The sequence below is a fragment of the Phycodurus eques genome, chromosome 19 (genome assembly GCF_024500275.1).
Source record: "Phycodurus eques isolate BA_2022a chromosome 19, UOR_Pequ_1.1, whole genome shotgun sequence".
Classification (NCBI taxonomy): domain Eukaryota; kingdom Metazoa; phylum Chordata; class Actinopteri; order Syngnathiformes; family Syngnathidae; genus Phycodurus; species Phycodurus eques.
Window position 1 is genome coordinate 17,446,724 of NC_084543.1, and position 118,067 is coordinate 17,564,790.

The 118,067-nt window shown below is 43.6% G+C and overlaps 2 protein-coding genes across 11 annotated transcripts; both read right to left on the minus strand.

The window, feature by feature from the left end:
* Positions 1 to 240: 240 nt before the first annotated feature.
* mtr (5-methyltetrahydrofolate-homocysteine methyltransferase) lies at positions 241 to 81,492 on the minus strand. 8 transcript variants are annotated; one of them, XM_061705278.1, is made up of 33 exons: positions 81,397 to 81,492; positions 79,672 to 79,883; positions 79,121 to 79,210; positions 73,837 to 73,906; positions 71,812 to 71,904; positions 68,921 to 69,027; positions 62,825 to 62,884; positions 62,559 to 62,653; positions 57,438 to 57,538; positions 47,582 to 47,643; positions 39,001 to 39,068; positions 37,116 to 37,195; positions 34,940 to 35,052; positions 33,203 to 33,343; positions 32,705 to 32,890; positions 32,181 to 32,360; positions 30,787 to 30,903; positions 27,456 to 27,596; positions 27,282 to 27,371; positions 26,544 to 26,696; positions 25,565 to 25,672; positions 25,295 to 25,395; positions 17,776 to 17,843; positions 16,272 to 16,392; positions 14,275 to 14,356; positions 14,006 to 14,104; positions 13,742 to 13,817; positions 10,154 to 10,309; positions 4,412 to 4,611; positions 4,118 to 4,318; positions 3,446 to 3,638; positions 1,021 to 1,133; positions 241 to 753 (listed from the first exon to the last, which is right to left on the minus strand). In XM_061705278.1, exons 1-33 carry the CDS (start codon positions 81,428 to 81,430, stop codon positions 664 to 666), a joined length of 3,801 nt encoding a protein of 1,266 aa, XP_061561262.1. In that variant the 5' UTR covers positions 81,431 to 81,492; the 3' UTR covers positions 241 to 663. The 8 variants fall into 8 exon arrangements, with proteins under 8 accessions (XP_061561262.1, XP_061561263.1, XP_061561264.1 ...); XM_061705279.1 differs by lacking the exon at positions 79,121 to 79,210; XM_061705280.1 differs by lacking the exon at positions 71,812 to 71,904.
* Positions 81,493 to 82,388: 896 nt separating this feature from the next.
* bms1 (BMS1 ribosome biogenesis factor) lies at positions 82,389 to 114,978 on the minus strand. 3 transcript variants are annotated; one of them, XM_061706471.1, is made up of 23 exons: positions 114,933 to 114,978; positions 114,195 to 114,375; positions 113,867 to 114,057; positions 113,134 to 113,213; positions 112,736 to 112,924; positions 112,398 to 112,540; positions 109,912 to 110,033; positions 109,586 to 109,779; positions 109,369 to 109,511; positions 104,842 to 105,380; positions 99,656 to 99,757; positions 99,327 to 99,484; positions 99,162 to 99,243; positions 98,528 to 98,607; positions 97,671 to 97,853; positions 93,747 to 93,935; positions 93,446 to 93,626; positions 90,952 to 91,010; positions 86,069 to 86,191; positions 85,760 to 85,907; positions 84,941 to 85,116; positions 82,953 to 83,114; positions 82,389 to 82,772 (listed from the first exon to the last, which is right to left on the minus strand). In XM_061706471.1, the coding sequence occupies exons 2-23, from the start codon at positions 114,365 to 114,367 to the stop codon at positions 82,548 to 82,550; spliced, it is 3,642 nt and encodes a 1,213-aa protein (XP_061562455.1). In that variant the 5' UTR covers positions 114,368 to 114,375; positions 114,933 to 114,978; the 3' UTR covers positions 82,389 to 82,547. The 3 variants fall into 3 exon arrangements, with proteins under 3 accessions (XP_061562455.1, XP_061562456.1, XP_061562454.1); XM_061706472.1 differs by having other exon boundaries at positions 99,327 to 99,481; positions 114,631 to 114,961; XM_061706470.1 differs by having other exon boundaries at positions 114,631 to 114,961.
* Positions 114,979 to 118,067: the final 3,089 nt, after the last annotated feature.

The following is a 118,067-nucleotide window of genomic DNA, read 5'->3' on the forward strand; positions in this document are numbered from 1 at the left end:
TTTAATGCAAGACACCTACCACGCACGATCACAGTACAGCGTGAATGGTTGCCAGTCGGGTGGAGCGTATTCACAGTCCTCTCGGTCGCCACTTTGCGGATTTCGTTTATTGGGGTTTTCTGGAACGTCACCGACGTAAACGAGGGTTTACTGTACAAACATTGAGTTCAATCAGAGCTCAGTTGAACACATGAAAATGAGCTCCGAAAATGTGGTGCGGAGAGTCAAAAAGACAGAACATCAGATACTAAAAAGTTTATTTTTGACAATTTAAAAAAAAGTGTAACACCAATATAATTTGTTTCTGTTTAACATCAATCTTAAATAAAAAACATTTCCATCAACAACAACAAAAAAATGAAACGAAAAAGAACAATCAAGCAAGTCAAAGTGTCATTCAAACAGATCAGCCACCGCAGCCTGAGTTCAGTAAGCTGTAGAATGAAAACAGTCAACACCTTTAACATCCATCCATCCACTTTCCGCACCACTTCCTCCTTTTATTCATCTTTCATTTCTGACGACTATGCACCGTTTTTCAGTAATACTGTCAAATATATATATACGGTATGGTGCACAGCTCCTATTGTAAGTGATACTGACGGTGGACACGAAACAATACTAACTGGATGTTGTCACGCTCGGTGGCGGTGCGGTGCGGTTCTACACCTCACTGTCGTAACCGAGGATGGGAGCGAGCCACTTCTCGATCTCCTCTACACTCATCTTCTTCCTTCTTGAATAATCCTCCACCTGTTGGGAAGAAAACAAACAAATGGAATACGTCAGTGGAGAGATTGCTAACCAAGTACAAGTAGAGGACTGAGCTGTGTTTCATCAACGTATGAGACTCATGTGCAAAGAGCCCACTGCTTTCTGAGGTCCGTCAACAACGTATTGAGCAAAGTGTGTGAAAACCAGTATGTGTGATTTCTTCAGTTTCTTATTTTGTTTTCAACAAATCTGGCGATTTCATTTTTGAAATGTGAGTGCAAGAGTCAAATGCTTTGCGTAACCTGCCTGCTCCTTGGTGATCTTTCCGACAGAAAAGTATAAAGCCTGTGGGTTGGAGAAATAAAGTCCAGAGACTGAGGCAGCGGGCGTCATTGCCAGTGACTCTGTCAGAGCAATACCTAAACACATAAACACTGCATTTAAACACCCTGCATATTATTACATATTCCGCACACACACGTGACCGCATTCATACCTTAATGAGCCAAGAAAAAAAATAAACCTGAACGGTGTCCTGCACACTAAAAAATCTCTGCGGCAAACCCACAAGGTGGTATAAATGCTGTATCTACGACTTGCATCTAATGCCCGTCGCACACAGGCCGAGTGGCCGAACCTCGTCATTGTTTTCATTTTTCATGAATGGCCAACCGTCAGCCACTGGTTTTGTTGCGATCCAAAATTTGAATTCCAGATTTTAATTGCTGGTGAACGCCATCACAGATGTACCCAAAATGCTTGAACACAATGTCGTCGCCAAGCCATACCAATTCAGTATTTACTACAACCCCAATTCCAATGAAGTCGGCACGTTGTGTTCAACAAATAAAAACCGAATGCAAATAATATTCAACCTATATTTAATTGAATACACTACAAAGACAAGAGATGTAATGTTCAAACTGACTTTATTGTTTTTAGCGAATAATCATTCACTTGGAATTTTATGGCTGCAGCACGTTCCAAAAAAGCTGGGACAGGTGGCAAAAAAAGACTGAGAAAGTTGAGGAATGCTCATCAAACACCTGTTTGGAACATCCCACAGGTGAGCAGGCGAATTGGGAACAGGTGGGTGCCATGATTGGGTAGAAAAGGAGCTTCCCTGAATTGTGAAATCAGCTTCCCTAGCTCGTGAAACCCTAACCCTCATTCACAAGCAAAGACGGGACGAGGTTCACCTCTTTGTGAACAAGTGCGTGAGAAAATAGTCCAACAGTTTAAGGACATTGTTCGTCAACGTACAATTGCAAGGAATTGAGGGATTTCATCATCTATGGTCCATAATAAAGGTTCCGAGAATCTGGAGAAATCACTGCATGAAAGCGGCAAGGCTGAAAACCAACATTGAATGCCTGTGACCTTCGATCCTTCATGCGGCACCGCATCAAAAACCGACATCAATGTGTAAAGGGTATCACCACACAGGCTCAGGAACACTTCAGAAAACCAATGTCAGTAAATACAGTTCGGCGCTACATCCGGAAGTGCAACTTGAAACTCTACTATGCAAAGCAAAAGCCATTCATCAACAACACCCAGAAACGCCGCCAGCTTCTCTGGGCCCGAACTCATCTAAGATGGAGTGATGCAAAGTGGAAAACTGTTCTGTGGTCCAATGAGTCCACATTTCAGATAGTTTTTGGAAATTGCGGCCATCGTGTCCTCCGGGCCAAAGCACAAAAGAACCATCCGGACTGTTATGGACGCAAAGTTCAAAAGCCAGCATCTGTGATGGTATGGGGCTGTGTTAGTGCCAATGCGATGGGTAATCATTAATGCTGAAAGGTACATACAGGTTTTGGAGAAACATATGCTGCCATCCAAGCAACGTCTTTTTCATGGACGCCCCTGCTTATTTCAGGAGACAATGCCAAACCACATTCTGCACGTGTTACAACAGCGTGGCTTCGTAGTAAAAGAGAGCAGGTACTAGACTGGCCTGCCTGCAGTCCAGACCTGTCTCCCATTGAAAATGTGTAGCGCATTATGAAGCGTAAAATACGACAACGGAGACCCCGGGCTGTTGAACAGCTGATGCTGTACATCGAGCAAGAATGGGAAAGAATTCCACCTACAAAGCTTCAACAATTAGTGTCCTCAGTTCCCAAACGTTTATTGAATGTTCAAAGAAAAGGTGATGTAACACAGTGGTAAACATGACCCTGTCCCAGGGTTTTTGGAACGTCTTGCAGCCATAAAATCCTAAGTAAATGATTATTTGCTAAAAACAATAAAGTTGATCAGTTTGAACATTTAATATCTTGTCTTTGTAGTGTATTCAATTAAATATAGGTTGAACATGATTTGCAAATTAACACAACGCCCCAACTTCATTGGAATAGGGCTTGTACATACAGTATATAAATATACTTAAGTGTTTTACAAAGATTACATACAATCCCCTCCAAAGGCATTGGAACGGCAAGGTCAATTCCTTTGTTTTTGTTGTATACTGAAGACATTTGGGTTTCAGATAAAAAATTAATATGAGACAAAAGTTCAGAATTCCAGCTTTTATTTCATGGCATTTACATCTCGATGTGTTCAACAACTCAGGACAGAGCACCTTTTGTTTGAACCCACCCACTTTTCAAGTGAGCAAAAGTATTGGAGCAGACATTATTCACAAAAATGGTGAATGTTTTTAGACTATTGTTCTTTTTTTCTCGAACAACATCCATCAGTAGTTATGAAAAGTGAGTATTCTTACCAATACTCTCCTGAATTCCAGCCAGGTTCCACATTACAATCTTCTCAGTGTGATCAGGCTGGCTTGGGTAGCCTGCGGCTGGTCTGATACCTTGATAACGAACCCTGTGGAGGTCTGAGGTCTGGAGAGACTCACCACCACAGTAGCCCCAAAGTTCCTTGCGCACACGGACATGTAGCTCCTCGGCAAATGCCTGGGGAAAATTAAGAGGAGGGCATATTCCACTGGGTGGCACTTACTGTACATTACTATGATGGAGCTAAAGGTGCTCTCAAAGGGGTCTCTTTAGAGAATTGTGCTATCGCTAACTACTTGTTCGGCATGTATATTACATGTTTTCAGTTTTAGCTGCAGTTCATTGTGAATGACAATCCTTTTTAGCATTGTTGTCTTCATGCAAAACTTCTCAAAAGAACAGAGATTAACTGGTCGATCTAAAGCTGAATACTATTCAAGATTGACTGAATGAGCCTGACCAGTTGTACTAATTTCATCGTTGACCATCTTTTCATCCTTTTAGTCATTTACATGTAGCCAACAAGTAAAATGAATCATTTGTTTCAATAATATTTACACAAATGTTCAACTGAACCCGGAAAAGCATCACCTGAAATGCCAAATGAAGACATTTAAATACATTGCAGTGATGAGAAATACGATCCATCCCCGCACCTCTGCCAGTCGGTCAGCCAGAGCTTTGACCATAATACTGCTGTAGTCATCTCCCTCAGCCTGGAACTGCTGACTCAGTTCTTCAGCACCAAACACTCCCACAGCAAATAATCCAATGTAGTCTGCCAGGCCGCTGTCTAAGGGTGCCACAAAGTCTGCCAAGCACAGGTAGGGTTCTGAACATGTACCCTCCTTTTCCACCTGACAGAGAAATATAATGGTGTGCCTTACTTCAGACCCACATTCTTCTAGACCTAATGTCTTTGGCAAGACTGTATTCATAATTTTTCTCACCTGTTGCCGTAAACCGTGGAATACTGAGATTGGCTTGGAATCTCTGTGCACTGTATCATAATTATTGTACACGTTGATGTCGTCACCATCACTCTGGGCCCGCCAGAACCCCACCAATCCTCGCCCCGTCAGACTTGAATTAACAGTCATTTGGTTAAGCAGTCGCTGGGCATCATCAAAAACTTTACGTGCCTCCGATCCTAAAAGGAATAAATATCAATGAGATTGGTCATATTCATCTAGCTTTTCAGAATGCGGGGAAAAAAAATCATTACTGACCAAAATACCTTTCTTTTTTTCTTTTTTTACTATTGTAGGTTTAAAGCTAATAAATATATACTCCCCTCCAAATGTTGAGAACTGTTTATATGTATATATATATATATATATATATATATATATATATATATATATATATATATATATATATAAACACACGGGGACACACACACTCACAGAGCGGCTGAAATAAGTAAGTATTTAACAGGTCACCATGTTTCTAACTCAATATATTTCCAAAGGTGCTATCGACATGAAATTTTCACCAGATGTTCGGAACAACCCAAGTAAACTATACATACAAAGAAGGTAGGACAAATACGATAAGAAATTAAGTTGTGTGTAATAATGTGAAATGACACAGGGAAAAAGTATTGAACACATGAAGAAAGGCTTGGAAAGCCAAGACAACACCTAAAATCTATCAATAACCAAACAGCAATCCAGCCCCTTGTCAGTGCAAATGAATATCAGCTGGTTAAGTCCTAATTGATGGCCTACAAAAAGGTCTCATTGCCAAAGTGTGAGTCAAGGCACATTTCGTGATGGGTAAGAGAAAAGAGCTGTCTCAAGACAGTTGCAAAGCATTACGATGGCATTGGTTACAGGCGCATACCTAAGCTTCTGAATGCTCCAGTGAGCACGGTTGGGGCCATAATACGTTAAGTGGAAAGCCAATCATCCCATCATAAATTTGCCTCGATCAGCTGCTCCTCGCAAGATTTCTGACAGAGGGGTGCAAAGAATAATCAGAAGAGTTGTCCAAGAGCCAAGGACCACCTGTGGAGAGCTTCAAAAAGACCTGGAATTAGCAGGTACTGTTGTCACAAGGAAAACCGTGAGTAACGCACTCCGCCGCCATGGCCTATATGCACGCTCATCACGCAAAGACCCCATTGCTTAAAAAAAAGCATGTCAGAGCTCGTTTAAAGTTTCCTGAACAACATTTGGACAAGCCAGTTAAATACTGGGAGAATATAGTCTGGCCTGATGAGAGCAAAATGTAACTCTTTGGAAGCCATAATGCACACACCACGTTTGGAGGAGAAATGGCACTGCGCGTCACCCTAAAAACACCATGCCAACAGTGAAGTTCGGAGATGGAAGAATTATGGTGTGGGGCTCCTTTTCAGCAAATGGTACTGGTAAACTTCACACTATTGAAGGAAGGATGAATGGGCAAATGTACCGAGACATTCTTGACAAAAATCCGCTGCCTTGTACGAGGACGATGAAAATGAAATGCTGGTGGATATTTCAGCAGGATAATGAACCAAAACATACTGCCAAGGAAATTCTTAATTGTTTGAAAGGAGAAAAAAAAAAAAAAAGCTGCTTTCATGGCACAGCTGATCACCTGACTTCAATCCAATCGAAAATCTATGGAAAGAACTGAAACTCAAGGTCCATAAAAGAAGCCCACGAAACCTTCAAGATTTGAAGACTGCTGGTGTGGAGGAATGGGCCAAATTCCCACCAGAGCCGTACATGCGACTAGTTTCTCCTTACAGGAGGCGGACATCATTGCAGACAAAGCCTTTTGTACAAAGTATTAAATAAATATCAGTTGGCGTGTTCAATACTTTTTCCCTACATCATTTCACATTATTGCACACAACTTAATTTATGAACTAATGTATTCCACTTTCTTTGTATGTATGGGTTACTTGGGTTGTTCCCAACATCTGGTGAAATTTGCATGTCAATAGCGCCATTGGAAATATATATAGTGAGAAAAATGATCACTATTTTTAAATACTTATTTCAGCCGCTGTGTGTGTACCTATGTGTGAGTGTGTGTATTATATATATATATATATATATATATATATATATATATTTATATTTATATATTTACCCCTCCTTGAGCTGTCACCTTATCGTGGTGGAGGGGTTTGTGTGTCCCAATGATCCTAGGAGCTAAGTTGTCTGGGGCTTTATACTTATTGCCCCCAGGCTCGTCGCCTGTACGTTGGGGTTCATCCCGATGGACGAGAGGGCAGCCTCCCTCCGCCTTCGGGTTGGGGGACAGGTCCTGACTGTTGTTTGTGCCTGTGCACCAAACAGCAGTTCAGAGTACCCACCCTTTTTGGAGTCCTTGGAAGGGGTGCTGGAGAGCGCTCCAGCTGGGGACTCCATCGTTCTGCTGGGGGACTTCAATGCTCACGTGGGCAATGACAGTGAGTCCTGGATGGGCGTGTTTGGGAGGAACGGTCCCCCCGATCAGAACCCGAGTGGTGTTCTGTTATTGGACTTCTGTGGTCATCACAGATTGTCCATGAAGAACACCATGTTCAAACATATGGGTGTCCACACGTGCACTTGGCACAGGGACACCCTAGGTCGCAGTTCGATGATCGACTTGTGGTCGTGTCATCGGACTTGAAGCCGCATGTCTTGGACACTCGGGTGAAGAGAGGGGCGGAGCTGTCAACTGATCACCACCTGGTGGTGAGTGGGCTCCGATGGTGGGGGAAGATGCCGGTCCGACGTGGCAGGCCCAAACGTATTGTGAGGGTCTGCTGGGAACGTCTGGCAGAATCCTAGAAGGAGTCCTATCGGGCCTTTTTGGCCTGTGGGACTCCTGAGGCAGCTGATGGGTACCGCTGGCCAAGCGGAATGCAGCTTTGGCGGCCGCTGAAGCAAAGACTCTGGCATGGGAAGTGTTCGGTGAGGCCATGGAGAAAGACTTCCGGACGGCTTCGAGGAAATTCTGGTCCACCATCCGGTATCTCGGGGGTGGGGGGGAGGCAGTGCTCCATCAACACTGTGTATAGTGGGGATGGGGCGCTGCTGACCCCGACTCGGGACGTTGTGAGTCAGTGGGGAGAATACTTCGAAGACCTCCTCAACTCCACCGACACAACTTCCCATGAGGAAGCAGAGTCTGGGTTCTCTGAGGCGGGCTCTCCTATCTCTGGGGTTGAGTTAAAAAGCTCCTCGGTGGCAAGGCCCCGAGGAGCTTGTGGTGGATGAGATTCGCCCGGAGTTCCTAAAGGCTCTGGATATTGTGGGGCTGTCCTGGTTGACACGCCTCTGCAACATCGCGTGGACATTGGGGACAGCGCCTCGGCATTGGCAGACTGGGGTGGTGGTCGCCCTTTTTAAGAAAGGGGACCGGAGGGTGTGTTCCAACAACAGGAAGATCACACTCCTCAGCCTCCCTGGTAAGGTCTATTGGGGGTGCTGGAGAGGATGGTCCGTCTGGAAGTCGAATCTCAGATTTAGGAGGAGCAGTGTTGTTTTCGTCCTGGCCGTGGAACAGTGGACCAGCTCTACACCCACGGCAGGGTCCTTGAGGGCACATGGGAGTTCGCCCAACCAGTCTGCATGTGGTTTGTGGACTTGGAGAAGGCATTCGACCATGTCCCTCGGGGAGTACTGTGGGGGGTGCTTCAGGAGTATGGGGTATCGAACCCCCTGATATGGGCTGTTTGGTCCCTGTACGACTGGTGTCAGAGTTTGGTGCGCCTTGCCGGCAGTAAGTTGGACTCGTTTCCGGTGAGGGTTGGACTCCACCAAGGCTGCCCTATGTCACCGATTTTGTTCATAACTTTTATGGACAAAATTTCTAGACGCAGCCGAGGCGTAGAGGGGGTCCGGTTTGGTGGCCTCAGAATTGCATCTCTGCTTTTTGCAGATGATGTGGTTCTGTTGGCTTTATCAAGCCGTGATCTCCAATTCTCACTGGAGCTTTTCGAGCCGAGTGTGAAGCGGCTGGGATGAGAATCAGCACCTGCAAATCTGAGACCATGGTCCTCAGTCTGAAAAGGGTGGCGTTTGCCATCTCCAGGTCAGGGATGAGATCCTGCTCCAAGTGAAGGAGTTCAAGTATCTTGGGGTCTTGTTCACAAGTGAGGGAAGAATGGAACGGGAGATCGACAGGCTGATCGGTGCAGCGTCTGCAGTGATGCAGACTTTTCATCGGCCCGTTGTGGCAAAGAAGGAGCTAAGCCGAAAAGCGAAGCTCTCGATTTACCGTTCGATCTACATTCCTACCCACACCTGTGATCATGAGCTGTGGGTCGTGACCGAAAGAACGAGATCCCGGATACAAGCGGCAGAAATGAGTTTCCTCCGCAGGGTATCCGGGCTCTCCCTTAGAGATAGGGTGAGAAGCTTGGTCATCCGGGAGGATCTCAGAGGAGAGCCGCTGCTCCTCCGCATTGAGAGGAGCCCGATGAGGTGGATGGGGCATCTGAATCGGATGCCTCCCTGGTGTGGTGTTCTGGGCACGTCCCACCGGAAGGAGACCCTGGTGACGACCCAGGAGACGCTGGAGAGACTACGTCTTTCAACTGGCCTGGGAACGCCTCGGGATCCCAACGGAAGAGCTGGATTAAGTGGCAGGGGAGAGGGAAGTCTGGGCGTCCCTGCTAAAGCTACTGCCCCCGCGACCCGACCTCAGATAAGCGGTAGAAAATGGATGGATGGATGGATGGATGGATGGATATTTATATTTATATAGGGGTGTCCCGATCCGATCTTTTAAATTGGTCCAATGCCAACAAAAAAACAAGGATCGGCCTGGATCTAAAATCTCCAATTTTAACACTCCTATACAAGCAGTCCATTCCATGCTCAGCTCCAGTACTGTTGGTCCAGCAAGGCCTAGATGGCAAGCAAAGCCCACGTGATCACAACAAGAGGTTGGTAAGGTGCTAACATAGTAGCAATGAGTATGAGTGAATGTTGCTGGCTTAATGTCGTTTATTGACACTCCAGTTTAGCGTCACTGTAAAATTAAACTCACATAACTGATGAATTACATCTATTGAATGTTCAAATGCATCACAGACATCGTTTCTTTCTTCATTTTTGTTCACAAAATCGCTAGCTCAACGCTAACGCACAATAAATGAAAAAACACCATTGACGAGCCAACGAAAATTATTATCCAAAATCGCGGCACTTACATCTCTCAAAACAATGAATATTGGTGCACAAACACTGTATAAACACATACAAACAGGCAATATAACAATACTCTCTGGCCTATATTCTTCAAACTCTGTGAAAAACGAGTTATAATAACAATATTTGATCGTAACCTTTACTTTCTCTATTACTGCAAGTGCCCCTCAGAGGTCAAGACGTGCAAAGCAGTTACTTTGTGTGACCCATTGTCAGTGCTTGCTGCCCCATTATAAATAAACTTCAAAATAACTAAAAGAAAAACATTTTGAAAAATAAAAAAATTAGCGCTACATTAATAATATCTCCTGTCAAAATGATATAAATTGAAAATATGAAGCGACAAAACGACTGAAAAACGGAATAAAAAAATTTTGCTTTCCAGTAAAAGTTAAAAACTTAAAATAATAACAAATCATTTGACATTTGTCGTCTGTGTGCCATCAGCGCTTAACATTGTGCCATTAAAAAGATATGGTAGCATGTTAGTGAATATCGGGAGGAGACGTTTTCTAAAATTGAATAACCTGACAAATTGGGAATACATACCAACCGTCTTGTCATTGAAGATCTTAGGGTAACCTCGATTGGGATATTTCCCCCTGAGCTGCCAGACATCAAAGAAAGGCTTCCAATCGATGAATTGAACCAGTTTGGTCAGGTCGTATTGATCAAACACACGGGTGCCAACCAATTGAGGAGTCACTGAAAGATAAATCAAAATCATTCTCATCTTGCATACCAGTTGCATTTGAAGTATCTGTTGTACAGTGCCCACTCTAGAAACTGACACAAAAATAGTGCTTGGGGCCTCAAATTGATCCCAATAGTTTTCTGAAATATTGTAATAATGATATTATCCAGAAATGTTTGCCAAGTGCAGACAAAGGTCCTTTTCCCAGAAAACTTGGAATTTTCAATATCTAGCAGGTTAGGGTTACGTTAGATTATCCATAATGTGTCGTCAGCCATCAGTGTGTGACCTCAAACTGAAACACACTTGGGTTCTGCAGCAGGATAACGACCCAAAGCACACCAGCAAGTCGACTTCTGAATGGCTTCAAAAAAAAAAAAAAAAAAAAAAAAAGGTGGCGGAATTGCTGCTATTTTGAAATCATTATTTCTTTATTTTCCGCAGACTTCCAAGGTACGATGGAAAATTCATGGAGGAATTTTCAGAACTGCTGTCGGTGATCTGTACTGACTACAACTCTTTCCTCCTACCGGGAGACTTTAACATTCATGTTGACGATAGCATGGGAAAGATTTTGAAACAACTTTCTGCTATACTGGACACATTTGACCTCTCGAAACATAAAACGAGTCCATAAAACGATTTTAGACCTGGTAATCTCTAAGGATGTTGAAATTCAATCAGTTGACATTAAGGACTCTATTTCTGATCATTGTTGTGTGTTCTTTGAAGAACAGATTCTCCCAAAAGTTAAGGCAGCTTCTGTGTCTATTAAGATACATAAATGAGAGACCATAGCAAAAATACAATCCATCAGGTTAAGTATCAGCATAAGTCAGCAAAATGAAAAACTCTTATTACCATGTCAAGGTTTATAGAGAAAAAAACAGTTCGGCTGCTGAAACCGTCAACTAGCCGTCTTGACTCGATACCATCTGACTTTTTCAAAACTATTGTGAAATCAGTACTGGCTGATTTGCAGCAATTAATACATTGCTCACTTCAGCCAGGCGAGTTTCTTGAAGCTCTTAAAGTCGCTGTCGTTAAGCCTCTTCAAAAAAAAGAGAACGTTGGATATTGATCGTATATCTCATTTGAATGTTATTTATGTGCAGTATTACACCACACCAAAAACCTGTAAAAAATGCCAACTTACTACTTTCCAATCAGCCATTTTATTATCTTTTTGACTCAGTGATGCATGGCCCTGACCAAACCTTATGTTGTTATCTTCCATCACTGCCAAACCCTTTCTCTGCATCTTCTGGACATCCTATCCTGCTTTCTCCGGCTTCAACCCAACAATTAGCCTCGCCTGCCTCTCAGATCTTAATACTGGAATCTTCCACCATGCACTGTTCACTGTCAAGCCGGCAGGCTACCAGCTGGTGGCCAACGCTAGCTACTTCTCTATTAACATGGCACCTTAGAAAGAGCAGGCCGTTTGGGCAGCCTCGTGTTACAAAAAGAACATGCAGATATACGGCGATAGGCGCAAATAGGTGTGTTGTTCAGTGAAAAGTTTTAGATATGTTCTACAAAAAAAATGTGCAAGTCGGTGAATTCGAGAATGGTGATTCGGGGGGGGGGGGGAGGGGCTGCTGTAATGCCTTCAGAAGACTAAAAACCCAGACTACACTCTGAAAGCAAATCTATGGGGTTACATGAAGAGGGCGGTAATCTGATATATTAGGAATGGTATTGAAACTGCGTTAATTTGACTGCGACTTTGAAGAAAAGTGTTGCAATACATTGAAATGTGCCAGTACAGTACAGTGACGCCTTGAGATACGAGTGACTCGACTTCTGAGTTTTTTGCCTTGACGTGCAAGCGCAAACTTGAGATATGAACGCTGTTCGGTGGCAGTGAACCCAACAGAACACACTTCACAGTAAGTCATTCAGTTTGGTAAATAGGGGACAATTCATCAAAAATGAGGTTTCGAGTTGCTTAAAGTCGCTTCGAGTTGAAGTCGAACTGAACATAAAATAAAGCAAATTAAACCTTTGTATTTAAGAAAACCACATAGCTTACTTAGCCTTGAACACAAATGGTGCCGCTTAGACAGAAAATATAACGGGACTCATAGTCATATATTCTTTATCCTCTGCAAAGAAAGACTCATAATAGCGCCATACTGATGAGTTGAGAGAGGAGTTATATGTCTCAATAAAGCGTTCTGGATCCTACTTGCGTTCTGGGCAGGAAAAGCTCCGCTGCAATATGAATGGCTGTTGCATCCAGGCAGGACTGCCTAGAATTTGAGTGGGATTCATAACATAACACCTAAATGAACAGTATATTCATCTGTCTGTCTTATACTGCCACCAGGTGGCCAAGGTGGGCACACCAGAAAGAGCAGCACAATAGCCATTCAATTCATAGTGTGGGAAAGAAAACGTGGAATTGTTTTTAATTCTATTCAGTTATGTCCCTACTGTATGCTTTGAGGCGGCACCTGGACAACTGGTTAGCACATGTGCCTCATAGTTCAAATCGCTGCCCCGCCTGTGTGTAATTTGCATGTTCTCCGCGTCCCTGCGTGGGTTTTCTCTGGGCACTCCGGTTTCCTCCCACATCCCAAAAACATGCGTGGTAGGTTGATTGAAGACTCTAAATTGCCCTAAGTTGTGAATGTGAGTGCGAATGGTTGTGTGTTTGTATGTGCCAGTTCAGCGTGTGCCCCGCCTCCCGCCCAAAGATAGCTGGGCTAGGCTCCAGCAGGCCCGCGATAAAGCGGTACAGACAATGGATGGATGGATGTATGCTTTGATAAAGTATAACAATGTGGAGTGTTATTTTCCTCATTTAAATAATGTTGTTTTTTTTTTTAGGCGGGGGTTGGAACGGATTAATGGCATTGCTATTCATTTGAATGGGATAAGATGAATTGAGATACAGCGCAAGTGTTTTAAGTTCCAAGCGTGGTCGCAGAAATAATGAATGGTTGTTTGTTTATAGGTGCCCTGCGATTGGCTGGCGACCAGTTCGGGGTGGACCCTGCCTCTCGCCCAAAGATAGCTGGGCTAGGCTCCAGCAGGCCCGCGACCCTTGTCAGGATAAAGCGGTACAGACAATGGATGGATGGATGTATGCTTTGATAAAGTATAACAATGTGGAGTGTTATTTTCCTCATTTAAATAATGTTTTGTTTTTTTTGAGGCGGGGGCTGGAACGGATTAATGGCATTGCTATTCATTTCAATGGGAAAAGAGGAATTCAGATACAGCGCAAGTGTTTTAAGTTCCAAGCGCGGTCGCAGAAATAATGAAACTTGTTTCTGAAGGGACCAATGTATTAGTTTTAGGTAAGACGACGTATGCAGCCACAGTCTTTTTTTTCCTTTTTTTTTTTTCCCCAGTACAACCACAGAAGTACCCTTGCCAAATTGTGGAATGGTTATGAACAGATACATTTGGAAATATTTTATAAGACAATTTACCTGGTTTAGTCGCTGATAGCCAGTCAATATGTAGAGCTTTTTCTCTTGCCTGGGACAGAGACAGATAACGACGGTCCTAAAAATAAAAAGTATAACAGAGAGCATCGAGAGAGAGGCAAGCTAAATGTATTATCTAAAACATACTACAGTGCAGTATCAATATGTAATCTGTGAAATGTGAAATTACTCAAATTATAGGAGCCATCAATTGTGTATGCAACATTAGCAATAGGTTAATAATATAATAATGTTGCTTTGTCCTACCTTCAAGGAGTCGTAATGCTCTTGTCTTATTTCTTCATATTCCTCTTTCAGGTCTTCAAAGTAGTCCTCTCTCGCGCTATCATCCAGAAGCTGAGAGCACTGACACACAATGAAGAAAAATCCAATTATGTGTTCCTTTGCAGAGCTGATTTTTCTCACCAAAGAATTCTCGAAAATAAAACAGTGATCTGTGTTCCACGCAAAACATGCTCGTATGTATGCTAGCAAGTGTGTGTTCGCTAAGGTCGTGCAGCAGTAGACGTTCTTACCACCACCACACCCCTAGAAGCGTCCAGAACATGGATAACAGGAGAGGTGTAGCGCGGGGCAATCTTCACTGCTGTGTGAGTCCTATCAAACAAGAAACATAACATTCACGCCACAACAAATCCCAGAGGTGAAAACGGCCCACCACCCAGCCACTGTCCTCAGGTCATGATGACCCACTGCTGTACGTTCAGTTCACGTTTGCGCCACACACTGTAAAACCATGTTCCACCACCAGATGACAGACAATTACTACAGAATTCTGCAGCACGTGTCCTGACCAAGACCAGAAAGCAGGAACATATTACCCCGATTTTAAAATCACTGCTTTGGCTCCCCGTGTGTTTCAGCATTGATTTTAAGGTTCCTTTATTGGTTTTTAAATGTCTTAATGGTCTTGGGCCTTCTTCTCTTTCGAGCCTATGAAGCCTCGCAAGCACTGAGATCCTCCGGCACTGGCCTTTTAAGCGTTCCAAAAGTCAGGACGCTCTCACGGCGGGGCATCGTTTCAGTTTTATGGCCCCTGTTTGTTGAATAACCTGCCAGAGAACCTTAGAGCTGCAGAGATTGTTCTTGTTTTTAGCAACATGCTCAAGACCTACCTTTTGAATTTAGCTTCTAACTAAATACATTGGCTTTCATTTTTACTTACTGCTTTTATATTCTTAGGTCTGTTATTTATGATTAGTTTATTCCAGCTTAGATATTTTAGGTCTGCTATTTATGTTTGGATCATTTTTTATATTTCTTGGTCTATTATTCAGGACATTTTAATAGTTTAAGTCCTGCCTGTATTTTTAGATCTGTGTTTTTTTTAATCATTTCTCTTACACTGATTCTACTGTTTTATAATATTTTACTTCTTTCAGTGTTTCCCCAGAAGGAGCCCTATGCGCAAGGAATTTAGGGATTTCTTCACCTATGGTGTTTTAAAAACCGGCATCATTGTGTAAAGGATATTGCCACATGGGATCATGAACACCTCGGAAAACCATTGTCAGTTAACACAGTTTGTTGTACATCTACAAATGCAAGTTCAAACTCTACAATGCAAAGTGAAAGCCATATAGCAACAATAAACACCGCCGGCTGTGGCCTGACGAGTCCACATTTCGCATTGTTTTTGGAAATCATGGATGTCGTGTCCTCCGGGGGAAAGAGGAAATGGCCCATCCGGATTCTTATCAGCGCAAAGTTCAAATGCCAGCATCTGGTTTTGGAGCAACATACAAGTATGCTGCCACCCAAGCAACGTCTTATTCAGGGACGGTCCTACTTATTTCAGCAAGACGATGCCAAGCCACATTTTGTGAGTGTTACAACAGTGTGGGTTCATAGTAAATGAGTGCAAGTACCAGATTGGCGTGCCAGCTTTCCAGAACTGTCTCCCATTGAAAATGTGTGGCGCATTATGAAGCGCAAAATATGACAACGAAGACCCCGGACTGTTGAGCAACTGAAGTTGTAAATCAAGCAAGAAAGGGAAAGAATTCCACCTACTACTACTACTACTACTACTGCATACTGAATAATGTTAAAAGATCATGTAAAACAGTGGTAAACATGCCGCTGTCCCAGCTTATTTGGAATGTGTTGTAGGCGTCAAATTTAAAATGAGAGAATATTTGCAAAAAAAAACGTTGATCAATTTGAACATTAAATATCTTGTCTTTGTAGTGTATTCAATTGAAATGATTAGCAAATCGTTGTCTTCTGTTTTCATTTACATTTGACACATCTCAACTTAATTGGAATTGGGGTTTGTATGCGTTTCTTTGTCTTGTTTTAAAACTAGATCTGATATGAAGCATCATAAGCATGAAGCAATAAGGAAGCAAGCAAACCGCAAATATGGGCCTTTGCCAAACAATTTCTCAGCCTCTTCTCGACAAAAACAAAAGAGGAAGTTTCTCTCTTCGCCACAAAGTGTCTGTACACTAAAACCATACTAATGTGGCCAATGACAGAGAAGAAGTGCACTGCAGAGTCTTTGTATTACTTTGATGTGGTGGCTCCCCCGATCAACAATGGTGTTGCCATTCCCAGTCTCTCCATCTCTTTGGCCACATAGATCATCTCATCTAGAGAGGGGGTGATCAGACCGGACAATCCAATAATGTCTGCAAGAATCCAAATGTTGGATTAGTTTTTGACAGTTAATAATACTTGTGCACGATGTTCAGGATTGAATTAATCATAAGACTGTCATACTTGTTGCACACTTCTCAAACCACCAAAAACATTTTTTGTCTGACCGTGTTTACCATAAATATCAATGTCAATATCAAACTCTCCTGCTCCAGAGCTAAATTGTTCTGGCATGATAAGGCACAGACATGCACCATAATGCATGAGTAAGGCATAAGGATTTTTCAAATCTTACAAGACGACACCCACACACTATTATAGTCCTCACCCACGAAGATACAAAATCAGGCATTTCAAAAGTTTTGGTTGCGCGTGTGGTGTGGTGTGCTCCGATAATCTCAGCACATGGACCAACAGTGTCAATCTAGTCCGCCAAGACCGAAATCGTAAAAAGGTGGAAAAACTTGGCGGAGATGTTAAACAAGCACTCTTGAGCTTCCCACACCTCCACGAGCTGAGAGGTCCACCGGACTTTGTATTTCCGGTGTGTGAACCATATTGGCATTCTGTTATTTTTAAGGCCTGATTTTACAAGCTGCTGGATAAGGTGTGATGGTTCTGAGTGTTGGCGAAGAGACCAGCGGCGGGACTGTTGTAGAATGGTTAGGTCGTAGACTTGCTTTGAAAAACAACCCTCTTGATGTCACAAGGATAGATTTTAGCCCCGCCCACAAAACCAGAAACATTTATGTGAAAAAGAATCTTCAGCTGTATCTCAACAATTCAGTACTATATTGTTCTCAGTCTTTGCACGTTTTCAGCACTTATCTTCAAACATGTGTAATGTATTTAGAAACAAAACAACGATTTATGTTTTGGGGTACTTAAAGATTGTGAGCCCCAACCCGTTTCGGACCCTATTATCGGACAAATTAACTCTTAACACACCTCAGACCACAGGATCATTTTATAGGATAATCTTGTACACCATACAATAGTCTGGCGTTTGTCATCCTTGGTCAGGACGAGGCAAAATCAGGTACAGGGCTTAAAGCCTGGTACACATATAAAGATAATCATATTATGTATGAGTGGGTTCACCAGATGGCAAGAAGTATTTTCCAAAACACCACCATTCCACAACATTCCCACCTCCGGTCCTTTCGGCAACATCCAGGAAACATCGGCTCAACATATCTGGTGGTGTTTCCTCTTATTTGTCTTTGTTAGGTTAGATTAGGTTTGATCATGCAAGATTTCTGTCTTGGAAGACTAGATTCAAGATCCGTGGGTTAACAGAATCTACATATTTTCTACACTAATTAGGTTCTTGTATGCAACAGATACAGACCTGAGAAGAAAGATGGTAATGATTTCTGAACATGAGGTGAAATTTATTTATTTGCTAATTGTACCTGCTTTTTGTTGGATGGCCTCTCTGAGAATCTTATCACAAGGAACCATCACACCTAAGTCAACCACCCTGAAATACAAATAGCATGTACACTGATGACTGATTTGAACCCAAATTATTGTAAAGTATTTGAATAAACACAGAAAGTGGATGACAATCCATATGAAAATCACAGTTCACTTTTTGCTGCTTCACATAATTTTTTATGGGACTTATATTGCGGCTTATTCGCTATATCGTGAGTACATACAGTAAAATGCATACATATAGTACATACATACAATACATAGATATACGATACAAAATTTCCCAATATATACCCCAAAAATAACTACTCACTAGGGCTGCACGATATTTTGTTTGCGCATCATCATCGCGATGTATGTGTGTGCAATAGTCACATCGCAGGGTCTGCTGCGATGTTGGTGTACTGTCATATACAGTGAACCCACTGTAATATTAAGAGTGAACACCAGAGGGACGTGCTTGAAACATGCTGAAAACATTAGAAGATTGTACACCATTCCCTATTTCACTCTTCAGAATGATACCTGGCAGGCAGGCAGCAGCTGCGGGAGGTGTGAGGTGCGGTGAGGGACACTGTGTAAATGGGAGTGAATGTGTTCTTTTGTAATGCAGTACATCATTTTAAAAATCGATTACTCGGAAGGCGGCACGGTGTGAGACTGTTAAGCACATCTTGCCTCACAGTTCTGAGGACCGGGGATCAAATCCCAGCCCCGCCTTTGTGGAGTTTGCATGTTCTCCCCGTGCTTGCGGGGTTTTTTTCTGGGCACTCCGGTTCCCTCCCACATCCCAAAAACATGTGTGATAGGTTGATTGAAGACTCTCTTTCTGACCGTATGATGCATTCCAGAAAGGGTTAAGGAAAGGTGGTATAAAGGTTCAAATACTGTTGCCGGTTAGAAGATTTGACTTTCCGGAGAGACCCTGTGTCACGTGATAAAAAAAACGAAGGCGCTGATTGGCCGAAGACTAATCTGTGTATCACCGATTTATTGCTATTCCTTGCAGTCTGTCATAGCTAATTTGAAATTGAATTTGTCAAACTGAATCTGAAATGATCAAACTCTGTGAAAATATATATTTTGAATCTTCATTGCGGATAAAAATGTCTTACATTCACTTTCAAGTTTATTGGACTTCAGTTTCAAACTAATACATTCAATTTCAATTAGACTATTCAGATTCAGTTTTTAAATGCAATGTTTCAAATTTAACATTACAAATTCAAATTCTGTTTTTCAAATTCAGTTTGTAAATGCAATTATTCAAGTGTAGAAATTCAAATGATTAAAATTCAGTTCCTGCTGGCACGTATTGCAGCCCATGCCTACCATGCATGTTTTTGGGGTGTGGGAGGAAACCGGAGTAATCAAGAGAAATCCCACACAGGCACAGGGAAAAAATGCAAAATACACACAGGTGAGGCCAGATTTGAACCTGGGTCCTAAGAACTGTGAGGCAGATGTGCTAACCAGTCGGCCGCCGGCCATATTATCGTCTATATGGTGATAATATGGGATTTATTTTCTTTTGTAATATAAGAATAGTTACATTATTTTACAATCCCAATTCCAATGAAGTTGGGACGTTGCGTTAAACAAAAATAAAAACAGAATATAATGATTTGCAAATCATGTTCAACCTATATTTAATTGAGTACACTACAAAGACAAGATATTTAATGTTCAAACTGCTAAACTTGATTGTTTTTAGCAAATAATCATTAACTTAGAATTTTATGGCTGCAACACATTCCAAAAAAGCTGGGACAGGCTCATGTTTACCACTATGTTACATCACCTTTTCTTTGAACAACATTCAATAAACGTTTGGGAACTGAGGACACTAATTGTCAAAGCTTTGTCAGTGGAATTCTTTCCCATTCTTGCTTGATGTCCAGCTTCAGCCGTTCAACAGTCCGGGGTCTCCGTTGTCGTATTTTACGCTTCATCATGCGCCACACATTTTCAACGGGGGACAGGTCTGGACTGCAGGCAGGCCACTCTCGTACCCGCACTCTTTTACTACGAAGCCACGCTGTTGTAACACGTGCAGAATGTGGTTTGGCATTGTCTTGCTGAAATAAGCAGGGGCGTCCATGCAAAAGACGTTGCTTGGATGGCACCATATGTTTCTCCAAAACCTGTATGTACCTTTCAGCATTAATGGTGCCGTCACAGGTGTGTAAGTTACCCATGCCATTGGCACTAACACAGCCCCATACTATCGCAGATGCTGGCTTTTGAACTTTGCGTCCATAGCAGTCCGGATGGTTCTTTTCCTCTTTGGCCCGGAGGACACGACATCCATAATTTCCAAAAACAATTTGAAATGTGGACTCGTCGGACCACAGAACACTTTTCCACTTTTCATCAGTCCATCTTAGATGAGCTCGGGCCCAGAAAAGCCGGCGGCGTTTCTGGGTGTTGTTGATAAATGGATTTTGCTTTGCATAGTAGAGTTTCAAGTTGCACTTACAGATGTAACGTCGAACTGTATATACTGACATTGGTTTTCTGAAGTGTTCCTGAGCCCTTGTGGTGATATCCTTTACACATTGATGTCAGTTTATGATGCAGTGCCGCCTGAGGGATCGAAGGTCACGGGTATTCAATGTCAGTTTTTGGCCTTGCCGCTTACATGCAGTGATTTCACCAGATTGTCTGAACCTTTTGATGATATTATGGACCATAGATGATGAAATCCCTAAATTCCTTGCAATTGTACATTGAGGAACATTGTCCTTAAACTGTTCGACAATTTTCTCACGCACTTGTTCACAAAGAGGTGATCCTCACCCCATCTTGACTTGTGGATGACCGAGCAATTCAGGGAAGCTCCTTTTATATCCAATCATGGCCCCTACCTGTTCCCAATTCACCTGTTCACCTGTTGGATGTTCCAAACAGGTGTTTGATGAGCATTGCTCAACTTTCTCAGTCTTTTTTGCCACCTGTCCCAGCTTTTTTGGAACGTGTTGCAACCAGAAAATTCTAAGTTAATGACTATTTGCTAAAAACATTCAAGTTTATCAGTTTGAACATTGAATATCGTCTTTGTAGTGTATTCAATTAAATATAGGTTGAACATGATTTGAAAATCATTGTATTCTGTTTTTATTTATGTTTAACACAATGTTCCAACTTCATTGGAATTGGGGTTATAAGTAACCTTACAAAGGACCTCGTCCCAGGTTATGCAGAATCTGTCAAAGATGCTAGCCTTAAAGCCCTCAATAGCAACATGGCACAACCTATAAGTGATGCGGAGCACAAAACCTTAGATAAAAATCTCGCTTGAACGCTCAGTTGCATCATTGTAAACTTAGTGACACAGCTAAAATGGAGCGATGCGGGAGCTGAAGGAAACTCAAACTTGAAGCTGAACAGCAACAACAAATCAACTTAACGGCACAGCTAGCAGAGTCCAACACTCGTTTAAACCTTGTCCAAGCGCACCTCAATGTTGAAACTCAGCTTGAGATGCTCAAAGAAGAACGCTCTAAAAGCGTTGAGTACTCATGTGAACTCATGTTTCAATTGACAGTACTAGAATCGGACCTGCGCCATCTGCAAAAGCTAACGCTAGAACAGGAAGACGGAATAACACTTGTTACAGGCAGCCCGCAAATGAATTGCCCACCAGCAACAACTCTTCCCACAGCAAACACTGTCTGATGACATCAATGAGCACACACCTGTCAGTCTGTCTCCTAGGATCGACAAAGCAGAGCTTGGTTTCCGACCTCCCTGGGATACGGTCAACGGCCCCTGCCAACGGCCCCCCTCTCCGACCCTGGCAGCGCCGAGCCGCTCAATGTCTCCCCTGCGTTTGTATATTATCCTGGGGTCTCTACAGGTATGAGCTTAAAACACGTAAATTGCAAGCAACATTCTGAGATTTGAACCTAAATCTGACAGTTCACACGACACAGCCACGTACCTTAAAGACATTGACTTTTACCTTAAACGATCTCTTGGCGCTACTACTGACGATAAATTGTACCTTGTTAGAGTTACATCTAATCAGGAAGTAAGCTTCTCCCTCAGCAACCACCAAAGCTGCATTCTGCTTGGCCAGGCGGTACCCATCAGCCGCCCCAGGAGTCCCACAGGCCAAAAAGGCCCGATAGGACTCCTTCTTCAGCTTGACCGCATCCTTCACCAATGGTGTCCACCAACGCCACGAAAGGCACTGACCACCTTACGGCCACAGCTCGGTCGCCTCAGCAATGGAGGCACGGAACATGGTCCACTTGGACTCAATGTCCCTCGCTTCCTCCGGGACATGGGTGAAGTTCTGCCGGTGGTGGTAGTTGAAACTCCTTCTGACAGGGGATTCTGCTCGAAGATCCCAGCAGACTCTCACAATACGTTTGGGCCTGCCAGGTTGGCTCGGCATCTTCCCCCACAATCGGAGCAAACTCACCACCAGGTGGTGATCGGTTGACAGCTCCGCTCCTCTCTTCACCCGAGTGTCCAAGTCATGCGGCCGCAAGTCCGATGACATGACCACAGAGTCGATCATCGAACTGCGACCTAGGGTGTCCTGGTGCCAAGTGCACGTGTGGACACCCTTATGCTTGAACATGGTGTTCGTTATGGACAATCCGTGATGAGCACAGAAGTGCAATCACAGAACACGGCTAGGCTTATGATCGGGGGAGGGGGGCCGTTCCTCCCAATCACGCCATTCCGGGTCTCACTGTTATTGCCCACATGAGCATTGAAGTGAACAATGGAGTCCCCTGTGGCAGCGCTCCCCAGCAGCCCCTCCAAGGAATCCAAAAAGGGTGGGTACTCTGAACTGCTGTTTGGTGCATAGGCACAAACAACAGTCAGGACCTGTCCCCCCAACCAAAGGGCGAGGGAGCCTACCCTCTCGTCCATCGAGGTGAACCCCAATGTACAGGCGCCGAGCCGGGGGCCAATACGGATACCCACACCTGCTCGGCGCCTCTCACCGTGGGCAATTCCAGATTGGAAGAGAGTCTAACCCCGCTCAAGGGGACTGGTACCAGAGCCCAAGCCGTGTGTGGAGGCGAGCCGGAATATATCTAGTCGGAACCTCTCGACGTCACACACCAGCTAGGGCTCCTTCCCTGCCAGAGAGGTGACATTCCACGCCCCTACAGCCAGCTTCTGTAGCCAAGGATCGGATCGCCAAGGTCCCCGCCTCCCTCCACCACCAATGGGAAGGGGGACCCACGTTACCCTTTCGGGCTGTGCCCGGCAGGGCCCCATGGGTGCAGGCCTGGCCACCAGGCGCTCGCCTTCGAGCCCCACCTACAGGCCTGGCTCCAGAGGGTGCCCCGGTGACCTGCGTCTGGGCAAGGGAAAACATCCTCTTAAACATCATAAGGGTTTTTGGAGCTGTGCTATGTCTGGTCCCTCACCTAGGACCTGTTTGCCATGGGTGACCCTGCCAGGGGCTTAAAGCCCCAGACAACCGAGCTCCGAGGATCATTGGGACACGCAAACCCCTCCACCACGATAAGGTGACAGCTCAAGGAGAAGCATTACAATGTCAATGTTCATTATTTTAGAATTAGAATTGAAAGTTAATTGTTCTTAAAACACATAAAATATTGAGAGAGCGCAAGAGCAATTGATAACACAACAATATTGTACAAACAGTATAAAAAAAGAGAAACAATTATAATTACAATTGTAATTACAATTATTATAATACAAATCTGCAATACAGCGGGACCGCGAAGCAAGAACTGTGATATAGCATAGGATTACTGTATCTGTATTCGGTGACGATAAGTTGCAGGGACTCATTGTTCCCCGGTTAGGACTCATTGTTCCCATAACATGTGCTTCCCGGGACTCACATAGTATTAAGTGTACAATGATGTTTGTAAGCTTTGTTTTACTCCGCTGTCTGCAACCAGGTCGGCACTGCAAATAAGGATCTGTTCTCAATTGTCTTATCCGGATAAATGTTAAATACATTTAAAAAAATAGTTCCGAACGTAAAACCCACAATCATCATCATAACCACAATAACTCGACACTGAAAAAAGCAATAGTAGATAAAAATGTACTAAAAAGTAATCAATGACAATAAGACTATGCTTTTCAATTGTAGTTTAACCATTTAAAACAAACAAACAAACTAATAAAACAGGCCTGGACAAAAATGATGGTCCCCTTAACCTAATATTTTGTTGCACAACATTTTGAGGCAATCACTGAAATAACCATTTCTGTAACTGTCAAAGAGACGTCTGCACCTGTCAACAGGTTATTTTGGCCCTCTCCTTTTGAGCCAATTGCTCAAGTTAAAGGATGCCTTCTCCAGACGACATGTTACAGCTGCCTCCGCAGATGTTCAATAGGATTTAGATCGGGGATCGTAGACGGGATCTACTTCAGAACAGTCTTTTACTCTTAGCTACTATTGGGTGTTATTACCTGTGTGTTTTTGGTCATTGGCCTGTGACTAAGACAAAGCGTTCCGACATTAAGGAGCACAAATCTCTCCAGAATGCCTTGAGATTCTTTGTACCCTGGACAGATTCAAGACACCTTGCGCCAGATGTAACAAAGCACCCCCAGAGCAGAACCAAGCCTCCTCCATGTTGGACAACAGGGACAGTGTTCTTTTCTTAGTATGCTTCATTTTTGCATCTGTGAAAATAGAGATGTTGACGTGCCTTTTCAAAAAGCTCCAGTTTTGTCATATCTGTCCAAATGATATTCTCCCAGAAGCTGTGTGGTTTTTAAGTATGAATTGTTGGAACTTCCAGTCTCGCTTTGTTTTACGATTTGTTTTCAACAATGGCGTCCTCCTTGGTCACCTTTCGATTCTTTCTAAGTCATTCTGGAGTCCTTGGTTACCATTTGTCAGTGTTCCATGTTCTGGGTGACACACCATGTCACTCTTTAAGTAGGCAGACTGAATGATTACAAGTTGGAAGACACTTGTGATGCTAATCAGAGGACACACCTTAGTTTATGTCCTCATGGTCAAATTATTTCCAATCTTTTCTGCGGAGGGCATCAATCGTTCCCAGGCCTGTTTCATTCGTTTCTTTTTCTAAATGATTCTGTTGAACCACAATAACAAAAGCAATGTCTGATTTTCCTCGGGTCATTTTCAGTAATGTATTTATTAATACTTTTGTCAGTTTCCAATTATGTCAGTGACCATTGCAGGTTTTTCTTTAAATAACAGAGGGGTACCAACAATTCTGCCCACCTGTGTACATTTACAAAGAATGGATTGAAGCTATTTGTTACTTCATGCATATTATAGTTTCACAACAAAATACTTCAGTAAACTGTATTGTTTACTGCCATCTCATTGTTTTTATTATCTTCTGCTTGTAGTAGTCTTTCTTACCGTTGCTTATAATGTTAGTTGGTTGTTTTTATCTTTTATATTTACCTTCTGCACCTTTCGTTCTCTGCCATACAAAATCCTTCTGTAAAATATTGTACTTTTTACATGAATTGTATCATATCAGTAAAAAACAGTTTTACCTGAAGTTGTTGCAACCCAGGACGACACCTACAATGTTCTTGCCAATATCGTGGACATCACCTTTCACTGTAGCGAGAATGACAGTGCCTTGATAAGGATTCTGCAAACAAAGGGGGGGGGGATCAGAAAAGGTCCAGCAAAAAGAAAGAAAACACATTGATGACCTTTGACGACCTGTAAACCTTTGACAAGGTTTTGGCACCTTGATGGCACCAGTGGCAGACGGACAGCGATGAATCCAGTGAACAAAATATTGAGTTAATACTAACTATGTCTTCAGTTGATCCAGACAAAGCTATCTTCTCTTTCCTCTCTTTCTCCATGAAAGGAATGAGATGGCCCACTGCCTTCTTCATAACGCGAGCTGACTTAATGACCTGGAAACACAGAACGAGATTCAGTGGAATATTAAAACAACGTTAATGGCGAGAGAAGAGTAATCACGTTGTTTCAAGAACAGTGAGCAATCCTTAAAGGGCACATGTTTGAAATGTACTTTTGCTTGTATGCATGTACTTAAGACACAAGAACTGTTTAAATTGTGTACAAAAAAAATTACATATATATACATCTGTCTCTTTTAAAACCTTGTTAATATCGGACGCATTACACCCTAATGAAAGTCAGTGATAGCATCTTTTCCCCTCTGGCAGACATTCATCTCCTATACAACAATTGTGTAATCTTATGTCACATAATTCCAATTTTTACTAAATTGGCGCACAAAGAAACACTGGCCTTGAATGCAGCAAGCCAGATCAACATCCTTTGTAGTCGAGGCGACCACGAAAGGACCAGGGAGAAATGAAAATGGATTTAACCGAGACGTAAACACGGGCACTTTAAAAGCACAGGGAAAAAATATGGTAGCGCAACAGAAAGAATTCCATGAATGCAGCAAGCCAGAGCCACATTCTGAAGAAAGAAAATATAAAGGATTTTCTCAAGATGTAAACATTGGGCACTATAAAAGCAGAGGAAAAAAATACAGGACTTCCAATCATAGAATCGAAACTACAAAGCAGCTGCCAACTGTGTTGGATAGGTTACATAGGATTGTATCGTAGATATACGGTATGACAATTATACACACACACAAGTGGTTACAATTTTTTCCCCCCTGAAGTTGGTTCTGGTGTCCTTTATGGACCTTTAGGGACTTACTGCCCCTGACAGCTATTCTCTGAGACCATGCTGTGTGGCTAAACATAAGCTAGACAGCAAGAGTCACAATGTGGGTTATCCTACCTGTGGGAGGAACATCTTGCCCGCACCAAACAGCTCTCCGACCACCTTCATGCCATTCATCAAAGGACCCTCAATTATATGAATGGGGCGGGTGTAGTGATCGGCATGTGTCCGACATTCTTCCACATCCTGTACCACATAGGTTTGTATTCCCTGACATCAGCAAGCCAGGTCCATGTAAGACAGAAGAAAATAACAAAATGAAGACAACAACTGAATGTATTTATTTTACTCATTGACATTGACTTCTGTCTGACATGTCTTGCAACTAACATGGCATCCATGGATTCATGGAGAGGGAGTGGCTGGTGAGTCCCAGGCGTTCAAAGGCATACTACGAGTTTGGTCCACAGTCTACTACGCAGTCCAGAAGGTTCCCTCCCTGCCCATCACATTCGATGGGGTACCTCGCGTTTCTCACATTCTGATCAAGGTCTGTCATGTTTTTCACATTCTGGCAAGGCATTCTATGGAGAAACCTGGATGCTGGGCAACTTCGGAGCAAATTTGTGGCAACGGCAGACTTAAATGAAGCTCCTCTCTTGGGCAAAGCCTTATACCCTCTCCCAGGACAGTCAGTCAGTCCAAACTACAGGGGTGTCCAAACGTTTTCCTACTATGCCCGCATACAGACAAATCTAAGGATTCAAGGGCCACTTTGAAATTTTGAAACCAACACACTGAGCAATTATATATCATGTGATGAAATTTATGGTCAAGAAAAAAACGAAGCCTTACCTTAATGAGGGCATACACCAGCCTCTCTTCCAAACTTTTTTCTCTCCACTTGTCGGTCTGAACCACTTTTTTCCCTTCCTTCACGTTGTTCTGTCAACAATGAGTGACAAGGACACAATATGACCCATAAGGGAAGTAACAGGAAGATCATATACTTTTTCTGTGTGAATGTACTTGCGCATAGACCAGAAGTTTCTCTGTAGCATCAACGTCTTTGTTCCAGATCAGGTTTTCACACAGTAATAGCAGTTCTTTGTCAATATCATCATACACAGGCAGATTCCCAGCATTCACGATAGCCATATCCATGCCATCCTGAGAAAACACTGAGCATTACCACACACACACCGGTGTTGTGCAAATTACTTTTAAAAAGTAATTCTAAGTGTCGTTTCATTATGGTGCCACTTTCAAAAATGTTTTTGAAAAAATCTGATTTTTGAGGTGGTTCCACAGACCAGTTAAATAGAGTTGTACTTTTATTGAAAAATGTATTGGACTTTATACCACAACTGGAAGACATATTCCATCCATCCATCTTCTTCCCTTTATCTAGGGATGGGTCGTAGGGGCAGCAGCTTTAGCTGGGAAGCCCAGACTTTCCTTTCCTGAGGCACTTCTCTTGCCTGGCAGCTCCATCCTCATCACCCTTCTACTCATATACTCACTATTTCTCCTCTGGATGTGTCCAAACCCTCCAAGTCTGCTCTCTCTAACTTTGTCTCCAAAACATCAAACCTTGGCTGTCCATCTGATGAGCTCATTTCTAATTTGATCCAACCTGGTCACTCCGAGAGCCAACCTCAACATCTTCATTTCCGCCATCTCCAGCTCTGCTTCCTGCTGTCTCTTCAGTGCCACCGTCTCTAATCCGTACATCATGGCTGGCCTTTGCCCTTCAACCTAGCAGAGACTCTTCTGTCACATAACACACCTGACACCTTCCTCCACCCGTTCCAACCTGCTTGGACCCGTTTCTTCACTCCCTGACCACACTCACCATTGCTCTGGATTGTTGACCCCAAGTATTTAAAGTCCTCCACCCTTGCTATCTCTTCTCCCTGTAGCCTCACTCTTCCCCCCACCACCCCTCTCATTCATGCACATATAGTCTGTCTTACTTCGGCTAATCTTCATTCCTCTGCTTTTCAGTGCATGCCTCCATCTTTCTAACTGTTCCTCCACCTGCTCCCTGCTTTCACTGCAGATCACAATGTCATCTGCAAGCATCATGGTCCACAGGGATCTCAGTCTAACCTCATCTGTCAGCCGATCCAACACTCACTTCTGTCCTGAGTCTAGCCTCCACTACTCTTTCCCATAACTTCATTATGTGGCTCATCAACTTTATTGCTCTATCGTTCCCACAGCTCTGCACATCACCCTTGTTCTTAAAAATGGGCACCAGCACACTTCTCCTCCATTCTTACGCACGAGAATTCTATTGAACTGGTCAAAAACTCCAGTCACCGCTCCTAGATGCTTCCATATACCTCCACAGGAATGTCATCAGGACCAACTGCCTTTCCATTTTTAATCCTTTCTAACTTCCCCCTTACTAATCATTGCCACTTCCTGGTCCACCGCACTTGCCTCTTCGACTCTCCCTGCTCTCTCATTTTCCTCATTCATCAACTCCTCGAAGTATTCTTTCCATCTATCTAGCACACTACTGGCACCAGTCAATATATTTCCATCTCTATCCTTAATCACCCTAACCTGCTGCACATCCTTCGCATCTCTATCCCTCTGTCTGGCCAGCCTGTATAGATCCTTTTCTCCTTCTTTAGCGTCCAACCTGGCATACATGTCATCATATGCCTCTTGTTTGGCCTTTGCCACCTCTACCTTTGCCCTATGTCGGATCACAATGTATTCCTTTCGCCTCTCCTCGGTCCTCACAGTGTCCCACTTCTTCTTAGCTAACCCTTTTCCCGGTATGAGTTCCTGTACTGTGAGGTTCCACCAGCAAGTCTCCTTCTCTCCTTTCCTGCCAGAAGATACACCAAGTACTCTCCTGCCTGCCTCTCTGATCACATTGGCTACAGTGGTCCAGTCTTCTGGAAGCTCCGCCTGTCCACCGAGAGCCTGTCTCACCTCTTCCCGAAAAGCTGCACAACACTCGTCCTGTCTTCTTCTCTGCCTTTGTCTTCCTAATCTTCCTCCCCACCACCAGAGAGTCATCTTACACACCACCATCCTATGCTGTCTGGCCACACTCTCCCCTACCACTACCTTACAGTCGGTAACCTCCTTCAGATGACATCGTCTGCACAAGATGTAATCCACCTGCGTGCTTCTACCTCCGCTCTTGTAGGTCACCCTATTTTCCTGCCTCTTCTGGAAAAAAGTGTTCACTACAGCCATTTGCATCCTTTTTGCAAAGTCTACCACCTGTATTTACTGACATTGGTTTTCTGCAGTGTTCCTGAGCCCATGTGATGATATCCTTTACGCATTAATGTCGGTTTTTGATAACGTGCCGCCTGAGGGATCGAAGGTCACGGGCATTCAATGTTGTTTTGGGCCTTGCTGCTTCCATGCAGTGATTTCTCCAGCTTCTCTGAACCTTTTCATGATGATATGGAGCGTAGATGATGAAATCCCTAAATTCCTTGCAATTGTACGTTGAGGAACATTGTCCTTGAACTGTTCGACTATTTTCCGGACTGATCAAACCGGCACTCACTTTTAACGTTTACGTCCGCGCGCACACACAAATCCACACGCGCGCAGTTTAAGTACTTACTGGACTGTGTCGGCATGTCAAGTCTGCACTAAGTTGCTCATTTAATGTGGCTTCAATTACACTAATATTTAAGCTATTGGTTCATGTCAATGACATCATTCTGTAATTTGTGTGGCATACATTACCAAGTAATGGGTACGGTTAAGTTAATGCTTTTTTTGTACTGTGGATAAGTGATATTCTTGCCACTTGGCAGCTGCTGAAACTAACTAAAAAGTTACTTTTTCATAACTTGGTTACTTTTGAAATCAAGTGATCAGTAAAGCAACTGAGTTACGTTTGAGCTCAAGTACTCAGTAACTGTGTGTAAAAAAAATTTTTTCTCTTTGTTTCTAAATGTTTTCAAGCTCTTTTGTTTTTTTTGTCTTAAGTTTTAAATACGTTTAATCATGTAAAGCACATTGAGTTTCCTTGGGTAGTAAATGCGCTACATGTAAATCCGCTTTGCATTCATGTTGAAAACAATTAAGGTTAGGATGGCGTGGCCCTCGACAACCGTTCCAGTTTCTCACTTGGCCCCTTTGGAAAATTAATTGCGCACCCCTGCAAAAGATGTTGATGTTATCAAACCGCTTTTTTAAAAAAAATCCTGAATACACAATACACTAGCCCTATACTTGAGTAAACTATCATTTTAGTAAATCCTAGAAATACATGTCCTAATTGTAATCCAATAGAACAAAAAATACCCAAACAGATAACTTACTGATGTTTCCCACCTTTCTTTCACATTAGCTGTTAGGGACCAGTATTTACCTTAATAGCATGATAGAGAAATGCTCCATGCATAGCTTCTCGGATGGCCTCCATTCCCCTGAACGAGAAAGACAGGTTGGAGAGACCTCCACTCACCCTGGCTCTTGGCAATGTCTCCTACACACATACACAAATATACACAATATGTATGATCTGTTATTCTCACTCGGTACACTGTGCGGGTGGTCATGGAGAACCGAAATAAACGCCTAACGCATGCCCACACTTGACAGCTCAGTCAGTTTGGTTCAAGCGTAATCTGCGAAGGAGTGACCCAATTGTTATACAATTCTTATATCAAGTCAATTTCTAATTTCCGTACATGCCACCCAGTGCCAACATGTGATATGTTATTGCAATCGTGAAGTGTAAGAGCTTATCGATACTGCGGTCTTTAATCATTTATTTGAATACCGGGGTTCGGTACCGGAGGGAAACTGGACGACTGCCTCACAGTTCTGAGGACCTGGGTGCCACCAGTTTACTATCGTTGAAGCCTGGGTGTCGCTTTTGTGCCATCGCGCCCTCTCTCTCTCCCCTCCCCTGGGGGGGGGGAGACACTGGGTTCAAATCCGGCCTTGTCTGTGTGGAGTTTGGATGTTCTCACCGTGCCTGCATGGGTTTTCTCCGGGCACTCCGGGTTGCTCCCACATCCCCAAAACAGGCACGGTAGGCTCATTGAGAATGAACTGAAATGATTTTAACAAATGGCTGCAATATAACAAAGAGTGAAAATTTGAAGGGGGTCTGAAAACTTTCCGTACCCACTGTATACTGTATGTGCCCTGCGATTGGCTGGCGACCAGTTCAGGGTGTACCCCGCCTCTCGCTCACAGATAGCTGGGATAGGTTCCAGCACACTCCATACAGGAAGGCAGGATTTGAACCCGGGACCACAACTGTGAGGCGGATATTAACCGGTCCATCACAGTGCCGCCCCCTAATAATAACCTTATAGGATAATCTTAGAAAACATAAGAGTGTCCGGTGTTTGATGTCCTTGTGCATGTGGGTAACTGCACTACACTGACCAATTAAAAAAAAAAAAAAAAAAAAAAATGCCACAATATAGTGAGGGATTACTGTATATCAGAATATGAAGACGTCACATTGCCCTGTGCCGAACAGGAAATGGGCGTTTTAACAAGGCAGCGACCTCAAACGCACGAGTTCCAGAGACGATTAACGTTATGGAGTGGCCCTCCAGAGCCACGGACGGTAATTCAACGGAGAATTCGCTGGGTGACATAAAAATGAGAAAAATGCACCATCATTTGGACTGGAGTACAATCATCCAGGCTGGCATACGACGGTCCATACAAACTATTTCATTCTGCTGAATATTCTGTTGGCTGAAAAAAGGGCAATAACGCTTGATTCCGAGTGCGTCATACCTTAATACGTTTCGTGGCCCAGATGAAGTTGACGGCGTAGTCGTTGTGTTCCTCCATGCCGGTGCCAATAGTCAGGATATTCGGGTCAAAGATGATGTCATTGGGATTAAACCCGATTTTGCTAACCAATAGGTTATAAGCTCGGGTACAGATATCCACTTTGCGGGCTGTATCTGTTGCCTGGTGAGAACGGCACACGGTGAGTCGTCTTGCATTGAGTGTGGCAGCTGAGTTCCGGGGCCATGTGTGCTCTGAGTAACACTAGTGGTACCCTGGCTATGGAAATTGGAGAGGTAAATACTTTGTAGGGTGGTATTCATTCAACAAAGTTGGAGAAGGATTATATTGTGCGAAATACTACTCCTTCATTTGCTGAGGACCACTTCATTTGGGAGACATTTGTCAAGGTTTTTTGGTTGAAGGTTAAGGTTATGTCAAGGACAGCGTTTGTAAGAAATGTCAACGCACAATGATCCAAAACTGTCTTCCCTGTATTAATGCGCCATGCCATTTTGTCCTCTCACCTGGCCTTCCTCGTCAAAGGCCATCACCACCACAGCAGCGCCGTAGCGCTTCACGGTTGCTGCTCTCAGCAGAAACTCCTGCTCGCCTTCCTTCAAACTTATGCTGTTGACGATACATTTGCCCTGGCAGCATTTCAATCCGGATTCAATCACTGCGAAGTTAGATGAGTCAATACACAGAGGAACCTGTGGGATGGGGGGGGAGACAGTTGAAAAAGGCAACAGAACAGGATTGTTGAAGACAGCAGAGGGACTCCCGGATTAGCAGAACCAGGACCACCCACAAATATGCACATAAACACACATACACACACACCAGTTTTATCACTGGCAAATAATGAGAATGATTTGTTTTCGGGGTCAGACTTTTCTTACAGTATATATACTGATGATGAATACTGTACAGGGAATGTTTAATATAGCATTTCTGCATCTTGTTTCTGTATATTTCTGCTTCAAATTATAAATGAACTGTAAAACATTTCGATACTTCTTTACCCGTGCAATGTCTGGCTCAGAAGCGATACTATTGCAAAATCGAGCCATGGCTGTCGGACCTTCCAGCATCCCCTCATCCATGTTGACATCGAGGACTTGGGCCCCCATCTCCACCTGCGCCTTCGCAACGCTTAAAGCGTCCTGCAAATGAAAAAAACGGAAATACATTCCGGTTCGTTTGTTGTATGATGTCCTATATTATTTCAGAGAATGTTTACAACCCCTTTCGCAACACCATTGCTTTCTGTTCGGTTTTAGCATGAAAAATCTACAGGATGAATCCCTCGAGTCAGAAAAGTACACAGTCTTCACATTTTTTAACTTATTGAAAACACCAAGCGATTCACAGCTCTTCAATCCTGTTTCATAACTGCCCCATAAATGAACGCCTCGAATCGAGACATTTGCTTTTATATTTGTTCTCGTCTTGAATTTTTTTTTGAAAGGCACTCAGGCTATAACAACTCTCTCTGATTTCGAACAGCTTCTGAGTACTGTGCCAAAGGAGGCTATTGTGTACTTCTGACCTAGGCATTTTACAGCCCCCCCCCCCCCCCCCCGTCAAAATCTCACTGTGGATGTCAAACAAGTGATGCTGCTACGACAGACCGGATTTTTCTCGCTTCATGTTCTGAAAACACTGAAAACGTTAAAACCACTTGTTGCTTTTTTTTTTTTTTTGCACACCTGATTTTCCGAACTAAATACTGGGGCAATGTTTTGGAAACGCTTTCAGAAACTTTAAAACCACATATTGCTTTCTTTTTGGATAATGTTGATCACTTATCTTTAATATGCTGCAAACACCTCTCAGTATTTCGGAAGATGAAAAAAAATGTTAATAATGTGAAACAGTGGTGCAATGATTGTTATTTTGAACTGCATATTCTTTTGCATTGTTTTCCTTTTTGATCTAAACTGCAATTCATAAATCTAAATATTTAGAGGATATCCTTATTCTTCTGATTAGATGTGACAGTTAATCAAAATACATTAGTTAGTGTTAGGTTGTTCTTTTTGGTTTTTTTTTTTTTTTACAATGAAAGAAAAATAATAATAAGAAAATAAAAATAAAAATAAAAAATAAGTTTTTGTTGGTCCAGCCCTCCATTACAGGATCAGATTTGTCACGGGGCCCCCAGTTGAAAATAATTGCCAAGGTCTGTGCGTTATTTGTGCTGTTTTGAATTTGACTATGTTTGACTTTGTTTTGTTTCAATTCATTGATAACTTGTTCGTGTCAAAACGTTTTTTTTTTAATGTATATAATTCACTTTCTACAGTAGTCAGAAGCTGTTCCGAGAGTTCCTCCAGAACAGTATAGTGTTGTGTCATCGGCAAATAGAACACTTTGGAATAGATTTCATTGATATACAATATGAATAGTTTTGGGCCTATCACAGACCCTTGGGAGACCCCGTGAATGATCTTGGGGTGGGGCTTAAAGTGGGCATGTGTTGTGATAGTAATAATTCAGACAGGGAGATGATTGATTCGTGACATGTCAGTGACATGCTGCGATGTCATCTTTAATTGACATCTCCATGAAATGACATAATCGAGGAGGGAATGTCTCATTTCTCCCAACATTTGTCCCTCCTCATTCCTCGCTCCTCCCTCGTCTTTTGTTATACTCATCTCCTGAACGAGATCGCTGGTGGGAGGAGTTCACATGTAAAGAGGAGAGAGGATCGAGGAGGTTGCAAATAAAGAAATGCGATTTGGCCTCTGTCTCACCTCATAGTTCCCAGCCATAATCATCTTGGCAAATTTGCGTGACCCGGACACATTGCAGCGCTCGCCAATGTTTACAAAGTTGGTGTAAGGGCCTATCTTGAATGACTCCAAACCTAGAATCAAGGAGATACACCAAAAAAAAAAAAAAACGTTTTTTTTTCTCAATAAAAAGGAAATAAAACTAGAAAATGGATTAAAAATGATTTCCACAGCGAAACAGTTTATGCCTTGGACATCAGAGACAAATGCATTTTTAAAATATAAATCAATATCAGATTAAATAATGTATTCTATATCTCTATCTAAAAGGGTCATTTTCATATCATTTGATCAATGAGAAAAAAAAGGAATTCTAATTTAGGATTATTTCTTTTATGTTGCCTTGGTTTTTATATGGGTAAATGTCTCCAATGCTGAGACAGCTATGCTCATTGTGTTATTTTCAAAAAGTTATTGATGATTTAAAATATTAGGCTTTCATAGTAAAGGCAATCCTTGAGGACAGAGCAAATGGTGGCGGCCCTTTGAAATACACTTCTTTTTATAACTGTAAAGACAAGTGCATAATGGTAAAGAAAGACATCAACAGCTTCATAAAAATTGTGTGAGTTGCACAATTTATGTGTTGCCATTCAAACTCTGTGGATACAAGTTGCAAAAACGATTCTAACTACTCATTAAACCCATCAAAGCTTTGTCTTAATACAATCGTAATTACGGTAAAGACATGCAATCGACTTTCACAAATTGACATTCATTTATATCTCAGAAATAATCTTGGAAATAACATCATTATTTTGCCGTCCGCTATTGGGCGATAACAAAATGGCTGCTTCATCCTGGCATTTCATCTCACCGATCCATCTGGTGTATTGTAACAACATGAGTCTCTCTCCAGTGCCATTGACGGAAAAGACACGTGGAGTAACAAAGAAGGAGCATTTGGAAAAGAAACCAAAAAAAGCACGTCTGAAGACCCTCAGATGCATTTGTGTTGGTTTGCAAGGAAAATGAATATTAAGCAATAGGAGAAAAAAATATTTATATTACCTTTTGATGGCTAACAACTGCCAATAATTCAAATACTCATTTCAGTAAAATTCATTGATTTTCCAAAGGAAATACATTAGGCCTTGCCATACCGTTATTGATCCAATTATACGAAAATGACCCTTAAATGTTTTGTAATGCTACCAAGTAGGTGATACGTTACAACGCTGAGTATTTGGCAGCAGTGACAAGTCAGATGATTTTTTTGGGCCAAATATGGCAACTGTTGACCAATGATTAAAGTGCCTCAAAAGTAAATTCTTGTTTTGTTTCTAATACATTAAATAGGTTTGAAGTGCTGAAAAGATGTGCAAAGAGTGAGAACAATATAGTACTGAATTGTTGAGATATGGCTTGGAACTCTTTTTCACCTGCTAAATGTTCCTGATTTTCTAGGCGGGGCTAAAAACTACATTTGTTACGTCAAGAGGTTTAGCCACATATTATCCATCCCTCACTATATAAACATCAAGCGCCCTTATTCCATGCAGTGGCCTTCCGGCAGAATTGCCACTTCCTCAGTCATAATTAAAAAAAACATAGCCCAGTTCTACCAGTATAGCGTGCTTTGAGCCATCAAATTATGCCCACAACTCGAAAAAAAATACATCTTCCCTGAAGTGCAATGTGTTTGGTGTGATTCGGGTTGAGATGTCTCTGCCACCTGGCCCCACGTGTGTTGCATTGCGAGGTAGCAGCCCCCACGCCAGTCTGACAGCGGTTAGAGTACACCGCGAAGGTCCCGCGCAACAGCGAAGGGCTTTCAACTGTGGCAGACGAAGGCTGCAACTCGCAACTCGTCCGCGACGGAATCCCCCTCCACCCTTCTCCTCGCGACGCGTCTCGGCTGACGAACCCCTCCGTGGAATAACGGCCCGCTACATTTCAACGGAAATCAGAAATCTCACATTACATACCTGCACTACTACTAAGTGACCATCCAGAGTTCTCTCACAGTGCAGAAAAGTTTTCCAGTTTTCAAAAATAAAACACTAACATTTAAAATAGCGTTGCCTTGGCCACACAGACCTCAGTATAGTGGGAGAATCGGTGTCACTTTACGTGAATGTGAAACGAAGTTCCCGTAGTTCCAGAGATGCGTCCACCTAGCAAGTAGCCGGGTTACCTGAGAGCAGCAAGTAGTCTTGAAAAATGTCCTCCACAGGAACTCTCGGTTGGCAGTGTTGGACTGCTTCTGCTATAGCTCTGTGTGATGACGGAGGATGAGAGTAACAAACAATTAGGAACAAAATGTAATCATTGGTATTTTACTCAACTATCACACTTGTGCTGGTATAGGATAAAACTGTTGATAACCTTCCTTTAAATAAAAAGAAAAACACAACATAATGATCACCGGAAATCTTGAATCTGACATGATTGGAATTGGCCAAAAAATGCATCCTGACATGCAGCAAAGCTTCTGGGAGCATGTACTTTGGACAGATGAGACCATATACGAACTATTTGGCGAGTCACATCAGTTTATGTGTTTTTTCGCAAAAACTTAAGCATACAAAGAAAAGGACAGTGTACATCAAATATTGTTTTCCGTAACCGTCTTGGTTATTTATGTTCAGGGGCTACTTTGTTGGCTCTGGCACAGGGTGCTTTGAACCTGTGCGGGGTACAACAAAATCAGGACTATCGAGGTATTCTGAAATGAAAATGTGCTGCCCTTTGTCCTACTCTCAGTCGCAGGCCATGGGCGCTCCAACAGGATAAATATGCAAAAACTATAAGTCCTGATTTCAACGAACTGAACACTTGGGGAAAGAGCTGAAATATGCAGTCCGGAGAAGGCCCCCTTAAAACGTGACAGTTTGCTCACTAGGAGTGGGCCACAATACCGTTCAACAGGTGCACAGGTCTGACTGATGAGATTTACATCATCAGGCAAGTCACTATATGATCATTTTGATCAGGGCTGAAGTTGATTGACCCTCGGGAGTCAATTGGCGTGCCCGTGCATCTAGATCACATAACTGCTTTGTGATGACCTCGCTGTAAGATTCACCCACGCTGAGACCTCCGTTTTGCGGACCTTCAACCATATACCGTATACAAAGTATAAAGAGGCCTTAAGGCAGACAATATTACAAACAATATTAGCACAAATAATGACGTCATCAACTAATCGACGTCGACTTGACTATCACCATCACCATCGACGACAAAAAAATCTTCTGTTCTATTTTGTCTCGTGTGGTCGTTTTTATTTTTGGTGCAAAATTTATGACGCAACTAATGTTCGTTCTACATGCGTGTGTTTTTCACAATGAACAATGTCACTTTTTTCCCGTGTGATTTTGGGTGCAAAGTCTTACTATAGTATGTCAAAATATAAATAATTGTACAATCACATGTGAGGTTGTGCTGGGGGGGGGGGGGGGGGGGGGGGGTGACACCAAACATGACAAGGTAAATCATTTCTTTCAGGTGAAATATAAAAAAGTAGCCAATCCGACCCTTGACTCCAGAGGGTTAAGGGTTAAAACAAAAAAATATCGATTTTTATTGGACCAGTTATTGGACCAATAAGTTGTCCAGGGGGCGTAAATGACATACAAATGTAATGCTAAATGTGGTTGCTACTCTTTGACATATCCAGGACATCACCAACCAAGCCCTATCCCTTTATTTATTATATGGAAAACAATGTTTTATTTGCCTGTTTTTTTGTTTTCTTTTATTTCAAATAAATAACGAAATTAAATTTATATATATATATATATATATATATATATTTTTGTTATAAATAAGTCAGTAATTAAACTTCTATTTTAAGGGTTAAAATCCTGAACATTTGTATTGATTTATTTTTGTATTTTGAGCACGTTTGCACTTGTTTCATTCATTTAAGAAAAAGAAAAGCTGAAAAAAAAACATTGACTTAAATATTCAATAGCATGAATGTATTGGAGAAGGGGACAAGGGTTAGGTTAGAGACATGTAGGATGTTGTCAAAGACTACGCCTGAAACTAAATCAAATTAGACAAATCATGCTCACCTTATGTGTGCTGGAGTCGTGCCGCAACAGCCTCCTACAATATTCACGAGTCCGTCCACTGCAAAGTCCTGAAGGCAGACATTGGAGCAAAAACATCAGGAATTTGGCTGTCGAACTAAAAATGTGGTACATTTCATTTGAAGCGCAGATCAGTATTGTTAGAAAGATGACAATACAGGATGTCCGCTCAGGAGGTGGATAGAGTAGACAAATATTGTACTCAAGTAATATTATTGTTACTTGACAAAAATGTGACTCAAGTAAAAAGTAGTCCTCCCAAAAATTACTGAAGTGTAAAAAGTACACAGTGAAAAAATGACTCAGGTGCTGAGTAAATAGTGAGTATCTTTTTTTTTTAACCACAGCATGACCAATTAAAAAAAAATTACGAAATAAAATGTGAATGTGCAAATTCTGATATTGTTGTGTGTATGTGTGCGTGTATGCAATTTACTGCATGGTGTTTTCTCAAGTTATAAGTGAGATGAAATATCCACATTTGGGCAGACAGTGCCAGTAAAATACAACAATACATGAAAGCTGTTGCTTCTAAATGTAAACAAGGCGTTGCCTTCACACTGACGAGAAAAGAGAAACAAGATCTATACAGCAAAACCTTTTCAAAGATTATATAGAGAAAATGCTGGCCACACAAAAATGGGGATGGCCCGCAAATGGCTCGCAGGCGGTTGGTTGAGGTCTCTGGCAGGTTGGGGTATTGGCATGATGAAGTAAGGGCCACAAATGGCCCCCAGGCGGTCGTTTGGACATCTCTTTGAAGTTTCTGTACGTCTGGGGTCGTCGTGTGAGTCGATTTCTGTAGCTCTCGGTGAAACGTACCACAAATTAGACTTTTAGGAAGTTTAGGCATTTTCGGATTTTCAGACCAAACACCGATCCGATTGGCCTGATCAGTATCGGCCGATATTTAGCATTTTGTGCTGATCGGCTTTAATGTCATAATTCGCCGATCCGATCAATGATGTCATAGATCGGCCACGCAAAAGACATTTACTCCGCGTCACCATCGTGAACAGTATATTTGAATCCAAAAGCTAGTTTATTTTTAGCCTTGTCGCGTGTCTTTTGACGTCGTACTGTAAATATCTGAATATCTTGTCAAATGCGACCGGATACACTCGTTACCGGGGCGATGACAACAAGAGTGGATCGCGCCGACTGTATTATAACAAACAAAATGGGGAAAAACGTGTGTTGGTGGTCACCGGTGCTCAGGAAAGGACATTCGTTTAAGGCTTGCTTGAGGTATGTTCCCATAGTTTTAAACCGATACGGCTCGCAGCAGGCAACAAAACGATATGTAGCCTAGCAAGCTAGGTGGCACAAATCTCACGGCACACCAACAAACAAAGATGTCACAAAAGTGGATACAGTGGAGTATTGGCGCGATGAAGTCAGAGCTGCAAATTGCCCCCGCATTCCCACGTACATTTCGTCCCGCCAGTAGCTATTTTCGTCTGCTGTTTTTCTCGTAAGTACTACCGTATTTTTCTGTTCTTGTTTCTCTTCCTTGTGTAGTTTGTTCTCTTAGCTTGAGTGTTTTCCTCCTGTGGCTCCCCGTCCACCGTCCTTATTTAAGTACCGCCCGCGAGATGGTTTTCACGTTGACCTTCTGCCACGTCACTTTCGGTTTATAGTCGTCTATTCACGTCAGCGTGCTCCCTTTGTTGAATAAAGTCTGTAAACATGCATCTTCTGTTGTTTTGCTGAAATCTGTAGGACAAGTTCGCAAAAGTGTGACACCTGTAAAGTTTCCAAAAGGGTACCTTCAAAAGGTAGTAGGTCAAAGTAGAGTTTTTAAGCTTCCACTGTGGTTTCTTAGTTTTAGAATTGATTTTAATTGAGAATCAGAATTGATCTGTCAGTTTCTTTTGAGTTTAGGATATAGGTAGCGATTGCAATTTTGTAGGTGTGACGAACCACAAATAGCTCTTTGATGAACTTTTTCGCCTGACCTTCTGAAGGACAAAAGTGCCAAATGTTCACATTTTTTTTCAGGGTTTATACTTTTACGAACTCCTCCTACAGCTTTCATCCGATTCGCTTCAAACTTGGTCTGTAACATTTCAAGACATGGGGCATTAAACGTTTTCAGGAGTTTTTTTAATCCGACGAACCATTAATCCGACGATGGGGGCAGGGCTTCAAACCTTTCATTCCACATTTTGCCACGAAACCAAAAATGCCTAAACTTCATAAAAGTCTCATTCGTGGTACGGTACCTAAAGCTACAAAAATCGACTCACACCTGGGACATTAAAAGTTATCAAAAGCTTTTTCTTCCGACATACTATATGACGGTGGCGGCTCTTCAACCGTAGCTTTTCTCATGTCGCCACAAAACAGGACATGGTACAAGGTGCTTTTATTGTCAGTTCGACACAGCGGTCATCGAATCAGTCCTGTGTTCTTCCATCACGGTCTGGTTTGGTGCTGCTACAAAAAAGTACAAACTCCGACTGCAACGGACAATCAAAACTGCTGAAAGGATTGTCGGTACCCCCCTACCCACCATTGAGGACTTGCACGCTGCCAGAACTAAAACAAGGGCGTGCAAAATCCTCTCGGACCCTCCGCACCCCGGTCACCGGCTCTTCCAGCTCCTTCCCTCAGGTAGGCGCTACCGATCAATGCAAACTAGAACTAGTAGACATTCCAACAGCTTCTTCCCTCTTGGGATCAACTTCTTAAACACCTAACCTATAATTCCATTACAACAAGCTGGCAAAATGTGACAACGAACTCGCCAATTATGTTTGACTCGTGCACTCACTGTAGTTGTCTCGCCATGCTGCACTATTTGCATATACTGGCCACTCATGCCAGAGTAGCATCTGCTCCATTTGCACACGGATTGAGGAGTATCTGTAACATTTGCACAACCAACATTGTCCCAGATGATCGCACTACTCGTCACTTTAAAACGCATCCGCTCCTTGAAGTCTCGGCGCCCTTTGCACAATGGTCATTGCACCGGACTATTGCAATATTAGTCATTCAAACTGCTCTAAGTGCTAGAGGACTCTGCATCTTTTTGCACAATTGTTTTTTGTCAATGTCTTTATGTCTCCAAAGTGTTCTGTAAATTGACTGTCTGTTGTACTAGAGCGGCTCCAACGACCGGAGACAAATTCCTTGTGTGTTTTGGACATACTTGGCAAATAAAGATGATTCTGATTCTGATTCAGTATGACTAACACATACAGAGGATTGAAACTACTCAAGAGCCCACGGTGCTACAAAAGACACAACAAATAATAACAATATCCAACCATACATCCATTTACTGAGCCGCTTATCCTCACAAGGGTCGCAGGAGTGCTGGAGCCTATCCCAGCTATCATCAGGCAGGAGGCGGGGTACACCCTGAACTGGTTGCCAGCCAATCGCAGGGCACACATAAACAAACAACCAATCGCACTCACATTCACACGGTCGAGCAATTTATAGTCATCAATTAACCTACCATGCATGTTTTTGGGATGTGGGAGGAAACCAGAGTGCCTCGAGAACATCCAAGCAGGCACGGGGAGAACATGCAAACTCCACACAGGCGGGCCCGGGGATTGAACCCCGGTGCTCAGAACAGTGAGGCAGACGCTCTCACCAGTCGGCTACCGTGCCGCCTAATCTTCTTTTCCTTTGGGGTGTCCCTTTAGGGGTCACCACAGCGCATCATCGTTTTCCATGGAAGCCTATCTCCTGCATCCTCCTCTCGAACACCAACTGCCATCATGTCTTCCCTCACGACATCCATCAACCTTCTCTTTGGTCTTCCTCGAGCTCTCTTGCCTGGCAGCCCCATCGTCACCCTCCTTCTACCAATATACTCACCATTTCTCCTCTGGGCGTGTCCAAACCATCAAAGTCTGCTCTATCTATCTTTGTCTCCAAAACATCGAACCTTGGCTGTCCGTCTGACGAGCTCATTTCTAATTTTATCCAACCTGGTCACTCCTAAAGCGAACCTCAACATCTTCATTTCCGCCACCTCCAGCTCTGCTTCCTGTTGTCTCTTCAGTGCCACTATCTCTAATCCGTGCATTATGGCTGGCCTCACCACTGTTTTATAACCTTTGCCCTTCATCCTAGACGAGACTCTTCTGTCACATAACACCTTCCTCCACCCGTTTCAACCTGCTTGGACCCGTTTCTTCACTTCCTGACCACACTCACCATGGCGCTGGACGGTTGACCCCAAGTATTTAAAGTCCTCGACGCTTGCTATCGCTTCTCCCTGTAGCCTCACTCTTCCCCCACCACTCATCTCATTCGTGCACATATATTCTGTTTTACTTTGGCTCATCTTCATTCCTCTGCTTTCCAGTGCATGCCTCCAGCTTTCTAACTGTTCCTCCACCTGATCCCGGCTTTCACTGCAGATCACAATGTCATCTGCAAACATGCATCTGTGGTACTCTTTCTAGGCATGAAACCATACTGTTGCTCGCAAATACTCACTTCTGTCCTGAGTCTAGCCTCCACTACTCTTTCCCATAACTTCATTGTGTGACTCATCCACTTTATTCCTCTATAGTTCCCACAGCTCTGCACATCACCCTTGTTCTTAAAAATGAACACCAGCTCACTTTTCCTCCATTCCTCAGGCCTCTTCTCACGCGCTAGAATTCTATTGAACAAGCCGGTCAAAAACTCCACAACCACCTCTCCTAGATGCTTTCAGACCTCCACAGGAATGTCATCAGGACCAACTGCCTTTCCATTTTTCATCCTCTTTAATCCTTTCTAACCTCCCCCTTACTAATCATTGCCACTTCCTGGTCCACCACACTTGCCTCTTCTACTCTCCCTTCTCTCTCATTTTCCTCATTCATCAACTCCTTGAAGTATTCTTTCCATCTATCTAGCACACTGCTGGCACCAGTCAACATATTTCCATCTCTATCCTTAATCACCCTAACCTGCTGCACATCCTTCCCATCTCTATCCCTCTGTCTGGCCAGCCTGTATCGATCCTTTTCTCCTTCTTTAGTGTCCAACCTGGCATACATGTCATCATAGGCCTCTTGTTTGGCCTTTACCACCCCCACCTTCGCCCGACATCACATCTCCATGTTTTCCTTTCACCTCTCCTCAGTCCTCTCAGTGTCCCACTTCTTCTTAGCTAACCTTTTTCCTTGTATGATTTCCTGTACTGTGAGGTTCCACCACCAAGTCTCCTTCTCTCCTTTCCTGCCAGAAGATACACCAAGTACTCTCCTGCCTGCCTCTCTGATCACCTTGGCTGCAGTGGTCCAGTCTTCTGGACCACTGCACTTGTTTGAAAATAACAAATTATTTTACCACACTATGGTAAAATAATTTAAACCCTGCCCTGAAACTTCTAGCCTTACTGCCTATCCACCTGGTCTCCTGGACACACAATATATCAACCTTTCTCCTAATCATCATGTCAACCAACTCCTGAGATTTTCCTGTCATAGTCAAGATGGCGCCTACCAGTGTGGTCGCCTCGGTTACGCGCTCTCTAGTATTGTTTTTGTTTTTGTGTTTTTCGTTCGTCTTTGGAGAAATTACACGACTCACTTACACAAAGGGAGACTTGCTAACCATCAAGGAGGCTATTCCGGACTTTCTATCACCAAATTTCGCAAATCCGCTCATTTATTTCCCCCTGAGTCACTCACCGGAGCGGCGTCGGCGGTTTTCGGTGCATGGAGGCGGAGGCGACGCGACAGGGGGAAGCGAGCCGGCATCCAGGTGAAACTCCGCAAGAGAGGATACAGATTGGCGTTCCCGTCGATCCACCTCGCGAATGTACGCTCCATACCGAACAATCATCTTCTGTTAAAGACCAGTAAAGACTTCGGACATTCCGCAGGCATGTGCTTTACGGAGACCTGGCTTTGTGAGGCCTTACCCGATGGTGCCGTCATGCTTCCGGGTTTTCACCTTCACCGAGCAGATCGTATCACGGAGTTATCGGGGAAAACAACGGGATATGCTTCTATATCAACGAAAAATGGTGTTCGGACGTCACGGAGCTCGGCACACACTCACTGCAGCCCGCATTCGGAGTCGCTGTTTTTGAACTGTAAGCCATTCTACTCGCCGCGTGAGTTCGCATGATTCATCCTTGCTCTCACTGTCGTCACGTGCTGTGTTCGTCTGTTACATTATGTCACCAACAACGAGGGTAAACTGACTTGTGTGCTTATTTTTATGATTATAGTCCACAATAACCATTCAATTTTGAAGTTGAGCCTCCTAATTTGATTTTACATCGTATAAGCTATCACCCTCTCAGTATGTTTGATTCCTTTTGGTGCATCCATTCGACAAAACCCACAGCGTCTGAGTGGTGGCCCTTATTATTCTATTATTATATCGATCAATTATCTTTTGAAGCCTGATTTTATATATTAAAAAAAAAATGTTAATTCAAATTTGGCAGGCTTGTTAACATTACTCTTCTCTGTGGTGTCAAACTTACATGACATTTTTGGGCCTGTTTAGTGCCAGTTTAAAATGCTGTTTTTAAATGGTGATTTTATTTAGTAATGAAAAAATAATATTCAAAGTTACCTGGTAAAAAACGAATGGCCCCCTAAACCTGATAACTGGTTGGGCCATCCTCAGCAGCAACAACTGAAATTAAGCATTTTCTCTACCTGGCAATGAGTCTTTCACATCTGATATTTTCATTTTCATTTCTTCATATTGTATGACATATTGAATATTGTCATATTCACTGCATTTCAATTGGATTTAAGTCTGGACTCGGACTAGGCCACTCCAAAACCTTTATTTTGTTCTTTTAAGCCACTCAGAAGCTGACTTGCTAATGTGCTTTGGATTGTTATCCTGCTGCAGAACCCAAGTGCACTTCAGCTTGAGGTCACAAACTGATGGATGAACATTGTCCTTCAGGATTCTGTGTTAAATTTATGGTTCCATCAATCACAGCAAGTTGTCCAGGACCATCCAGGACCTGAAGGAGAAAAGCAGCCCAAGACCATCCCACTACCGCCACCATGTTTGACTGTTGGTATGATGTTCTTTTTGTGAAATGCTCTGCTACATTTACACGAGAGTGTTTACGAGACACACACCTTCCAAAAAGCTGAACTTTCATCTCGTCAGTCCATATAATAGTCCCCCAAAAGTCTTGGTCATCATTCAGATGTCTTTTTTTTTTTTTTTTGCAAAAGTAAGGCCTGTTTTTATGTTCTTTTTGATCAGCAGTGGTTTTGGCCTTGGAAAGCTGCCATGGATGCCATTTTTGTCTCTTCCTGATTGTTGTGTCATGAACACTGACCCCGAGGCAAGGGAGGCCTGCAGTTCTTGAGAAGTTGTCCTAAGTTCCTCGGTGGCCTCCTGGATGAGTTATTGCTGTTCTTTTGGGGTAATCTATGTAGGCCGGCCACTTCTGCGAAGGTTCACCACTGTTCCATGTTTTCCCCATGTGAGGATAATCTTCTTCCATATGGCCCTATGGCCCTGAAATCCGGAAGCTTTAGAAATGGCTTTTGTAACCCTTTCCAGACTGGTAGATGTCAATTACATTATTTCTCAACTGTTCTGGAATTTCTTTGGATCGTGTCATTTTGTTGCAGCTTATTTAGATCTTTTGTCCTCCTTGATTTTGTTGGGACAGACTCTGTTTAAGTGATAACTTGATTGAACAGGTCTGGAGGTAATCAGGCCTTGGTGTGATCAGTGAAATATAACAAAAGATCGTGATTGCCACAATTCATGATTTAACAAGGGGGGGTGGGGGGGGGGGTATTACTTTTTGTCACACAGGGCCAGGTAACTTTGAATAGTTTTTTTTTTTCCCCTGAATGTAATCACCATTTTTAAAAAAGCATTTTACGTTCACTTGGGTATATGTCTGCTATTTATACTTATTTGATGATCTTAAAACATTAAAGCGGGGAAACTATGCAAAAATATAAGAATTTGAAAAGGGGGCCAATACTTTTTCGGGGCACAGTGAATAAAAATGGGCCAATAATAACGACACGTTCAATAAACTGCTTTCTACAATGATTCAGAGCATTTGATGTCCAGTCTTCACATTTATGAAAGCAATTCTTTACGTCTGATCCACCCGAGATGTCCGCGGAGTTCGTGTATCTCTCTGCCCACTCTGCGAGTCGGCAGTCTTGACCCAGTTTTGGTGCTTAAGTGTACCGATGTACCCCCAGCACATGTCAAATGGGACTTCTGTGCTGGTTTGGGCGTGCGTCACTACAAGCTGTATCAGTCCTATCCAATTGAAGCGGGTTATTGCACACACCTTGAAAACGGCACAAATACTGTCGTCTCGCATATAGTGACGTCATTTATGCGGAAGAGGCCTCAGCGGCCTTTGCGTGACTGGAGCATTGAACGTTAGAGGTATTCACTCATTAAATACAGACCGAGCTGATGAAAAACCTCTGGCGAGTGGTCAGAGACTCGAGGGTGGAGGGCTGGTCAAGTGAGGCTATATTGAAATCTTGCGAGCGGTTTTAAAACAGCAAACTCAGTAACGTGATGGAATACAATGTACGGTTACACACTAAATCTAAAAATAAAAATAATTTAGGATTACCTTTAAATTGGAGGCTGTGAGTGATGGACTTTCATCATAAGCTCCAAACGTGTTGGGGAGACCTAAAATAAAATCGCAACAGCATTAAGCAAAGATGCCTACGCGCATACATATAATACATGACCATATTTGCTATTCAGTATTCTTCAGAAAAGGGCAGAAGAAAAAAAAGCATGAACTTGTAAAGTATTTTTTTCTTCATCGTTTGTATTATCAATGTGTTCAAAAAATATTATGATTAATGTCCATGTTGGGAGAGGTGTATTTTCTTCTCCACACAAAGGCTTCATAATTGTCCTTTTTGTCCCCAAGTCCCATACAGGGATATTCCAAACATGTAAATATTAAGGGAAATCATCATGAATTTTTGTAAGTACTTTAAACATATTATTTAAAAGATAGTAAATGGATTGCATGGTTTATACACCTCTTTTGGTATTTTACATTTTCTGTTAAACTGAAAAACACATGCAAGTCGTGTTATTATTTCCATAACTGTCTTGTGTTGTTTTAAAACCCTCCATCCATCCATTTGCTGTACCGCTTTTCCTCACTAGGGTCGCGGGCGTGCTGGAGTCTCTCCCAGCTATCTTCGGCCGAGAGGCGGGGTACACCCTGAACTGGTTGCCAGCCAATCGCAGGGCACATACAGTATAGACAAACAACCATTCGCACTCACATTCACACCTTCGGGCAATTTAGAGTCTTCAATCTACCTATAACGCATGTTTTTGGGATCTGGGAGGAAACCGGAGTGCCCGGAGAAAACCCACCCAAGCACGGGGAGAACATGCAAACTCTACGCAGGCGAGACCGGGATTTGAATCCCGGTCCACCGTACAGCCGTTTTAAAACCATGTATTTAATTTTCCCCTTAAGCCAAAATTGACAATATGACTAATAATACGATACATACATTGGATTTTTACACACACTGTATAAACAGGAAATCAAACTCAACTTTTCCTGTTTTGTCAGTTAGGACTACCAAAATTATTTCAATTTGGTGAATGCCAGATTAATGAGAGAAGGGTTTTTAAGACATTTTTTCATTCCTTTCTTCAAAGTCAGATGCCTTACAATCTGGCGAAACCTAAATTGTTTTCTAAGCTTCTGATCGGTTTATTGACAACATTTGAGTAAATTAGACACACACCTGTGGATGTATTTGAACTAGGCACACCTGAAATACACTGCTTCTATGTGTAACATCATGGGAAAATAACATTAAAAAAATGAGCAAGATTCTGGACTTGCATAAGTCTGGTTCATCCTTGGGTGCAATTTCCAGATGCTTGAAGGTGCGACGTTCATCTGTTCAAACAATTATATGGAAGTATAAACACAAAGATAATGTCCACTCATCATACCGCTCAAGAAGGAGACGGGTTATGTGCCCCAGAGACGAACGTGCTTTGGTCTGAAATGGGCATATCAACCCAAGAACTAAAGCAAAAAAAAAAGAAAACATGGAAGATGCTGGCTGAAGCTGGTAAGACCGTGTCATTATCCAGAGTGAAACAAGTATTATACCGACATGGACCGGAAGGCCACTCTGCCAGGAAGAAGCCATTACTCCAAAAGCAACATGGAAAAAGACAGATTACAGTTTTCAAAATGCACACAGGGACAAATACATAACTTTTTGGAGACGTGGTCTGACGAAATTGAACTGTTTGGCCATAATGAGCATTGTTACGTTTGAAGGAAAAAGAGGGAAGCTTGCAAGCTTGAGAACTCCATCCTACATTTCAAAACACAAATAACGGTGAAAGAAAGAAAAGTAGGCGTACGAACAGGTAAATAGGACATCATGTGCTGCTGGGCTAAAAATGAAACTGTGAGTTTGATGCGTTGAGTTTGAATTTTCCCCCGAAATTAGTAGGCACTAATCTTGTACATTCTAGCAACGCTTGTTGTGCTGTACTCATGACCGTAGATCAGTTGGTCGGTGGGGATGGTCTTTCTCAGTTGTCTCGGGAGGCACGGAGGCAGGTTTGGTTGAAGAAAAAAGATGCACAAGACGAAAACAAAAACAGGCGGAAAAAAGGAAAATAAGTTGTTCTTCACGTGTGCTGTGGGAGACTGCGGCCGTTTCTTTTCCTGTATTTTCGTTAACCCGCGGGTAAATCAGAGAGCTCACGCTTGGCTGGAAGGCTGATCACCTGGTGGTGAACAAGCAGAGGCTGGGAAGCCAAGTCTCCCTCATAGGCTCATGTTCGCCGAACAGCATGTTCGAACAAAGAAAAGCGGAGGGATGGCAGCATGGCAGAGCCGTGTCTAGGTAATCCTCAGCATGAGGGACAGGAGCCAAGAAGCAGGACACGAGAGCGAGAAGAGGCGGGAGTCAAAGGTTACACCCAGAAGGTGTGTCTAAGAGATGGGGGAGACTGAAGGAAGACCACGCCCATCGACTTGAATTTCGGTCGACACTGTTAGCCATAAAAATGGTGTAAATATAAAATACTCCCAACTTTGTACTCTTACACATAGATCAAGCATATAGAATGATTGTTTAAACTTTCGTCTTGGCAGATCAACTGCTTATTGTTTAATCCAACATTTGTACTGTTTGGCTTCAAATCAAGACGAACAGCTCTCAGAGCCTTGGAGCTGGACCTGTAAAGCTGACGCAATGATACAGGCATGAAGGCATACATTTGGAATATTTCTGCAGAGTTCGTAAAATATCAAAACAGACATTTATCTTCAGTTAAAGAAACCTCGAATGAGTCCCCACACATTGCAATAACTCAAACACCAATAGGTGTCGTCTGCATTCAGCAAAGTTCCCAGTGGTTGAGAGAGTCCAACCTTTAGGTCATTCTGTTACTTCAAAAGAAGGAAAGGAGTCTTTGAAGACTGGAATCCAGATTTGATGGGAAGCTGCTAATTAGTTGAAGATCCGGGTGAGATACCCAGGCGTCCTTTGGTGGCAACCTCGCACCTCACACTTGGGAGAATGCAGTTTATCAAGTCGTTGTGGGGGGCTTGCAGTGACAACCGGGTCAGAGGCACTACACGTGCTTTCTCCAGATGGCATGTTTCAGCTCCTTCCACATATGTTCAATAGGATTTAAATGAGGGCTCATAGAAGGCCACTTCAGAATAGTCCAATCTTTTGCTCTTCGCCATTCTTGGGTGTTTTTAGCTATGTGTTTTGGGTCATTATCGTGTTGCAAGATCCATGACCTGTGACCGAGACCACGCTTTCTGACACTGGGCAGAACATTTCTCTCTAGAATATCTTTAAAGTCTAGAGATTTCACTGTACCCTGAGAAGATTCAAGACACCCTGTGCCAGATGCAGCAAGGCATCCCCAGAACATAACAGAGCTCCTCCATGTTTCACAGTAGGGACAGTGTTCTTTCCTTGGTATGCTTCATTTTTGCATCTGTGAACATAGAGCTGATGTGCCTTGCCAAAACGTTACAGTTTTGTTTCATCTGTCCATAGGACATTCACCCAGAAACGTGGCTTGTCAACATGCAGTTTGGGAAAATCCAGTCTCGCTTTTTTATCCTATATTTTCAACAGTGGTGTCCTCGGTCGTCTCCCACGAAGTCCACTTTGGCTCAAACAATGACAGATGGTGCTATCTGACACTGATTTACCTTGACCTTTGAGTTCACATTAATTTTTTTTGGAGGTTGCTCTGGGCTTTTATTGTCCTTTGTATTATCTGTGTGCCTCCAGTTACACTTCCAGCCCACATGGTGACACTGTTGCGCATTATGTTCAATGTTCTGCTGTCTAAGGTGGAACGTAAGAGTGTGACCACGTGTTGAGTGTAGTGTTAATGGCTGGCATAACTGCTGCTGTTTGTTTTGGGCGAATCCTCATCCATCCACAGTTGTTAGAGAGAGCATTCCTTGTCAGTATATTTTAACTATTAAAATGTGTTAGAGAGTTCTTTATGTTATTAGTTAGTCTCATTAAACAGTTTTCTCAGATACCGGAAAAAGCCCCCTCAGCTGATCCAGAACGAGATACATCCACCACCAGTTGTTAGCCAAACAGACCACCATTAGATATTAAAGACAGCTTTATTCCCCGCACTTCACAAGGAGTTCAACGACATGAAACACTGCCAAGTTCCAAACTATTTATATTGTATATGCAAGAGCGTGCCAACATATCTGACATCACCACGTTTCTAGCCAGACGTGAGCTGCTACTCTGGAGGACTCACACAGTTTAGTGATGAACCAGGTGAGTACTGGTCTTGGAAATTCACGTTTGAGAATGCAACTAAAGATCTGCAGCTAAAGGCTAGTGAAGAGCTCGACCTATAGATCAAGTGGTTGCGTAACGAGTCCTCACAATACGGTAAGCGCATCAGAGCAGTGCATATCAACAATCCTTCATATGGCCTATGTAAAATGTGGAAATGGCTGCAGCTGTATTATGGGTCTCCTGAAGCACTCATAAAGGCACTGCTCGACAGACTTGATCGTTTCCCCAAGGTTTCTAACAAGGATCAACATCTCTTGGATGAACTTGGAGACCTTCTCCTTGAGATCAATTCAGCCAAGTTTGAAGGCTTTGTTCCTGGCCTGTAATATCTTGACACACCATACGGAATACATACTACTGTGGACAAACTTCCATTCTCGTTGCAAGAAAAATGGGTGGCATACAAGTCCAAGTACAAGCAGGAAGACTTGGTGTCCTCTGTTTTCTTCTGTGTTTGCTGCCTTTACTATATTATTATTATATGCCTGACATGGGAAATGACCCGTTTCAGGCCTTCTACTCCACACTCCTTGTCTAGCCCTAAGACAACCAAGTTTATGGGAAACCATGGTAGGTGAGAACCCATCTTAGTTACCAGACAAGAAGACATCAATTCCAAACCCAAACAAGCAACCCAAACAACTGAAGACCCCCCCCTCTAAAAAATTTGCTATTGACAAAAAAATGTCATGCGCTCAGTAAATGCATAGCCATGCATCCATTTTCTACCGCTTATCCGGGTCGGGTCGCGGGGGCAGTAGCTTTAGCAGGGACGCCCAGACTTCCCTCTCCCCAGCCACTTCATCCAGCTCTTCCGGGGGGATCCCGAGGCGTTCCCATGCCAGCCGAAGGACGTAGTCTCTCCAGCGTGTCCTGGGTCGTCCCCGGGGTCTCCTCCCGGTGGGGCGTGCCTGGAACACCTCACCAGGGAGGCGTCCGGGAGGCATCCGAATCAGATGCCCCAGCCACCTCATCTGGCTCCTCTCAATGCGGAGGAGCAGCGGCTCTACTCTGAGATCCTCCCAGATGACCGAGCTTCTCACCCTATCTCTAAGGGAGAGCCCGGACACCCTGCGGAGGAAACTCATTTCGGCCGCTTGTATCCGGGATCTCGTTCTTTCGGTCACGACCCACAGCTCATGACCATAGGTGAGGGTAGGAACGAAGATCGACCGGTAAATTGAGAGCTTCGCCTTTCGGCTTAGCTCCTTCTTGACCACAACGGACCGATACAAAGTCCGCATCACTGCGGACGCTGCACCGATCCGTCTGTCGATCTCCCGTTCCATTCTGCCCTCACTCGTGAACAAGACCCCAAGATACTTGAACTCCTCCACTTGGGGCAGGATCTCATCCCCGACCCGGAGAGGGCATGCCACCCTTTTCCGACTGAGGACCATGGTCTCAGATTTGGAGGTGCTGATTCTCATCCCAGCCGCTTCACACTCGGCTGTGAACTGCTCCAGTGAGAGTTGGAGCTCACGGCTTGATGAAGCCAACAGAACCACATCATCAGCAAAAAGCACAGATGCAATACTGAGGCCACCAAACCGGACCCCTCTTCGCCTTGGCTGCGCCTAGAAATTCTGTCTATAAAAGTTATGAACAGAATCGGCGACAAAGGGCAGCCTTGGCGGAGTCCAACCCTCACCGGGAACGAGTCCGACTTACTGACGGATATGCGGACCAAACTCTGACTCCGGTCGTACAAGGACCGAACAGACCGTATCAGGGGGTTCGGTACCCCATACTCCTGAAGCACCCTCCACAGGACTCCCCGAGGGACACGGTCGAACGCCTTCTCCAAGTCCACAAAACACATGTAGACTGGTTGGGCGAACTCCCATGCACCCTCGAGGACCCTGCCGAGGGTGTAGAGCTGGTCCAATGTTCCACGGCCAGGACGAAAACCACACTGCTCCTCCTGAATCTGAGATTCGACTTCCCGACGGACCCTCCTCTCCAGCACCCCTGAATAGACCTTACCAGGGAGGCTGAGCCTTCAGAGAGAAGGCTCAGAATGCAGAGCCTTCAGAGAGAAATCTCTTGAGGAGCGTAAAACATCTGAAGCAGAATCAGATCTGTTTTCGATGTGCATCATCAAGGCATCAAGCAAAGAACTGTAAAGTTGAGATTCAAAGTACAGAATGTAGTTGTAACTTACATGTCACCAGCCTGCCCCAAGGAAAATCCAAACTCTTACAGAGACTGCAGCTGATAATGGTAGGGAGCAGGAGTCATAAAAAGCCACAGCCACTTCCACCTGTACACTTGTTTGTGGGAATGAAGTCCACAGCCATTCATGTGCCAAGATCTGCCTTGTTTCAGTTTACTCCAAAGGCAATCCCAACAAGAGAGTCAAGGCATACTGTATGTTATTTTAGATGACCAAAGCAATAAGTCATGAGTGAGATCTTCCTTCTTCAACACATTTGGTATCACAAACAACTCTTCAGCATACATGGGCAGGTGTGATGGAAGTAACTAGGAGAAGAGCCAGTAACTTTATGAAAAAAAAATCAGCAGATGGCAAAACATGTTTGAATATGCCAACACAGAGTGTGACATGCTCCCTGACAATAGAAATTAAATACCAACTCGTAAAGCAGCTCAACATCACTCACACCTTCAGAGGATGGCCACAGAAATCTCAGAACTTGATCCTCATGCTGAAATCCTAATTGGGAAGCGATGTTAGCCAAGTCCACAAAGTGCAAATGCAACAGACCTCAAAATGCTCCATTTGCAGAGGCTGGTTCTGGGATAGGTCATCGTTGCAGATTTCGGCTTAGGAGGAGCCCACAAGCCGTAAAATGTGTAAGATCTCCAAACTAACATCTTGGACAATGGTCGTCCTAGTCACTTCATTCAATGCAAAAAAAAAAAAAAAAAAAAAAAAAAAAAAAAAAAAAAAAACTATACCGAATGACTGCATGTTTTCGGAAACAACCCCGTTACCAGCTGTGCCAATACATGGGCTCAGACAAAGTCTGAAAGGAAACACAAACACAAAACACCTTCTGGAGCGACACTTCTACGTTGACGATGGTCTCGTCTCTTTTCCATCTGACGATGAAGCCATCAATGTCCTCAAGGTAGCTGAAGAAACATTAGCTTCTTCCAATCTGAGACTCCACAAGATAGCATTCAACCATGTCAAAGTCGTGATAGCGTTTCCACAGGAAGACCTGGCAAAGGGATTAAAAGATCTAGAGCTCAGAGTACCAATGTAGGGGAGTCTAGGATCGAGTTGGGATGTTGCTTCAGATGAGTTTACCTTTCAAGTTTCTACCACCAAAAACCCTTATACTCGCAGATGGGTGTTATCCACCATAAACAGTCTTTATGAGCCCCTTGGATTTGCTGCTTCAGTTAGTATCCAAGGTAGAGAGCATTGCTTCGTCAACTATCAACAGAAGCCTGTGAGTGGCATGGCCCTTCGCCTGAAACGTTTAAGGAGTGGTAAGAGTGGAGGACCTCATTAAAACATCTGTGAAATGTGAGGATTCCAAAGATGTACACAAACATCCCTAAGTGGCGCAGCAAAGAGAGAATCTGCATATTCTGTGATGCTTCTACCCAAGCCATTGCAGCCACAGCATACATCAAGGCCACAGATTCATAAAGCAAGTGTGAACTTGGGTTTGTGTTTGGTAAAGCCAAGCTTGCTCTGCAACAAGACCTAAGAATTCCCAGACTTGAAGTCTGTGCAGCTGTCCTAGCTGTAGAAATTGCAGAAATGATGATAGGAGAAATAGACACTCCCTTTTATTCTGTGAGATTCTTCACAGACAGCAAGGTGGTACTCGGTTATATCTGAAATGAATCCAGAAGGTTCTCCATCTTCGTAGGCAACAGAGTGCAGAGGATTCGACAATCATCCCTTTCTGAACAGTGGAATTAAGTTCCCACAGCCATGAACGCAGCTGATTGTGGGTCAAGGTCAATTCCAGTTACTGATTTGAAGTCCAGCAGCTGGCTGGACTTCCTGTTGAAGTAGGACAGCAGTGAAAAATAGACTGAAATATTGTTGTGCCGACTGAACACAAACACAATTGTCTTATGTTGGAGTGGATGTGTCTGGGCCCTCGACAGTCACTTCTCGTCGAACACGTGGAGGATGTGTCAACAGTAAACGATGGGTGGTAATGTTTACATGTATGAGTGTCACAGCTGTCCGCATCGAGTAGGTAGAGTCAATGGAGTCTTCAAGCTTCATTCACGCATTGCAAAGATTCCTTTCAATTCCTGGACCTGTCAAGCAGCTAAGGACTGTGGAACTAACCTTCTTGGCGCATGCAAGGAACTTAGGCTGGGACAATGTAACAACCAGGAAATCCAAGACCTTCTGACAAAAAATGGAGAGGATGAGGACCAGTTAATGTGAGAGAAAGATTTTAAAAAGGACACCGATCATGATTGGCCAATTTCCGTGGAAAACACCTGATCGGCGCTCATCTATCAATGCATTTTATTGCTGATCACAAAAACCGATCACCCATGGATCGTACTAAGAATGTGTGCAGTAGAGCTCAAGGCTGGGCAATTTATCCAAATTTGAGCGTGCTATAAGATGTTTTACACATCAGTTGGAGTTTACTGTAAAAGTAAATGCATAACACAAATAATGACCCTCATTTTATATTTAAATACAAGACAGCCTTTTAGAAATCGCCAGTTTATGCTAACACTTAATGGAAAACCCTATTGACGACCGAGCTACTACGAGCATTTGATCAGGGGAGAGATTTACCTTCACATATTGAATATTTACACACAAACGCCATAGTAACAAATATAAACAGTTAATATAACAATACTCAGTCATATATTCTTCCTAATCTGTGAAAAACTGGTTTATTTAAGTTATAACAACATTCTTCTTCTTCCCTTTTTTTTAGCTAAACGAGTAGCTCCATGCAAGCACCGCACCACACTGCCCCGAGGAGGCCAAGGTCCGCACAGCACGAACAGCAGATAGTCATTGAAGGTATAAAAAGACAAGCTTTTTTTTCCTGACAGTGACATGAGATCGGACTAAATATTTCCTGTTTTAAGTCAAAAAGGATTAAAAATATATATAAATAAAAAATGAGGACGTTTTCTAAAAACGTGCCAATGTTTTTATGACTGATTTATTGTCTTAATTTTTTTTATTTCTATTATTTTAATACATTATTTTACCTGTGACTAATTTATTTTCTAGTTGTTAAGTTATCTTTAAAGTTTAGTTTTAGTTTTTGTAGTTAAATCACTACAAAGTTGTAAAATAAATGAATCGTCCTGTTGATTAGTTGTGATTTCAATATCAATCAATATAATTGTGATGATTGTTTTTCCCCATACTCCCCCAGCCCTATTATAGTGTCCCCCTTCACACTGCGCAGGCGCGCAGTACCTGCAAAGAAAACGCAAACAAACATGTCGGATCATATTGCCAATACCACTCACCAAAAATAAATTGAAAAAAAGATAATCCATATGAAAGGTATTGGCAACGATAAGCAGATCTCACTCATTAATGATCGGTATCAGAATCGGCAGCATAAAACCCAGATCAAAATACACAGATATTTGAGGGTTTAATTCTATTTCAGGCCTGCGGTGTCGAGTCTTTACCTGCATTGGGGTAACAGATTACAAAAGCAGTGGTACTCTTTCCTATGGCCTCGATGAATGGTCTCATCTCTGTCGCCCCCAAGGCACAGTTGAGACCGATACTGAGGAACACAGGAACAAAATCAGTAGGAAACTGGAGCTCAAAAATCCTTAATACTTGGGAGGTAAACTTGTATTGTAAAGAAAATCAGAATAAATGCTGTCAAAATAATCTACACCGTGTTCCAAATTAGTCTGTATTTTTGCAGATCAAATTATGCCCCTCCTCCGTATCACTTTAACACCTCCAAGAGCTGCTGTTTGAAGGTATAGTGCCGTCCACATTCGTAGATCTTCCTTTTAAGGATTAACCACAGTGTCATGACCTATCCTTGTAATTCCTCTTTTGGAGCTTGGGTGGCACTTTGCGCCCATCTCGCTCTCTCGCTCTTCCCCTCCCTGTAATCAGCACCAGCTTGGCCGCGCAGCTGTTTTCAATCAGCCTTCATCATCTCTGCCTTCATAAAGCCTGCTAGGTCCTGGAAATCCTCGCCAGAGTATTAACGTTCCACCGTGGTACACATTCTCGTAAGGTACGCTTAATTTGCATTATTCTGACTCCCATGTTCTTCCTCGTCCTCAGTGCTCCTTCCGTGTTCCCTGCCTTGCAGCCTTCTTCCACCACCCCACCAAGCCATCCACCTGCTCACGCCACCGCCTGCCGCACGTTCCCCTTCTCGACGACCCGCCATTACGCCTCAGAGATCCAATTCCCACTTCCTTTTCAATAAATTATTCACCACAAACTTCTCAGCCTCCGCTTGCGACTGGGTCCAGTAAAAACGGATACCTTCGTATCGTGACACACAGGTTCCCAATAGGGATGAGGTCAGGGTAGTTTTCTTCCTTTTTACCCATCACAGCTAAACATCTCCAGTAGCAGATGAAGACCAAAATGACAATGGTTAACTCTGTGGTGGTGATAATGAGGACAATGTAACACACCCGTGGGCACATTTACAGGAACGCTTTTTCTACACAGGATGAAGCCCGCCGCACACCGTGCGACCTGACCCAACACAACTGAACTGTTGCACAGTATGCGGGGTTCTGCAACAAGTTTTCATGATCGGCCAACTGTCGGCCACAAGTTTTGCTACAATTTGAAATTTGAATCGCAGGTGAACAACGTAGGCGGCACGATGGAAGAAAGCATAGCTGCCTCACAGTTCTGAGGACCCGGGTTCCAATCCGACCTCGCCTGTGTGGAGTTTACATGTTCTCCGTGTGCCTGCGTGTTTTTTTTTGTGGGTACTCTGGTTTCCTCCCACATCCCAAAAACTTGCATGATAGGTTAATTGAAGACTCTAAATTGTCCGTAGGTGTGAATGTGAGCGCGAATGGTTGTTTGTGCCCTGCGATTGGCTGGCTACCAGTTCAGGGTGTACCCCGCCTCATGCCCGCAGTTACCTGGGATAGGCTCCAGCATACCCTCGACCCTAATGAGGATAAGCGGTGTTGAAAATGAATGGATGGATGAGGTGTACAACGTTGCAGCATCGCAGATGCAACAGCCAATCAAATATGCCATGTCTTATTACGTGACCATTCACAACAAAACTTACGTTTCGGGGTATAAGTAAGATCCACCCAGCCTCTGCCAAGCTGTACCATCTGGCATAAATGTAACACAGCATTTCAGAAAAAGGACATCATGCCAGCAGTCAAACATGGCGGTAGTGTGATGGTCTGGGGCTGCTTTTCTTCCTTAGGACTTGGACGACTTGTTGTGATTGATGGAACCATGAATATCTATCTATATCTATCTATCACAATCCACTAGACCCACAATGTAGCCAGTCCCCGCCCAGCCCAAAGGCAAGACGGTGTCCCCTGTTTGGTGGAAAGGAGGGCGGAGAGGGGCGCCTGACAAGGGGACAATAAGGGAGGCAACCCAGAGAGCAGCCACGGGCCTGAGAGAGGAAAGGAAGGCGGATAGGGGTGCCTGACAAGGGAACGTTAAGGGAGGCGACCCAGAGAGTAGCCACGGGCCATGAGAGAGGAGCCCCCTCACCAAGCAGCCAGACAGACCCGGCCCCAGGAACACCGCCATGGGCCGAGTGAGAAACCCCCCCCCCCCCCCCCATTACTATGACTCCCAGGGCCCCGACTGGCAGCCATTGGCCCTCCCCCTTGTATAAGTGGCCCCAGAGTGATGTGGTGGATCAAAATCTGGAGTGGCCCATGAGGATGGTGGGGAGGTCAGGGCTGCCAGGCACTGCTGCCCCGTAGCCAAACAACCCCACGCACAACCCAATGCCCCCCAGAGATAGGTTTATGTAGTGCATTAAAAGAAAGGGGATGAGTGTGTCTTGGGGAGTAGGCCGGGCGGAGGAGCAGGGCGTCTAGACCGGGAAACAGCACTGACGCACTGAAACCTGGTCCGACACCCGCATTCTCCCGACCACACACCAGCCCCCCAGAATACCCTGAATATGTGTGTGTGCCCGGATGTGACTAGTGAAAAAAATATTTAAAGTGAGTGGTGTGAGTGTGTGCTAAGTGAGTGATTAAGAGGCACGGCTCCTGCAGGTCTGGCCCATCCGGTGGGACAACCATACGGAGAGAGGGCCGCCACACCCAGCCCCGCAGTACCGATCCCGGGAGTTGTTTGAATTCAGCAAAAATGGAGGGTTTTCGAGTATTAACAGCCTTTTTAAGGTCATGCCACTGCATTATCAAGTCTGGACTTAGACTAGGCCACTCTAAAACATAATTATAGTTTTTTTTTAAAGCCATTCAGAAATTTACTTGCTGGTCTGTTTTGGATCATTATTCTGCTGCAGAACCCAAGTGGGCTTCAGCTTGAGGTCACAAGAGCAGAATTCATTGTTCCATCAATCACAGCAAGTTGTCCAGGTCGTGAAGCACGCTACCACCACCATGTTTGACTTTCTGGTGTGATTTGGATTGTTGTCCTGCTGCAAACGTGACCTCAAGCGCTCCTGCCAGTCAGATTTGGTGGTAAAGAGCAGAATTCATGGTTCCATCAATCACAACAAGTTGTCTAGGTCCTGAAGGAGGGAAGCAGCCCAAGACCATCACAATACAATACTGTATGTTTAACTGTTGGTATGATGCTTCTAATTTAACAAGAGGGGGGTTGTTAGTTTTTCCACACAGGGCCAGGTAATTTTCAATATTCATTTTCCTCAATAAATGAATTCCCCATTTAAAAACAGCATTTTAAGTTCTCTTGGGTTATTTACATTTGTTTGATGATCTTAAACATTAAATTGTGGAAGCTATGCAAAAATAATAGAATTTGAGAAGGGGGCCAATACGTTTTCACGGTACACTATATTGCCACTTGCCTTGACTCACATACTGTATAAACTTAAGTAATAATACTCGAGCCATCCATTTTCTGTAATAATAATAATGCATTACATTATTTAGCGCTTTTCTAGGCAGTTCAAGACGCTTTACAATTTCATGTATTATTTATTATCTCCTCAGTTACACCCTGCTGGTAGTGGGCTACTTGTGTAGCTACAGCTGCCCTGGGGCAGTCTGACAGAAGCGTGGCTGCCATTCTAAGCCTACAGCTCCCCCGACCACCCCAAAAAACATCCAACCACATTCATTTGTAGGCAGTGTGGGTTAAGTGTCTTGCGCAGGGACACAAGGACAACATGCGCTCAGGCGGATACGGACCAGCGACCCTCCGGTTGCAGGGCATACTCTTACCCTCTGCGCCCACATCAAGGCACATCCCATTCCTAATCCGAAGGGTTCAATATGACGACGGTCGACCCTTTGCAGCTATAACAGCTTCAACACTTCTGGGAAGACTGTCCACAAGGGTTAGGAGTCTGTTTATGGGAATTTCTGACCATTCTTCCAGAAGTGCACTTGTAAGGTCACACACTGATGTTAGACGAGAAGGCCTGGCTTTCGGTCTCCGCTCTCATCCATCCCAAAGGTGTTCCATCGGGTTGAGGTCAAGACTCTGTGCAGGTCAATCAAGTTAATCCACACTAGACTCTGTCATCCATTCCTTTATGGACCTTGATTTGTGCACTGGTGCATAGTCGTGTTGGAAGAGGACTCCAAACTGTTCCCACAAAGTTGGGAGCATGGAATTGTCCAAAGTCTCTTGGTATGCTTGAAGCATTCAGACTTCCTTTCACTGGACCTAAGGGGTCAAGGCCCGTTTCACAAAAACAACCCCACACCATAATCTCCCCTCCACCAAACTTTACACAATGCAGTCAGACAAGTACTGTTCTCCTGGCAACTGCTTAACCCAGACCTTAGAACAAGTCTCCACAGCTCTAGAGTCCAGTGGCGGAGTGCTTTACACCACTGCAACCGACGCTTTGCATTGTACTTGGTGATGAATGGCTAGGATGCAGCTGCTTAACCATGGAAACCCATTCCATGAAGCTCTCTGCGCACTGTTTTTGAGCTAATTTGAAGGTCATATGAAGTTTGGAGGTCTGGAGCGATTGATTTGGCAGAAAGCTGGCGACCTTTTCGCACTATGCGCATCAGCATCCGCTGACCCCGCTCCATTGGTTTGGGTGGCCTACTACTTCGTGGCTATGTTGCTGTCGTTCCCAAACACTTCCACGTTCTTATAATAATAATACAGTTGACAGTCGACTCTGGAATGTTTTAGGAATGAGGAAATTTCACGACTGGACTTGTTGCACAGGTGGCATCCTATCATAGTTCCAACGCTGGAATTCACTGAGCTCCCTCGACCCATTCCTTCACAAATGTTTGTAAAAACAGTCTGCATGCCTAGGTGCTTGATTTTATTCACCTGTGGCCATGGAAGTGATTGGAACACCTGATTCCGATTATTTGGATGGGTGAGCGAACACTTTTGGCAGTATGGTGTACGTATATACACATATATAATATACATGTATGGCTAAAGAGGCACAGGCACTTTCAAGTGACAGCCAGTGGCTGGCCATCGGACTAACACGGATGCCCTATCAAGTCCAGGTCAAAAGGTAAGCAGAGCTGTCCCCAGAAAAAACTAAAACAAATCTTAATTTAATCTAAAACCTACATACATGATAATTTGGAACACAATGTAGTTTTTTTTAAGTGTTTAGTGCAATTTACCATATTGGTTTAGCATGTGATACACTCACTACAAAGGCCTCTCCTGTCTGACCAGACAGAGTACGCCCACTCCTGTCAACAATGGTTCCTGATATCTACACGATGGAGAGCACAAAAATATTTTTTTTAAATACAGTTTTAGCCTCAGACAATAAACTTCATTATAAATTTACCGCATGAGCATAACAGAGGACGACAATTGCTTAATCTCATACATATAAAAAGGCCAGATGGAAGATGTCTAGTTTAAAATATAATAGACCTACAAAGAGAGGTTTCCTTTCGTAGCTCTTCTCAAACAGCAGATCCAGGGCAAACAGTGCTGCCTGCAGAAGGAAACATGAGATGGAGAAATCAAGTTACAGTGTACAGCGGATATAAAAAGTCTCAAAAAGTAGACCGAGATACATTTTCTGAAAACTTTTTCAACCTCTAATGTGACCAATAGCAATGGCTTACTCATTTCCCACATGCTGCCCTGCCATTTTCTGTCCTCTCTTATCTTGTTCTGCTGGTTAGTAATTGCATGTCCTCACTGGATTGCCCCCCCCCCGCCCCCCCACCCCATCCACAAATAATAACACAATTCGACTGTTGTAATGTTACTTGTGATCAAATATCGAGACTGTCTCCCTATTATTCTACTGTGGTTCTCATCGCTTGTCCCCTTGTCCACTCTGTCTTTGCACTAAAACATTTTTCTGTCCAGTTGCATTTTCAATAACAATCAGAATAATTTAAAATAAATAAATAAATAAATAAGCAGAGGTAGGTTGATTGAAGACTCTTAATTCCCCGTAGGTGTGAATGTGAGTGCGAATGGGTGTTTGTTTATATGTGCCCGGCGATTGTCTGGCACCCGGTTCGGGGTGTACCCTGCCTCTCGCCCGAAGATAGCTGGGATAGGCTCCGGCAACCCGCGACCCTGGCGAGGATAAGCGGTGAAAGAAAATGGATTGATGGATAGATAAATAAGCAGACAAAATTTGAGACCATTTTGTATTACTTTCTTCAAAATCAGAAGTTTACATACATTTAATTACTACAGGTATTTGGTACAATTGCCTTTAAAGAGCATGACTAGAGTCAAATGTTTTGGGTATCCTTCCACAAGCTTCTTACAATAATTGGCAGGAATTTTGACCCATTCCTACTGATAGAACTGGTGTAACTAAACCAAACTGCAGGGAACTTTGTTAACCTCAAGCCACTGTGTAACAAGTTTGTCAGTATGCTTTGGGTCATTAACCATTTTTGCAGACCCATTTGCACCCAAGCTTTAACTTCAGGGCTGATGTTTTGAGATATTGGTTCAGTATTGCGACATATTGTTCTTTCCTCATGATGCCACCCATTTGAAGTGTACCAGTCCCTCCTGAATCATAACACAATACTGTCACACCCGTATTTCACTGTTGGGATGGTGTTCTCAAGCTTGCGAGCGTCCCTCTTTTTCTTCCAAACGCAACAATGCTCATTAAGGCCAAACAGTTCAATTTTAGTTTCGTCAGACCACAGGACATGGATTAGGATTAGGATTAATAAAGTATTTATCTATGTCCATTTTCTCAGTCTTTCAGTACTTCATACACAACTTGCTGTTCTCAAACAAGGAGTCTGTGTTTGAGCCATGAATCGCCCTATAAATTTCTTGGTACAATTATAATTAGTATTAAAACACTGGCCGGCACGGTGTAGTACTGGTTAGCACATTTGCCTCACAGTTCTAGGGACCAGGGTTCAAATTCCGGGCTCCGTTTGTGTGGAGTTTGCATGTTCACCCCGTGCTTGAGTGGGTTTTCTCCGGGCACTCCGGTTTCCTCCCAGATCCCAAAAACATGCATAGTAGGTTAATTGAAGACTCTAAATTGCCCGTAGGTGTAAATGTGAGTGCAAATGGTTGTTTGTTTCTATGTGCCCTGCGATTGGCTGGCGACCGGTTCAGGGTTTACCCCACCTCCTGCCCGAAGATAGCTGGGATAGGCTCCAGCAGCCCGGGACCCAATGAGGTTAAGCGGTAAAGAAACGGATGGATGAAAACACTACTCTTCATCATTCTGTTCACATTTTTACAGCATGAGACCAAGATCACGCCAAACAATTGCTCAAATTACAAGCGACAATCCCCCGAAACTGAGAACAATAGCACACTAGCCAACGACTTCAAGACCACCTACTGCAGATTTCAAAAGGACACTTTCACACCCCACACCCACCCAGCCGCACCACCGACCACAATCACTCCACCGACTTTTGCGTTAACTATCCGCGAACAGGATGTGAGACGCATCTTCAAACAAAAGATTACCAAAGCGGCAGGCCCAGACCATGCATCCCCATCCTGCCTCAAAGTATGCGTGGACCAGCTCGCTCCAGTCTTCCATCCATCCATCCATTTTCTGATCCACTTCTCCTCACTAGGGTCACGGGCGTGCTGGAGCCTATCCCAGCTATCATCGGGCAGGAGGCGGGGTATACCTGAACTGGTTGCCAGCCAATCGCAGGGCACATACAAACAAACAACCATTCGTACTCAGTCACACCTACGGGCAATTTAGAGCCTCCAATTAATGCATGTTTTTGGGGTGTGGGAGGAAACCGGAGTGCCCGGAGAAAACCCACGCAGGGACGGGGAGAACATGCAAACTCCACACAGGTGAGGGCGGGGATTGAACCCGGGTCCTCAGAACTGTGAGGCTGACGCTCTAACCAGTCGACCACTGTGCCGCCGCTCCAGTCTTCACACAGATATTCAATAGATCTCTGAAACTGTGCGAAGTGCCATCCTGTTTCAAACACTTCACCATCATTCCCAAGAAACCTACAATTTCTGGTCTAAATGACTACAGGCCCTGTCTCCTTGACATCTGTGGTCATGAAGTCCTCTGAACGTCTCATGCTGGACCACCTCAAGAGCGTCACAGGTCCCCTGCTGGACAACCTGCGGTTTGCCTGCCCAGCGAACAGGTCTGCGGATGATGCAGTCAACATGGGACTGCATTTCATCCTAGAACACCTCGACAGTGCAGGGACCTACGCGAGGATCCTGTTTGTGGACTTCAGCTCAGCGTTCAACACCATCATCCCTGAACTCCTTTCCTCCAATCTTCTCCAGTTCAGTGTCTCACCTGCCATCTGCCAGTGGATTTACAGCTTCCTGATGGGCAGGACACAGCAGGTGAGGCTGGGGGAGGCCACCTCATCCACACGCAGCATCAGCACTGGGGCACCCCAAGGTTGTGTCCTCTCTCCGCTGCTCTTCTCTCTCTACACGGACGACTGCACCTAGGCGCACCCGGCTGTCAAACTCCTGAAGTTTGCAGATGACATCACTGTCATCGGCCTCATCAAGGATGGTGACGAGTCTGCATATCGACAGGAAGTGGAGCAGCTGGACCTGTGGTGCGGCCGACACAACCTGGAGCTGAGCACGCTCAAAACTGTAGAGATGATCGTGGACTTCAGGAGGCATCCTTCGCCACAGCTACCCCTCACAGTTGTCCAGCTGCCTTGTGTCAACCGTCGAGACCTTAGAGTTCCTGGGAATTACAGTCTCCCAGGAACTGAAGTGGGCGACCAACATCAAGTCCGTCCTCAAAAAGGCCCAGCAGAGGATGTACTTCCTGCGGCTTATGAGAAAGCACGGCCTGCCACAGGAGCTGCTGAGGCAGTTCTCTACACAGCGGTCATCGAATCAGTCCTGTGTTCTTCCATCACAGTCTGGTTTGGTGCTGCTACAAAAAAGGACAAACTCCGACTGCAACGGACAATCAAAACTGCTGAAAGGATTGTCGGTACCCCCCTACGCACCCTTGAGGACTTGCACGCTGCCAGAACTAAGACAAGCGCGTGCAAAATCCTCTCGGACCCTCCACATCCCGGTCATCGGCTCTTCCAGCTCCTTCCCTCAGGTCGGCGCTACCGATCAATGCAAACTAGAACAAGCAGACATTCCAACAGCTTTCTTGCAATCAACTTCTTAAACACCTAACCTACAATTCCATTACAACATGCTGGCAATTTTTGTACTTGAGTTTGTTGTCACATTCCTGTCGGGCCAATTATACATTACTTGTAGTAGTCTCGCCACGCTGCACTATTTGCATATCTGTTGTTGACCAATACTGGCTACTCATGCCAGAGTAGGATATACTCCATTTGCACACTGATTGAGGAGTATGTGCAATATTTGCACAATCAACATTGTCCCAGATTATCGCACTACTCGGTTGAAGTCTCAGCGCCCTTTGCACAATGGTCATTGCACCGGACTATTGCAATATTAGTCATTCGAACTGCTCTAAGTGCGAGAGGACTCTGCATCTTTTTTGCACAATTAATTAGCAACCCTTTATTGCTCAGTGACTGTTTTTTTGTCAATGTCTTTATGTCTCAAAAGTGTTCTCTGTCAATTGACTGCCTGTTGTCGTAAATATTGTATGTGTAGTCCATCCATCCATTTTCTACCGCTTATCCGAGGTAGGGTCGCGGGGGCAGTAGCTTTAGCAGGGACGCCCAGACTTCCCCCTCCCCAGCCACTTCATCCAGCTCTTCCGGGGGGATCACGAGGCGTTCCCAGGCCAGCCGAAGGATGTAGTCTCTCCAGCGTGTCCTGGGTCGTCCCCGGGGTCTCCTCCCGGTGGGACGTGCCCGGAACACCTCACCAGGGAGGTGATACAAAGTCTGCATCACTGCGGACGCCGCACCGATCCGCCTGTCGATCTCCCGTTCCATTCTTCCCTCACTCGTGAACAAGACCCCAAGATACTTGAACTCCTCCACTTGGGGCAGGATCTCATCCCCGACCTGAAGAGGGCACGCCACCCTTTTCCGACTGAGGACCATGGTCTCAGATTTGGAGGTGCTGATTCTCATCCCAGCCACTTCACACTCAGCTGCAAATTGCTCCAGTGAGAGTTGGAGGTCACGGCTTGATAAAGCCAACAGAACCACATCATCTGCAAAAAGCAGAGATGTAATACTGAGGTCACCAAACCGGACCCCCTCTACGCCTCGGCTGCGCCTAGAAATTCTGTCCATAAAAGTTATGAACAGAATCGGTGACAAAGGGCAGCCTTGGCGGAGTCCAACCCTCACCGGGAACGAGTCCGACTTACTGCCGGATATGCGGACCAAACTCTGACTCCGGTCGTACAGGGACCGAACAGCCCGTATCAGTGTATGTGTAGTGTATTGTTTAAATTCACTTTCATGAAAGGGCAGAGGTAGTACAATCCATTTTTCAGATGTTATCTATATTTAACTTTTTTTTTTTTGACTTGGCAACAGTAGGCTATGCTGTAGCTCGCGGAGCAGTTAGCAAAGCAACTTTATTTACAGTATATAGTGCATTTTATACACAAGGTAACTCAATGTGCTTTACATGATTAAAAGCATTTGACTTTAAAGAAAACATTTTAAATCAGCTTAACAACATTTCAAAACAAAAAGGGGAAATAATACAATGACAAAAGTACAGTGCAAGAGATAATTTAAAATTGGAAATGCTCTAAAAAGCGTGACGAAAAAATGTTTTGACCTGGACTTAAAACATTTACACTTGGGGCTGACTTCACATCTGTTGGAAACATTATTCAAATTGTAGCTAAAAGCTGTTTCACCATGTTTGCTTTGGACTTGAATGTGTGCTCTATTATCTGAGTCTGCAGATCTAAGTACCCTACTGGGTCGTTAATGTATTCAGGATCTAAACCATTTAGTGATTTATAGACCGGTAGCAGAACTTTAAAGTGTATTTTAAAGCTGACTGGGAGCCAGTGTAGAGACTAGATTTGGAGTATGTTCTGATCTCTTCTTTCTGGTTAGAACCCGAAATGCAGCATTCTGAAAGAACTGCAGCTGTTTGAACGTATTCAGTGCCAGCCCTCCCAGTTAACATGAATATTTGACTTCTAAAGCAGTCAGTGGCACTGAATGTGTTAATGCTCTTTTGGGGCCGTCCAGTCAGAAGACCATTACACTAGTCAAGTCTACTTAAGACAGTAACGTGTACCCAACGCCTGCTCTTCATGCGACACACAACAGTGGGGCAGATGGCAAAGGATTAGTATATGAAATCACGTGGGGGAGGGCTCCAGTTCTGCTGAAGGTGTTGAGTAACATTCATTCATTCATCTTCCGTTCCGCTTATCCTCACCAGGGTCGCATGCACTAAATTGGTTCAAACGCTTTCCTTTCTTGTGATTTTAGTCGTTTTTAGTCCCCGAAAAAACACATTTTCTTCATGCTGTTCCAACCTTACATGATATTTTAAAACATAAATGTATATAGACTCCTGCTGGTTTGTGGTTGAGTGCAATATGCAGAGAATTGATTCTGATTAAACCACTGATGGGCACTACCTTTGCATTGGCTGTGTCGAAGATGGTTTCAACCAAAATTATGTCCGCTCCTCCATCCAACAAACCTCTGACTTGCTCCAAATAGGCTTCAACAAGCTCATCAAAGGCTGTAAAAGACACATTTATACACATATGTAGATTAAATCAGACATTTTTCTTTATGGGTGATTATAAGGTATTAGGTTCCTAATGATGTTTGTCATTACAAATCTAAAGGAACTAACCAAAAGCATCAAAAAGTCAAGTTCAAATCTCAACAGAAAATCAGTAACCAATGAAAAACTAAATATGGTCACTGGAGAACCACACGCTAACAACAGTTAAATCAATCAGTATCTTTTCTATACATTATTTAACTCTACATATAGCGCACTAAAAAACAACCACAGCTGTACTTAAGTGCTGTACATTGGATTGCACATAAAACACAATAAATAATAAGAATATTACCAACAAATAAATAAATATCATTTTCTCATTAACGCATACAAGAAGGGCTCCCTTCACATTGGCATTTGGCATACAGAACATCCAGAATGTTATTCTCCCTTGTTGAAAGTCTTCTTGTTGTGTGAAGCTGTTAGTAGATAAGCGAAAGGAAGTCGACACCGACCAATGACCAGAATGAGGGCGCGGCTTATGTCACTCATAATGGCTGGTATTTGAAATTTACAAATGTAAACAAGCAAATGCAGTTTTCTAACAGCAGTTAATGCTATTAATTTCAAGCAAAACTAAGGCCATGCTGTGTGCACCCAGCAATACTCAGATTCCGTCCCTTTCTATTAACAATTGAGTTTGTTGATACATATAAATATCGGGGTTTCTGGTTGGATAAAAGCCTTCACTTCAAACATCGCATTGCAACTCTGTGTAGGAAACTCAGGTTCACCCTCGGTCTCATATATATGTAGATTAGTCTTGAGATAAGGCGACACGAGGCGCAGACGGATTCATCAGGGTCATCCAAACAATCGGAGGAGCGAATTGCCACCGCAGCTTCTGAGACGGTTCTACACAGCGGTCATCGAATCGGTCCTACCCCCCTACCCGCCATTGAGGACTTGCACGGTGCCAGAACTAAGACAAGGGCGTGCAAAATCCTCTCGGACCGTCTGCACCCCGGTCACCGGCTCTTCCGGCTCCTTCCCTCAGGTAGGCGCTACCGATCAATGCAAACTAGAACTAGTAGACATTCCAACACCTTCTTCCCTCTTGCGATCAACTTCTTAAACACCAAACCTATAATTCCATTACAATAAGCTGGCAATTTTTTGACTTGAGTTCGTTGTCACATTTCTGTGGGGCCAATTATTTATTACTCGTGCACTCACTGTAGTTGACTCGCCATGCTGCACTATTTGCATATACTGGCCACTCATGCCAGAGTAGCATCTGCTCCATTTGCACACTGATTGAGGAGTATCTGTAACATTTGCACAACCGACATTGTCCCAGATGATCGCACTACTCGTCACTTTAAAGCGCATACGCTCCTTGAAGTCTCGGCGCCCTTTGCACAATGGTCATTGCACCGGACTACTGCAATATTAGTCGTTCGAACTGCTCTAAGTGCTAGAGGACTCTGCATCTTTTTGCACAATTGTTTTTTGTCAATGTCTTTATGTCTCCAAAGTGTTCTGTAAATTGACTGTCTGTTGTACTAGAGCGGCTCCAACTACCGGAGACAAATTCCTTGTGTGTTTTGAACATACTTGGCAAATAAAGATGATTCTGATTCTGATTCTAAAGTCTTTACACTGGCTTCCAGTCAGCTTAAGAATAAATTTTAAAGTTCTGCTACTGGTCTATAAATCACTAAACGGTTTAGATCCTCAATACATTAATGAAATGCTAATGGGATATAAGCCCAGTAGGGCTCTGAGATCATGTATGTTTATATTCATGTATTTGTGCTCATTTGTCGCGTTGATAGTTGATATATGAGATCTAATTTTGTTGTATGTGATTGACTGGGACTTGATGTTTTAACTTGCTGCTTTCTTGGCCAGGTCACCATTGCAAAAGAGATGTTCTGTCTCAACTGCTCCTTTATCTGGTTAAATAAAGATTAAACAAATAAATATAATACATTTCAGCACCGGCTCTTGTTCCTCTCCATATCTCCTCCAGTATGCTTTCTTTGCTAAGGGGACGCCGGCCGGTTCCATCGTAGACAAACGGACAAATTCCAATCGTGCCAAGATTCTCCGCTAAAAATCACGGCTAAAATGCTGTAATAGTGCTAACAGTTTAGTGCGACATACAAAGAATAAGAGGGTGGAAAGTACTAATAAAAGAGACAACAGAGCTGTTGTAAACAGGCTGCCGATTTGCAGGCACAACCAGTGGCGTGTCTCACCCCTTATTATGTGTGAAATTAAATATAAATCTTATTTTCTTCTTATTGTTATCTGCCTTATTCTGAAAATGTGAATGGAACTGACCCGTTCTGTTTGTGTTCGACTATGCGCCCATTGCATGAGCAACAAACACGTATCAGTCCACGATCTGACAAGTGTACAAGATGTAGGGTAAGGTCCTGCATCCACGGGTGATACAATTATTTTATTTTCTATGAGCGCACTATTTTTTCTCCCATATTGTGGGCAACGTTTCTAAACGTGGAAGCCGTTTGCCAAGATTCATCCCCCTAGCTCCGCAACTATTCGTCATGGTAATTAAAGCCGTACTCAGCATTGGTTCCACGGTAGGAGGGGTGGTGTAAACTGGGAGACAGGTCCCCCCCCCTCCAGTTAAAATGCATATTTCACTGCTATAGGTGCCAATGGCAGTGAGAGCTGGGAACCATTATAAGAAATGTTAACAAAAATAATATAGCTCCTTTATAGATTCACCAAAACAGTAAACCACATTGAGAGGTAACTTACTGATGTTTCTAAAGTCAGGTCTCTCCACAGAAGGTGATACAGACAGTGTTTTATTGGTTGGGCCAACTGCCCCAGCCACGTACCGCTTACGTCCTGACAACACATACAGATTACCATGTGATAAAGATCTAAGAGGTACCGTCATTTCTCGTGTATAATGCGCACCACCAAAGTTGACCTCAAAATTCTGGAAAAACCCTTCTACCTACAGTGGGTACGGAAGGTATTCAGACCCCCTTACATTTTTCACTCTTTGTTATATTGCAGCCATTTTCTAAAATCATTTAAGTTCATTTTTTTCCTCATGAATGTACAAACAGCAACCCATATTGATAGAAAAAAAACGGAATTGTTGAAATTTTTGCAGATTTAAAAAAAAATAAAAACTTAAATATCACACAGCCGTAAGTATTTATACGCTTTCCTGTGACACTCATATATTTAACTCGGGTGCTGTCCATTTCTTCTGATCATCCTTAAGATGGTTCTACACCTTCATTGGAGTCCAGCTGTGTTTGATTATACTGATTGGACTTGATTAGGAAAGCCACACACATCTCGATACAAGACCTTACAGCTCACAGTGCGTGTCAGAGCAAATGAGCATTATGAGGTCAAAGGAACTGCCTGAAAGAGCTCAGAGACAGTGTTGTGGGAAAACACAGATCTGGCCAAGGTTACAAAAAAATTCTGCTGCACTTCGGTTCCTAAGAGCACAATGGCCTCCATAATCCTGAAACGGAAGACGTTTGGGGAGGCCAGAACCCTTCCTCGAGATGGCCGTCCGGCCAAACTGAGCAATCGGGGGAGAAAAGCCTTGGTGAGAGAGGTAAAGAAGAACCCAAAGATCATTGTGGCTGAGCTCCAGAGACTCAGTCGGGAGATGGGAGAACGTTCTAGAAAATCAACCATAACTGCAGCCCTCCGCCAGTCGGGGCTTTATGGCACAGTGGCCCGACGGAAGCCTCTCCTCAGTGCTAGACACATGAAAGCCCACTTGGAGTTTGCTAAACAAAAACACCTGAAGGACACCAAGATGGTGAGAAATAAGATTCTCTGGTCTGATGAGACCAATATACAACTTTTTGGCCTTAATTTTAAGCGGTATATGTGGAGAAAACCTGGCACTGCTCATCACCTGTCCAATACAGTCCCAAGAGTGAACCATGGTGGTGGCAGTATCATGCTGTGGGGCACTGTGTGAACATTAATGAGGAAAAAATGAACTTCAATGATTTTTGCAAATGGCTGCAATATAACAAAGAGTGAAAAATTTAAAGGGGTCTGAATACTTTCCATACCCACTGTTGTATGATGCATTTTTACAATGCATGATTTTGCTTCTACCATATGATCATAAGACATTTGTTTTTCCATTTACTTGCTCTTATTTTGAAATTCACAGCCCTACTTTTATTCAGCAAATGAGAAAACACACAGTTGTGCTCATATGTTTGATTACCAGGGCATAACTTGTAAGATGGGTACAATTCTTTAAAGAAAACATGAAGGACCAGGCAAACCACATTTAATAATATTTTAATGGGATTCAAATTAAACAGTCAAGCATTTGAGAAAAGCATTATCATGAAACAAAACATAACCATAAAGATATTGATGATGGTTGTTGTTCAGTCATCAGTCATATTTAAAAAAAAAAAAAAAAAACAGTATTTCCCAAATTCTGCCAGGGTATGTAAACGTATGAGCACAACTGTACATATATTCAGTCCTACATACCCTTGTCATATTGGAATGTAAGTGTAGGCTACACCAGTTTTATAACCACGAGGTGGCGGTGGAATATTAGAATGAAAGTGTACAGCTTTTTCAAACCACTAGATTACGGCATACATTAATAAAATGTGAAGGTTTTTTCAATTTGCCCCTATACCTGTGTATAATGCACACCATTGACTTTTGACAATTTTTGTGGGGGAAAAAATTCTGCATTATACACAAGAAAGTACGGTATATTTTTCAAGTCAATATTGTTTGTGTGTCCATAGTACAAATGAACCAAACCAGTTTGTTTGGCGACGTCATCGGCTGCTCTTCTTGCTAGCTCTGCTGATGCTCTGTTCAGACGATAAGCCTGAAGACATACAGAAAAAAGACACACTATACTAACACTGAATATTGTTACACAAACATTTCCTAAATTTGATATTCCCCACCCAAAAATGTCATTGTGACAAAAAAATAAAGTTCTAATACTCAAAGTCAAAATTTTGTGCAGTATACAATTTATTGTTCAGATTTTGTGGTTTAAACTTTGAGTTGGGATTGAGCCCTGGCGCAGATTGTGAAAAACATAATGAATGGACGCCCCCTCTAAAAATGTTTAAAATTGCTTCATTAACATTACCATTAAATAACTCAGAGCATAAAACTCAGTCCAGAATTAAACATTCACAGATATGTATACAAATGTGTATATATTGTATACATATAGTATGTATATACAGTACATGCGTGTTTCAAAGCAAAATGGCAGATTTCTTGTTCAATTTCAGGCATGGGTCCTTGAGACTTTTCCGTGCGTTTTGTTATGATAGACCACCGAATTATCCACTGATGAGTAAAACTGGACTACCCTGGACTTTCTGTCACCAACTTTCAGAAATCCGCCCAGTTTTTTTCTCCCAGTTACTCACCAGAGCGGGGGCCGCGGTGTATGGAGCATGCAGGTGAAGGCGACTTAGGGGGAAACGCGCCGGAATACAGGTCAAGTTCTGTGAGAGAGTGTTTCAATGTTTTTATGTCTCAAAAGTATTCACGGTCCCCTCCTTGAGCCATCACCTTGTCGTGGTGGAGGGGTTTGTGTGTCCCAGTGATCCTAGGAGCTAAGTCGTCTGGGGCTTTATGTCCCTGGTAGGGTCACCCATGACAAACAGGTCCTAGGTGAGGGACCAGACAAAGGATGACTCAAAGACCCCGAATGATGACGACAAACAATGGACTTCGTTTTCCCTTGCCCGGACGCGGGTCACTGGGGTCCCCCACCGGAGCCAGGCCTGGTGGTGGGGCTCGAAGGCGAGCGCCTGGTGGCCGGGCCTGCAACCATGGGGCCCGGCCGGGCACAGCCCGAAAGGGTAACGTGGGTCCCCCTTCCCATGGGCTCACCACCTGTGGGAGGGGCCATAGGGGTCGGGTGCAGTGTGAGCTGGGCGGTGGCTGAAGGCGGGGACCTTGGCGAGCCGATCCCCGGCTACAGAAGCTGGCTCGAGGGACATGGAATGTCACCTCTCTGACAGGGAAGGAGCCCGAGCTGGTGTGTGAGGTCGAGAAGTTCCGACTAGATATAGTCGGACTCGCCTCCACACACAGCTTGGGCTCTGGTAACAGTCCTCTCGAGAGGGGTTGGACTCTCTTCCACTCTGGAGTTGCCCACGGTGAGAGGCGCAGAGCAGGTGTGGGTATACTTCTTGCCCCCCGGCTTGGCGCCTGTACGTTGGGGTTCACCCCGGTGGACGAGAGGGTTGCCTCCCTCCGCCTTCGGGTGGGGGGACGGGTCCTGACTGTTGTTTGTGCCTATTCACCAAACAGCAGTTCAGAGTACCCACCGTTTTTGGAGTCCTTGGAGGGGGTGCTGGAGAGCGCTCCCGCTGGGGACTCCATCGTCCTGCTGGGGGACTTCAATGCTCACGTGGAAGGGCGTGATTGGGAGGAATACTTTCCCCCTGTGTCATTTCACATGATTACACACAACTTAATTCTGATCTTATTTGTTCTACTTTCTTTGTATGTATGGATTACTTGGGTTGTTCCCAACATCTGGTGAGATTTTCAGGTCAATAGCACCATTATCACTAGGATACATGCGCTTCCAAAAATTGGTGCGTTTACAGACATTTTGAGGCCCCAAAAAAGGCCAATTATTCGTCAGAAGAAAAATAATAAAGCCATTCCAAGACGGCTTTTGCACTGCCTGCTGCTTTGGCCCAAAGTAGGAGGAATCTCGGGTTTCGAATTAGGTCAAATGTAATTAAACTGAATATTGTATGAATTTATTTGTTAATTATTTTATGTTTGCCCCTTCAGCATACTAAGCGTAAAATAGTCAAAGGGCTTCAGTCCATTTCAATGGCCTCTTTGCACATAATCTCCTGCGTTGCCGTCATCTTTTCCGGTTTTGAATAATTGCGTTACCCCCACAGTCCACATGTGTAAAAGACAAACTAACCATGACAGACGTATGTGGCAGAAGTGGAACCAAGTCATTGCTTTACAAGTAACAAGTCTCAAGCATTTACCCTCAAGTCTCGAGTCAAGTCCCAAATCGAGATAGGCAAGTCCCGAGTCAAGTTTCAAGTCGAGCCCGGGAAGCCCAAGCGGAGACGTCATGTGACTTTCTTGTGTCGTTTGATTGGTGAACTAGACTAAAACGTCACTGGCGCTTTAATTGGATTGATGCAAACAGCGCCCAACGCGGAAGTCGAAGTCGTAGTCTCGCGCACAAAATAGTTGATAAATGTAGTAAATGTAAATGCACAACCCCAATTCCAATGAAGTTGGGACGCTGTGTTAAACATAAATCCAAACAGAATACAATGATTTGCAAATCATGTTCAACCTATATTTAATTGAATACACTACAAAGACAAGTTGTTTAATGTTCAAACTGATAAACTTGATTTTTTTTATGGCTGCAACACGTTCCCAAAAAAACTTGGACAGGTGGCAAAAAAAGACTGAGAAAGTTGAGGAATGCTCATCAAACACCTGTTTGGAACATCCCACAGGTGAACAGGCTCATTGGGAACAGGTGGGGGCCATGATTGGCTAGAAAAGGAGCTTCCCTGAAGTGCTCAGTCCTTCACAAGCAAAAGATGGGACGAGGCTCACCTCTTCGTGAACAATTGCGTGACAAACTAGTCGAACAGCTTAAGGACAATGTTCTTCAACGTACAATTGCAAGGAATTTAGGGATTTCATCATCTACGGTCCATAATATCATCAAAAGGTTAAGAGAATCTGGAGAAATCACTGCATGTAAGCGGCGAGGCCGAAAACCAACATTGAATGCCCGTGACCTTCGATCCCTCAGGCGACTCTGCATCAAAAACCGACATCAATGTGTAAAGGATATCACCACATGGGCTCAGGAACACTTCAGAAAACCAATATCAATAAATACAGTTCGGCGCTACATCCGTAAGTGCAACTTGAAACTCTACTATGCAAAGCAAAAGCCATTTATCAACAACACCCAGAGACGCCACCGGCTTCTCTGGGCCGAGCTCAGCTAAGATGGACTGATGCAAAGTGGAAAAGTGTCTCGAGTCCACATTTCAAATTGTTTTTGGAAATTGTGGACGTCGTGTCCTCCGGGCCAAAGAGGAAAAGAACCATCCGGACTGTTACGGACGCAAAGTTCAAAATCCAGCATCTGTGATGGTATGGGGCTGTGTTAGTGCCAATGGCATGGGTAACTTACACATCTGTGAAGGCACCATAATGCTGAAACGTACATACAGGTTTTGGAGAAACATATGCTGCCATCCAAGCAACGTCTTTTTCATGGACGCCCCTGCTTATTTCAGCAAGACAATGCCAAACCACATTCTGCACGTGTTACAACAGCGTGGCTTCGTAGTAAAAGAGTGCGGGTACTAGACTGGCCTGCCTGCAGTCCAGACCTGTCCCCCATTGAAAATGTGTGGCGCATCATGAAGCGTAAAATACGACAACGGAGACCCCGGACTGTTGAACAGCTGAAGCTGTACATTCGGCAAGGATGGGAAAGTTTATTGATTGTTGTTCAAAGAAAAGGTGATGTAACACAGTGGTAACCCTGACCATGCCCCACCTTTTTGGGAAGGTGCTGCAGCCATAAAATTCTAGGTTACTGATTATTTGCTTAAAACAATAAAGTTTATCAGTTTTAACATTAAATAGGTTATCTTTGGAGTGTATTCAATTAAATATAGGTTGAACATCAGAATCATCTTTATTTGCCAACTATGTTCAAAAAAACACACAAGGAATGTCTCCAGTAGTTGGACAACGTCATTGGAATTGGGGTTGTAAATGTAAGTTTTTTCTGGTCTCGTCAACTCCTGTGAATTATCCAAAACAGGTCCCGAGGGCACAGGCGGTAGTGTTGTTTTGTTCGCGAACGTTTCGTTCAGAAGAATGAATCTTTTCAGTGAACGACCTGAAATGAATCAGTTCATGAAATAAACGCTTTTTTAGCTTGGTCGCCGCCCACCGTCGTGAGGCGAGCGAGTCGGCTGGGAGCGGAAACGATACTGCTGAAGCGTTCTATGAACAGCCATCCATCCATTTTCCACCGCTTATCCGAGGTCGGGTCACCGGGGGCAGTAGCTTCAGCAGGGATGCCAAGACTTCCCTCTCCCGAGCCAGTTCATCCAACTCATCCGGGGGGATCCCGAGGCGTTCCCAGGCCAACCGAAGTGTTCAGTGTTCATAACACAACAATAAGGAAGACACTGGGCAAAAACGCCATCCATTGCAGAGTTCCAAGGCGAAAACCACTACTGACCAAAAAGAACATAAAGGCTCGTCTTACTTTTCCCCCCAAAAAATCTGAATGATTCCCAAAATATCAAAGATTATAGAGATTAGTTGTGGACGTTTTGTGGAAGGTGTGTGTCTCACCACTTCAGAAAAAGAACATCATACCGACAGTTAAACATGGTGATGGTAGTGTGATGGTCTTGGGCTGCGTAACTCCTTCAGGACCTGGCCAACTTGTTGTGATTGACGGAACCATGAATTCTGCTCTTTCACAGAAAATCCCAAAGGACAATGCTCAGCCGGCGGTTTGTGACCTCAAGCTGAAACGCACTTGGGTTCTCCTGCAGGATAACGATCCAAAACACACCAGCAAAAATGAAGGACCGGATCTTGCTCGAAAACCCTCCATTTTTGCTGAATTCAAACAATTCTGCAAGCGAGAGTGGGGCAAAATATCTCCACAGAGATGTGAAAACGCTTGATTTCAGTTGTTGCTGCTGAGGATGGCCCAACCAGATATTTGGTTCAGGGGGCCATTACTTTTCCACACAGGGCCAAGGTAACTTTGAATCGTATTTTTTTCCTTCATAAATGAAATTACCATTTAAAAACAGCATTTTAAGTTCACTCGGGTTATATTTGTCTGATATTTACATTTGTCTGATCATCTTCAACATCAAAGTGGGGAAACTAGGCAAAAATATAGGAATTTGAGAAGGGGGCCAATACTTTTTCACAGCACCGTAAGCCAATACGTGGGAACATCCCTTTCTTTCTGTGGACTGGACCTCTGTTGGAGCTACTCAAATCTGAAATATTCTCCTACCATGTGTGCGAGTCCGTAATCAGCCTGAGCAACAGACGTGCCGCTGAATGTATTGGTCTCGATAATGTCCGCGCCGGCCTCCAGATATTCCTGCCACTCAAAATCAGAGCGCAGGTTAGCTGCAGATGCCTGGTGGAACTTCAACAATATGTACAACATAAAATACTCATCCATGATCAGTCCTATTATTGCTCAGATAAGACAATGAATACAGCGGACCCCCGCATGCTCGCAGTTCAGCACCCGTGAATTCACCTACTTACGGATGTTTTTTTTTGTTTTTTTTTTTGGCATGTGCGTTTTTTCCTTTTTTGGTGTGGGGGGGGGGGGGTAAATCCCCGCTTATTCGAGAATTTTTGGGGTGTAAAAAGAAAAAGAAAAAAAAGGCATATTTTTTCAATGCAATTTTTATGGGTGTCAAATTACCCATGTATTTTCGCAATTCTTGGTCGGCCCCGGTCCCTATCCCCCACCAATAGCGGGGGTCCAATGTACAAAAGGAAAAAAAAAATTGACAGTTGCAGACAAAACCATTGTTTTAAATAAGCTACCTTGTGAATTTTGTAGATGGCATCCGGCTTTGTGATACTTAGCAGGTCGTTGTTTCCTTTAAGAGTGTACTTGTGCTCTCTAAATTCATCCCCCCGGAAATCATTCTCTTGAAGGTTCAGCTGCTGGATCATAGTTCCCATACCGCCATCCAGGATCATGATCCTTTGCTGCAACAGTGCCCGCAGCTCTGACTCGAGGAGACATCTGCTCTCTGGAAATACAATTTTAAAAAGCCAGATCCAGGAGGAAGATAAACTTAGCGCCAAAAATGATATTTGTTTTGGGGAAATGATTTCTTGTAGCAATGCTTCTTCGCAATAAAACGCCCTGAACAGGTCGCCAACCAATCGCAGGGCACATATAAACAAACAACCATTCGCACTCACAGTCACACCTACGGGCAATTTAGAGTCTCCAATTAATGCATGTTTTTGGGATGTGGGAGGAAACCGGAGTGCCCGGAGAAAAGCCACGCAGGCACGGGGAGAACATGCAAACTCCACACAGGCGGGGCCGGGGATTGAACCCGGCCGGGTCCTCAGAACTGTGAGGCTGACGGTCTAACCAGTCGGCCACCGTGCCGCCTATAAGATATATATATAGATATATAGATATATCTATATAGATATATATAGATATATATGTATAGATATATCTATACATATATAGATATATATATGTATAGATATATAGATATATACATATATATCTATAGATAGATAGCTATCTATATAGATATATATGTATAGATAGATAGATATCTATATATATATAGAGAGAGAGAGAGAGAGAGATATCTATATATCTATATAGATATCTATCTATCTATATATAGATATACATATATATATTTATATAGATATGTGTGTATATATATATATATATATATATATATATATATATATATATATATATATATATATATAGTCTGTTTTGACATGCGGCATAGTCTTTAATTGTGGCTCCCCAAACCTTTCAGCCCACTTCTGACTTGAGAAAACACTTTCTAAGTTGTAAATTGCAAATCTCTCTCTCTCTCTCTGTCTCTCTCTCTCTCTCACGCACGCACACACGCACGCGCGCGCACACACACACACGCACACGTCTGGTCAGCAAACAGCATCGACATGACGTCATTTAAGTGAATAAAGCAAACGTTTCTGTAGAGCACAATGCATGTGTCGTTGGTTTTTAGGCAGTATAACATTAAAATAGTGGCAAGTGTGTGTGGATTCCCATATATTATTTTTTATTTTATTTGAAGTTCATGCTCTGATTTTTTTTTTTTTTTTTATACGTTACTCACCAGTAACTCTTGAGTAGTTTTTTGACTGAGTTCTTTCTTCCTCTTATTCAACGAAATATTTGGACTACTTTTTTACTTTTGCGAGTCATATTATCCTAAAGTAGCAGTACTCTTACTGGAGTACAATATTTAGCTACGCTGCTCGCCTCTGCTCACAACTGTTCTCAGTCATATCACAGGAAAGTGATCGTGTGTAACTCTGGAATCGTATTTAAAAGCTACGTCTGCTCCATTGTACAATACTGTAAGTTAAATGTGACGCGACACCGGTGTCCTCTGTTGGGACTGCTCAAAGGACTGTACAAAAACCGCATTCGGTTGGAGGCTAGCACCCTAACTTTCTTTTCCACGTGTAACAGAGTGCGCGCTAAAAGCTAACCGTGGCCAAAAGCTACTGTGTTTCAAAAAAGGCGAATACCTGTCTCTTGGGGTGCACGGTTAGTCTCAACCATCTTTAGAATAATCGGGAAGCTTGGGAACGGTAACTTGATTTGCCGACCCGTCAATTCTACTGTACACAGTTAATTACGTAAGAATACAGTCGCGAGCAAAGCTTCCTGTTTGGTCATTTCAAAATAAAACGACGAGCCAAGACCACGTGATCGGTAGTTTATCCGCCATTTTGGACTATATAGATTTAAAGACTAGACCGATTGGTGTTCGTTTTGTTTATAACGCTCATCAGTTAATAGGGATTTTATTCATTTTACAATCTAGTTAGATTGACAGATTAGAGACATTTTGGATGCCGGAGCAAAAACATGACACGATGACAAAGTGGCCATCATAAACAACAACGATCCGTACACAGTGAAATGGTCCAATGACACGGCCCTGTTGCTGTCCAGGGTGGTGGTGGTGGTGGTGGTGGTGGTCTCGCTGGGTGGTGTCAGGTGAGGGCGGCGGCGGCGGTGGTGGTCCGGTGCGCTTGCCTCCCCCCCTTGGGACAGGTCGGGGAGCTTCGATCGGGCTTTGGACCTCCCTGGGTCCCGGGCAGGCTCACCCTCCCTCGATGTCCCGGCACTGCAACTCCACACACCAGTTGACTAACATGCATGTGGATTATAGTGTTCATTCACTAAAAAGACAATAGACTTGTAATTCCTCGTGCTAGGATCACGAATAACAACACTGGTTATACTAACATATCAACTCACAGGTTCTTACAGGCGTTTTAGACACTAAAAGAATCCCACCGCGCCACTCGCCAGTAACACTGCCTTGCTCATTTTCCCACATCCTGTCCTGTCCACCTCTGTCCTCTCTTATCTGGTTCTCTTGGTGAGATATTGCCTGTCTTCACCGGGTGTGTCCCTCCCCAACCTACAAATAACTGTTGTATTGTTACTTTTAAAAAAAAAAAATGGTGGATTATAGCTTTATATAGTGCTCGTGACACTGACAATCATCAAGTGGTATTTGTTTTAATAAAACAAGGTGCGAAACGGATCATCTTTACACAATTATAGAATCAACACAAAAGAATTCTGTCAGAAATTCTGAACTGTAGCAAGCCACACCACTATGGAACATCTCAGTCTGCCTCATGAGTGAAAGCATGGTGTGTTGTTAATCCCGTGGTGCCCCCTTAAGACTTGACTTTTGTTTCTTTTTGTCCATCTGGCCCATGACGCGGTAGAGTTTTTTACGGGCTTCCTTCTCTCTCTTCAGTCTGGCCTCCACCTCCTTTTCTTTCTGCTGCAGGAACTCCTTGTGTTTAGCATGCTGCGCGGTATGCGCTCTCTTGGTCTCGTAGTTGTAAACTGTGCTCAGAGAGCGGAGAAGAGCCGCCACCTATGAAAAGCAGTGCATTATTAGTGACTTGGCTCCAAACAAACACAAACCGTCCGGCATACGCTTTAAGACACCTGGGAACTGCCTGGAATGTCTCTTTGGGGGAAAAAAAGAGCAGCAGTCTTCAGAAGTGACATCACTCGACAATGACCATGATTATAAATGACCAGTTTTACTCGCCTTCCTCTCGTGAGGTTCTCTGATCACGCTGGGCCTCCGGACGTCCCTGGGTGTCTTTCCTTTGCGTTGCTGCTGTTTTGGCTTGCTCTTGAAGGGAAGAGCCCTCTGTAGCTCTCTGGGGATTTTTAGGGGATTGAAATGCACTTGTGTCCGGACCACAGGCTGGTTTGAAGAAGATTCACAGACTTAAGAGTTAGTTCTTCTGGTGACCTACTCAAAAACATCAGTCAACAACGCTAAAAAGGATTCATGTTCTAAACTACGTGGCCTGCAAATGTTTGAAATTATCTCCAGCTTTTCCATGGACATTTAAAAAAAATAATCCAAAAATCAAGACTTCATCAGTAGTTAAAATTCTGGAATCACGGCAACTATTATTCTGACATTTCAATCACAATCAGTTTCACAGATTGACACAATTTGGTGGACATGTCTCTCATAATAAGATGCAAGACAAAAAGTCTCAAGAACCCATGCCGGAAAACTAATAGGATGGCCATTTTGGGTTGAAGCAGCCATTTTGAGCGAATTCCAGGGCTCGTACTCTGAAGGAACTTTGACAGAATCGGTCCTAATTAGCCCACTTCCACTAGATGGCAATAACGTATCCACTTTTTGGGATTTTCGTTTGGTGGGGTCACAAGATACTGTAAGATCAAACATGTGCCTTGGCTCAGTAAAAGTGCGGCAAACACTGACCTCCACAGACAGTACTAAATAGGCTAGGAATTGTTTTTTTTTTATTATTATCTTCATCTAATATGGGCGGAGCATGGGGTCAAATGTTCATTATCAAAGCAGACATGTAAAAAACATTGTAAGGGGGGTGGGGGGTCTGGGAGGATCCCCGGGCCCCCACAGAGTGTTTTAGATTTTAAAATAAATGAACCAATCTGGGAGACTCTGAAACTTTGTCTTACTACAATAAGACAAAACAAACATTTTAAACAAACAAACCAACTGCTCGAGTCCATGTTGATGCACAAATGTAAGATTCAAATGAAATTTTTGCCGCATTTCTTTGCTTTTTTTGTTTTGGCCTCCAACTTGAGCCAGGCCCATCTCCACCTGCACCTGATAAATACCATCCTCCTTTAAGTGCATTTCGTTAAAAATCTTTTCAGTCAACTTAATGAACTGAATTAGTTTATGATATGATGTCGTTCTTTGAGCTTCCCCCGCCGTGAGCCAGCCCGCTCGGACCGTAAACCGAAGCGTTCGAGCCGGCCGGGCCCGGCGACGGAATCGTTACGTTGCAGCCTCGACGTGTCGTTTAAGACGCCCAGCTGGTGTGGCGGAAAAGATCCGGTCAATTTTCGAAATAATAAAAAAATACAATTATTTGGCCCACAATGTAATTTACATATGGCCCGCAAGTATACAACACATGCGCCACTAAAATTACTAATCCCAGAATGCTTTGCTAGTGTGTTGGCCCATCACTCTAGACCGGCGAGCGCCCCTTCCCTTTCTGTTGCGGTCGTTAGCAATTAGGCTACCAGTCTCCTCAGGCAAATCTTGTTCTTGGGCTTTGAAAAAACGATTTACGTCAAAAAGAAAGGCCGTTGGAGTTAGATAAATAGAAGAGAGAGAGACTGAAGAATTCATGTTATCTATTTAAATACAAAACAACAAATACCCCCCGATGTCTTTGATCGCAAATTTGATTTCTCATGTGTTTTATAATCTTAAAAAGTCTCTCTATTCCAGATTCAGTGTTGAAAGTTTCAAAAATGTAAGTTTGTTGCCGTATGATAAACTAACGCTACATTTCTGCAGAGAAGGGAAACAAGCACATCGCAGTGATTTTTGGCTGACTATCAAAAAAAAATGTCCCATTTGTCAATAAAGGGATCTTTTTTAAAAAAGAAAATCTACCAATTAATCGGTTTTTAAAACAATTGTTAGTTGCAGCCCGAGAGCCAAATATGACAGACGTGTCCTGTTTGATAGAAACAAGGCTTTATCGTGTCACAGGTTGAATCTACCTTGTACAGAGAGTCAGTAGTTGCTTTGTTGCGGATTCCCAGGTCATGTTTGAGCTGCCCCAGGGTCCTCATCCCTGACCAGCTGTCCTTCTGACCCACAGGCAGCAGCAGAGATGTAACAGGATTGTAGAGTTGTGGAACAGACACCGGATACCAGGAGCGCAGGAACACAATATCTGTATAATTGTCACAAAGGATGACAGCCTTTAATAGCACGCTTTGGATTTAACGAGGACATGAAAACATACTTTTGAATTGCTTTTATGCATCTAGACTTTCAGGAGTGGCTGCCCAGTGTCCATCCATAAATTGTTAACTGAAACGACGAAGTCAAATTTTTGTTAACTGCCTATTTCTAAAAACGTGTCTGTGTTCTGAATTTCGTCGATTGTAAATGCGGCAGTGGGGCCTATTTACATAATTGCTCGCACAAAGCGTTTCTCCGCCCATGACTTGGGAGCTATGCTGACTGAATATCCACAATTTCCTAGCAATCGCACTGCGTGTGACCCATACACGGACCTAGCGCTCCCCCCATTCGGTCGACATGGTAAGAAAAGCCCACTGGCGCCATAGAACAGTGGGCGGGTGAGCAGGGGTCACGAGGTCCACCCAAAATTGGTTCACTTCAATAGCGTGTTACAGATGAGCGGATGTTAAGTGTGCGCCAACTCGTGTCCTTTCTGTACTGCAACCAAAGAATGACAAACACCTCGGAAATGTTTGGAATTTCTTTCGAATGCTTGTACAGTCACAGAAGCAGTCACATACTGTACATCAGCTGAATCTATAATAGAAACATACTGAGGGCAAACTCACCGCTCATAAGCAGCCTGTCCTCAAACGTGGCTCTATAAGATCCTGGTGGGGTTGACAGTGCTTTCTTGATTTGACCCCTGATGCCTGACACTGTTCTCACAGAGGCCCCCTCAAATTTGGCCACCTCCAGCACTGTATTGAACATGCCCTGCATACAAAGAGCAATAAAGGCACCACTTTCCCACAGACCAACACCAGCCAAATTTCTAACTGTCTCCATAAGTGGTCATCTTTTTCTTTTAATGTATACTTTGGAAGGTCTGGGTATTGTATTTGAGAATGCACACGTATGTGAGGAAAAACTCCTACCTTAATGAAACATGTGTTCTTAAAGATTTTGTAGGGGTAACCAATGAGTTTGAGCTTCTTTACAACAGTCACGGATTTATCAAGGTCCAAGATGACTCCAGTTGCTGCAATACGGAAATTGGCCTGCACACAGGGGGGGGAAGCATTTTGTACAAAATTCACTACCGATGAGTTAGGATTACGAGGATTTACACGATCAGGATTTTTGGGGCCGATCACCGATCAAGTTTAAAAAATAAATAAATAAAATTTAAAAAAAATGTTTTTTTTTAAATAAATAAATACAAAAACATAACCGATCACATCACAAGATGGAGCAATGAGTCTATTTACATGACTTGCTCATTTATTGTATATACTTGTGTACTGTATACTGCATCCATCCATCCATCCCTTTTCTGTACAGCTTATCCTCAAGTTATTCTCTAGCATTTTAGACAAAAGTTAAAAAACACCAATGACCTCTAGGGCGCATTCAAGAATTGGCCACTGACATAACTTCCTAGGTCAAATCCACATTACATGACAGAAATAATGGGTACCAACTTACTGTAATTAAATTACTTCAATAAATACTGTTAAGTGACATGCTAACTAACTTTCTCACTGTCCCAGCTATATCGACGGGTGCTGTCCAGAGTTCGAGTCAGTTTGAGTTATTTTTATTATTATTTTATTTATTTATTTTTTAAAATGCAGACACTATTTTTTTTTTTTTTTTTTTTTTAACTTCCCAATATAATTTTTTTTTATTGTTTCATTTTTGATAACACGCCCAATGCATGAAAATAAAAACTATTGTAAGGATTCTGAGCTTTACTCACATATTTAAACACACTGCTATTATTTTCGGTCTATTGCTGCAAAGGTTTCTATTGCTCCTGGAACAAAAACCAATAGAACATTAGATTCATGTACTGTATTTCTTAGTGTTGCACCACGTACCTATAGCAGTACCGAACAGAGGTATTTAGACGTAAAAAAATAAAAATAAATAAAAATAGCACGGTATCAGTTGTTTATAGTACCGGTATTTAAGGGAGGAAAAAAAAAAAAACAGCATTCCAATTGTATCTTTAAGTGCTGGAGAGCGCTCCACCTGGGGACTCAATCGTTCTGCCAGGGGACTTCGATGCTCACGTGGGCAATGACAGTGAGACCTGGAAGGGCGTGATTGGGAGGAACGGCCCCACCCGATCAGAACCAGAGCGGTGTTCTGTTATTGGATTTCTGTGCTCATCGCAGATTGTCCATCACGAACACCATGTTCAAGCATAAGGGTGTCCACATGTGCACTTGGCACCAGGACACCCTAGGTCGCAGTTCGATGATCGACTTCGTGGTCGTGTCATCGGCCGCATGTCTTGGACACTCGGGTGAAGAGAGGGGCGGAGCTGTCAACCGATCACCACTTAGTGGTCAGTTGGCTCCTCCGATGCTGGGGTAAGATGCCGGCCCGGCCTGGCAGGCCCAAACATACTGTGAGGGTCTGCTGGGAACGTCTGTCAGAATTTCAACTCCCACCTTTGACAGAACTTTGCTCATGTTCTAGGGAAAGCGGGGGACATTGAGTCAGAGTATACCATGTTCCTCGCCTCCATTGCTGAGGCGGCCGACTGGGGCTGCGGCTGTAACGTGATCGGTGCCTCTCGTGGCAGCAATCCCTGAAACCCATTGGTGGACACCGACGGTGAGGGACGCCGTCAAGCTGAAAGAGTGCTATCGGGCCTTGGCCTGTGGGACTGCTGAGGCAGCTGATGGGTACCCGCTGGTCAAGCGGAATGCAGCTTTGGTGGTCGCTGAGGCAAAAACTCAGGCGTGGGAGGAGTTCGGGGCTTTATTGCAGATTAGCTCGACGGAAGCCTCTCCTCAGTGCAAGACACATGAAAGCCCGCATGGAGTTTGCTTTAAAAAAATTATAATAATAATAATAAAAAAAATAAAATTTAAAAAAAAAAAAAAAAAAAAAAAAAAAAGAACACCACCTGAAGGACAACATGGTGAGAAATAAGATTCTCTGGTCTGATGAGACCAAGATAGAAATTGTTGGCCTTAATTCTAAGTGGTATGTGTGGAGAAAACCAGGCACTGCTCATCCAATAAAGTCCCAACAGTGAAGCATTGTGGTGGCAGCATCATGCTGTGGGTGTGTTTTTTAGCTGCAGGGACAGGGAGACTGGTTGCAATCGAAGAAAAGCTGAATGCGGTCAAGTACAGGGAAATCCTGGACGAAAACCTTCTCCAGAGTGCTCAGAACCTCAGACTGGGCCAAAGGTTCACCTTCAAAAAAGACAATGACACACTAAAATGCCGAAGGAGTAGCTTCAGAACAACTGTTGTGACTGTTTTTGAATGGCCCAGCCAGAGCCCCGACTTAAACCCAATTGAGCATCTCTGGAAAGACCTGCGCGTGTTTTGTCCGGGCACTCCGGTTTTCTCCCACATCCCATAAACGTGCATGGCAGGTTAATTGAAGACTCTAAATAGTCCGTAGGTGTGACTGTGAGTGCGAATGGTTGTTTGTTTAAAATGTGCCCTTTGATTGGCTGGCAACCAGTTCAGGGTGTACCTCGCCTCCTGCCCGATGATAGCCGGGATAGGCTCCAGCACGCCCGCGACCCTTGTGAGGATAAAGCGCTACAGAAAATGGATGGATGGATGGCTGCAATATAACGGAGTGAACAATTTAAGGGTGTCTGAATACCTTCCGTGCCCACTGTACTCACACACATACATTTGGTATCGTACATTTAATATTTACATTTACTATTGCACCTCACCACGATGCAGTCAGTGGGAGGTCATCTGCAGGTGACAGGAGATAAACATGACACACAAAACCGGTTGCCACATTAAACAGAGTTGCTGTGTGGAAGACTCGTCTTAATTCCTATTTTCATGTTATATTTTGAAAAAAAACTTGGGAGTTGCATCCTGTATTCATTGCATCTTCACCATACAGTAGCAAAGGATTTCCATTTCTATTTCTTGCTATTTTCCTCTTAAACGTGACATTCTAATTGTTGACTATCACAGAGCACAGATATCCCATTTTTAAAAGAAGCTCTCCAGCAAAGTTTGTTTTTGGTCATTTTAGCTGGATGTTTAGCTTGTAGGCATACTGGGTAGTAAAAACGTTATCGCAGAAAAATTGTGTTGCGGTGCGAGTTGTGCATGCAAGTTCCTGCGTTGTAAACGCACCCTCTGTTGCTTGTAGCAAGGGTGTAACGCATGTGAACGCGCTTAAAGCGGTTTGACACCCCAGTTGGAGTTTACTGTAAAACTAAAAGACACAACAAAATTAATTGCACACATTGTATATTTAAATATAAGACATCCCCAGCTTATGCTAACAGTCAATGGAAAACCCCATTGATGGGCTAGCTAATATTAGCATTCGATCACGGGAGGGATTTACCTTCCAATAACGAATATTCACACACAAACGCCATGCTAACACATACAATGTAACAATACTCACAGGCATTTAGTCTTCCTAATCATGGATGAAAAATGTGTTCACGTTTTATTGCAACTTTCTTCTACTCTGTTTTAGCTTGCTGTAAATATGCAGCTCCATGCATGCGTCCCACCACACTGCCCCTAAAAGGCGAAGGCGTGCACAGCAGGAACAGCAGATAGAGTCATGGCTTTACCGCTGACTCCGACTGTCTGACATGAAAGTAAAATTTTCCTTTTTTTAGGTCAATTAGGATTACAACATTAACATGCCAGAAAAAAGAGGATTTTTTAAGGCAAATATATAAGACAATACAGTCAGCCCAGACGTGCCAATAGTTTAGCCATGAGTATTTATGTTTATACATTGTTTTGTTTTTTTCCCCCCCTTTCTTGAGCAGCGAGAGAATTCAAGATCAACGAATCCATGGTTTCGCAAGTGGAGGAAGCAGGAAAACGAGCTTCGCCAAGTCAAGAAGACAAAGCTGAGTTTTGGCGGGGAAAACAAAACGCGGAAACAAGGCGGGGTGGCCCGAGTTGGAAGACCAACTCGAGCAATGGATTCATGAGCAAGGAATAACTCGGGGCTTGCCATCATTCCGGGAGGCTTGACGAAGTGAAGTTGCGAGCGACGTGGAAGCGATGGATGACAGATGGCGAACACAGCTTTACTAAGACTAGGAGGCAGCGCCGGGCGAGTTACGCCACCATTTTGCGAATGGATTGTGGATGCCGTGCGCCGTTGTTCGAACTTTCGCATGGCAACGAGACTGACTCGAACCTGCCGTGTTTGATTGAGAACTTGCCCAGCTGTTCATTTCGGATACAGAACATGAGGACTTGAATGGATTTGTGGTTGAGGATTGATCAAAAAATAACGCGAGTACATTGCTAAATACATCAATTAAGTACAACCGAACTCAGTTTTGCTCCCGCTGCTTTCTTAAAAACATTGTTTTAGCGTGCATGCATGCTACCTTATGTTTTAAGCTAGCGTATGTTTTACCATGCCTGCGCCCAATCATACGGTGCGCCTTATGTGTGTTACATACAGAAATAGACCCCGTAACTGAGACTGCGCCTTTTAATACGGTGCGCCCTATGGCCGTGGAAATACGGTAAACATGATTTTAATAATCGTGACTTATTTTTTTCCATAATCACCCAGCTCTAATCCTGGGTCAAGACAATTTAAGTGGCAGAAAGCTGCACAGACCTTTTTCTAAATAAAATAGTCTGTGGATTTTCTGTATGAAATTAAAATTGCAATCACATTTTGTCCTCCTTTCGCACAGCCCAGTACCAAATGATGCACTGGTCTGTGGCCCTCTGGTTGGGGGTGACCTGACCAATGTGACCTTGACACAACCTGAAAACAGACTAATAGTCTTGAGAGTTCAGCAAGAAGAGGGAAGATTACTCACTTTAATTCCTGCTACCGATTGCAGAGCCAGGAATCCTGTTCCCTGTGGTGTAATTGGACCTTTAGAGAAAAAAAAGCGAGGGAACAACAGTGCAACAGGTTAGATACAGCATTTTATAAGGCGTTTTAAAACTATCCCTTATAAATATCTACATCATAAATTGTGCTATACCAGTAGTAATTTAACTCGGGGTTCGTGCTGCCCGTTCGTCACCTTGCCAATCGTTAATTGTAGCAGGATGTGGCGAAGCGAATATTGCCCACTTTCGCCACGCTAGCGAATCACAATTGCCTGCGTCAGAACTCAAAAGCCCTTCCTGATAAAAGTTAAAGTGAGCGCACTCATTCTGCCGTGTTAACAGTGTTAATGGTTTACAGTGGGTACAGTGAGTTTGCTAAAAAACACCTGGAGGACTCCCAAGATGGTGAGAAATAAGCCAGAGCCCTGACTTAAAGCCAATTGAGCATCTCTGTAGAGACCTGAAAATGGCTGTACGCCAACATTCACCATGCAACCTGACAGAACTGGAGAGGATCTGCAAGGAGGAATGGCAGAGGATCCCCAAATCCAGGTGTGAAAAACCTGTGTGTACATTAATGAGGAATAAAATGAACTTAAAGGATTTTAGCAAATGGCTGCAATATAACAAAGAGTGAAAAATGGAAGGTGGTCGGAATACTTTCCGTACCCACTGTAGTTTTTCCCCGGTTCCCAAAACGCTTCAACCCACCGTCCAGCTGCTGCTGGCTTAAGCAGTCAGGCTTATTTCCCAGCTGCGGGTCGCGGCGCAACGGGGAAGACAAGACCCGATGCCGCTTGGTGGCGATTTGAAGCATGCATATTTATTTCCACGACATACGTTTGAAGTGTCAATGGTCAATGTGTCCTGCAATTTACATCGTTCTCGCAGGTAGCCATCTTCTCCATCCATGCATGAGCCGCTAATTCTACTTTGGTTGTCATGCCGAGCTGCAGCGCCGCTGGCTCGAACCAGGGCATAGCTAGTACTATTACTTGTCAATAATGTGACTCAAGTAAAAGTAAAAAGTAGTCCTGCAAAAAATTACTTGAGTAAATTACTCAAGTACTGAGTAAATAGTTAGTAACTTCAGACTTGAATTGGATTGGTGCAAACAGTGCCCGATGCCAAAGTGGTCGTCTCGCGCACGAAATAGTTGATAAATAAGCAATAATTGATAAAAGCAGCGAGCGACATTTAGATCATTGTAACGGAGTAAAAGTACCCTTACTTCTTAACAGCAGAAGCGCAGTTTTTTATGCCACTGACATAATGATAGAGCATAATAATGCAAGTTCATCTGGCTTAAATCCTAAATGTTGCCACATCATCGCGGTGGCGTTAGACTTTGGGACTAATTCCATTTATGCCCCTCAACTTTCTGTAACTGTGCAAAAAAAAAAATTAACTTGGCTTCATGTACCCACATTTCAAAAGCATGCGCGTTCACACAGACGCACATGGCCATCAGACAGAGGGTACCCGCCCTTCACAATCTCCGATTGGTTTCGAGAGCACAATGGTTTCATGTGTCTGCTTTCAAGTCGCGGGAATGTTTTTTTCTTCCTCAAATGACTCGGTACCTGTATGCACACTGTTTTTTTGGCCGCAACATTCAGAAATTAGGGCGCATATGCAACCAAAAAAAAAATATATATATATAATTCGCCAGATTTCTAGCACCATGCCGGAGTACTAAGACATAGCTCTGCTAAGACACAGAATAATCTTACTTTATGCGTCCCTGCTAATTTTTGTGCGTCTCAGATGGGGGACGCACATCAAACGAGAACCCTGAAATATTTAAGAACGAGATCACTGTCATATTTAATAACTTCTATATTGTGTCTTTTGATGCATTTTGACTGCTATCCTGTCAATTACCACAAGCAATAAACAACCACAAAATTGGAGACTTTATAAGTGAGCAACCTTACGAATTCAGCAAGGCGTTAAAGATTATTTATACCCCGCCCTATCATCATGCATCATGGTTTAGTGTGCGGAGTTTGCATGTTCTCCCTGTGGTTGTGCGGGTTTTCTCCGACATTTCAGGACATATAAGAAATGTGCAGGTTAGGTTAACTGAGGACTAAGCTGTCTATAGGTGTGAATTGTTGTTTGTCTATGTGTGCCCTGCGATTGGCTGGTGACAAGTCCAGGGTGTACCCTGCCTCTCACCCAAAGTCAGCTGACATAGGCTCCAACTCACCCAGGATCCTGATGAGGGATAAAGATTGTGTTTAAAAATGATAAATAACCAATAACCCTAAATGTAGAGTTAGAAAAGATTTGTTTTGCTCCTATTGAAAGGCATAGTATTCAGATGCATGGATAGAAGCTATTCTTAAAGGAGGCCGTTTCAGCAACAAATGAATTGTCGCACCAGCCTGGAACCAACAGTTGGAAAATTGCGTTAAATGTGAGTGGGGTCACAGGTGACTTTAACGGGTGTATTATACTATTCCAACTTACCCCAGATGGAGGCACTACAGTGCATGTGCTGTGGTGTGTATTTAAGAAGCCGGTATCGCCCGTTGTGGTCCTCGATATGGTAAAGGGGGATGGTCTGGAAGCGACGCCAGCCTAGGGACATTATGAGTGGGTCTCGTGTCTTCAAGATACGATTATACCAGCGGTGTTTCTTCAGTCTCATCTAATACACACACATAAACAAAAGCACACAGACCGACACAAATGCACGCATTTGATACAATTTTTTTTTAAAGAAGTAGCAAAACCTTGTCAGAATACAATGTGAATCAACTCGACATACCTGCAGGTATCCGGCGCTCCACTCATTGGAGCCCAAACCACCGAGAATGATGGGGTAGTGAGGATCAAAGTTTGTGACAAATTCACAGGGTAGAGCGAAGATCTCCAACCTGACGTACATTCCTGGCCGGAAACCTTCATACTGCACTCTTGTCTCATCATCCAGATTCTCAAACTCCGCCCTGTTCAGCTGTGGACAAATACAAATCATATTTAGATCCACAGATGGGAATGAAATGCATATTTATTGGCATTATTATAAACAACTAACAATTCAGGGGCTGGGTGAGTTTTTATTGGGTCGCCAACTGTCAGCATAATATGCTGCTATTTCATTGATCAGGAAGTACATAAAAATGTCCTGAGGAAAGGGATTTTTTTTTCATTCCTGTTTGCGGTAGCAAATATGTTGTTCCGCTCCAAAATTATTGGTACTGAAAGATTAATCCCTTTATTTTTGCTGTAGACTGAACGCACTCAGGCTTTACAAGAGTTCAACATCAGGTTTTATTTCCGGGCATTTACACATCTGGAGCAGATATGCAGACCTGTTCCCAGAAAATTGAATATCATGGAAAAGTTTATTTATTTCCATAATTCCATTTAAAAAGTTAAACTTGCATTGACTATAGATTCAGGGCCCGCAATATAAACAATTTCAAGTATTTGTTTACTTTTATATCATTTGGCCTTCCAGCTCATAAAACCCACAAAATCAGGAATTCAAAAAATTGCAATACTGTGAAGAAATCCCCCCAGATTTTGTGGGCCATAAATGTTTTAAACAGAGTTGCACACACTAATTATCTGCTTAACTCAAAGCACCTCCCCAGGTGTTATTAAATTGCTTCAGTTTGGTTCAATTGTCTGAGTTGGGTTCAATATGGGAAAGACTGCAGACGTGACAACTGGCCAGAAGACCGTCATTGCTCCATACCCTCCATAGGAGAGGTAAGCCACAAAAGTGCTGTGTCCAAGCATATCAATGGAAAGTCTACTGGAAGGACAAAATGTGGCAGGAAAAGATGCACCAGCAAAAGAGGTGACCGTGGGCTTCAGCGGATTATCAAACTGAGAAGATTCAAGAATCAAGCTGAGAGCCAGAAAGAGTGGAATGAGGCGGGAGTCACGGCTTCAAAAGCCACCACATTCAGCCGCATCCGGGAGATGGGCTACAACTGTCGGGTTCCTCGGGTCAAGAGCCTGAGCCAACGCAGGAAGCGTCTCAACTGGGCCAAGAAGAAGAAGGACTGGACTGTTGGCCAGTGGTCAATGTGCGCTTTTCTGATGAAAGTGTGCCTTTCATTCAGGATAATATTCTCCCAAAAGTCTTAGAAGTCATTCAGATGTTTTTTTTGTGAAAGCCAGACGAGCCTTTATGTTCTTTTTGGTCAGCAGTAGTTTTCGCCTTGCAACTCTGCCATGGATGCATTTTTGTCCAGTCTCTTCCTTATTGTTGTGTCATGAATACTGACCTTAATTGAAGCAAGTGAAGCCTGCTGTTCTTAAGAAGTTGTCCCGAGTTCCTTTGTGGCCTCCTGGATGAATTATTCCTGTTCTCTTTGGGGTAATCTTTGGAGGCTGGTCACTCCTGGGAAGGTCCACCTGTGTTCCATGTTTTCTCCATGTGAGGATAATGGCTTTCCTTATTGTTCGCTGGAATCCTAAAGCTTTTGTAACCCTTTCCAAACTGATGTCAATTACTTTATTTCTCAACTGTTCTGTAATTTCTTTGGATCGTGTCATTTTGTTGCAGCTTTTTTTAGATATTTTGTCGGGACAGATTAAGTGATTTCTTGATTGAACAGGTTTGGAGGTAGTAAGGCCTGGGTGTGGAAATTCACCAAAATTTGATTAGCCACAATTAATCATGAATTAGTTGTGGCTAATTTAACATGGAGTGGAATTACTTTTGCACACAGGGCCACGGAACTGAATATTTTTCTCTGAATAAATGAAACTGACATTTAAAAACAGCATTTTAACTTCCTTGGGTTATATTTGTCTATTTACATTTTTTTTATGATCTTAAAGTGGGGAAATTATGCAAAAAATATAAAAAAATAGAGGGGGGGGGGGGCAATACTTTTTCACGGCACACTGTTTTATACTGTGGGGAGTGAGACTCATGATGTGGTGCGGTGATGGTGTGTACAATTTCCACTGCGTGCGCCTGTTCGCCTGTCGTAACGAGACGACGTTCTATCCATCTTCAGAAAGGAGAGCGTGCAGGTGGAGGAAATTGACTGAAGCAGTGAAAAAAGACGGCGAATTTCAACCACCATGTCTTATATAGTGAGACTGTGTTGAGGGTGTACTAAAACATGCACTCATGAAAGTGGAACCACGTGAAGTTTTTACTCGCACATATTGAAAAAAGGGTCGCATACGCGACCATTTTGATCGCAGTGTCAAGCCCTATATATGATAGTATTGTGTTCTGCCCCCTACTTGAGCCTTCACCTTATCGTGGTGGAGTTTGTGTGTCCCAATGGTCCTAGGAGCTAAGTTGTCTGGGGCTTCACACCCCTGGTAGGGTCACCCATGGCAAACAGGTCCCAGGTGAGAAAACAGACAAAGCACGGCTCCAAAAACCCCTATGGAGAAAGAATCAAATGGATCTAGGTTTCCCTTAGCCCCGGACGTGGGGCTCGAAGGCGAGCACCTGGCGGCTGGGCCTGCAGCAATGGGGCCCGGCCCGAAAGAGTAATGTGGGTCCCTGTTCCCATGGGCTCACCACCAGTGGGAGGGGCCATAGGAGTCGTGTGCAGTGTGAGCTGGGCGGTGGCCGAAGGCGGGGACCTTGGCGATCCGATCCCCGGCGACAGAAGCTGGCTCGAGGGACGTGGAATGTCACCTCTCTGGCAGGGAAGGAGCCCGAGCTGGTGTGTGAGGATGAAAAGTTCTGACTAGATATAGTCGGGGTCGCCTCCACAGACTGCTTGGGCTCAGGTACCAGTCCACTTGAGAGGGGTTGGACTATCTTCCACTGCGGAGTTGCCCACGGTGAGAGGCGCCGAGCAGGTGTGGGTATACTTATTGCCCCCGGCTCGGCGCCTGTACGTTGGGGTTCAGCCCGGTGGACAAGAGGGTAGCCTCCCTCCGCCTTCGGCTAGGGGGGACGGGTCCCGACTGTTGTTTGTGCCTATGCACCAAACAGCAGTTCAGAGTACCCACCCTTTTTGGAGTCCTTAGAGGGGATGCCCAGCACCCACTGGGGACTCCATCGTTCTGCTGGGGGGCTTCAATGCTCAAGTGGGCAATGACAGTAAGAGGTCTTGCTTGGGGTTTTGTTCACGAGTGACGGAAGAATGGAACGAGAGAGCGACAGGCGGATTGGCAGTGTCCGTTGTGGCGAAGAAGACGCTAAGCCGAAAGGCAAAGCTCTCCATTTACCGGTCGATCTACGGTCCTACCCTCACATATGGTCACGAGCTGTGGGTCGTGACCGAAAGAACAAGATCCCAGATATAAGCGGCCAAAATGAGTTTCCTGCGCAGGGTGTCCCGGCTCTCCCTTAGAGAGAGGGTGAGAAGCTCGGTCATCCGGGAGGGGCTCAGAGTAGAGCCGCTTCTCCTCCGCATTGAGAGGAGCCAGATGAGGTGGCACGGGCATCTGTTTAGGATGCCGCCAGGACGCCTCCCTGGTGAGGTGTTCCGGGCACGTCCCAAATGGAGGAGACCCCGGGGACAACCCAGGATACGCTGGAGAGACTACGTCTCTCGGAAGGCCTGGGAACAGCTCGGGATCCCCTTGGAAGAGCTGGGGGAAGTGGCTGTGGAGAGAGAAGTCTGGGCTTCCCTTCTAAAGCTTATTTATTGCCCCCGCGACCCGACCTCGGATAAGCGGAAGAGGATGGATTGATGTGTTCTGCCATTTGGAATTAGTAAGACGCTGCAACCGCACACTAGCTGTTTGCAAATACCTCCGCCTGCTTCTGCAGCTCTTCCTTTAGATCATCGAAGTAAGTGGCATCTCCGTCATCATACTCCGCATCAAATCTCTCTTTCAGCCTGCGTTTTTTATCCAAACGCTTGTTTTTCTGGACTTCAGCATCATCCACCTCCTTTGGCGTCTCCTCAGCTGCATCTTCATCACTTTCACTTTTCTGTTGGTCAAAATAAAAAAATAAAAGATCATTACAAAAGTAGTGGAAAAGGAAGTTCATTGCTAAATTTAAATGTTTATGATGTACACCATAGGTGTCAAACTCAAGACCCAGGGGCCAGATCTGGACACCCACATCATTTTTACTGTATGTGGCCCATGATTCTTGCTCAAATCTGGACCAAAATTTCATATGCAATGAATAATAACGTTGAGATACTTCAGGCATTTTTTTTTTTAAAGACAAGACAAAATGACACAGGGAATTAAAGAATCAGATTTTGAATAAACTTCACTTATCTGAAAATGGTCAATGTGGCGGTAATGACGGCAGCTTTAAGGGACAGACATTTTAGTAAAAATAAGAGAATTTGAAATGTTTTGTGTATATGATGGGAAATCATTGATTCTATTATAGTTGAAGGAATTTATGGTCAAAGTTACACCTTTTTAGCATTTTTTAGTCGAAAGCTAAAGCTTCATATATCCAAACCCTGTGCTCGTGACAGGGTGAAAACTGTAAAATACCACCATAAAACCGCTCAAAACACATACTAATATTAACATGAAATTTGAAATTAACATGACTTTGTAAAGCGCTTTGGGCACTGTGATAGTGTCGACAAAGCGCTATATAAGTGAAGTCACAGTTAGTCATGAATTTTCCAAGCGCACCTCGGCTTTGTCCTGTGCCCCAATTTGGCCTTTGTGGACTTCGCCTGTTTCCAGATCTTCAAAATCTCCATACACCTCATCTACATGAAAGAAGTCTTTGTTAATGATCAGATCAACTAACAAATCAGAAACAATTTTTAAAAATCCAGCGTTTTCCCTGCATATAGCATTCGGAGGCAGCAGCCGCCTCGTAATTTCCGGTCACCTCCGGGCTCTAAAACCTCTGACATAATGAATGAAAACTGTTACTTGACCAGCGTTCCACGAAGTTTGCCGTCATGTTTAACTGCTGAGCTGTATAAGAAACGGTTGAAAGTCGCTCCTAAAACCATCGAAGAAGAGCCGCAAATGACAGATATTATTCCTGCAGATGCGCCAGACGATTTAGTCGATTTTTAAACGGGTAAATAAAGTTTTTCAGGACATGGTGGTGAAACGAGTGTACAACACATGCGTAAGGACAATTCATCAAATGAAAAATAGAAGGCTTAAATGCTCGGCCTCTCGCATCTGCACACACATGCACTTTTGTTACATTGAATTTTATATCAAAGAGGTGTCGTGTATTACTGTTCTATTTTTATCAAATATATAACTGAATTCAAAGAAAAGTTTAAAGAACAATACTATTTACCATGCTCCTTCAGGAGGGTGGCAGCATCTTGGTCCTCCTCCCATTTCCCCGTTACAAAGCAATCCCTAATGGAGTTCAGCATCTGAATGGGACAATTAAGACCTTTCAGCTATATTTAATCGAAATGATATTATACTAACCCACTTAGGTGTGACAATACACTACCTCCTCCAGATCCCAGTTGTGGGAGGAATCAGGTTTGAAATGGGAACAATCAAGAGCATTTGCTTGAAACCTTCTACTCTTCTGAGGTCTGTTAACGCGAAAGAGTCCTCCCAACTCCTCCTCATCATCCTCGTCACTCTCCTCTTTTGCCTCAGCTACTATAAAGAGACAACAAAAGTTGGCAAAAACAGCACAAATAACAGACTATGCAACATCAGAAAGTGGTAGTTTCATTTCATGCATTCTGTTAATAAAACAAAAAATAAAAGAATACAAAACTAAATTTGGACTTGCTGCCTTGAAGCCTGTAGAAGGGCACCGTGTGATACCTGAACCGTAAACCAGTTTCCGCAGATTGGGCAAAGCTTCTTGGTGGCGGAGAAAAGCTTCAGATGCCTTCTGCTGCAGACAGTCTTTCCACCGCAGAGCCCCTGTCGACCCAAATAAAAAAGGTCCCATGAAGTGAGCTCAAGGACAAACAAACTCCATAATAGATGCAGATAATATACCGCTGGTAGTGTCAAATTTCTCCTTGGATAAACATGGGGGTGTTGATGGTCGCGCTTAAGAGGTCATGTAAGGATTTTAAGGCAAAAGTGTGTGTTGGGAAGATAAATTTAAAATAATAATAATAAACGACGAAACGTACAAGGCCAATTTGTCATGTAAATCAAAAACTGCAGATCATGTACATGACAACAATTTGCATGACAATATGCATAACGTTGTGACAACAGAGTGGCGTTTTTGTTGGTTCCAAAACAAAAATATGTGAATAGGTGAATTTGCAAATGCCGAACAGAGAATATGTGGGAGTCCACTATACATGCAGTTCCCTTCAAAAGTATTGGAATGGCAAAGTCAATTCCTTTGTTTTTGTTGTATACTTAAGACATTTGGGTTTGAGATCAAAAGATGAATATGAGACAAAGGTTCAGAATTTCAGCTTTTATTTCATGGTATTTACGGTACATCTAGATGTCTTCGACAACTCAGAACAGAGCACCTTTTGTTTGAAGCCATCCACTTTTCAAGTAAGGAAAATTATTGGAACGTGATTGATGGATTTTCTACCGCTTATCCGAGGTCGGGTCGCGGGGGGCAGTAGCTTTAAGCAGGGACGCCCAGACTTCCCTCTCCCCAGCCACTTCATCCAGCTCTTCCGGGGGGGGATCCCGAGGCGTTCCCAGGCCAGCCGAAGGACATAGTCTCTCCGGCGTGTCCTGGGTCGTCCAAGGGGTCTCCTCCCGGTGGGACGTGCCCGGAACACCTCAACAGGCTGGCGTCCGGGAGGCATCCGAATCAGATGCCCCAGCCACCTCATCTGGCTCCTCTCGATGTGGAGGAGCAGCGGCTGTACTCTGAGCTCCTCCCGGATGACAGAGCTTCTCACCCTCTCTCTGAGGAAGAGCCCGCACACACTGCGGACGAAACCCATTTCGGCCGCTTGTGCCCGGGATCTTGTTCTTTCGGTCATGACCCAAAGCTGTTGACCAAAGGTGAGGGTAGGAACTTAGATCAACCGGTAAATTGAGAGCTTCGCCTTTTGGCTTAGATCCTTCTTTACCACAACGGACCGATACAAATCACTGCAGCGGATCGGTGCAGCTTCTGCACCGATCCGCCTGTCGATCTCCCGTTCCATTCTTCCCACCAAATATTGAATGTTATCCACTTTAGGTCAATTTAATAATGTCTATTCCAATACTTCGTGGCTTCGAACAAAAGGTGCTCTATCCTGAGTTGTTTAACACATCCAGATTAAATAATACTACCGTGAAATAAAAAGCTGGAATTCTGAACTTTTGTCTCATATTCATTTTTTGATCTGAAAGCCAAATGTCTTCAATATACTACAAAAACAAAAGGAATTGACCTTGCTGTTCCAATACCTTTGAAGGGGACTGTATGTATAGTGGACCCCCACATATCCGACCACCTTGTTTCTTCAGTTTCTCAAGGTACCTTTTGCAAGGCTCAAAATGTTTTTCTCTTTGAGGAGCAGTTATGCTCATAATGTCTTCATTTGAAGTGCAACTTTCTCAGTTTGAGGAGCCCATTTTTACATGTTTATCACACAGGCACCCTAAGTAAGGGATTTATTAAGCAATAAACATATGACAATATAATGGGGGAATTGAATGTAGGGCTGTGACTACACTGAGCAAAACCTTGAAGCACCCTGTATGCAAGTAAAGTCAGTGTTCGGAAAGCTGTTTTTCGACACAAACTAGTTCAAAATAAGTTCACTTCACCGTCCCCCAAAAATACACTAGTTAATAAGTTCATAGTTCATTTTTGGAAGGGTGAACTAAATTTTTAACTACCATAGTCCCCGCGCTCAAATCACGCTCTCAATGTTGTTGACGGGTTATTAGATTCAAATTACTGGCATTTAATTTCCCCCATATTGCCACCCATTCAGTCCACACTAGTGCTGCACCTTTCACCCCACAATCATAGAACCATGAGGGAAAACCTGTTTTGCGTGGTGTTTTTTTTTTTTTTTTTTTTTCCTTCTTTTTTAAAATGAGGAATTAAAACAAAAACAGGGCTTTTGTCCTTACTCGGCAAAGAAAAAACATACAACAAAGTATAGGGGATTTTCCACCAACCAGCCCAGGAACTTTAAGTTCCTGGTAGCAAAAGGTTCCTGGGACCCATGTGGTTTGTGTTTCCATCGCATTTATTAGTCCAGGGGCGCTTAAGCAAATAAGGCTGATGTTGCTCATTACTGACACCAACGGGATCTAAAATAAATGCTGGTCTTTTAAGCTTTACTTCATGTCTTATTTGATATCCTAATCTAAGTTTTAAATATTGATACCTGTAAAACAAAACCCTTTTTTTTTTTTTATCCAGGTGAGGCAATTGAGAACTGATTTTCATTTGCAATGCCAACCTGGCTGCAGACAGTCTTTTAGGCAGGGAGTTTTATTATATACACAGGTATGTCTTAATAAATCCAAATATCCTAATTTATTAGAGTACATCTATTCTCAATCATTGAGATGATAGAATATATTCTAATTGATTGCGATGACATAGATTGTGCAACAGAAGCCTGCAGATGAATATGGATGTGATTATTTACCTTATTTTCACAAACTCCGACCCCTGGACATCGGTGTAAACAGGGCGTTCAAAGAGAAGTTGCGAGCGGCGTGGGCGCCATGGATGACAGATGGCGAACACAGCTTTACTAAGACTAGGAGGCAGCGCCGGGCGAGTTACGCCACCATTTGTGAATGGATTGCGGATGCTTGGGCTAACGTGTCCGCTTGCACTGTTGTTCGAGCTTTCGTAAAAGCCGGCATCATTTCTGAGGAGCCCCCCCCCCCGGCAACGAGACCGACTCCGACGAGTATGAGAGGCAACCCGCCGTGTTTGATGGAGAACTTGCCCGGCTGTTCATTTCCAATTACAGAAGACGAGGACTTTGATGGATTTGTAGATGAGGATTGATCAAAAAAATAAGTACATTGTTACATACTTCAATAAAGTACAACGGAACTAATTTTTGCTGCCGCTGCCTTTTTAAAAACATTGTTTTAGCGTAGATGCATGCTCCCGTATGTCTTCAGATAGCGCATGTTTTACCATGCCTGCCCCCAATAATACGGTGCGCCTTATGTATGTGTTAAATACAGAAATAGACCCCGTAACTGAGACTGAGCCTTTTAATACGGTGCGCCTTATGGTCGTGAAAATACGCTAATTGCCTGAAAGCCAAGACGCTAGAAAAACTTGTCTTTTTAAGATAAATAAATAAATGTAGACGCTTGCAGATGACTATAAAATGTGATTTGTTGTTTTCAAATTATGGAACTATGTAAGGATTCAGGCTCATGTCTCTATTGCATTTTCCAGGTGATAAACCACATCTATCGTCATTTGCAAGCTTCTGTTGCGGTATGTCATCGCAACAAAATAGAATATATTCTAATTTATTTAAATGCACCTGTATGTAATAATATATAATATATTAATAAAACTAACTACCTAAAAGACTGTTTGCAGCCAGGGTGGGATTGCAAATGAGAATCAGTTCTCAACTACCTCAGATGGATAAAGGATTAGGTTTTAAAGGTATCCAAACTATTTTGAAATTTAGATTAAGATATAAAATAAGACATTGAAAGCTTGAAATATTTGCATAAACTACCCTGAACTAATTAGTGCAATGGAAACACAAGCCACATGGGACGCAGGAACGTTTTGCTACCAGGAACTCAAAACTTCCTGGGCTGGTTGGTGGAAAAGCCCCAAAAGAATGCCTGGTAGCTCGAGGAAGACCCTACCTTCCAGGAGGAACTAAACAATCCAGGGTGAACCTTCCATATCCTGGTAGTTATTTTCAGTGGGGACACAAGGGGAACTCAAGCTACTAGGGTAGCTCGGGAAGTTCCTGCAAAGGTTCCTGTGGTGGGAAAGCCCCTTCCGACAGGAATGATGGTGAAAGGACATTGATAACGTTGCATTCCTTAGAGCTCTGGCTGACTCTGTTAACAACATATTTAATCTGATCTATTCTTATATTACAAAACAAAATAAATTCCTTTTTATGACGGTGATCATTCACTGTTTTAACTCAAACATTCCGATACAAATAATTTTCCGAGTAATCAATTTCTACAATTACGTACTGTACGACAAGACAACACATTCACTCCCATTTACGCAGTTTCCCTAAAGGCACCTCTCGGACTCACCAGCTGCGATGTAAATATGAACGGTTGAAGCGGTCGCACTGAGTCAGTTGCCAAATAGCTTACGTTTATGATAAACGAAAAGGGGGGGGGGGGGGGGGGGGGGGGGGGGATATCCCGACATATGAAGGTTGGTATATAGTGTGTTTAGCCGTCTTAATCAGGATCTTTGGCAGCGGAAAAAGGTCCATGTTACAACCTTACATGTCAAGGGTGCGCGCCTTGCATTTCACAATGAAATGCTACCATACTTTGGCCATTTTCCGGCTTTTGCGCTTGCATTGTTCTCATCGATTCAGCTTTGCCCTCGCCAGCAACTAAGCTTAGCTTTACCTCCGCCTTTTCGGTGATGACACAATCGCGTTGTCAAGTCCGTGAATCTGTTGGGCACAGTAAACAATCTGTGATCTGAAGTTTTGCTTTTCAATGTCTTTTATGAGATGCAAAAAGCGAATTTTGACTTGCAAGTAGCAATGCGAGAACGCGTAATTCAAGCCTTGCAAAATATAATGACGACAAGCAAAAACAGCTCCATTTCCATTGTTTTGTTGATAATAAACAATTATATTTAATAATACAATTAAGCATTTGTATTCTTCAGGTTAAATGCCTTTGTGGTATCAGGTACTATAATGAACAAGAAATTGAGTGTATGCTCCAGTTAGCCACAACCATGATGACCGTAAAGCCGTGATGTCACTGCAACATTCAAATCTGAATAATTGCAGTAATAAAGACGGTCACCTTCGTCTTTGTGTGTAAATGTTACCAATAGTTTGTTGACTGCAATAAAAACATGCACTTACCCGGTTCTTTTTCCGTTTCCTCTTCACTATCGCTCGCTGTCATTTTCACTGCGGTTGGAGCTGCATCCTCCTCTTCCTCTTGGGCGCTCTTATCATCATCCATCTCTTCATTGCCGCTCTCTTCTTCATCCTCATATCCTTCCGAGCAATGTCCAGAGTCTCCTGCTTTACCAGCCTCCCCTTCGCTCCCACTCATCTCGAGGTCGTCCTCACTGTCGGCGAAAATAGGCAACTCGGCCACCGCTTCTTGAAAATCCATTTTCTCCTCCAGCTTCTGTTTCTTCACTGTTGGGCCACCTTCGTCACTTGTACATTTATCACTTTTCTCTCTCACAAAACCGGAGAACTTTTTGTGTGCACAATCCTGCTCCTTGTGATCACCTTCATTGTCACTGTCTTCGTTTTCACTGTCTTCGTTCTCACTGGAGTCACTGACGTCACGTTTGTCATCCTCCTCCTCTTCAGTGAAGATCACCTTTCTCCTCTCTCTGTTGCACACAGGATCCCAGATACACTGCTCCATCTGGCCCTCGTTTTCTCTGACCCACACAAACACAGAAAATGTCTCATGTATAAAAAAAAACAACAACAACAACAAAATCTCAGTTCAATATATAGTCCCCTCCAAATGTATTGGAACGGCAAGGTCAATTCCTTTTTGTTGTACACTGAAAACATTTGGGTTTCAGATCAAAAGATGAATATGAGATAAAAGTTCAGAATACCAGCTTTTATTTCATGGTATTTACATCTAGATGTGTTAAACAACTCAGGACAGAGCACCTTTTTGTTCCAAGCCACCCACGTTTCAAGCGAATACCACTTAACGGCTGGTGGCATAACCTTTACTTGCAATAACTGCATCAAGCCTGAGACCCATTGACTACACCAGACTGTTAGATTCTTCATTTGAAATGCTTTTTCCAGGCCTTTACTGCAGCCTCTTTTAGTTCATCTGAAACCCAAATGTCTTCAGTGTACAACAAAAACAAAATGACTTGACCGTGCCTTTCCAGTACTTTTGGAGGGGACTGTATAAGTAAATACGTTTAACACCACCACCACAAAAGGGAAAAAAACTGTTGTGTGAAAACGATATATATCGTGGCTACGATACAAAATGTCTAGAACGGTATATCATTTATCTTGTTTGGTGTTTTGCTTTTCGACAATTTGTACACTAGTCAAGAACAAAAGACACAAAGAGATACTTGCACCAAATTTAGCAGAGATAATTTCTATCTGCAGTCCATCCATCATTAGATTTGCCTCGTGGCGACTGAGCACAGTTTGCCTTATGACTGGGATCAATGGACTTGTTCAATCTGCCGCTGGAGCAACGTCTTGTGCCACATAGTTTCAAGGAATCTATCATTACACCAGTACCTAAGAAGTCTCTGTGACCTCCAAAAATGATTGCAGACCGACTACTCTGACTTCAGTGCTGATTAAATCCCTGGCGCGTCTTTTACTGGACTACATCAATGTCAGATTCATATTTCCACAGGTCCATTGCGCTTTGCGTACAGGGAAAAATATATCTATGGAGAACGCAGTTCCTTGTGCTTTAAATTCCCCCTGATCAGAACCCGAGCAGAGTTCTGTTATTGGACTTCTGTGCTCATCACAGATTGTCCATAACAACACAATGTTCAAGCATAAGGGTGCCCATATGTGCACTTGGCACCAGGGCACCCTAGGCCGCAGTTTGACGATCAAGTTTGTGTCTTGGCCGTATGTCTCGGTCACTCGGGTGAAGGGAGGGGCGGAGCTGTCAAATGATCACCACCTGGTTGTGTGATGGCTCCGATGGCGGGGGAAGACGCCGGTCCGACCAGGCAGGCCAAAACCTATTGTGAGGGTCTGCTGGGAACGTCTGGCAGAATCCCCCTGTCAGAAGGAGTTTTAAATCCCACCTCTGGCAGAACTTCACCCACGTCCCGGGGGATGCGGGAGACATTGAGTCAGAGTGGACCATGTTCCACACCTCTGTCACGAGTGTATTTACTATACAGACTCCAAAAAAACAACAGCTTTGTCATGCAGCTCTTAAATTGTGACTCCCCAAACTATTTCAGCCCACTTCTAACTTGAGAAAACACCTTTGCGTTAAGTTGCAGATGTTTCTATTGTTGTGGATATGGCAACAGTAGCACTATCCTATGGTGGTGCAAATGCACACGCACTCACAATCACCAAGTCTGCTCAGCAAATAAATGAATATAACAAATGTTTCTGTAGGGCCCAATGCATGTGTTGTTGGTTTTTGGGCTGTTAAAAATGTAAATGGTGGCAGGTGTGTCGAGTCCCATATATTTTTATTTTATTTTGTTTGATGTTTATGCTCTGATTAAAAAATACAAATCTGAAGTTACTCAGGTTACTCGAGTGTTTTTGATTGAGTAGATTTTTACTCTTACTCAAGTAAATACTGAGTCATTTTATTCTTAATAGTAATCAAGTACAATACTTTGCTACTCTACCCACCTCTGGTGGACACCAGCGATGAGGGATGCCGTCGAGCTGAAGGAGGAGTCCTATCGGGCCTTTTTGGCTTGTGGGACTCCTGAGCCAGCTGATGAGTACTGGCTGGCCAAGCGGAATGCAGCTTTGGTGGTCACAGAGGCAAAAACCCGGCCCTGGAAGGTGTTCGGTGAGGCCATGAAGAAAGACTTCCGGAGGCCTTCGAGGAAATTCTGGCCCACCATCTAGCATCTCAGGAGGGTGAAGCAGGGCACCATCAGCACTGTGTATAGTGGGGATGAGGCGCTGCTGACCTCGACTCAAGATGTTGTGAGCCAGTGGGGAGAATATTTCGAAGAACTCCTCAATTCCTCCAACACACTTTCCCATGAGGAAGCAGAGTCTGGGATCTCTGAGGCGGCCTCTCCTATCTCTGGGGTTGAGGTCACCGAGGTGGTTAAAAACCTCCTCGGTGTTAAGGCTCCGGGAGTGGATGAGATTCGGCCAGAGTGCCGAAAGGCTCTGGATGTTGTGGAGCTGTCCTGGTTGACACGCCACTGCAACATCGTGTGGACATCGGGGACAATGGCACTGGATTGGCAGACTGGGATCGTGGTCCCCCTTTTTATGAAGGGGGGCAGGAAGGTGGGTTCGAACTACAGGGGGCTCACACTCCTCAGCCTCCCTGGTAAGGCCTATTCAGAGGTGCTGGAGAGGAGTGTCTGTCGGAAGTCGAATTTCAATTTCAAGAGGAGCAGTGCGGTTTTCGTCATGGGCCTGGAACAGTGGACCATCTCTACACCGTTGGCAGGGTCCTTGAGGGGGCATGGGAGTTCACCCAGTCCTGTAGGAGGTGCTTCGGGAGTATGGGTTACCAAACCCCCTGATATGGGCTGTTCGGTCCCTGTACGACCGGTGTCAGAGTTTGGTCCGATTTGCCGGCAGTAAGTTTGATTCATTTTAGGTGAGGCCTAGAGCGGGTCTAGTTTGGTGGCCTCAGTATTCCAACTCTGCTTTTTGCTGGAGCGGTTCCGAGCTGAATATGAAGTGGTTGGGATGAAAATCAGCACCTCCTGAATCTGAGACCATGATCCTCAGGTGAAAAATGGTGGTGTCCTCTCCAGGTCAGGGATGAGATCCTGCCCCAAGTGGAGGAGTTCAAGCATCTTGGGGTCTTGTTCACAGGGTAAAGGAAGAATGGAACATTAGATCGACAGGCGGATCGGCGTAGAATCTGCAGTGATGCGGACTTTGTATCAGTCCGCTGTGGTGAAGAAGGAGCTAAGCCGAAAGGCGAAGCTCTCAATTTACCGCTCGATCTACGTTCCTATCCTCACGAGCTGTGGGTCGTGATCGAAAGAACAAGATCCTGGATGCAAGCGGCCGAAATGGGTTTCCTCCGCAAGGTGTCCGGCCTCTCCCTTAGAGATGGTGTGAGAAGCTTGGTCATCCGGGAGGGGCTCAGAGTCGACCTGCTGCTCCTCCGCATTGAGAGGAGCCAGTTGCGGTGGCTCGGTCATCTGATTAGGATGCCTCCTGGACGCCTTCCTTGTGAGGTGTTCTGGGCACGTCCCACCAGGAGACCCCAGGGACGAACCAGAACACGCAGGAGAGAGTATGTCTCCCACTGGATGTAGTGGCTGGGCTTCCCTGCTAAAGCTACTGCCCCTGTGACGCAACCTCGGACAAGCGGAAGAAGATGGATGGTATTTCTATTATTTTTGGTAGTTTATTGTGCGCCCTTCTGTAAGGTTATCATCAGCCTTTTCCACATATGGGCATGTTTTCTCAATCATAGTTTTACTTTTGTTGCTGTACATTGTATGTTGTTTGTATGCTGCTGTGCTCTTTCAACTCTCCAATGTTGTGCTCCACAAATGGCATACAAACTAATTAAACTGATTCTGAAATAGGACGATTCCCATTCACGAACAAGGGAAAAGAAACAAATATACAGTTCATGCTCGGCCTGTCGTACTTTGTAAATAAACACTATGCGCACGAGTACTAACTTATTGTGCCCATTATCTTGTCCAGAACCATGTTTTTAATACACTGTTTCACCTGCTCTGTGCTTTCACGTCTGTGGAGTCCACAGTCGCAGAGCCGCTGAAAACCGTCACCTTGCTGGCAGCCATCTTGGCATCCAGAGTCACGTGTGTGTCAATAAGAGACTGGACAAGCTCCGTAGTGGGTCTTATCTCCTCCTGTGTAAAAGGAGGAATAATTCATTTTATTCTAAATAAACCTCCAAATTACTATAATGAGGATTATTACACACGTGCTCTTGATAAACATGGCGCGCAGGAAGGTCGATGTACACAGCATCTTTGTCATACACCACTCCACCAACTCCAGCCATGGGTGCATAGAGTAGCCGCTCTCTCTCATTCAGTGCCCTTTTCTTCTGAGCACCTGGAAGTGGACATGGGTCAGGCAGAAAGTTCACATCGGCAACCTGGAAGTCTCCAACACCTGAGAAAAGGAAACACCTTACATGTTTTTCTTTTCTTGAGGAACTGATTCCAAACACTTAATGCAAAAAATAAATAAAAAAAAAATACAAAAAATAAAATTCCAAATGAACACCATACTGCACATACATACCCGGAATATGGACATGGCTTTTGTTTTTCAAATATGTGCCTCGAAGGTAGCCATAAAGTGACACTTTCCGATCACATTTCAGGTCAGTTCTGACCTTTTCCGGGTCGGTCAAATCCTCCATGCTATGTGAAGAGGCAGGGAAGACTATTTAGACAAGTTCACAACTGTGTCTATTCAGGGCAACAACAAAATACAAAAAAAACTGTGCTACCATTCCTTTCATTACTGATGGTTCTCCTAATACATTTGTATGACCTGTAGCTGTGTCGAGGCCTACGCAGTTGGATTGGCTGACATGGCAAGATGGCGCCAGTGTCTCAGGCAGGCCAGCAGCTGCTCCACTTGTGTGCGGTTTTTTCCCCCAGTTTTTTCTGTTTGCAACACTTGTACAAACCGTCAACTCTCAGCTGGCATATGATCGCCAAAGGCTACTAGATCCGAGGATCACAGCTGGAAATGTGTGTAAATTGGACTATCACCGGGGGGGGGAATGGAGCCTCCTTTCCAATCGGACATCCCTTCATACCGCTGACGCACTCTTGCTCCACCGCCTCGGCGTAAAAGGCACAGACGCCGGGGAAAGCGTGGTGGCTGCCTTGTGAGGCTTGAGGGCCGTGTTGGCACGTCCCGATCGAGGTGGTGTTGGACCCGGTCCTCACCTGTGTGTCGCTCAGCGTTCCCTGGACCCTGTCCCTGCCTGTCTGGTTACGTTGGCAGGCTCCGATGTGGTCTTCCAGCCCCGCGGCCCCTGCCCTCTATGGCTCTCCTGAATCTGGAGTATCTGTGCCCTCTTGTGTCCTCGTCAGCTGTTCACCCTGACCTTCCAGCTCCTGCTAGCTTTGGCCTGGTCGACGCCAGATCACTTGAGAATAAAACATTGGTGCTGTTCGCTGTCAAGCAGTCGAACCTCGCGCTGCCGAGTTATTAACTCTTCCACTGCTGCTTACTTCTCGACTGCTTTCAGTCAAAAATGTGTCATACCCGCAAGTGTGTATAATGATACTGAGGCTCTGAACTCTTGGTTCCCCCGACACCTGTTACACTGCTGTGGCTCCATTGAAACCTAGAAGGCAAAAAACTAAAACAGAGCCTGAAACAACCCATGCTTCCAGACAGGCCTGTCGAAGAGCTGAGAGAAAGTGGAAAAAGGACAAATTACTAGTGCCTTTTCAAATGTTGAGAGACTGCTGGCGTCATGACCAATCCACTGCCAGAGCACTTATTTCATCCCCTAGTTTTGATCCTTCAGTGTTTCGTCCCTGCTCTGCCGTTTTAGACCATTTTGAACCTGTGGCGCTACACTTTGTGCAGAAAATTGTTTCGTTATTTGAAAGCCCTCAGGTTCACCAAGTGATATTGTCCCTCCCGACTTTTTAAAAAGGAGGTTTTCCCTTCTATTGGGCCATCATTTACTGCAGTTATTTATAGTAGTCTGTCTGCGGGAGTGGTTCCCATTCATTTTAAACACGCCATTGTGCAACCTTCGTTTAAAAAAAACCTGGGCTGGATCCCACTGTTTTGGCAAATTTTAGGCCCATCTCCAAATTGCCTCTCCTTTCTAAAATCTTGGAAAAGATTGTTTATTCCCAGGTTATGAAGTTTATTAAGAAACAAAATTATTATTTAGCCTTTCCAATCTGGTTTTAAAACATTGCACAGCACCGAATCAGTGCTTTTAATGACATCTTATTAGCTACTGACTCGTGTCACTGTGTTGTCTTACTACTTTTAGATCTGACTGCAGCCTTTGATAATGTGGACCATGATATCCCGATTACTCGTTTGGAGCAGTGGGTGGGCATCAGCGGTACAGCACTTGAACGGTTCAGGTCCTACCCGTCTCAGCGTACCATTTGTGTTAGCGTTGATGACTCTGTGTCCTCCACTGCTCCCCTTTTACATGGGGTGCCACATGGTGCCGTGCTTGGCCCTCTCTTATTTTCCCTCTATATAGTCCCACTCTGCTCAATTCTCAGGATGCACGGTATTTCTTTTCATTGCTATGCAGATGACCGTCATAGAGCTCTGCCCCCCTTAAAAAGTCAGATTTTTGTTTAGGCAGCTAGCAAAAACCAAACCACTCCTTCAGAAACAGCACTTTGAAATAGTGATCCACACCTTTGTGATTACTACAGTGCACTATATATGGGGGTTAATGGGTCTTCCATTGCTCATCTGTAACTGGTTCTAAATACTGAGTCTCGTCTTAACTGGCACAAGACAGCATGAGCATAATAATAATAGGTGATCTATTTTAGCTTCACTCCACCGGCTGCCTGTTCGCTTTAGGATTCATTTAAAAATTATTTTATTTGCTTTTAAAGCCTTGAATGGCCTTGCCCCATCGTACCTCTCTAGTAGCTGCTGCACTCCTACAAATTAAGGTGGGTTTTTTTCTCTTCACACTAAAAAAGTAATGACTAGCCACTGCGTTAACCACTCAGTAAAAAACAGGACATGATGGGTTCCTGAGAAGGTGGTCTCACCGGTCAATCAGCACATAAGGGTGGGATGTCTGCCAAACGAGGGGACGAAATTTCATGACAGAGATGAAGCGGCCAAGGTTCTTCACTTCCTGTGTTTGATACTCCCCGTACACCATACCAGACAGATAAAAGAGCTTGGCACCCTGCAGTTTTCAAACAATAACCATGTTAGCGCAGGAGAAACTGGAGTTTCAGTAGCTTCCTCAAGGACATTTTGACATGGTCACAGGCTCAGGTTTGACTCCGCAGCCTTTGGCTCGGGAGAAAACCACCATGGCACCTCAAGGTGAGGGGTCTACGAGCATGGGTGTAACTGAGAGTAGGAAAATATTATTTACCTGGTAGACCTCCGTCCAGAAGCGATGTTTTAGGTTTTTCTTGGTCTTTCTTAGTGTCTTGTTGTTCTTAAAGGAATCTAGGTGAGTGAGCACACCCATGATACGAGGAAAACCATGCACTTGGCATATGTTCAGGAATTCAAACGTTTCCATTTCAAAGCCAAAGCTGGCATCGATCAACATTAGAACCTAAAAGAAAAAGACAATTATTTAGTTCTTCTATTGACCTTATTAATAGAAACAACATAAACTGACTCGAAAACTATGAGTGATTGATCCCTGCGGCAAAATTGCTTAGAAACTGGTATAAAACAGCCCTGAGTGAAATCCATTTGGGAAGATTAATGTAATTGCTAATAAATTCCTGATTAAAATGTCTGTTTCCAGTTAACACTTACCAGGTCGGCTACTTTTGCAAGGTCGATCATTGTATTTATGTCATTGTTACACTCCATGAAAGTGAGACGGCGCTTCTTGCCTGTAAAAAGTGTCAAGAAAAAATGTTATTCTACAGTCCAAAGGGCCACAATCTGATCCACTTCCCACTTATCGATGCATCAAGTTATCATCACCGAGTTATTCACTCAGACGGTTCACGTCAGCGTCGTCGCACTTGCACACACAGTTAAGCACTTTTGTGTCATGTTACATGTCTTTGTTAATCTATACAAAGGATTTCACAGACAAGAGATACTCGAGACAGTGGCGTGACTCACTGTTGTTTACTGCGAGGATGCCTGTAAGTAGCTTGCTTGTCACTCCCAATACAGTCAATGTTGTGACATTACATTTTTGTCTTGTGTTACCCCAAAAAAAAAATTAATTTTCTTTAAAAAAAACTACTATTATGGTAGGTGGAATAATTGAGTGTCCCTATCCGACTCGTACCGCAGTTGTGCATGCCACAATGACGGTTTAGCGGCTGTTTTCATTCCAACGATGCACTTTTTAATTCCGCCGGCATTACGGAGTTTATTGAGCCATTATTGACATGGATACTGTATTATTTAAAATCTGCATTGCATCAAAAAAACTTCTCCCACTCCGACAAACGTACACGGCAAGGGTGAAGTATGGAGTTGACCATAAACATCCAACACATTAACTTAAGATGTGAAAAGACGAACACACCTGAGACGATGGTTACAGGGCCACATATGTCTCCAAGCTTCTGCCGTGTGAAGTTTTTGATTAGGCAACGAATTAGGGTGCTTTTCCCCACTTTGGGGGGTCCAACTACAACAACCACTACTGGAGGAGGCTCCAGAGGTGTCCGATCAACAAGGGGGACGTGGTGTTTTTTGGTCTTTAGATCCTGTGCCCTGTAGACGTACAGAGAACAACAACAAACACTAAATAGACCAATACAGAAAGCCAAAGGAATTTACAGGACACTGCAATCAGTTTAAATGGTGTTGGAGCAAAACATTTCACGAGCGAGCAGAGATTGCTCACTGACCTGTGGAAAGTCTTGGCCATGCGTACAGCTGACTGCACTGCAAAGGCTTTTGGGTTACGTTTGCGTTCATCCTTCTCTGTTGAGTTTCCCCGCTTCCTCAAATTCTTTTTCTCTGCCTTCGGTCCACTGTGCTTGTGCTGATGTTTCTTTTGTTCTTTAACCTTCCCATCCATTCTGTCAACTACAACAAAATCAGAGCAGATATATGAACAAGAATTAACAATATTTTGCCAAAAGTAACTTACAATATATATATATATATATATATGACTTTCTTAGCATCAACCCTAGTGGCAAACAATACTGTACTGTGTAGTTACCAAGTCGTGGACACAATTAAAGTGACATCTTGGCAAGTAAGCGTTACAATGTTGCCTTTAAAAAAAATTAAAATAAAATAAAATAAAAAATCTAGTTAACTTTGTTATCTACTCACCCGGGAGTGTGCAGGAAACTTGGGACTGAAAAAAAAAATGTCTATTTTGGGATCCTAAGCGAGGCGTGGGTGAGCATTTGGAAAGAAGTCTTGAAGGTTATAAAAAAAAATAATAATAAATAAATAAAAAAAACATCAACACTTCGGCCTGCCTGTTGACGAATAACTTATCAGATGCACAAACATACACTGGCTATATATCTAAAAAGCAATATGAGAACATTTGGAATAAACGAGACAAAAACTACACCACGCTATAATCTTTCGTGAAGCGTGAATTCGCTGCCCACATGTGAACCCACCCGGAAGAGAACGTTCTTCTTCTTCTTCTTCTTTTTTTTCTTCTTCTTCTTCTCTTTTCTTCTTCTTCTTCTTCTTCTTCTTCTTCTTCTTTTTCTTCCTCGGTTTGATTTGAACAGCGTTTTAGGTGCATTACCGCCACCTACCAGACTGGAATATGGATCATCCATCCATCCATCCATTTTCTGTTACAGCTTCTCCTCACAAGGGTCGCGGGCGTGCTGGAGCCCATCCCAGCTACCTTCGGGCGAGAGGCGGGGTACACGTATTGAAGATTAACATATCATTTTGAAAGTTTAATTGATTTAATGTGAGCCTAACTTCTTTCCCTTTTCTCTCGAAAAACTGAGAAGTAAAATGCTGATTTCGTCACACGATTCCAATTTTTTCAATTCCTGATTTTGTGGGTTTCATGAGCTGGAAGGCCAAATTATGTAAAAAAAAAAAACTAACCCTAACCCACAAATAAATACTTGGAATTGTTTAGATTGTGGGCCCTGAATCTATAATCTATGAAAGTTTCACTTTTTTAATGGAATTATGGAAATAAAGAAACTTTTCCATGATATTCTAACTTTTTGGAACGTATATATATATATATATATATATATATATATATATATATATATATATATATATATATATGTGTGTGTGTGTGTGTGTGTCTGTATCTGTGTGTGTCATCTCATTATTCTGGCATTTAGCACGTAGATATAATTTTGGTAATCCTGTCTGACTCCGATTTCATGCCAGACAGTCAGAAAAAAAAAAGTTGTATTTTTTTTTTTTTTTACAGTCATGGATAAAAACATTGGCCACTGGCCATATTTTGGAGCACGACTGTCCCATGGATATCCTGGACATGACAACAACAAATGGCCACCAGGTGGCACAATTGCTCATTTTAAGTTAATGCTACCACAGGGCTGTAGAAACTTTTTTCTTTTTTTGGATCCCATTTTTAGGTGGCCCGCTGCCCTATATACACCAGAGAATAGAATCAAAACAAGAGCAAACTGGAGTCAGGTTTAAAAAAAAAAAAAAAATTTGAAAGCAGTTACTTGAAGATCATTAATGTGATATGTTCACAAATTGGACCTTGGCACGGAGCAGAATATTATTCATCAAGCGATTTATCACATTGAATAAAATGAGACGAGTGGAGAGAGGACATCTAACACACACACAGTTACAAGTACAGTTAATTGATGAATTGGTCCACTTGCACTGTTGTAGGGTTTTTGGGGAGGAATGATCCGTCATTTAGTAGAGATGTCCTGATGTTATGAGTGTGAGGTAAGGGAGACGCAAAAGAGGAGATGAATGACACGATAACAAAGCCAATATTTCTACCTGACTGAGCCGAGCTGTTGCCTCTTTGTCCAATCAATGCGGGGATTGGCAATTTGTTAGTTGCACAGGGAGGGAAAAAAAAAAAACACCAATCATCACATCCCAGTTTTATTTATTAAGGATTTTTTTTTTTAATTGACATTCATTTTTCAAGCGTTCTAAGCTGTTCTATTTTTTAGGGTCTGTAGCGTAGACCGTTCTGTTTTTAATTATGGAAGTGAACATCATTTCTTCTTCTTTCTGCTTGACCGCCGGGTTTGGTCGACTGAAATACACCCGACTTGGAAGCGCATCGACTTGGCTCTTTCATTCTGCCTTTTCGTTGTTGTTGTTTTTTTGTTGTTTTTTTTTTTTTTTACATTGGGACATATTTATAACTCAGCAATTCTAAAGAATCCATTCAAATACATTATACATTTTATACCGTTGGATCTACAACCCCAATTCCAATGAAGTTGGAACGTTGTGTTAAACATAAATCAAAGCAGAATACAATGATTTGCAAATCATGTTCGACCTATATTTAATTGAATACACTACAAAGACGAGATATTTCATGTTCAAATTGATCAACTTTATTTTATTTTTTTTTAGCAAATAATCATGAACTTAGATTTTTATGGCTGCAACACGTTCCAAAAAAGCTGGGACAGGGTCATGTTTATGAATTCTTTCCCATTCTTGCTTGATGTGCATCTTCAGCCGTTCAACGGTCCGGGGTCTCCGTTGTCGTAGTTTACGCTTCATAATGCGCCACACATTTTCAATGGGAGACTTGATGAAGTGTAAGCCTTCTTGTTCAGCAAATTCTATTAAGCGTTCTCCTCTTCCCGGCGTTACCCATGACTTTTCGAAATTTGTGCTTCGATTGACTATCAAGACGGGATAAGTCCTCATAAAATGCTTCCACCTCATCGTCGGTGTGGTCTTTCTTTTGGTGGTTTTGGTGGAGTTAGTAACACATGAATTGAAGGTATTTGTTGTTTTAGCAAGTGCTTCTCCTTTTCATCACATGAATGAAATGGAAGAACAGCAGACCATTGCCGGTCTCGATCGGTCTTGACGGAAAATCCTGAATCCGGCACGTCCGAGAAAAGACCGAGACGAGCAGACCATTGCCGGTCTCGATCGGTCTTGACGGAAAATCCTGAATCCGGCACGTCCGAGAAAAGACCGAGACGAGCAGACCATTGCCGGTCTCGATCGGTCTTGACGGAAAATCCTGAATCCGGCACGTCCGAGAAAAGACCGAGACGAGCAGACCATTGCCGGTCTCGATCGGTCTTGACGGAAAATCCTGAATCCGGCACGTCCGAGAAAAGACCGAGACTTTTTAGGAGTCGAGACCAAGACCGTCAACAAATGTGGTCTCTCGAGACAGGTCTCCAGACCACAACCGATTTCGTGTGTCACAACACTAGTAATCGGTAACGGGTATCTGCAACTGACGCATTCATGTCAAAAGTAACATCATTTGTCCCAGGCAAAACAATGTCACAGATGTCTAAAATTTGGAATAGGAAGAATGCAGTTGAGGATATCTGAAATGTTATTTTTACACCAAGCAAAACGGAATTACAGATATCTGCAAAGAAATCCGGTCTTGCGGTGAGATGTCAAAGGGACCTGCCATCAAGGTTATCACATATTACGCTCGCTTTCAAGCATCGAAACCATACGAGCGGAGAGTTCGCGAGACGTCACTGCCACGCACGTGTTTGAGGACATACAGTACGCGAGGAGTACGTGATGACGTAAAGGCAGATGGGCTACACAGGAGTCGT

Bases quoted from the DNA above. Each gene is read 5' to 3' on its own strand.
- mtr (XM_061705278.1), bottom strand. From the start codon at position 81,430: ATGGTTGAGACTAACCGTGCACCCCAAGAGACAG. The intron at 30,904-32,180 runs GTATGACGCACT...GTATGTGTGTAG, and splicing joins GGGCCACGAAACGTATTAAG to GAGACATTGCCAAGAGCCAG. The intron at 14,105-14,274 runs GTAAGAACGTCT...ATTGTGTGTCAG, and splicing joins CTTCTAGGGGTGTGGTGGTG to TGCTCTCAGCTTCTGGATGA.
- bms1 (XM_061706471.1), bottom strand. From the start codon at position 114,367: ATGGATGGGAAGGTTAAAGAACAAAAGAAACATCAGCACAAGCACAGT. The intron at 105,381-109,368 runs GTGAAACAGTGT...TGTGTGGGTCAG, and splicing joins GACGTGAAAGCACAGAGCAG to AGAAAACGAGGGCCAGATGG. The intron at 93,936-97,670 runs GTATTTGCAAAC...ATTTGTCCACAG, and splicing joins AGCTGCAGAAGCAGGCGGAG to CTGAACAGGGCGGAGTTTGA.